We start from the raw sequence: 142,521 nt of genomic DNA, 5'->3' as shown, positions 1-142,521 counted from the left end.
AGTGAAGTGGGAGACATCTCGTGTGCAGCACTTACACTTTTGAAACAACAGCTGCGTGTGGTTTGAACTGAGCGATCGGGTTAGCATTAAGTACAAAACTACACCGTGATTTCTGCATTTTCTGATCAGGCACATTCGATGTTGATGACTCCAGACCGATGTGGAGGCCGTTCAACCCACTCAGGAGCCACTTGAACATGAATCAAAGTCACCTTCACTATCTCCAGCCTCTCTGCACTGAACTCTCTGCTTGCCTAATTTTTACTGGCCGCCTTATCACGACTTGAACACACACGAGGATGACATCTGTCCAAAGACGCAAATTCTCTGAGATACACAGCAGTGGCCATGTCAAGCTTCTCTCTGCAGGGGGAACAGATTACAGGCCCTCTCTGGGTCGTGTTGGGCATTCATCCAGCCTTCTCTCCACGACCAGGAAGACACTGAGAAAAACAAGGTTATCTCCTGACTCAACCCCTGCGGTGCAGCGTCAACACTGTTCTGCTGCAGCTCGCCTCGACCGGAGAGTCACAAGGGCTCAGCCTTCAGCCAGGGTCCAGAGGTTAATTTATTGCCTGATCGCATGACCGCAGTTTGGAGTAAAAATGGCAGTAAACGTTGCATTATGAAGGTGGAGGAAGGGCGGAGAATCAGAGTGCGCCGCTTGGTTAAGTGCATCGGTCACAGTCTGAGCGTCAGGATAATCAGGGCTGTTTGACCACAACTGACCAAACAAAAAGGTGTGATAGATAGATAGATAGATAGATAGATAGATAGATAGATAGATAGATAGATAGATAGATAGATAGATAGATAGATAGATAGATTCCCCTCTGTCTTCTTTCTTTCCCTCTGTCTCTTTCTCTGCAGGCATCTTTTTATGGAACTGACATTCCTGGAGTGGTCGAAACAGAAGCCCTTGTTTAGAGGCGAAACCCTCCCACCCCATCCCCTTTTTTCATCTTCCTAGTTTTGGAGCCCTGGGTCAAAGGTCGAGACCCCCTCCAGCTTCAGAGACATGTCAGGTCATGCAAGCCACATAGCATTCCCTGTATAGCCCCCACCACCCCACTCTGCCCCCCTTCACCCCAGCAAAAGGCCCGCTGCCTCTTAACAGTGACAAACCCCCTTACACAAGAGGTGTGAGAGCATGTGCGGCTGAGTGAGCGTGTGTGTGACATTTTGAGAGACGGTGAGCTCTAGCAATCACTTGAGGATTTTATGTCGCTGAAGGTTGTTTTTCCAGATGATGTCTGACGACCGATGTTAAAATCTTAACCCTGAAATCAACATTTAAACTTAAAATGACGTCCGGTCTGGCAGATGGGATCATTTGAATTTCTGAAAGACCAGCTGATGGATTTCTTACGGTAAAACTGATCTGAAATTACATAAATAAATATATTTCACTTCTTCAAAATTGTTTTCAAGGTTCTGACACTGTGATGAATCTAGCAAGAGTAAATAAACATAAGATGCTGGGTTGCAATAATAAATTTGTGATGGGTATTGATGATGTTTTTTTCTGGGAAGGTTATACATTTTCCTGTGTGAAATGATAAACTCAAGTTTCATCTGTCAGAACTGTAAGCTATGGTTCACCGCCTTTGTGTAACATACACAAACACTTCAGTGAAATAATGCAAAAATAGGAAATAAAAGGCCATAAATTAAAGTGGGGCTGAATTAAAACTGTCAGGAAGCAATTAGGAAAACACCATAATTCCTCCAAATGGGGGCCAAAGTTGAACTGATAGCAAAATATGTGTTAAATGAAAATAACCAATTTTGGGAGCGTATCGCTGCCAAATGTTAAAGGTCACGAGACTCGGCGGGGCCTTCGCTCGTGTCCTCTTCGCTTAGTCAGCAAATGGACTCAGCGCCATGATCCCACAAGAAACGACATGAAAAATGGGTTTGAGATGCACAAACAGGGCTGGGATGTAGTGCAGAGAGAAGGGTGACCCCGTCCAACAGATAAACAAATAACTAAATAAATCCTGGGGACACTGGGGGTGAGGGAAGCTACCCCCGTGGGGTCAGAGCAGGAACAGATAAATCTCCCTTAAAGACGCCATGCCTCTCTGCAGTTAACCTCTTAATCAACCCCAATCGGCCAAAGGAAACAGCGCTGACTTTCAAAAAACCATCAGCTCTGTGTCTCTGCAGTGAGAAAACACCCTCACACAGTTACACAGTGTAGAAACTCACTCCTGCATGATGAGAGTTTAATTAGAGCGTGCGTCGCCAAAAAGGAAGTCCTTCATCAGTGTCTGTGCACACACACACACTCACACTCAAGCGTGCACACACATTTTTTAATAAACTACAATTTTCTTCTTCTATGTCCATCCATCAGCGAGCCTTTCTGGCGCGGCGCATCAGCGATTAACCTCCTGTGAGCTCGACAGCATCCAGATAGTATCTGTTCCGGGGTCATGCAAAACACGGGCTGCAGACCCCCCTAACAAACATGTCATTCTTAGCTTTGAATTTCTATTTCAGTAACAGACTCAGGTTGCATACCTGGTCACTTGATGGCTCCTTTCCTCAATGGGATCATATTTAGCATCGGCTGAAGCGGAGCATTGCATTGTGGGCTGTGGTGTTGTCAGGCCGTCCATAAATTAACAAGAAAACCGGTGGCCTCTGCATTTCCTAGGCCATGCAGCGCGGTCATGTTTACCACCCCTTGCCCCCATCCTGACACCCTCGTGTGTCGGAGCCTCCTGCACCAGTTGGTCCAGCCATCCATCAGCGAGCACCAAATACCAAATATTCGGTGTATTTGTTTAAGATTTTTTTCGGTTTGGTGGAGCAAAGTTTGATGAGATTAGACTGTTCACTGTCAGGTAAGATGTTAAAGTCCACGTTCGTCCCAATGTTTGAGCTCCCTGAACATTTTAGTGGTGAGATGTGGCCTTGGACACCCGTGCAAGCCTCCATGTAGGATGAGTGCTGTTTGGCATGCGCATACGTCCAAACAATGACTGCAACTGCATTCTGGCCATGAAGTTTGTCTGTTTTTTTTTATTGTTGAAATTGTTTTTGCACTTGCTTGAGATGCTTTTTGAAAAGAGTTAATGCGCTTAATGAGAGATGGAAACACCTTTTCTGAAAAAGTAGCGAACATTTAAAGGACCATCTTGTAAGACTGGAGAGGATTAATTGGCAGAAATTTAATTTAACATTCATGGTTTCGTTTTCATGAGTGTACAATCACCTGGAAGTAAGAATCGTCCTTCCGCCACCTTAAAATGAACTTTTTATATCAACAGAGGCAACAAGTCCTCTTTGGCTGAGTTCACCGTGCTGCACTGTCATGTTTCTACAGTGGCCCAGAATGGACAAACCAAATATTGGCACCTTTCACGAGTTTCGCTGCCATTGCAGGTTTTCCTACATGCTTGGAAAAAGAGGATGAAGCGACTGTTATTTAGTCAGTTTCAACCTCACTTCTAGACGCCCTTTAATCCTTCACACTGGTCCTTTAGGTCACCTGACTGATCAGCTGTTTTAAGAGAAGAGTAAGAAGATATTTCCCTTGTAGAAAAATTCCTGAAGTCCTTAATTTGTCTCTCATAGACGGCCAAGGTCACTGTATGTGTTTCATTATCGTCATCTTCTTCGTCTATGAGGTTTATTGGCATTATTGGCAAACCTCCACTTCTTCTACTCTGTTAATAACAGTCATGCATAAGTTTTCACCAACTCCTGATGATTGTAGTCCAGTTTATTGCTCCAAAACACTTTTTTTTTTTTTAAACATTTCAAAGCTTCAAACTTCAAAATCACTTGGCAATTAGATGGAAACACAGCCAAGTAAAAATAAATAAATAACATTCATGAACAAATCACAGTATCTTTAATAACTTTACGTCTTTAAGCCACATTTTAAGACAGGCGTCTATGAGGAAAACATTGCTATACTACAGGATTAAGAATAATTTTGCAGCTATTGTCTTTAAACATTGAAATATGTCTGCTTAGCTATGGGTGAAATGTATTTGTTGTGTCATTTGACATTTGCTTTACCTTTTCTGAAAGAGAGAGAGAGAAAAAAAACGTTATGCCTCAAAACAAAGAGTGACCACATACACGTCAGCGCGCGCATTGTCTTTATTGGGGGATTTATGGTCTGCACATCACATCCATTACTAAACCTGAAGCTGATCCTCATTTAATTAACCCCCTTTCTCGGTGAAATCCTGGTCAAATTCATCATAAGCCTCAGCTGTATAGAATTACACTCTAATTATTAGGCCCCAAACCCTGAGGTGCCCTTGGTCACTGGCCTACAGCTCGTGGAATCTGCTAATAGCGAGTCACAGGGCTAATTGGGAGACAGGTAAGGTTACATGTGACAGCAATTAAGGCGAGCGCAGGGCCAACCTCATGGCCTGCGGCGAGGCCGGCGCAGCGCGCGGGACGCCAAAGTCACGTTTTGTCTTTTTAAGGGCTTTCTTTCGTTGTGGGAGAGCAGAAGTTGGGAATTAGAGTTCCCATTTTTTGCCTATAGACGGATAGGATTATGTCAGCAGTCTCTGAGTCCCTGCTGTGTATTTTCTGTGCTCTTATATAGATACAACCGAAATATGACTTATCGATCAGCTGATTCTCTTTTTTTTTCTTTACATTTCCTCCAGTTCATCTATTATTGTGATTAATATTGCTATTGATATCAAATGTCTGCGCTTTAATGTCAAAAATGCAACAACACGCGCCATGAAATCTGTTGCGTTGTAATGTAACGCGTCAAATGGAGAACATATTTATTACTCCGGGCTTTGAATTCAGGATTAGGAGCACAGGAGTCTTAATGAATAGAGAGGGGAAGTGTGAGAGCGTGTCTAAACACATTATCACTTTTCAAACCTCGGTCCCATGCAGCACGGGGCGGTGGGACACTCGACCCCCCCTGGCAGCGGTGTTGTTGGAATTACCTTCACATGACAAATCAAGAGCCTATCTGGGAAAATAATCAGGTCCCCGCAGCTCTCGGCGTGGAAAAAACCCCATTAGAGAACAACACTGTCACTGTTGATTACCGCAATGGCCTTCTGTGCGCTGGCAGAGACTGTAAAACACAACAAACCGACAAAATCAACACTTTCTCCGCTGGTAAACGATTTAGGGAGTCGGTATGGCTCGGTGAGAAGTTTGGCACCTTTTCTTATTAACTTTGTGCAGCTGAGTGATATATGACCCTTAGAACAGTGTTGTTTTGGCACAGCTTTAGCTGCAGTATGCAAAGGTCTGGGTGGATTTTGTTGATTCCAGTCTATTAGACAACATCAGTGGGATGACATGCTGGACAGCTGACCCAGGGCTGATTGCAGGCAGTGCTGCGGCAGATGAAACGGCTGGTAAACTATGACCTCCAGTCATTGAGCAGAGGGCAAAACAATAAGCGGCAAGACGTTATGTTTTCACAATAAACATAAAGGTTTATTTCATGTCATTAAAATACACTTAAATATCCGAGAATCAGACAGTCTGCGGGGCTTTACGCACTTCTTTTCTTACATGTGAGAGATCCACTTCACACACGTTTAAAGGTATATTTAAATTATAATCTGCGGCATCAGAACTGCACTTTTATCCACAAAAATGCTCTTAAAATTGCATCTACTCCTTGTCCCTCATTGAAAAAGAATAAAGATATGAATATAAACATATTGATCACGTAAGAAGTCAAACTGCTGGACACAAGATGTCTCCTATTCACTGAAAAGTCATTTCTTACTGTTGGAGGTGCACATCGTTTTTGTGTAAGATGCATATTTGATAATTAGCCTTCAAATTAGGTGTGATGTGGCAAAAAATAACGCGTTAAAGTGAGATTTAAAGCGAAACTTTCCCCCTTCAGAGCGTGACTGTGAGAGCGGCCTTACAGCCTCCATCACCGCGCGCATGAAGGTCAAACATCAAAGAAACAAAAAGCAAAACACATATTTGTGTGAAGGTTGACTGAACATTTCCTTCCCTCATCATCATCACCATTTATCATTAAAAAGGTGGAAAGTCATTTGAAAGGATAAAAGTGGTTTAGGCTCTTTTAGGATGCGCGTAGTTCAAATCGTCTGGTTTTCATGTTATTTCACTTAAATTTCTAATTTCAACATGTTAACAGAAAAAACGGGTTTATTCTGGACGCGGATGAATTTCTTTTTATTTTCAATGAGACGCTGATAGAGCCCACTTTAAAGTACTTGTATCGCAACAACCGCTCCTGTCTGTCAAATCCGTCCTAATCGCCCACCGTCCAATCAAAACGCGCCTTACTTTTTAACAGACTTTTGGGACCAATCACGACCGGCCCTTCTTTTTCCACCTCTCCCGCTGAGGGGAGGGGATTTGCCCTTATTTGGCAGTTATGACCGTATATGGAGCGCCGCCAGGGGGGCAGCCGTACGAGGCAGCCTGCCTGTGACACTTTCCCCAAATTGTAGCTTTGACTCTCAGAGGAGCGACGCGCGGTCGGAGGGTGAAGCGACACACTCGAGCGGCGAAGGTTGTTCTGCGCGCTCTCTCTCTCTGTTTAATCTCTCCTACACAGACGATTACCGCGGATATTTCGGCTGTCTGTTGGGTAAATAAATACCGCGCTCTGACGTCGCTTTCCAAAACCTCCTCGCGGCGCGCAAGAACAAGAGGAACGCGGATCGCCGACTCCTCGGGACTGCGCTTTCTGCTGGTTCCAGGAGCTTGCTGGGACTAAACAAACGCTCCACCGAATAACACGAAACGTGGTCAGTACAGAGTCAAGCTTGTCATTCAGGAGGCAGAATTGATCTTGAGCGAATCTAAACGCGGTAATGAGCGTGGGATAGACTGGAGCGTCCGGCTGAGAGGCGAAATATCGTTGTCTGATATATTCTGTGCCATTTGCCCTCTTTCAAAATCTAAAAGGCGAGCAAGAAGTAAGATTCCAGTGTATCCAGTGTGTTTTTTGCCGCCCGCACGCTGACTTATTGGACTGACTTTTCCAAGAGGTTACACTCAGGAGAACAACGTGTTTATGGATTGCTGCGCAGCGAGGAACACCGGGAGTTGTAGGCTACACGCTTATGCATCGATCATGTTGATACCTCGCTGTTGCTGTAAACTTTGATAGATGTTTACAGAGAGAACTCGGTAATATAGAAAAGCCATTTAAATAAATAAGATCAGATAAGCTGAGATTGACCTCTGGAGGAAGTGGGAAGCGCCTTTTCGCCCTCCCTCGTCTGCCAAGACGTCAGGACGGATCTGTATCACTCAGTCTGATTCTCCTTCTGTGATTTAAACGAAGACCAAAGTGTTTGGGGATAGCATGGCAATGGTAGTAAACCAGTGGACAGATAACATTTCGGCAGATCCGGGGTCGCAGCTCCAGATTTGCGGCCAGGAGCCCGGCGGGGCACCGGGGACTCCCAACGGTTCCACCCCGGGGAACGACGCACTTTCCGGGGACAAGATCCCTAACGTGGACTGCATGGTGTGCGGGGACAAGTCCAGTGGGAAGCATTACGGCCAGTTCACCTGCGAGGGATGCAAAAGCTTCTTTAAGCGCTCGGTGAGGCGGAACCTCTCTTACACCTGCCGGGGGAACCGAGACTGTCCCATCGACCAGCACCACCGGAACCAGTGTCAGTACTGCCGGCTGAAGAAGTGCCTCAAAGTGGGCATGAGGAGAGAAGGTAAGGCCAGGCCAGAGAGCTGTGCTGTGGGTGTGTGATGGATGTCAGTGTGAGATTGTGGCATCAGAGATATTTGTTTACTAAACGCGTTTCTGTGCGTAAAGTTGTGCGCGGTGTTGCTCACGTGAAATATCAATACCAACAGGCCATTAAGTGTGGAACTCAACCGTAAAAGATTTTACAGTTTGACACATGTGACTAACTCCTCACATCGGCTCGCACTCTCGTTTCCAACCCTGTTCCTCTTATTTTATTGCTTTTCTGAAAACAACACCTTTTGCAGCGAAGTGTAAAAGGGCAGATTTTGTCCTTTTTTTTTTTTTTTTTTTTTTTTTTTTTTTTTTTTTTTTAAAAGAATGAAAACGTGTAAGAAAATTCTGGACACAGATTTGGTCTATTTCTCCACCTTGGCAGGTTTTCTCTGGAATATAATACAGTTAAGACTAAACATGACACTCTTATAGTTTTTCTAATTTGTCATCTCAAATGTCAGCCTAAAAAAGGGCCAGAGGTTTTGTGCGTAAAATATGCGTCATGTTTTGGGATGCCTGTTGAGCTAAAAGCCGAATACAGTTTATACCTCAGCCACTGTTGTTATGGGTAAATAATCAGTCACCACCTGCGCCACCACAATGCTTATTTCACATTCATTTACCAAATCTAAACCATTCACCCTGGTGTGCTGTGAAATCCCTCCTTTGTCCCTCTGTTTTAATTATGCTGTTTGCTCACCGACACCCAGAGCCGCTATAAGAGGATGCCGCTACATTTGTTGTATTGTGTTGGATTAACAACGGGTCAGTTAGTGCCAAAGAGGAGCGCCTCCCTTATTAATTATCATTCAGCAGCGGCATCCCATTCATGGGAGCTGCGATGGCGCATATTTTAAATTGTGAACCAAATGGAGCCAAAAGTTCTTTCTTTAAACATCTGTGTGGGCAGCTTTAAACATGGCTTCCATTTTTCGTGGTTGTGTATGCACTTTGGATATATTAGCCATAAAATCATCATTTAGAGTTTTTATTATAAAAAGGCAACGAGAGACATTTTTGTTTTGTGTGTAATATATTTGGGAAATGTAACGCAGGTGATCCACGGACAATAAGGCTCTACATTTCTCATTGGTGCCAAAAAAAGTGTGTTTCACCTGCTCCAGTTACCCTCAAAAGTCTGCGTCCTTTCATATCCCCTCAGAGGACAGAATAGGGTCAACAGCAGCAGCGTCTCAGCGAGTCTTGCTCAAGGACACTTCGGCAGGGGATGTTGAAGGGCAGTGTCTCCTCAACGACCCCGCCGCCGCCCTTTGTTCTCCGCCTGAGCCAGAATGTAAACACGCAGACGGTGGAAATACCCATCCTCCTCAGAGCCCGGGATGAGATGATCCCTCAAGGGTTCCTGAGAGTGCACAGCTATTCCTCCCTGTCTCTGTGTGTGTGTGTGTGCGTGCGCGTGTACGCACTGTTCACAGTCTTACCTCATGTAAAATACCCGCAAGCCACACCGACTCGGTCGCGCTCCTTTCCGCCTGAATGACCGAGAGGAAATCTCCTGACGCGCAGCAGCGTCTTTACTGCAAAAAATAACCGTCCGACCCCGTCTGGTAACGGGACGTAAATTAAACTTTATATATTTAAGCAGACCAATCCGTAAAAATAGAGATGTTTTTGTCTTTTACCAGCGTAGTTTCTATCCCAATCATCTCGTCTCATTAGTCTTTTTTCCCCATAGAGCCAAATTAACGCTCAGTGAAACACATGAAACGTTGGTTTGCAATCTCAAAGAGTCACTTCTTTTCCAGCAGCGGATCCTTTTAGACCAGGAAAGAGAAAAGTTCCCAACATTCAGTTTTATCAGTAAATGTTTGGTTAAAAATAAATTTTACTGCAGGGCCCATCTTACAGGCTTGAGGGCTGCATATTGTTTATGAGACGCTGGATGGCTTAAACGCCATTAAAAAAAAAAAAAAGGAATTACTCTTGCTTTTTAGATGGTTTAACATTATGATGCCGTGCTTATGGCTGTAGACTAGTCTGCACTGCAAAAAATACAAACTCATCCAGTCTTAATTTTATTAAAATAAAGAAAATAAATAAATAAATAAATAAATTTGCCAGAAATTGTTTTTAACTTTCTTTCAGTTCAATCCCTGAATCCAAAAATGTTCCTCATGTTCTTGATAAGTCCAGATAGTTTCAGATGACTGAGGGAAGTCCCTGAAAGAAAGAGCTGAAAAGAGTATAAATTATAAAAGAAAATAAGATTTGAAACTCCAGCCTGATGACTTCTCTCTTTTTGCAGTGCAGGCTTATAGTTGTGTGCAAACGGCTTAAATGTGCAGCAGGTCAACTTACATTGGCTGAGCTCATCTGTTGGTGCATTTGAGGTCAGCGGGATTAAACGGTGTCCTTAAATCCTCTTTGTCGGCTGACTTCTGTTTATCAGATCATTTGTCTACTTAGGACAATTTTTGTGAAGACACGTGACAATTTGAAAAAGTAAAGACTTAAAAAACAGAATTAATTATTATAAATAGTGTTAAATGAGCGGCTGAGAAAATAATAATCATAATTTTTACATATTCACAGTTTAAATTAAGTAAACCGCAGATGTTCAGCTGTCTGCATTCAGTTATTTAATCATAACTCCCATTGATTGTAGGAGGTAGAAATCACAACAAATAAACATGTGAATATTAGTCTGTACATAAATATTCATGAATATCTGAGACAAATGCTGCCATCATTATTTTATTGGGACATCTACAGTAAATTAAACACTGCTGCATCCTTGAATGCAAAGATTGGGGGTGTCAGCCGAAAAGTGGCAGGACTGTTAAAGCGCACAGCCGCTCGTCCTCCCCTGAGGTCATACATAAGTCATGCTTCACGCTACATTATTCAACAGGTTCACCTGAGGTTTGGCGAGGGGACACATTTTCTCAGTTATGATCCAGGTGAAATATGCATTTAATATTTCCATTTCCAACGATATTCACAAAGTTACTGAAAAGACACTGTCAAAATAAAAGGGAAGATCTGGATGAGGCTCAGGTGAAAGTGCAGCTTGTTGAGCTAAAAGAGTTGGGCATGCCTTTAATTATTTAGAAGCCTTTTTACTTACTTTGAAAAGTACTCTATGGTTGCATATAGGTCATAATGTACTTCACATCTCCACGACGTCTGAGAGAAAGTGTGTGACGGAACACGTTGTTATGATGATTATTTGTGCGTGTTGACTGGTTTTCTTCACAGATTAAGTCCAAAGCTGTCCCTGCTGGTGGTTAAATGTGCTCCTTCCACCGTTTCCTCATACAGGAAATCAGCAAGAGAAAGTTGTGTTTGAGTTATGAAAAATTACAGTGTCGTTTAATATCAGTAACACAGCTGCGTGACTTTTCTGCTTAGGCTGAATTAATATTCAGCTTCCTGAGGAGACCGGCTGAAAGTTTCATGAGTGGGCCGCGTCACATTTAGAACTTCTTCGCTTTGAAGTCTCTCTCTCTTTTTTTTATCCCAAAGGGGACGTTTGACCTCTTTCGGCACACTGCTGCGTTGAACATAATATCATTTGTTGGAGACTTTTATCGCGAGCACCTTTCAGCGCCGTGACAGCAAACATTTCTGTGCTGGCCTCAGTCGGAGTCAAAGCCCTGAAACCTTGGCAGGGTTAGTGTCATTGTCTCGCCACGCAGCTACACAGAAACTCGGCTTGTTTCTCTGTCAGCGTCGTTTCTGGGCTGAATAGCAAGCGGAGAGGCAGAGAGAATCAGCCTGACAGCTCCTTTGAACTGGAGTGAATGTTTTAATTTTGAAACGGCCCACAAGGACGAGCTGCTGACTTCACCGAGGGCCGAAAAACGCATGTGTGGTAGTTTACTGTGCATGCACGCACATGTCATCCCGTCTGTTGTTCTTGAAAATGCACCTGTGCGGCTCTGAGCACCCTGAAATCCACGCAGGCGGCAGAGTCGGCAGTGTAGTGATAGTAAACAGTCTCAGCATCCGTTTGGAGCGCAGGGATCTGTTAATGCCCACATTCAACACGCGTAGTGGGAAGGCTGCTGACCCATATTGCTCCCTGACAAACTACCAACAGCAGCGGAAAATATAGGTCAACCAAAACTAAAACATTAATAACACACAGGCTCGAGTCAAAGTCCAAATGTGTGAACCGGCCGGGGCCTCTGCAGTGAGTAAATACCCCACTGGTGCACTAAAGTCTAACAGACAGCATGTATTGACTAATCCGCCCTCCACAGTGGGCTTGTAACAGCGGGCAGTTTAACACCAAAACACTGCAGTCTGGCCTGCTTTGGCTCTGCAGACCTTTTCTTATCCCTCTCATTTAGCTATTGACAAATTCAAACACTCAACCCCTGTTAGCACACTCGTAGGCTAAGTCGTTATCACACGGCTCTCAGAGGAAAATGGCTCCCACTGACATATTGTTCAGTTCTGGCCAGCTTCCATTAAAGCACTCCAAGGCTAACTTTAATATTGAATAAAGGCATGTGAGTGATGCTGGTTTTTAATGCTTTTGGACACATCAAGGTGAGGAGGCTTCAGCTCGCGATATAACAAGGTTATGCATTTTTCTGCACGGCCCGCAGTATGACTGGTGTGACAAAGGTAAACGTACAGTAGTGTGACCTTCTCAGGCGTGATCAGTCAATCACTCCTGCCCGCTGACTGCTCTGGACCGCTGGTGACTTAAGTAGCCCAACCTGTTATTGCGTGACTCGGGTCACTTGTAATAACACACACAGCATTTGTCAGTCACCGTCATTTAACATTTAACCCCCCCAGCAGGGCTTCTCCTTCAGCCTGCCACACATTAGCTCTCTCATATAGCACTCTGAGCACATTTATATTTTAGGCATCAAGCTGATGATCTTATCTGTGATCTCTGAGTGGAAGTGTTGTAGTTACGACAGCAGTGAATGAAAATGAAGCCTCAACAGACTCTTCTTATCAGTCCTCGTCTGGAATCAGCAGCTCTATACTGACATTTTAATAAATATGGGATCTTGCCCAGTCATGTGTTCCACTTCTAATATAATGCAGGCTCCTCTCTGACCATTATTATATTATTAAAGAGCCATTTCACCCAAATTCTGCTATTAAAAAAAATGTATTTCCCCATTTAGCCCCTTGATGTTTCCCGCTATGTTTTTGAGTTTTGTCCCCAGTACAACAGAAAGCTTGGCTGAGTAATGCTAAGATTAAATGGGCAAGTGGGTGTTTTTGGTGTGAAATTCATTTATTTTTTTAAAAATCATTCTTGTCAGGTGGAAAAGCCTCTGAAATAAATCAATTCACCTCCACTGTACTGGTGTGGTAGCAGAAATCTCAGTGGCGGATGATACACGAACCCATTAATATATGCGTGGCTACATACACTAGTGATAAGTGGGAATATATCTTTTGGGTGAACTGGCCCTTTAAATGTATCCTCTGTCTCACTGGGGAAAATATTTGGTAAAGTCACGAAGGCTCCGGCACAAAAACTGGTTTAGAAGCACCTTTCAAAACCTGATAATTGAAAACACTGAAAAGTGACAAATAAAAAACACTCATATGCCCAGAGTGACGCATAGATGATATGAACTCAGTCCTCCCGTGACCCCCTGTGTGGTAAATAAAGAGGGGGAGGTGTCTAAGTGTAAATAAGGTTAGCGTGAATCAGGGTCGCTGAGGACGGGGTGCGTTGGGTTTACTAATTAATGCAGGAACTGCCTCGTCAAAGTCTGAGAGAGAGAGAGAGACTGAGGCGACGGCATCCACACAGCAAAGCAACCAAACTTCCTCACGCAAAGCTCCTCTGCCCTCCATGTGTCTGTCTCTCTCTGTCTGTGTCACCGCACTGCCTCCGGTTTCCCTGCACTCTCGCTCTGCTGTGCCTCTCACGGCGGCCGCATACCTCTGCTCTTTCATGTTCGACACCCAACCGGAGCGCCGGGCCTCCTTCGGATGTGTGCAGATGGCTGCTTGTCAATAATTTCTCAGCAGACGTGAAGGCAGGGCGTCCAAGCGGCTTTGTTCTGTTTATCTGTTTTTTAAAATGGTTTGTTTTCCGTCAGGGGTGGGGGGGTGGGGTGCAGCAGCTAGCAATTTCTGCAGCTTTAACGTCGCTTTTATCGTGTGCACCTTCTGCACCATTAAACATGCATTTAATGCTACAATTTCAGCGTTTTCTCAAGAGGTCGCTTTTATATCAGCAACCGCTACAACACATCGCTGCAGTAGCTTTAAACCTCCAGCAGCTGATTTTTTTTGACCACTTGGGGGCGCCGAGAACAGCAGTAAACTAGGAACGTATGGAAACTGACGGCTATCAGAGCATGTAGGTTTCTTTATCTACAGTATTGAAAAGCTCACACTGTCGCAGCCCTGCTGTGAACACATCGCTGACATCTCCTTAAACGATTGCTATGGCAAACTTGTTAGCAAACACTTTATTCGCATCCATCCTTTGCTTTCCTCTCGCTCATAATGGAGTTTTAGCTGTTGAACGCTCCGCTATGTTGACCAGCTAGTGGCTAACTCTGTGCGGTGCTGAGCAGATGGAGCACGGCGGGTTTTCGAAGCTTTTTGGAAGGCAGTGAATCAAAGAGGTAAAGAGGTAAAGAGGTAAAGGGTCGCGTGTTAATTCTCTTAAGGTTAGTCACTGCGACCTCTTTCACATGCATGTGATCTGTTTTTGATGCAGAAATGTTGATTATAGCAGCTTGAATGCGTTGGAAGCTGGCGTCTGGCTGCTGTCTGATGTGAACATTGATTGATTTGAACATTTTGGTTTCTTTTTCTGGCAGCACAAAATGTTTTTGGAGATTAAACAGAGGAAGAACTTGGTGTATCATGAGAGTCTGCTGTTGCACAACAGCACACAAAGGGACAAATACTGGACTCAAACAGGCTGTAGATCTCACAGTTATGGCTCATGTGTGGTTTCTGTAGTGTAGCTTAGTAACAGTCTGATGACCCATGGAGCAGTGTGAGCTCACATATGAGTATTTCAGAGTAAAAACATACCAGCAACGTGAGCTTTGCACTAAAGTTACTGCAGGTATTCACATGATGCAGACTTGCCTAACATCACACTGCTTGTCTCTTTATCTCAAACTCTCTCCTGGTTTACACATTAGTTCCTTTCTGATCTCTATCTGCTGCAGAGCTCTGACCTGCAGGTCAAAGTTCAGGGCCCAAACAAAACCACGAGAGCTGGATCACACCTGTGGGCATTTGCATAGGCTTGCAGTGACACACACATGTACCCAAACACAGTGAAGCATGTAAAATTCTGCCTCTTTTTTACCTTCCAGATGTTTTTTCAGCGAATAAAACAGCTGTTTTCAGCTTCACAACCATGTGTTTTGATATTCTCGGCGCCCTCTCACAGACAGACACACAGCAGTGGCCGAATGTGATGTGGAGACGCGTTCAGGTTCAAGTCGGGTAACGTGTTTATTTTTCCTTCGCCAGTGGAAGCTTTGGAAATGGAAAAGCTACTTATTAAACGCAACTGTTCGACTGAGCCAAATCTATAATGCGTCTGTGTTGCCCTGGCACCGTGACCTTTTAGTCCAAATGTTGATAGGCCTTAATTGTATTTAGCTGCTGTAATTCCACTAACAGTCTGACCCAGAGGCTAATCCAGGGCAGCCAGGCAGCGAACTGTGCACTCTGCCAGCTGCCATTTGCTGAAGTGGCATTTTGAGAGTCGCAGCTGAAATGTCCCATGGTACCTCTGTTTGCATGTGCTTTTCCTCCTCTCCCTCGTTCTCATGCCCTCATTTTACGCCCTACCTACACGGGATGCTGTTTTGTTTGGGGTTTTAGGGATTTCTTTTTTAGTGCTTTTTCTGCCCTAAATTTGATATGATTTGCCTAGAAGAATAACTGCATTGTTAATTTGTCTACTTTTTATTGTCAGGTGATAAATTCAGTCATTAGCTGAGGCTAAGCACCAATTAAAAAGCAGGAAACGGCTTATGGCAGACTCCCAAATTGAACTCTATGCTCCCATCCCCCCCTTTATTCTCTATCTCTGTGCGTCTGACCCTGGTTTCCCTTTTTCTATCCTCAGGCATCTGTTTCTCTCTAATGTCATTTCTGTCTCCCTCGCTCTCTTGCTGCCCTCCTCTACGTCAAGATACGACATCTCTCTGTCTCTACACTTGTCTGTCTTTCTCTCTATTCCTTTGGACCTTTCCATAATGGCCCCTCGCTCCCTCTTCCTCCTCTCTCTCCCTCCGTCTCGTCAGCCAGCTGTAGGCGAGGAAAAACAGAGAGTGATGTGTCTCCGTCAGAAGTGCTCAAGTGCTCTGCCTCTCAGCCACGAGTGACCCCCCCACAATGAGGCTTTTGAAAAGTCAAGTGGATCAAGCAGATTCGCCGCCATCTGCAGGATTAACCGCTAATCGACGTGAGAGCAAATTAATAGCTGTGAATTCACATATCAGAGACATGAAAAGCGGCTGAGTCCCAACAGAACGAATTTTTTGAACGCTGAATTTTGGTGAATTTTTAATGAATTCTGCACGAAAGGCAGGGAGGATGTGGTTTATAACTTTTCAACGAGGAGTCCAAAAGAAGTGGAAAGCAGGTTGATCACCCCTGTAGCATAGTTGTTTTTTTTTTCTTTTTAAGATGAAGCACATTAACAAGCCAGGGCAGAGTGACAGTTTTAGGTTATGGAAGTGCTCTGACTTAGATATGGACAGTCAGGGAAGAGTCTTTTGAGACTGTCCTCCCAAAGAAAATGACAGAATCAGTCCTTTCAGCATGTGTCCCGAAACGACATGTGCTCAAGATCAAGTGACAAAGCGCTCTTGCGGGAGCAGACATTGTGACTGTTGTCCGTCGTGAGCAAAGTAGGACGTTCGGTGACGTTACTACAGAGCCACAAAATCTGCGTAAGGAGGCGGTTGGTTAGTCCTCCCAACAAAACAGCAGATTTAAACACCGACAGTCCACGTGTCTTTAACCATGACCACAATCGTTCGGTGAGCTTAACCACCAGTTTATCAATCTAACCACAGCAACAAAGGTCTTCTAAGCGTGACTAAGTGTATATTTAAACCCAAACCACAATGTTTTCCCCAACCCTAACCAAGATGTTTCCTTGCCTAAAGGTAATCGAACCTTAACTCAGTGGCGCCTGATCATAAAACAGAGTTAAACAGTACTTTGTAATTTTCAGATGCTGTGTGTAAAACATAAATAAAAACAGAAATTTCCAAACGAGCTGTGATTACTGATGCAATCATGTGTTCACAAAGTGGTGAACCTCGCTCCATCCTCACCTGTGAACGACTGAGCCTTCCCAGGATGCCCCTTTTATACCCAATCATGATGCTATCACCTGTTACCAGTGAACTGTTTACCTGTGGAATGATCCAAACAGGTGTTTTTGGAGCGTTCCACATCTTTCTCAGTCTTTAGTTGCTCCTGAAACAGCTTGTTTGAATCATGTTGCTGCACTAAATTCAGAATAAGCAGATATTCACTTCACTCTCGAAGCGGATGAAAACGTGTTTGACCAGGTAATCTTTGCGGAAAGTGCAGCGCCCAGCAGTGGGGCTGCTTTCGCCCCCCGCTGCTCAAAGCGGTGTTTTATTTTCTCCGGGTTTGTGAAATCCAGCAGAGACAGACACGTGTGGCTAATCTGACAGCCGTCCTTTGCAAAGCCAGACAAGAGTTGCTGTAGTGCGAGTGACGAGGAATGTCCCATTGTGCAACGTCTTTGTGACATGCAACACCTCTTCATAGCTTAGCGGAGCGAGACCGCGCTGTTTGCCAAAGGAGACCGCATTCTTTTCCGGGAACACGGGTTGACACAAGTTTGCAGGGAAAACTAGTAGTCTGAGGTCAACACCTTTTGTGCAGAGGTATTTTTTCTGCTCGGAGGACAGACGAGAATTAAAGGCATTTTTATAGCGCTCTTGAGTGATTTGACCTCTCGTCTTTCAGACGTGTCACTCTGCGTTCGATTGACACAGCTGCTGTGTGCGAGGCGACAGGTGATGCACAGTTGAAAAGCATTTTCCAAACCCCCTCCTTCTCCCTTTTCTTTCACCCCTCTCTCCACCTCCCGCCTCCACCTGTCCCTTTATGTAAACCCCCGCTCTCTATCTGACGCCTCATCTCAGGCCATATGCAAACGTATTGAACTCTGCACCTTTTCTCCCTTCCTCCCTTCCTCCTGCCCTCAATCTCCCTTCTCTCAACTTATCACCTCTCACACTCTCCTTCTCCACCTTATCTTGCCATTTCACCCTTTTACCTCATTTTTTCCCTCTCATGTGGCCCCCCCTTTGCATTCTCATTGCCTCTCTCTCTCTGTGTAACAGTAGATGGAGTTATTAGTCAGACAGTGGGGATGACTGAACAGGTGTTTTCCAAATGGGCCTTTGAGCACTGGCTGCATCATCATCCCTCCTCAGGGGGGTTGGGCATTTGTGTGTGTGTCTGTGTGTGTGTGTGTGTGTGTGCGAGCACTTGGCCTCTGCGTGCCCTTTTCGCCTCAGGCTGAGCCATTTGCCAGGAGAGGGAGGGGGGGAGATGTTACCGTATGTGTTCATGTGTGGTGCATGCATGTACGTGTGCATGCATGCCGGTGCATAACATATGTAGGTGTGAAGAAGTGTTATATCTTTACCAGCTGCTGCTTGTCATTACTCATTGATGCACAACAGCAGTGCAGAGTGGCCTTGGCCCGGCCACTTTCCACCGCTCCGCCGAAAAGACGAGCGCTGACATATTTAAGAGTCGGAGAAATGTTCCAGTCTCCACACTTTTCACCCCCTTTGACCTCGTTTTGCAGCCCCCCACCCAACACGTTTGACATGCCTAATTTCACTCTTTCTTCTCTGTCTTCATCTCCTCTGCCCCTTCTGTTTCTCCTGCAGGCTTTTAAGTCAAAGAGGAAAAAACATTCGTTGCTTAAAATTTCAGACTTACGCTGCTGAATTCGTATCCTCATCTGTCTTGTTCTCCGTCAGCTGTACAACGAGGACGTACGTCAAACTCCCAGAGCAGCCCAGGACAGTACCTGACCAACGGCACCGACCCGTACAACAGCCAGCCCTACCTGTCCGGCTTCATTTCTCTGTTGCTGCGTGCAGAGCCCTACCCCACATCTCGCTATGGGGCCCAGTGCATGCAGGGAAACAACCTGATGGGCATTGAGAACATCTGCGAGCTGGCGGCCAGGCTGCTCTTCAGCGCTGTTGAGTGGGCCAAGAACATCCCTTTCTTCCCTGACCTGCAGCTCATGGACCAGGTGAGTCGGCCACTTTGATGCCTGACTGCAGTTTGCATTCAAACGTCCAACCAGCAACTTTAAAGGATCAGTGTGACATTTTGGGAAATGCTCTTCTGTGTTTTCTTGGTGAGAGTTAGGCCCACAGCCAGTTAGCTTAGCTTAGCATAAAGACTGGAAACAGGGGGAAACAGTTTGCCTGGATCTCTACAAAGGTAACAATAACAATAATAATAAATCATATTAGGCATCATCTGACAGATTATTTCTTGGGTGACACAGTGACTTCCTGGAGCTTCTGCCGCTGTTTCCCCGTGTTTCCAGTCTTTGTGCTAAGCTAAGCTATTTACCTGCTGCCTGTAGCTTCATATTTAAAGAGATCATCTGACTCTCTGCGACGGTAAATTTACAAAAATGTTGAATTGTTCCTTGAATAAAGCATTGCAAAGAGAATATACTGAGGGGGGATTGGCTTTTGGTTTCCAAAGTTAGCATCAAGATGTTAAAAAAATCTGTCCACATATACAATATATAATATACCAAAACACAACATTTGGAACACGTTAACTTTTTTGCATCACATTTTTCAGTTCCTGTCAACTTTTATAGAAAATGTAAAGCCAGTCAAAAGGACTTGATGCCACAAACATAACTCAATTCCACTGTTCCACCTAATCCAAACCAAAAGAAAAGCTGTAATCCAATGAAAGACCACCCTTTCATCACTTTTCACATGACATCTCGCCCTCTGCTTACATTTTGAAAAAAGAATTGAGCCTGCAAGTAATTGAAAATGGACTCTTTTTCTTTTAAACCAGAATCTGTTCTGCTCACCCAATGCAGAAACAGGCGCTCATGACATTCAATATGTATAGAGGTGACATCAATCCTGCATGTGCAGATTTATACCAGCTGTAAAATCTTGGCACGGAGTAATCGTCTGACCTATAAATATTCACATGCACCTTGGGCAGACATAGTCATCGCAAATATGTCGAGCTATAGCTGCACCATGTCATTAATATATCATTAGCGTCATGTCAGCATGTGGAATATATCCGTCCTTCCTCTCTCTTTGGTATTGAACCAGTAGTTCAGTCTTTTCTATAAACCTACTTTTGGTGTCTTATGATGATTTTCGACCTGCTACCAAAAGACTGCTTCTTGTAACGAATCATTCGATCATTGTGCAGCTCTGGAGCACTTTGTAGCTTCTTTATTTGCTCTTGAATTTGACTCTGTATACCAAAGTGCTGATTGTCTTAAAGAAGACGAGCAATGCTAATTGGCACTGAACTCATTATGACGCCGTTTAGCTGTGAATTGTTAGCTGTTAAGTTCACCTCATATTAAAAGCATATTTCTTCCTGTCATAACACAGCGTGCCACATCCTCTTGTAATCTTTATGACCTTTAAAACTAACAATAAACACTTCATCACATTGATTCTTCCTTCCAATCAGCTTTTGACAGGCGCTCTCTGTGAGCTTTATTCCATGTGCCTGCTTTGTGTGTGCTTCCTGCTTCCTTCAGCAGATGAATGTATCTCTTGTTGGGGTGAATCTGTGCATGAATGACCCTCCTGTCCGACGTGTTTGTTGATAATGCGAGCAGATTCTGACCATCTCTAATGCTGGTTTGGATTATTGGCTGTTCAAAGCATCTCACGTCACACTTATGACGAATGTGTATTTGTGTGATTGAATTAGAATTTGGCTCATTATGCGAGAATAGTTTTCTAGTTTTGGAGTTTAATTCACAAGATTTAAATCTGATTTTATATTTTTAAATATTCTGCTGACAGACGAGCAGGAGCCCAACTAGTTTCCCTCCTGTAAAAAGCACTCTACGCCAACTCTATCCTAGGTGGCGCTGTTGCGCATGTCATGGAGCGAGCTCTTCGTCCTCAACGCCGCCCAGTGCTCCATGCCGCTCCATGTGGCCCCTCTGTTGGCAGCGGCGGGCCTGCACGCGTCGCCCATGTCAGCAGAGCGCGTGGTGGCCTTCATGGACCACATCCGCGTCTTCCAGGAGCAGGTGGAGAAGCTGAAGGCGCTGCAGGTCGACACGGCTGAATATTCCTGCCTCAAGTCCATCGTGCTCTTCACTTCCGGTGAGTTTGAATGTGTCGTATAAGCAGCAGAAAGATTGTGGATCTGTCAACCAAAAAAATCAGCTGAGGGACGAATATTTAAGATTCAGGAAAAAGTCTTTGACTTGTTTTTTCCTTCTACTTAAACTCAGACTCAGGGAGGATTATGGGTAGATCCTTGTCAACAAAAACATCACCTTTCCCCTGTGAGTGACTTTACTATGCTCAGGCCTAAAGGGAGGAATTAGCAGGCGGGTGTGCTGACTTCCGTTGGCACTGGAACATTTTCTTAATTGGTTTGTCCTTGCCAGCGAGAACACTTGATCACAGGCCATCAAAGTACAGATAAACAGCTTAACCTGAGCTAGAGAAACCACTAATGGGTGGGTCAGTCTTTGCATCTAAACATAGCCGTGGAAAACCCCCACAGGTAGAAAAATTACTTATTTATCAGGGCGAGTACACCATTGAATCGAATGATAAATAAAAGATACAGATAAATATTTATTTGAAATACAGAAATATAGAAATTAAGGGGAGTTTGTTGCCTTATCGTGCCGTTGCCATGTTATGTAGAGGTGTTGCTGCTGCAAGGAGACATGGAAATACTCAGAAGCGTTTTGGCTCAAAGAACATTTTTTAACAGAAACTCCTTGCAGACCTGCGCCTGATGGCAATTTAACATGACGGTCTCAAGTTTGAACTGGATGCCATTAAATTAGCATAAAAGCTGCAGCAGCACAAGGTGAAACACGCACAAGAAGAAATGAAATGCATGTCTCGGTCTGCCAAGACGTCCTGCAAGCGGCCGTTTTTGTCTGCTGTGAAAGGAGCCAACCACTGTATGACACACAGACCAACAGAGACCCGAATCCTGTCCCTGATTGTACATTTTGACGATTATTCGATGATTTAACTGTTGAATAAGAAGTTACTCATGCGGTCTAAGTGCCAAGAAATACTTCTTCCCTCTGCTGTGTTGCAATCCGGCTTGAGCTCACAGACACCAGATTTCAACTGTATTTAACCCTCAACCTTTTCACCTCCACCGAGCCTGCCCGAGACGTGACCTCCAACGCTGCAGCAGATATTGTCTCATTGGCTCCATATGTAAATGCTGCTCCCACCAGTCAGTCATGGTCTCTGCCCTCCATGAATCTGACTGTAATTTGATCGCTGTCTCATACTGTAAAAGCCCATTAATGCCCCTGTGAGCAGCTGCTTGTGCCTCACTTAAAGCTTTTACCTTTGCATTTATCTCACTGCTCCTTCGCTTGGTTGTATTTAGATTTTTTTTTTTTTTAATGTTGTACATTGACCGATGATACAGTGAGTAAATCACTTCTTCATTTTAGGAATGGGCAGTTAATCAAATTTTGTTTTGAGTCACAATTTTGGCTCGTCACGATTATGACTTTTCATTTTGCAGTGATGCTCTCATTTGTCTTATATTATAAATCCAGCGCAGCCCTCAGCCAGGCCGTGGCATGTTTAGTTCAGCTCACTGTGGTCAAGGGAACCGTTGTTTGCGAAAACCTCGTCAAGCCACCAACTGCTTGGATTTTTATGTGCGTCTTTCTGTGCTGTGACGGTACTTGGAGCGGTGAAACAGACATTTCAGCAATCTTCTCTCCTGTTTTATACACTGAACAAAAACTACATATAACTCACATCACACATTGAATTAAAATCATTAAAAATTAAAGTCTTTACATTTAGAAGATTACATTATTATTAAATGTTATGATCTGCTAAAACTGCTTCTTTATGACATTTAGTTAACGTGCCTGTGATCTTACTGTATGTCTTTAATGATTGTGGTAATGTCTCTCAGCTCAGTAGATTATAGTCAGTGGGATTTGGACAATGAAAATTCCTCCGTGCTCGCATAGATTGTCTTTTTATGGTCATTTGCATGTAAAGCTCTTTAAAGGAGGAGAGCACTTGAGCCTGACACCCTGACCGTGTTGCACTCCCCACTGAGCTGCAGATGAGATTGAATCAAAATAGAATGGTTTTACATTGTGAGGAAACCCATGAGAAGATCATTGTTTTGATAGTGCTTATATACAAACCCCGTTGAGGTTTATCCCAACAGTCACTGGGCTCCAGTGCCAGCCAAAATACTGTCACATCTGGGATATTTCACTGAGAGATCATGCTTTGTGACCCAGGGGGAAACGGATGGTGAAGAAGCCAACACTGAGATGTCTCTGGTGAATGTTTTTTTTAGTGCATTTTCCCTCTTTTCTCCCTCGCATTGCTTGTCAGATTCACTCTGCATGTACCTCGCGTCTCTCCTCCATATATGTGGGTGGCTGTGGATCCACCTCTGCCTTCTCTTCCCTGCTTTCTTCCAGCCATCTCTCCCTCATGAGCCCATCTATTATTGAAACCAGTCATCCACCCCTCCTCCCTACGCTCCCCAGACCCAACCCCAAGCCCAGCCCAGGCCCCGGGACCCCTGCCCCCACAACGGGAGTTGAATTATGTATGCTGGGATCCAGTGAGACGGAGGATTCGCCACAGCCCCGACCATGACCTACATAACCCCTGTAGCCCTGAGCATCCCATGTGACTTCCCTGAGTGCGGGCAGATGTACCCACATGTACACACACAAAAAACTGCACATCTTGTGAAAAGAAGACAATACAGTTAGAGAAACGTGATGCAGGAACTTGACTTTAATGGAGACAGACATGCACACACTAGACAGACCCGTTCATAAACCTGACTCTTGCAGACCTGGTAGGGTGAGCTAACAAGCTCAGACAAACACCAATCGTCTCTCACCTCCCTCTGAGTCCCCTCCCTCCGCTCCCCCTGTGAAGCCCAGTCCCATCAAGCCGCATCAGAGAACGGGCATCTCAGTCCTGCCACCCTGATCCCTCACCCCTACTGACCCGGTGTGTGCCCAAGGATCAGACAAAAGAACACGGCGCTTGGCGTGGAAGGGCGCCCACAGAGCTGTCGCTTCGGCACGCGAAGTGGTTTCAGTCACATAGACAGCTTCGCTAATCCCAAACAGGCAGTGACTGCCTTGTCACGCAGGACCCAAAATGGCGCTCAACAGAAAAGCAGTCCATCCGCCCCCCAAGTGGAGGGAAATACAGCCGAAGCGGGAACAATTATTCACTCAGAGTGATGGGAATAGTGGCCGCTGGGGGTGTGGAGCGGTTGACACACTCAATTAAAATAAGAGGTAAATTACATTTTTTTTTGTTGTGCAGAACTGATGCCCAGCAGGGCAGAGTTTACACAGGGATCAGATCAAAGCGTGAGATGACAAAGGGGACCTGCGATGCAAGGTGACAGGTTAAAACGTACGGGCTGGCGCTTTTAGCCTAAAAGAACGTGCTGGAGAAGAAATTGCCCTCATCGAAAACCTGTCTTCCAAATGAGGGTTCACGCAGCGGGCAGAGTCAGAGGGCGCTACCCCTGAACGTACGGTCTGCGGCGGAGCACAATAAAATGCGCCTTTGTTTTGAGTTCACACATCTCTGACCTCCTTTGCTAAATCCCCCGTGCTCTCCCCTGAACACAGAGGGTGTGAAAAGTATCGCGCGCAGCGTCACACACTCTCTCTCGGCCGTGAGAGACTGTTGCCAAGGCGGGGGCCGGCGGGAGGGGAGGTGTGAGGAGGCGGGAGGCAGAACATGACCTCCAGCTGCGGGGAGAGGGAGCGCTGCAGTGTGCTGTGAACGCAGACCACAGGGGTGTATCAGATACGTATCTCGGCAGTGACAACCTCGATTTCCCCAAGTTTGAGCAAGATTTCTCCGGCTGGAGGAATGTGAACGGAAAAATAAACCGTCAGCTCTTCATTACGTTTTATTGCTCCTCTGTGTCGTCTTTCTCATTTATCTCCTTCAATCAGCTGGATGAGATTTAAAGCCCGTGTGCAGTATCAGGTCAAGACTTCACACCGAGGCGCCGACTGAGCGTCTGGATTCTTAAGTGAAATTTCTGCACCGTCTGAGCTTCAGCTAACAGACTGCACACTTTCAACCTGCTCACAGGTCAGAGGGAACAAATACAAACGTGACAGTTTGTCATTGGTCCCATGTGTTCTACAGTCGATGACGCTCCATAAGATATTTTTTTTGCCCTCTCTCACCAAGTGTGACGACATCTTTATGCGCTCAGCGTCCCTCGGTTGTTGGTGTTACCGATCCCGAATCAGCCTCTTTTCACATCACAAGCCACGACTTCTCGAACTTACATTTCCACTGCGGCTGTGCTCATCCTGTGTCCCGGTGCTGATCGTTCTTATCCTTTGTTACGTTTCAGAAATTTTTGAGTATTTTTACACCCAAATTCCTCTCTTCACCTGTAAAACATAAGGCAGGCGGCTACATGCATGTGTCCAAATGTGATTTGTGGTAACAAGCGAACATTAAAAGACTAGTTTTTGCTCATATTTTGTAGATTCTGTTAATGTCCCTGCAGGTTCATTTCAGACTCAACAATAAGGATTCTGTTTGATTCTCTGATAAACTATAAATCTTTTATATTCCCTTCCTTCCCTCTAGATGCTATGGGGCTGTCAGATGTTGCCCATGTGGAGAGCATCCAGGAGAAGTCCCAGTGCGCCCTGGAGGAGTACGTAAGGAACCAGTACCCCAGCCAGCCCAACCGCTTCGGACGTCTCCTCCTCCGTCTGCCCTCCCTGCGCATCGTCTCCTCTCCGGTCATCGAGCAGCTGTTTTTCGTTCGCCTGGTGGGCAAGACGCCCATCGAGACACTGCTTCGCGACATGCTGCTGTCGGGCTCCAGCTACAACTGGCCCTACATGCCCACCGTGCAGCGCGAGCGGCCCATCTCCCTCCACTACAACGAGAACGGGCCCTGAGGTGGACGAGGCCCACGAAGGAGAAGCTGCGAGACAAATTCGGGCTGAACGTCCATCCGACTACTCGTCCATCCATCCCTCCTTCCCTCCCTTCATTCTCACCATTCCGCCCGACAACCTGTACTGACGATATCACCCTTTACTGCCCCGGTTACCCAAGCCAGCCAATCATTCACCGTGGCCGTCTCAGAGCGTTGGTGGCCCTCTGCAGTCCCTCAGCCGATGGTTCGGTCTACATTTGAGATGTGGCACGAGATGGACAGGTTGGTGGAACGGGTTATTGCGCAGTTCACCAGCAGGTCTGTTGGACTCACTTCAGATGTCAGTCTCAAACCCCACCAAAACGGGGGCAGCAAAAGACAACGTTTGCTTTATTGTTGGTGCTATGCCTACACTTCCACAGGCTGTGTACACGCATCCCAGTATGGCGAATACTGAACAAGGGCTTTGCCAATGGGACTCTACAACCAAGAGTACAAGGCCCGTTGTATATTTACCAATTTTTGAAAAGAAAGCCAGAAGCCATTAAGAAAAAAGACAAATGCCAAAATGTCTTGGACTTTTGCAGAGGACGTGTTTTAATGTGTGTGTTTGTATTAGCACTGTTTATATGGAGAGAAAACTCATGATTGTGTCCATATGTACAGTATATTGTTGATTCATAGGCATCTATAGCATATTAGGGTTCAATGGGAAAAAGCTCAGGTTCAACGGGTGGGCAGACAGACAGACAAACGGACGGACGGACAGACAGATGGACACGCCAATATCAGTACAAGAGCAACAAGACAAACCCAGCAAAATCTCCACTTATCAGCAGCCTGTGCCAAAGCTGAAAACTGCATATTGTTTGGATATCTTTGTGGTAGTGTTGGTGATGAAAATTTAATGTTTGCTTTGTCTATAATTTGACTATATACTTGTTTTGGGGTCTCAGGGGGAGAAAAGGAGTTTGTAAAAAAAATAAATAAAATAAAAAGCTTAGGCACTTGCATTGTAAACTAGTCAGAACCTACACTTATTCACTCCTGTACAATCACAGCACTGGCAGATTCTCGCTACCCGTATGCCATTTGATCAATCTACCTTTTTTTACTTATTCAAAATACCCGTTAAAGATCCTTCCTTGTTGTTATTGCAGGAGCAACTCATCCTCGTTGTTTTATAGTCATGATTGTCAATTTTGGACCGGGGGAGGGGGGATGCATTTTACAAAACTAGCTGTACTTGCCTTAGAACAAAGATTTTGTCACTGAGCATTTATCTTATGACTGTGCCATAATCTCTCGTTACCTGTTATAACAGGTATTATGTCCCGTCAGGAGAGGAAATGAACTCACACGATGGAAAAATGATTCACATAAAGTCGTAGAAAAGTGACGCAGCATGCAGAGATTTTTGCATTTCTGCTTTAACACCACGAGCACTTTCATTTTTTAGACCTCATGCGAGTTCTTTTCCACCTCCTGATGATGTTATCATGTAGGGAAAACCCCCTTGACTCATGTCATTTGAGCTTATCGTACCGATACCGTAGAGAAAAGTATCACTAACCTCTGAAAACCTCAGTCTATGTTACAATATTATCCCAGTTGGACTTATGACTGTGACTTAGCTTAGGACTATTTTAAGTTGTTTTGTTTGTTTTTTTCTTCCCCTTGGTGGAAGCAAGTTTGTTTGGACAACCTGTCTCACATTTCCAACATGGCATCGTGGTATCAACATCAAGTATTGGTATTGGAAAAGCCATGTGGGACCTTAGAAAGCTGTCTGTTGATAAATGAATCCGCAGAAAGTTCCTCTGAGTTTGTTTTTATCCCCTCTACTTTTGTTTGGAAATATGGATTATCCATTAATTTGAAATAAAGTTCTGTTGTTCACAGAAAGTTTTCCGCTGTCTTTTCACTCTCATATAATAAGAAACGTTCAAAGCAGCAAAGTGAGTACTTTAATCTGGTTTTTGGCTTCACTCTGCCATTGCTCACCCTGCAGAGCATGCACTGTGCATTAAGGCAGAGTCCTTCCTGCAGCACTCTGGGTTCGATCCTGAAAAAGGAATTTTAAGCTCAGTGATTGGACGTTTCTTGCCAAAATGCACCATGGGAGATGTAGTAATCTTCTGTTCACAGGCTTATACTTTTGCTTTTAATCAAAGAACTAAATATTTTCCAATGCATGTTCATGATGATTCAACCGTGTTTCATAGCCACCGAAAACGTGGAAGTTCTCCAGCTGTGAGTCACCTGACATTGTCTTCGGGGGAGTGAGTGGGACTTTTATCCCACTTCCCACCACTGTCAGACCCTCATAAACTCCACACCTAGGCTCTCTGTTATGAATTTGTCTTTTCTTGCTGAGACAACCCCAAGGACATCAAAGTTATTTCTCAGACATTAGAAAGCTCCCCAGAGCCACTGAAACCACATCATACAGCTGTTTTCACTGGTTGAGTACTCTCATGATGAGTGAACTGAACGGTATAAAGTCTGCAGAGTGATGGCTTTTGATAGGCTCAGACAGTGTTTTACTATTCACTTCTTTTTTGTGTGTCATTTTCACTTTTAACGGACAGTTGACAGTACAGGCTGAGAGGAAGTGAGAGGACAGAAAGATGGAATAAGGGTCTCTGGTCTGAACTGAATCTTGGAGATGCAGCCATATGTTATATTTAGGCTCCCAGCTACTGATCCCACCAGCCTGTAAACCACAGGCTGCTGATTTCCACCATTAAACAGAGTCATTTGTATCTTAAATAGAGGAAATGATTAGCACTGTTAATATAGCAAGTCTCGCTAATGACATCATCAATGTTTATTGTCCCGGATCAGATAATCAGTTGAAGCTGGTGTTGCTCACAGACTGTTTCTCTTCATAGATCTGTTTGCTCTTGGTGTGTAGTTCAGGGAACCTGGATACCTGTAAAAATCAATGTCTGTGTTGTTTCTGAGGTTTCACCTGTGCCATGGTCACATGGTGAGCAGCAGTGGCAAGTTCAGTCATCATGAACCGCTCGCCGCCGCCGCTGAGGTCGGCCGCTGGAGCTGGTGGCGGTTCCCACTTGCTGTCTGAGAGCACGTTTTGGAACGCCTCTTGTCCAATCCAGAAGCAGAAGGTTTTCTTCTTCTTCTGATTGGCTTGTAGCAGTAACGAATCATTAAGGATAAATAATTCAACTTGTGTCTTGAAGATTTCCTTTTCAAAGAGCGCTTTAACTCAGTGAGAAAGAGGCACATGTGTCAATCAATCAATCAATCAATCAATCAATCAATCAATCAATCAATCAATGATTTTGAGCCATGTGGGGGTTTCCCGCGGTCCTGCTGCGATGCAGCCCAAATGTTGGTGCAGAGCTTGATGTGCGACTGAAAGTAAACAAACACCATGAACCAGTGTGTGTGCGTGTATATATGACAGGCAGATAAAAAGAACACACATGGTCTTTGACCTTTGGGTTCAAGGTGTGTCACTAAGAGTGTGTGTGTGTGTGTGTGTGTGTGTGTGTGTGTGTGTGTGTGTGTGTCCATGGCTGTGTCGGTCAAGTTTGGTTAAGCTGCTGGAAGCTCTGTGTTAACGGTCAGACAGTCAGAGAGGACAGAAGAAAGGCAGGAACACTGACGAGAACAGGTTCGTGCTTTTTGACTCTCCGACACGCTGTGAAGTTCCCTCCCGCTCACACTCACACAGCGACACACACACACACACACACAGACACACACACAAAAACACACTACCCCCACGCTAACCTTGTGCCCCTCACACCCAGCCTCCCCTCCTCCAACTACCTCCCCCAATCCCTCAATCCCGACCCTCTATCCTGACCGCCCACCGCCACCCTGCCTCCCGCCCTGACCCGTGTGTGTGTGTGTGTGTGTGTGTGTGTGTGTGTGTGTGTGTGTGTGTGTGTGTGTGCGTGTGTGTGTGAGGAGTAGCCGATTGACTTATGCCTTCATTTCAGAGCTGTCACTCCTGGCCAAACACCATGACCCCTCAACCCCCATTTTGGAGGCGCACATTTTTTTTCCTTCCTTCACCATATGAATATAAAAAACACATGTGGCCCAAAGGTTTGTGTGTGTGTGTGTGTGTGTGGGTGTGTGCGCGTGTGTGTGTGTGTGCATGTTTATGTGTACAGGTAAATCAAACTGACACAGCTCCTTTGAATGGCAGGAGCTGAATTACTTTTGCACTTCAATTTTGCACACCTGCCATTTATGGCAAACACTGGGCTCAGCATAAACCATAAAAGCAAAACACGTTGCTTCAAGATACAAATCTGAGCCAGTAAATATCAGAACCAGGTGCAGCCATTACAGGTTTTTTCTCTGTGGGTAAATTACTTTGCATATTACAAATATGAGGTTATTATTGTAGGTCTACATTGTACACTAATATGCAGGAATGTATATTGGTTCAACTGGTATTCATTCTGAATACCAAAAAACAGCAAACAAATCAGGAATCAGTGAAAAATAAAATCAATAATGGCACATTCTAGGTGCGATTAAATCACAATCACTTCTTACTTTATAACTTATTTAAAGGGGATCTGGCGTAAGCAGCAGCTCATTTTGGGTTTCTCCCCGTGTTTCTCTTCACATTCTGGAAACATACTGTCAGCTGTTAGCTTAGCATGATGACCTTGTCTGTGGTTAAATAGACCAGAAAACACAACAATTTTATGTTGTATGGGGACTGAAAAACTGTTTTAAAGCAGCCTAGAAGACCAGTGTGTGAGATTTAGGGGGATCTATTGATAAAACATGAAATGTAATCTTCTAATCATGATTATGTTTTCATTAGTGTATAATCTACTGAGATGACAAATCGTTGTGTTTTTGTTACCTTAGAGTGAGGTTTTTGAATCTACAGATGGAGCGGGTCATCTTACCCTCAGGCCGCCATGTTGCACCACCATGTTTCTACAGTGGCCCAGAATGGACAAACCAATCACTTTCACATTTTTTGTGACTTTCACCTTCCCCACAAGTTCTCCTTTATGCTAGGAAACGGAGCGGTAAAGGCGAGGAGTGTTCAGTTGGCTGCAATCTGCAACCTCACCACTAGATGCCACTAAATCCTACACACTGGTCCTTTAAATTTTACTGTTTAAAAAAAATGGATATTGGTATGTCAAAAGAAGTTAAAAAAAAAAGCAAAAACAAAAAATACAGTCAAATTTTAACAGTCCCATCATGCTCTATATATTAAAATGTACAACAATATTGGTATAGAAGCCAACACATGGAGTTAAATTCAAAGACAATACACAAAATGTATGCTAAAGATCATTTTGCATGCAAGGTGTCGCATTTGTTTCTTAATGGGTGACTCATTGACATCCATATTTCACTCCCTGGCAGAAGAGTTCTTCACCAAACCAAGTGAGAGTCAATTAGTTTGCAGTGTAAGTGCTATGATGCACACATTTACACATGCAGGACAGAAAAAAAAAAAATGCTGTCGCGGCCGCTAACAATGCATCCATCTGAACCGTCTGTAGGTAGGCGACCATACCAATCAGGTCCCAGCCAGAGGTCGAGATGACAAACACAATAAGGCAGCAGATTCATCACCCGTGTGCTCTGACAGTAATTGTCCTGGGTCCATGTCACAGTCCTCCTGTTAAAAATACAAGGGATGCTCCTTTGACAGAGATGACATCGGCGCCAGTCACATGCATTTAAGCCAGACACCTCCTCCATTTGTTATGACACACTTTCAATTTAGCAAAAGGGGCCCACCGAAGATGAACAGTGCCCTATGTGGGAGGAGGAAGGCTGTGAAAGCAGGTCGCTGCATGTGTGATTTAGACTTGGGTAGATGAGGCGAGACGTGCGGAGGGATTTTGCTTAATAAAAACGCCTGTTTTGTCTCGCTGCTGAACGTGAATGTTAGCAGCACGAGGGCAGGCCAGACGTCCGTCTCTGGGGGATACGGCAGCTCAGATCGATAGGTGGGATGTCGGATTGAATTGAGGTCATTCTTTGTCTCCTCAAAGAGGTCCCTCTCACTGGCTCACCGTCAAAATGTGGCGGGGTATTAAGCGAGAGGCTGGTGTGGAGGGGGAGGAGGCTGGACAGTTGTATCTGTGACCCTTGTCTTGTGAGAGCAGCCGGCTTTCTGTTCTGCTACATGTTCATTCTCAAAAGGCTCGACACTGTCTGTTCTTTGAAGGATCAATAACCTGATGAGATGTGATGAGCCTGTTGTTGCTTGGTTCTATCTAAATGTTAAACAGACTGACTATGGAGTCCTTCCGCTCAGCCGAAAACAAACATGTGTGAGGGTGAATGTGGTGGCAGGTGGGTGGTGTGAGGCGATTGGAGTCTGGGGCTTGAACGATCAGTCGATTAATCAATCATTTGCGAGACATTTACTGCATTGATGAAAAAAACAAGCATTAAAATGTCAGTAAAAGTTCACAATTGTGTCTTTTTCTCAAGTTTGGGTTTTGAATATCAGTCAGACTCAGTAAACAAGACATCAAAGACAAAGTGTAACTCACAGGTGGGAACATGAGTGGTTCCCTCTGCTGGTTGGGAGTATTAATAACGATTATCGTTACAGTGACAATGAATGTAGGATAGATCAAATACTGCAGCAACACTAAAATAATAAAGCTAGAAGCAGACATTTAAAAGTAATGCAAAAGTTACTCTCTTAAGTAACAAAATACTTTTACATGCAGTTGCAATGCAATTACTTTTGAGAGAAGCAACTGGTAGCTGTAGCAAATGACTAATTTGCAGTAACTTGCAAAACACAGCCGACTAGCTGGTGAACATTGTGAGAGTATTTTGGAAACTAGAGCTAAACTTAAGTTCATCAGGTGGCCAGAAACACAACTCCAAATAAGTGCTAATATTGCTCACTGTGTAAATGCTGTGTAATATATTCGCCATGTCCACTTTATAAGGTGATAATACAGTATGTCAGTGCCAGCCAAAAAAGCCTGAGTGATATTCAAGGATTCGGCTAAGTGGTCATTTTGTTCGTCTTTTGCTGCTACGTCACTGCTTTACAACGAACAGTATGCTTCCATAGCTTTAATAGCCCATAATATTTTATGTAGCATGACAAATGCAGCTGAAAATCTCAGTGTCGGCTTTGCAAATGTTTGATAAGAGCAAGACAAAGCCAAAGTTCATTTTGAGTTTCATTAATTTCCTCTTGTTTTTTTTCTTTGTATGATTTATATCTGAATGCATAACAAAAGAGCCGGGCCTGAAACTCTTTCGTGAGCACGCCCTCTTGACACTTGATATATAGAGCAATGCATCTCCAAAGCTAATATTATAATGAATTGGATCTGTGTCTACGTGTGTGGCCCAACGGTGGACTGTTTGTGAAGATGTCCCAAAAGCAATACCACCATCTCCAGAATCAACAGACCCCCATTTAGCATTCCCAGATCCCCTGAAATGAAACGTTCATTTTTCCATAACCATCATCTCCGGCAAAGCATTGCAGTGGAATTGGATCTGTCCCTGCACAACCCCTCTCCACTCAGATCTCATCAAGCGTGGGTTGGAGTCGCCCCTCTCCCGCAGAAATTGCTCTGAACGGCAGGAAAATGTACATCACCGAGGTGCCGACCAAAAATGGCATTGGCCTCCTTCGCATACAGACACTGCCCCCCTGCGCCCCACCCACCCACCAGCGTTCCTCTTATAAATCCTTAAAGAGGGCCCCGGCTCCAATGTATGGCAACACCATCAATATTGATGTGGGAGAAAGTTCTTCCAAAGCCGCCTCAGTCACAGAACATTAATATTGATAGTGTTGTGCACCAGCCCGGACGCTCGGTGTGACTCTAAAATGGTAATGGCATCTGTACTGGGGGTTAGAGGCCAATATCATTGCTGAATATGGACATGGCTGTTTAGCTGCAAGCAGGACAGGGGTCCATGCCAATCACCGTGTCCTCATCGTCAGCCTGACCAACCTCAGAAGGGCACGTCCGGGGTCATTGAGGAACTTTGACTCTCACTTCATTTGACTTTAGTCTTCCAATTAACTTTCTCCCAGACGGGCCGGTGAGATTCGAGCTGACCAAGACGTGCCATCAAGAATCATTTTAAAATCATTTCATGGGTCTTACCTGTGGCAAGGACTGGAAATATATATTCAGTCTTTTCATCCATGGCTGAAGGGGTGGTAATGTCGGTCTGTCTGCGGTCAGTCGAGCCATCATTTCGGTCCAGAACAAAATATCTCAAGTCATTTGTTGCATTTCTGTCTACAAAGAGATCCATGCTGTCGGTTGCATCATGGGAAATGCAGTGTTTTTTTAGCCCAGACTGGGGACTAAAAATCTGGAAATCTCGGCTTCTGTTGCTTCAGTTTTTATTCATTTATTTTTCCTAATCTGTCTCTTGTGATTCTCCCAAATGTATGGAAGTGCGTAATAAATTGCTCCTTTAAGAACATATGATGCCAAATGACCTGATTTAATCACTCTTTGCATGATTCTATCAGCCTTATATAACTGACTAAACAACTATGGCACACATGCTTCATTTGCATATGACTGATGCATTAACCTGAGGAGGACAGCGCCGTGTGTAGCTGTCATTTTATGATGATCTACCGTCAGCCCCAATGATATCATGGCTCTGTCGTCGTGGGGTCCTCTGCTTGTGCAAACACATTACGCCGAGGCTGTTTTCTGGGTCAGTAAGTTAAATATTTCAGATGGTTTATTTTTAGAGCCGTCTGTTTCCACTTTGTGAATGCTCTGCACGTTGTGTGTGTGTGTGTGTGTGTGTGTGTGTGTGTGTGTGTGTGTGTGTGTGTGTGTGTGTGTGTGTGTGACTGCATCTCTCTATCTGCGATAACTGCAGGCTGCATTTGACCCACTAAGTCATCTTCACATGGCCCCTAGGGTTTATCAATTGAGTGTTGTGTGCAGAAGGAGGCCATTATAATTGGCTGCCAACTGACTGTTAACACGTCCGACATTATACAGGACATGTATTGGCTGTTTTGACATTAAAAGCACTTTATTTTTGGCTGTAATCTCGGTGTCTACCCACAACCACAATCAGTTAGGTGTGTCACTGTGTGCTGCTTTGTAAAAAGCTCAGTTTCAACAGTTTACAGATAAACAAGCTGCTAAAACTCTTAAAACAGCTTACAGTTTCTGAGGGAGCCATCTGTGTATCCAAGGCATATTAATTACCAATTTCTTCCAAATCTTTATTAGGTTGCTTACATGTAATCCGTTTAATGTGAATATGCACAGCAGCTAAAAACATTCCAATGTGCTTAAAGCGTTGGGAAAGCTCATCACATTAGATCGCTTGTACATGGTATTGAACTGTCAGGGTGCAAAGAGGGCACTGTAATTGCTGCAGAGATGAGTGGTCATTGAACTGTGAAAAGCAGACAAGTTTTCCACAGATTATGAGAAAGAGAATGATTGGAAACTGCCCAGGGGTAAAGGTCCCATGATAGTTTCTGACCTTACCACATATGTGGAATCAATGCAGGGCTCTGTTGTTGACCTTAGCCGTTCTCTGCAGCACATACCAGTGGTCTGTTTCCTAAAGACATCACTCCCACTGAATCCTCTCTCTCTCTCTGACTTTCTTAACGGTTTGGCGCTTTTCTAGCTTTGGTGCTTTTCTAGCTTTGGTGATCTACCTCACTGGAAACTTTGGGAGTGTGTAAGCCAAATGAACCGGAGATATATGCATCAGTACCTCCCCTCAGTAAATGGTTTTCATTTCTGTATTCATCCATCATCTGCAGGTTTAGTATTTCGTTGTTTTGCATGACATGGTGTGGGTAAAGGAGACCAGCAGTCCAGTTTTCAGCACTGGGTTGTTTCAGCTGCAGAGCCGCTGACACAGATAGCCTCTCATGTCTTCTGTTCCCTCTGTCTCCTGTCTGTCTTATGTATGAGTGTTTACCTCAGGGCGTGGCTGGCAGGTCTGGTCCCGCCTCTTCCTCTCCTGAGCACACCTGACTCAAATCATTGAATAAGCATTCAGTATATAAGCACCAGCCCTCCAGCCAGCATTTGTTGAATTATTTGTTTGTCCTTGTGGTAATAACTCCAGAGATCAGCTTCAGTGCTTTTGCTTTGTCTGCCTACCTGCCTTCCTGACTCCTGTCTTTGTGCTCGGTGTCTGCCTTCATGAAAATTTGGTTCAAATTTAATAGATATCTGGCTAAAGTTAAATCGACTATGTATCACAGTTAAATTAAGTTACCTCAATCATTTAACACATTTTAATTAGTATGCCTGCTCAGAATCGTGTCTCCTTGTTGGCCTGATTTACGTGAGCAGTGTTAACAGCTCAACAGCACAAGGGAATCGTGACAATAGTGTAACGCAACACTGAACCTTTTTTTATGCTTTCTGCTGTTTTTTTGGAGCTAATTTGAAAATCCGACCCCCATCTCGTCCCCCATTGGCGTCATTTTTCAACATTGCGCAACCACCCCACCTTCCTCCAAACGCAGCCCCTTCTCACTCACAACCCGTCAAATTACATAGAAATATGAACGTTTGGTCAGGACGAGTGGACAGCGAAGGACAAGTTGGAATGGCAGGAAAATAAAAGGTTTAACAAGCCGATTACTTCACTTTTCATCATGTCATAATATTGACAAGTCACGAAGCTAGCTAGGATGAGACTGCATATTAGTGGCAAGGTTTCATTAGACTGCACCCTTTAAAAGCTTAAATGAAGTGGAACCATCTGGACGATGCTGCTCCTAATTAGACCTACGCCAGAAGCATGAAATAAACGTATGAAGACAAAACACAGAGAATAAAGACGGCTCATCTCGAAAACCCTGTTTTTAAGTAAGTTCTCTCCTGGCACTCCGGCTCGCAGCCGTTCCAGGCGATGCCACAGGGCTCCATTGTGCGTCTGCCAAGCTGTGACAGGGCCCCGTCCAACTTCTCACCTGCACCATTGTCCGCCCGGGGAGCTCGGCGCTGAGTAATTGGGAGCCGAGATTCCAGGACAAGTTTCTTTTTGTCCATTTTGTGAGAATCACTGACCCAGACGTGTGAGGTCACAGCTGTGGTAATTGGTGCTGGGTGATGCAGCTGTGTGTGTATATGTGTGTAATCTGTGAAGAGTTTTTCTGAATTACACAAGCTGTGTAAGGACAGTTTTAGCAACACTCTTGCTGCAGGCTCGTGTTTGTGTGTTCCTGATGAAGAGTTTTCACTGTTAACAACTGACAGTTTGTCCCAGAGTTTCCTCTTCTGTCCCTGAGCTACAAAGGCACGAGCTCCACAATCTGAGCCTGTGTTGGACATATCAGATCTTAAAAGAGAGAAACCAATGAAAAGGAACGAAAGGAATTTTGTACCACTAAAAAGTTACCACACTGTGTTCCACATAACTGCTGCTTTATCTCCTCAGAAGTGGCAAAGTATGAGAAATACCACTCTCAGATAAGGGGAAGATCAAAACTGAGCTTGGCTCTGTCCCAAACTGCTTCCTCTCCACCTGTGCTTCACTACGGCGCGTCTCTGCATGAAATCACACTTGCTGCAGTGAAGGGCACTCCGGATTAAGGTTAAGAGTAAATAAACAGGTAAACTGTGGGACACACTCATAAATCTCCCCTCTAAGCAGGAAGCAGAAGATGCTACTGTGGACTCTGATGCTTTATCATTCAGCTGTTATGCGCTATTCCTCTGCAAATGTGTACGGTAACACCCCAAATTAATTAGCATGTGCAGATGGTACTTTCTTTCTTCTCTAAGTTGACACTATTTTTCAGTGTATTTCTTTATGTTTGTAGCTAGCCAGCTACTTAAGACGATGACGTCCCATTGTTAATCCTGCCGACTCTGACTGGTGGTGAAGCAGCCATGAATGTGTGCAGCACCGGGCTTAAAGCAGAGCTGCGTAATGTAACTTAGAGGCATTTTTATTCATAGTTGAGGAAGTTTTCTTAATATCTCAGCAGGAAACAAGAAATCCAATTTACCTGTGGCTGTTGCTGGCCTGTAATAAGCCAATCCACTCATTTCATTTGGAGCTGCATAAGTGCTAAGTCTAAGTCTAAGTCTAAGTCTAAGTCTAAGTCTAAGTCTAAGTCTATTTAAGTACCTGCCTACCTGTCTGCCTCTGCCTGCACACTCACTGGGCATGACTGGAGTCTTCCAGAGGGCTAGCCAGATGTATTGCTAAAGCTATAGCGAGCTAGCCGCACAAAAATGGCCGAAAAAGTGCAGCCAAAATTTCTCAACACTTAGATGCTAGCGCTTCTTTGGGCTGGACCTTTTTATGACAAACTCTCGATGTGAACACGTAAAAAGGCAAAGTGGATAACGAGAGGATGAAGAGAATGATGCTGAGCCCCTCACCAGTGTTTTTTCTTTCACAGGGAGTTTCCACGACATCGCAGGCTCAATTAAAGGTGCACTGTGGAGTTTCACGTTAACAACATTCAGTGTTTCTCACCAAAATGCAATGTGTGCAAGCTTGAGGTTTATCAAACACTTCCATTTCCTTCTTCGTAGAACGCTTGCAAAGTCGATTTCTTTAATTTCTTTAATCATATATTATTTACGTCCATGTTACTTGTTGTCTTCTTCTTCATCACTTTTGTTGGTGCTTTGCTGCAGTCAGTAGAAAAACCAACATCAGGATGTGACACATGGAAAAACTGCTCCATAGCGCTACTAGTGGTTAAAAACACCACGTTGCACCTTTAATTAAATTTTTTTTGGTGCTTGAAATTCAATACTTGGATACAACCGACACAGGAAGCAGTCTAACTGTTTGCCACTAATATTCTGATCATCATGGTAATATCCCTTTGTGAATATGACACTGGTCTTTCCCCACTGAGCCCATAAGATGAAACTTTGGCCAGCACAGCATGTTTAAACCCTTTTTCTATAATTCCATGGAGGAGTTTTTGCTTTTTCAAAGGTAACATCAGAAATAACACAGCAACAAACTGGTCAATTCAAATGAAACTACCTTAATACATCAAAAGCACACGCACATGCAATGAAAACCAAAAATGTAGACAGGCAGGAGAAACTTCTTGGACCAGAAAACAGTGACCTACGTTTGGCCCTAAAGGTGAAACCCCATCCCTGGTCATTAAAGGTGGTGCTGACACCGGCCTCCCCCACAGCTGACCACCTGTCAGTCTACGCCCGGCCTGAGAGTCCACTATCTGGTCTCCGTGACAGTTGTTTCCACTGTCGCTGCCTCGGGACACCACCACCTGTCATGAACTCAGGGAGCACCACCACAGTTCTCTTTTCCTTTTCATTGATGGACCGCTAATAGTGCAGGAGTGGAGCATCAGTCTGGGAGGATTTAAAAGTTTACAGCCTGTAACATTTTGCTCTAGCACTTGAGTGGTTCAGCATGATCTGTTCAAAATCCTTCATTGAGAGATAGACATGATTTCCCAGACGCAGACTAATCCTCTTTACACTACAGGCCTGGCTTTAACAAGGGATATTGACAAGGATTTGACGCACGTCAGGGCCAATTTACTTGACTTTATCAGCTAAGTTCAAACACAGGTCAATGCCATTGAGAGAAAATAGCTGTATATGAAAAAGTTAAAAAAAAAAAAAAGATCTTATCATTATTGCTTATGGTGATGTCATGTACCATACAGTGGATTATACTATGTGTAGCTCAGTCTGGAGGTTTCCTTATCGCATGCATCATTGTTTCTATGCTTACCACTTAATCTACGAGGCATTTTCACTGAATGCTCTTTGCTTTCTAATGCATGCTGCCCTTTATACTGAAAACAGCTTTTAGTTCTGTTTCGATCAGATTCTCTCAACGCTCTTTTTCCATGAACCTTGAATATTTAAAGGAATTAGCAGATTTTTCGATTTAAAGCGCCATCAGACTGGAATAATTGGCCTGACTCCCTCAGGTTGATTACTTCCTGTCATGACTTCAAGGCGTAAACATTGCTTAGCTTTGTTAAATTTGAAAAAAAGAAATCCTCGAAGGTCAAACTCTGCCTGTCATGCCAAGATGTGGAAAATATTCCAATTTGTTCTGGAAATAAGTGGTTTGTGCTATTTTTTGTCATGTTTTTTTCTGCAAATCTTTGCTCCCTGAGATTATACGTTGGTGTGCGTCTGTGCTCTTCTCACCCCACTGAGGGAGGCTGTTTCAGGAAGGTTTTTTGTCCAGATTCACTCAAAAAAAAAACCAACTATAATCTAAAACACTGAAAAGGGACATTTTTTATCCTCCTCGTTGTTGCAGGGAGCAAAGTCCCTGAGCTATTTACACAAATCGCTCAGATAATCGATCATTATTACATCACATGTCAAAGATGAGTCATAGCGAAAGTGTTTCTGCTTCAGAGGACGAGACGTCAAAGACAAAGCAAGCTGCTGTTTGTTCATCAGAGCACAATGTTTGATCATTAGTTTCCAGTCAGTGATCATTAACTTGAACTTGCCGTAGTTAAAATGGCACTGAGTGGAGTATAACATGTACATTAGAGCTGCTAGGACAAAAAAGAACGCAAAATCAGATTTTTCCTCCTCTCCGTCTTTAAAAAGGTGGTAAAAAACAATGATCACATTGTGGAGGGGTCACAAACAAAACCACGAGAAGACGGATCACAAGCAGATTTCATTTCTTGTGACCTCTTTATCTCAAGAGGGTCACTATTGTGTTCATGGACATACATTAATGCAGCGCACAATGGATATCACTCATGACTGGAGAAAAGTGAGAAAACAGCAGACAGTGAGGACAGAAAATCAAATGAAAGTTTTCAGCCTGACAGCTCGCAAAACCTCTAAAGTGTGTCCGATGTAAAGTCCACACAGTGGAGGCTTTAAGGACGTGCCACCACACACGGATCTACATAATAGGTAATACACCTCATAGTATTACTGTATATTATGGAACTGGGACACAGTGTCAGTCTATGAAAAACACAGGGTCTCCCAGCCATCGCTCCAGGGACAGCTCTGTGACCTTTTCACATGCAATGTGTGTGGTAGCACAAGTAACACAACTTGTTCTGGCAGAACTCTGTGATGCCCTCCAGGCTGGACACCAGCATGTGGTCCATGTGTGACACACACACACACACACACACACACACACACGCACACACACACGCACACACACACACACACACGCACACACACACACACACATTAACAGTGTCCCCGTGATCTCTGGCTGACACACCCTGTGACCTTACAGGAGAACAGTGGTAAGGCACAGTTATGAAACAACAAGAGATCAATGGGGAAAAATCCTCTTTTCACCCCACACGGCTCTCTTCGTAACCGCCAGTCTGCCTGAAACACGCTGAAACACTTATGTTCATCGTCTCCAGTAATGGATTTAACACCATCAGTCTCTGTGATCAGACGGATGATATAGATCTGGGAAACAGGGGACCGCCGCTCTGTGGCTTCTATAATAAGCTTAGAAACACTGTGTACAAACAAACACTAAAGCTGTGTCTCTTCATTTTGAGGGCGCAGACACAAAAAATCCAGTTCTGTCTGAATATAGAAGTTGAACATTGATTAATTGCTATCCTGCACCATTATTTCCTTTATTAACTTATTTCTGCACTTTTTTTCTCCAAATGATCTCATTTTGTTCAGTAGTATTTGATTTTATTTTCCTTTTTAATTTCCTCATAAATGAGCAAATGCATTTTATTACCTTTTCAACTGCGTTTGTCAGTGTTTGACAGGTGATATATATAAACAGACACGTCCTATTTTAACAAGAAAAGCCAACAGAGAGGAAACTTTAAAGCTTTAAATGCTCATGTGTATTTTTCTGATGATATAATTTGTATTAGTGCATGAGTAGGTGAAGAAACTGAGCTGCTGTGAAAGACGCTGAGGTGTTTCTCTCTGTAGATTCTGGTGAGTGTTAAGTCTTCATAAAAATCACTTATAATTAGCACAACATTGGTGCGTGGCTGTCGGCAGAACACTGGAGCATCTCAGTGACCATGAAATTACAGTTCATCTGCGGCTTTTCCATTATCTCCTGCATTTAATGAAGATGCTGATAAGGATACAGCAAAATGTTCACCTACTATAAAAACACATCATTTCAGCCTCACAGAGCTCACATTGATCTGCTGTGCTGAACTAGAGAACATGTTATGAGTTCCCTGAGAGGAGCCATTCTGCTGCTAAGTTTGTCTTTCGTTCAGAAGGTGAAGCCAGCGAGCTCGACCTCGCGTAGCAGAGTAATGGAGTAACATATGGAGTAACGTATGGGGTGCTGATATCACAGATGGGATTCCCAGCTGCTTAAATGCCTGTGTGGCCTTTACTGGAGAGATTCTAGCAGCTGTTTTAATGCATACTCACACAGATATTACACAGAATGACTCCCGCACTCGGCTGTATAGGCACCACTTATCTGGAACGAGCTCCCAGCTAACCTGAGGTCTGTTCCAGGGGTTAAACCTAAATTAAATTTGGGACTCTTCATTCTCCCGCTGCCCTGTTTTATTCCCATTTATCTGCTTTACTTTACTCATTTCAATCTTTTTTTCATCACCTCCAGTTTCCTTTATATCTTGTCATCATGCCTTTTATATTTGAAGTAAGCTGCTTTCATAGTCCTGCTGTTGAAACTTGCCTTCCCTCTGTGCTTTGAGGTTTCACTCAACCGAGGACATTTTCCCTGCCTCCAGAGAAGCTCTGCCTCTGAGAAATGTTTGTATAACTAAGATGCCAATCTGCCCCTGAACAGCTACCGTCGAGGTGCCCTTGACCCCCCAGCTGCTTGGCTGCAGCTCCGCAGCCCGCAGTCGTAGTATGTGGTTGTACTGAGTAGTTCCCGAAGTGAATGTGTGTAAAAGTACAACTGGGAGGTGCTGAAAATGAGCATGCGTGCTCGGAAAGCTGCTCTCGGCTTAAAGGTTAAAAAAATTCTTTCACACTGATTTCTGACTTACCATTTCCTTTTAAGGTCCATTTGTAGAAATACAGACGTCCACCGCTGGCACTTTTCCTCCTCGCATTGCACCTGTGGGATATGAATAAGTCATTAGAGGAAGGTCTTTATTTCGCCGACCAGCTGAATGTAAAAGGCAGGTTGCCCCCCCGCTCAAAGGGGAAGGTGAGGGAGTAGTTTTGTCCCATAAGAGGAGCCGTTTAATGTGTTTCTGTTGCTGTGAAGTGTTTCTTCTGTTTAGTGTGTGAAGTCTGTCAAACAGAATGTGGAAAGCGAACACCACATGGTGACTTTTAAAGGAATCCTCATGCATTTAGGGGATTTATTTTATTTTAAATATTGATTATTTATTCTTTAAAGCATGTACACCAGGGGAGCACCGCAGGTCAACAGGGTGCAAATACAGAAAATCCACCTGAATACTGTGGAAATTACAGTTTACCTCTGTTTTCCGATTTACTTTGTCACTTTGAATCTGATAAACTGTCTTATTCTTCATCTTTTTCACTGATCTGACTTTGTTTAGATGAGCATCATTTTAGCAGCATCCAATCAGAGTTGGGATGAGAATAATAAAGAATAAGTGTAGAAAGAGCGATCTAAATGGATGGACAGTGTGGGTCAGTGTAACTGCTTTATCGTGACATACTGACATCTTTAGCCAGTCCTAAAGCAGACCTGACAAGTTAGGGGTGGCCTGGGAGGGCAAAGGCACCGCTTTGAAAGATCTCACCAAAAAAAATCCTTTTCTTACTTCACAGCCTGCAGCGACATCTTCTACTGCAGCCATAAACTGAGCCAGAGCAATATAAACTCCACTACTAGGTCTTAACGCAGGAAGAAACAGTAATGTGTTTTTATTTTTGCTCTAACCTCAGCCGTCATCGCGCCCCCTCCTCTCCGTCTGTCTGTCAGCTGAGCACAAGACAGGACCAGGATCATTATGTGCTGCGGTGACCGGTCCATGACCCCACAGCGCATTCTCCTGTGCCCTCCTGGGTGTGCCATGGTGGGGGTGGTTAAAGCGCTACCACAACCTCTGACATGTCTGCTGGAGTGCTATTATATGCAAAAAAGCGTGTATGTGTGTGTGCGATGTGTGTTCGCAGCACACCTTTAGGTTCTGCGTGCTTTTTTTTCTACATGATTACAAAGCTCAGTGGATTAGCATGTGCCAGTAAAACAGAGACACAGGGCGAAGGGCAAGGTTAGCATGCATGCTCAGAGGATCAATGTGTGTGTCTGCATGTGTGGGTGTTGTGTGTGCGTGCAAATTTCACACCAGTGTAACTGTTTCGGGTGGATTTGTGTACACTACAGTGATGATGATGGAATTATCTGTGTGTTACACCGGCAGGGTGTGTGTGTGTGTGTGTGTGAACATTATTCTGTGGGCTAGCTGCTGCGGTTCGTAGCTCCCAGGGAGATCCGTGACCGAAGATCCTCAAGTTTAGGGTTCATCTTCAGTTCAGAGAGAGGTTCAACCGCCGGTCAGCGGGCCACTGAAAGAGCAGCCTCTTTCGCTCTCTCTATTCTCTAATACCAACCCCCCACACACCCACACACACACACACACACACACACACACACACACACACACACACTCACTTTCTTTACATACAACTCTCTGTTTTACCCAAATGTTTCCCCTCTGTGTTTCTCTCAGCTGATCTTTTGCCTTCTGTTTGACCCAGGTTGTGAGGCAATCAGGTGGTGGACAGCATCTACAAAAAACAAGACGTGTCATTATTTCACTCTTTATTCGAACATTCATATTACTTGCTTAGCTTAGAAAGAAAAACAGCATCACAAGGGGAAATTTGCTTGTGTTTCTTTGTCTTGTGTAAGTCAAAATCCGGTGAAAATATGTGCAGGTGTCCGTCACTGCCTGTTGCAGTGAAGAGTTCGTTAAATTGACTGTATTCAGCTTAGCACGTTTTCCTCTGATTTGCCCTTTTCAGCACATAAGGCAAACCAGCTTGTCACTGACAAACAAAGGTTTTGATTTTTTGCCTTGAACTGACTCAACTTTAATCCTTTTTTTCAGGTCATTTATCCACATCGTACAAACGAACCTGAAAGCCTTTGTTTTGGTTTTATGATTGGAATTTTGATGAGGACATACAGTCCTTTTCTGCTTGACTAGCGTGTGCCGTGAGCCTGATGACCGTTATGGCTGCAAAATTTAATCAGAAACCCCTTTGTCTCTCATTACAGGAAAACGATGACCTATTTCAGCAGCTGACCTCCAACAAAGTGATGCCGAGAGTGTTGGGACTCGATTTGAGAGCCTTATTTGTCGGCCGTGCCTGACGGACGAGATCAAAACCAAACACAGCAAATCACATTCAGAGTCTTTTAAGTTGCATGTTTTCTGATTCTTTTCAACATCACCGGCATTAATAATAGCAATAGCAGCAGTTGCAGAAGTCGTTCCTGTTATAAATCAAACCCCTGAGTAGTAGCAGAGATGTTTTCCCTCATGTTTCCCCTCATCCATTTAACAAATATTGGGTTATATTGTTAATGTTAATACAGTCTAAGATCATCCACATCTGGCAAATGCACTGAGTAACTAATTGCTTTATGTGCAATGACCAACTTTATTATTTCTAAGCAGCTGTTTCCAGTCTGACTTGTCAGTTCAGCCAAATTCATCTAGCTGAGACAGAACAGACAGAAATTGAGGCTTTATTCTGGATTTTGTTGCAAAATATCTAAAAATGGTTGAAGCACTTTAATTAACCTGATATTTTAGAGAAAGTAATTAACTCCATTTAACTGTGAAGCCTCTGGAGATTAACTTAATTTTCCGATGTTTCATCCGCCTTTTTTTTGTTTTTGACCTCCACTCTGTCGCTCTTGGGTGAATTTTATCGGCACAAAGGGAGACGCCACATAATAAGCAACTGCTCGAGTAAGAGCTACAGTGAACCGCTGTTGTTTTGGCGTCACCAAATCACAGCCGGCTCTGCCATGATATGCAGCGCGTTTTTGCTTGCTGTGCTCAGCCCTCGACCCCTCACCTCCCCGCCTGTCTGCTCTGATGTGGCCCGGCTTGTTAAGCCAGCCCACTGGCTTTGATCCAGGAGGGATAATGCCAGATTGAAGGGGTTAGAGGCAGGGTAAGAGTTTACCACATGATACAGCCAGGACGTGACACAGGACAAAACAAACCAGTCATACATTATTGGCTTAGTTAAGGTGAGACACTCAATATGTTGCAATGTCTCATTAGTTAGTGGGTAAAAATATGAGGAGACAATTCAGAGTGCGAGATGCATTTCTGCATATTCAAAGATATTTACTTAATACACTAGTTAATGTGAATCAATGTAAAGCATATTTAATCGTTTTTCAGATGATATCAGAATATAATAATAATATATGAAATATTTGTCTTGATTTTGTTATTTTTAGAATCTCAGCGCACGCTTAATCCGCTTGTTCAGAAATAGCATTCACCTTTTGAAACCTGGGGATTAATGGCTGATTTAAAAATAAGAAATGATGGTACTTTTTAAACAATGGACAAGTTAGTAGTGGGGTAAAGGTGGTTGTGGGTAGATTGAATCAAAAATGCCCTTCATGTAATGTATTTAAATATTAAATATAATTCATATATATTTATGGATAGATTTTTTTTTTTAAATTTTGGAGGATGAACTTTTAAAAAGCACACTCACACAGAAACACTCAAGTGGTGTGTCCATAGGGAAATACAGGACGACTGATTCTACGCACAGGCAGCTTTTTGCATAGTTGGACCAAACGATGGGCTCAGCAATGGCACCTGGCGATGAAAGCATCTTATCAGAACGCTCTGCTCAGAGCTCTGCTGCCTCTGCTCTTTGGCTCCTGCCGTGATATCGTATTGCTGAGTCTCACTTTGCATGAGAAATCGAAGTGCAATCCCGTTCTTTATGGCCGCTGCCCGCGACCTTTGTCAACCCAGCGAATTAACCTAGAGGCGTATCAGCCATGCTGGCCCTTTTCTCCTAGAGCCTGTCCTATTAACTGAGTGAGGAGCACGGTGCGGGTCACACTTAAGTAACCTTATCTTGTAATTGGGTTCAAGGTTAAGTGACCCTGGAGCACGGAGGTCCGGGGGTTAAGGTCACAATGTCAGGCAGAGGGGGGAGCTTTTAATCACTGATGGGGCTGGAAATCAAGGCCCAGGCTTCTGCTATCTGGCTGGGCCGGACCCGCCCACCCCCCTCACCTCCAGCCTCACCCTCATCCACATCCCGCATGAGACTGTCCATGCAGGCTGGAACGGGGTGGGGTTTAGGGGGTCGAATGGAGCAGTTGCCAGGCAACCCATATTCAAGCCAAGGTCTTGCAAGCTTTTAACCTTAGCGCAAATCGATATAGACAGCAATTGGGCTAATATTCATCGAGCAGATGGGAAAATTAGGCACAAGTCTGCCTGCAGGAGATAGAGGAGAGACATGCTGTTGGCCTGACGGTCATAGCATCACTCAGACTCTAACTGAATGTATGCACAGCGAGGGAAAAGCTCTGAATTGTGGGTAAAAGGATGACAGGGAAATAGCTGTGACAAGCTTTTTAGCGAAGTAGCATCTCAACGGACGCTGGCACTTTCTTCTTTTCCTTTAATATTCTTCTTCTTTTCATCATGTATATCACTTTCTCTCTCATCACTTCCCTTCTTTCCTCCCTTCATAGCCTGTCATCTCTCCCTTTCCATATTTATTCCATGACTTCCTTTCTCCTCTTTGTTAAAGGATTATTCCCTCTGTTGTGAGATACCCACATGGTCCTTTGCATCCAGACAAAATTGCATGATTTGTTTTTTGACAGTATATACACACACAGCATGAATTAGCGATGATGCTTAACTGCAGCAGTCATCTTACATAGAGCAAACAGAAAGTTGTGGATTTTAATTAGCTTAAGGTGACCCATAACTGAAAGTCATATAAGTGTTGCAGTGGCATACTTTTGCTCATTTGTGTATGAAACACGAGTTTCCATAATTTCACACCTCTCAAGTTATTTTAGAGTAAAAAACACCCGACAATCTCATGAAAAATCCTTTAATTTTTCTTTACTGCCCACTCCCTCCTTCCCTCCTTCCCTCCTTCCCTCTCTCACTCCCTGTCTTTTAGAAAGGGAGATGGATGACCACTGGTGGAGGGGTTCAGGCAGCATGACCCATAGACCTATCCATTGCCAAGGGCGAGGAAATAGCCCAGATTAAAGAGCTTGTAAATAATGGCCCATAAACATCTGCCTGTTAGCCCGGCCAATCCATCTCAGTCTCCCATCTGGTCCTCTCTTTCTCTCGTGCTCCCCCGCTTTTGATTTCCTCATTGCGAACGGTCCACAGGGCAAATGCATCATCAGACCAAAGTCAGTCATATTCCAACACAAACAAACACTGAGATTGACCTTCAGGTCGTGTACAGTTCAAATCCCCACCAGCCACTGCACCCATGACTCAACCCAAAGACAACAATGAAGAGCATTAGCTTTGTTTTCTTTCCATGGGTCTCCTTCCATTTATTAGAGCCTCAGTGTATATCGCTTTGCTAGATTAGCATAAGGCAAAGTGAGTGCATGCACATATTTATGTACAACTACAGCCATGAATTCCCCTAATTGTTTTTGCATGATTACAGCTGTTTTACAGCACACCCGCCTCTTAGCCAGAGTCAAACCTTCACTGGGGCTCTTGTTACGGCCTCATCAGAAGCCCGCCCTAATTAGTGATTAGACGCTGTTAATGTTCGGCTCCCAACATCTGTTCTATGGACTGGCCACTTTCACTCTCTTAGATCTCCTACCAGAGTGATGTAGTACGACTCGAGCTGTGTGAATAGACCCCTGGCACCGGTATTAACCACCTCAGTCGTGGCCTGACTGCAGGTGGCAAATTAGACCAAACAAAGGGCTGATTGCAGACAGACTGAGGCTCAGCTCTCGCCAACAAGCCTCATGCACGGTAAATGATTCACTTTTTATGTCGCAACCAGCTTCACTGTTGCTAAATAGCAACTACGAAAGCATTTTAAAACCTGGACAGGGTTCCCTTTTAGTACTTAAAAAGCTTTTCTGAATAGATTTGAGAAATGACAATGTTTTCTTTTTGTTTTTGTTGGGTTTTTTCCTGGCCCCTTGCGTGTAGTGGTAACAAGTTGTAAGCACAACACTGACACGTCATCATTTTGGAAGCTGATATGGTGAACAAGTTGTAAGCACAACACTGACATGTCATCATTTTGGAAGCTGATATGGTGAACAAGTTGTAAGCACAACACTGACACGTCATCATTTTGGAAGCTGATATGGTGAACTTATTAGCAAACAGCTGCTTCTTTACACATCCGCCAGTTACAAGGCAGCATAATCATTCATTTGGAGTCGAGCTTGTGGTCACCCAGCCAATAAAAGTAGAATATTCACTCTCTAGTATCCCTGTTTTTGGTCTCTACTGACTCCTGAGGGAAATATCTGGCTCCTTTGCTGCTAAATGCACCATTATGTTCATCGTCTGTCCGGTGTTTGGTGCGTAGCAGGTAGTGCTCAGCAGGTTTTTAGAGTTTTTTCACTGAGAACAGCTGGCTGCTGCAGTGGAAAACAAAGTTATGAGAGCCGTGAGAGTGAAGCAGAACAGTAAAGTTGTGTATCAGACAGCTAAACAGTGAACTCAGAATCAGTATCAAGCTGAAGTTTCAGGTGATAAGTCTCTGCAGGTTCATCACTACCTGCAACCCCTTTCACACTGTAAAATTGATTTCACATTTCCAATTCATACATTGTGATTACAAAAGAAATAACAATTAAATAACAATCATTAGGAAGTATTATAACAAACAAGCAAAAACCTCTTGTTTCTCTGCACTTTGAACTGGGCTGGTACGTATATATGTGTACATATTCTTATCACCTAACCATTGTTATCTATTGTCATGCAACGCTCTAGATTAATAGTAAGTGTGTGTTGAAATTTACATGCAAAGAGGCACATAAAATCCATCCATGCTGTCTTCATGTGTGTGCTCAGGCCTGATGCAGTTATGTGCTTACCTTGGCAAAGCAGCTCCTCGTCCAAAGGGAGACGTGTGGAAGTAATTGTTATCTGCAGCGCATGCAAAATTGAAAATGAATGAAATGCAAGCTAGGAGAATCACCAAATAATGTATTGATCCCACTGAACTTCTTAATTGTAAAAGTGGCAATCTTGTCCTTTTTGTAATAACTCAACAGACAGTGACCACAAACATGTGACTTTGTGTTACATGTCATACAGACCAACCGCCAACTTGCTATTAAAACTCTGGAAAAACAGATATCTAGCAGGTTGAATCAGGACCAGGGCCAGACCTCATGCAGCAATCAGACCAAAACCAACCCCATGTTAAAACAACACAACAGCTAAAGGAATGTGGCCTAAGGCTCCTTGCACTCCATCCCCTGTTTTAAATGGCTGCTCACCAAGAAGATAAATCATTTGACAAGAAATATTGAATAAAAAAAAAATGTATTGCAACTTAAAGTAACTTTCAAGCTTTGCTAAAAAGAACAGGCCAACAAACCAGAAACATGTTTGTCGAGGATCCACAGGCTTGACTGAAGCTCTGACCTGTATTTAAACATACTGCACATTGAGCAAATTACACTTGTAAAAGGTAGAAAAGGTGTAGGTAGATGATGTTACTGTTAAAACGCCGACTTCTGTTCTGGACTGGACTGAAAAGGAGAACTTCAGTTCCAAACAAAGTTCCACAAACACTCCTCCACAAATAAGTCTGTTCAGCGATGACAGCCACTCATCATTCCACTCAGTGACACTCAATGTCACAATAGACAGCACACACTAGCCTCAACAAGACTTATAAGTTGGAATGAGAGGCAGGTAAGTAGATTTTCCAGGCAGGTGAGCTGCAACTAAAGCCTCATGATCTCACATCACTGAGAGGGACACTGGCCTTCACTTCTTAAATGAGCCCTCTAACCTCACACTGTCAGAATGACTGATACGCCGCCTCAGCACTGGATCTCACTCAAGGTAAGGTGTCCAATGATGGCCCCTTATGTGTCTTGCTTTTATGCATCTCAAAATTGCACCATATTCTTCTCTAGATCATTTAACTTTTTTTTAGAGTCATCTAATTTTTCATTCTGAAACATTTTCCCTCAAAATCATCATTTCCTCGCTCGCTTTTTAAGTCGCGCTCGCCTTCAATTTATGAGCCGCCATTTTTGACCTAGTAAGTGACCCCACATCTTAAACACATTCCAATGGAGCCACCACATTTATTTGGTAGATAAATCATTGCTTACCAAATGCTGCTGGTGTGCAAGGTCAAAGTTGTGGAAGGGGATAAAAATGAAATCACAGAGACAGAGGGCTGAGCTGAAGTGTCCTGTGAATTGGTGCTTACACAAAATTCAAATAGACATTTCAGACACCCATTATTTGGCTTCATTTATCTAAATAAAGTGCATATGGAGCAGGTCATTGTCATAGACTCTATAATAAATGGTGGATACTGTGATGTCGCCCATTGGTTCGTGGACAACTGTTTTGAAGCCTCGAATTTGCCTTTCGCCATCTTGTTTTGATGAGCATCACGCTGTATTGAAGAAGACTCAAAACTAGTGATTGAGAGCAAAAACTCAGCAGGATGTTGATGTTTACTGAGGTAATAAATCAGGTGAGAAGCAGAGTTGTTTTCTCATAAGCTTACATACAATCAGACTTTTTTGCAACCAGTGGAGTCACCCCCTGCTGGCCATTAGAAAGAAGGCACTTTTGCATCGGCTTCACTTTTCAGTCCTCTTATTGTACTGTCTATGGTCTGTTCAGGCTTTATACAGCAAAGAAGTACAGTATCTTTCATCATTTGTCCATGTGCAGGAAAATATCTTGAGTCAACAGATGTTGGTCAGTTCAATAATCCTCTCATGGTTCCAGCCAAGTTTGAACAGTTGCAATTTAGCAGCACAGAGCTAACATTTTTAGCACTGCTGGGCCTGTTCACACATTGCAGTTATATATGGCTACAACTTCTCATACTAGCAGCAGTGCAGAAACTTGACACTAAAAGAGCTAAGCTTATGCAGCTAAAACTCTTGGTTAAGCCCAGAAGAAGATTGTGGTTATGCTTAACAAGTTAATTGCAGGTATGTGACAGGACATGAACTCCAGTCTCAGCAAAGTCACATGTGTTGCTAACCTCATCCACCACCCCAACTTCCAAACCCTTCCTGTCTGAGTCACCACACAAAGAACACACTAAGTCTAGTTCGAGTCTGGCCGGGGACCTTTGTTGCACGTCATCCCTTCTCTTTCTCCTTCCCATCATTAAGAAGAAGATGCAACTGTGAATGAACATTTCATGGACAGCTGCAGCTATTAGATCTTCATGCTTGTGTGACAGCAATTTCCTCTGATGTTATTTTAGAAGCACGTCATCAGCTTTGAGCACAGCACTAGCCACCATAATTAGATAAGTCCTATTCTTTTTTTACATTCAAGCCCTGACAATATGTATGCATGTATGTCCTTCAGTTTTCTCGACAGCATTCATCCGATCGACTTCACACTTGGCAGGTGTGTCGCTAAGGACCTGAAGAAACACAATGTCGAGTGTGAAACATAAAAACAGAAACGTCGCTTGGTATGCACAAGTTTAAAATGAATCTGTAGCGCCCTTGAGACAAGCTACAGGTCCAGAATAGCTATAACTTGTGGTAGCTGGTAAAATTCTTGAATTCATGCATTTTATCAATGATGTAACAGCAAGGATTTCATTCATTCACTGTTACGTCTGGATGCCAAACTTCTTAGAGTTTTTTTCTTGTAGTAGCAAGGCTTCTCATGCAGCATCTCCTGCAGATGCTGGTAAAGTTAGTCTGTAATAAAAAAAAAAAAAAAAAACATTTAATTGTATGTTTTGACATTGTTAATCTGTAAAACAGTTATACATTTTGCTTTTCATGTGTGTGAGTCAATTAAAGGTCAAAGAACAAAGAAGCAGAAGTAACATTGTTGTTGTTTTGGTCTGGGTCATGTTTTGGGAACACCTCAATAAACTGTCTAAAGCTGGTGGTGTGTTATTATCATTGCATTGTTAATAAAGTTTGAAAAAGGAAAAAGAACTGGTGGCAGAGGTGACATCTGACACTCTGGAAGTGCTGCGCCAAGGACTGCCGTGGCTCTCTGGCCTGCAGGTCAATGATATTGAAAAGCTGCAAGCAGCAATACCTGATGCCCAGCAAAGATCCCAAACAGGCACATTCTGAACGAGCGCTGCACTCGTCCCTGTGATGACACAAACGTAAAAGCACACCAGAACTTCACATACTGCTCAGGTGGACACCCCGCAGCATTTACACCTCTGTGATTACTGCAAAGTTGTGTTTAATTGTGTACTTCTCTACACATCCACAGATCAAACATGACAAATCAAGTTAAAGATGCAGCCACCTCATCCAATTCTTCATGGGTGGCGGTTTAAGAAGGGATCACCAGAGGATGCTAATTTGATTTGTCTGACCAATCGCCCAATAGGGCGGCTTATCCATGACCTCTGAAACTGTGAGTTTTCCAGTTGGCTGATTAGGGCAAGAACCTTCACTTGACCCCCCTCAGCCTGTATGGTAATGTCATTTAGAAGGGGGAGGTTCACTGATCAGAAAAAAGATGAGTGGGGCAACGCAGCCGAGCTCAAGGCCAGAAGCCTCCCTGCATCTTTTAATGTCCAACGTATAACTAATGTCCAGAGCAACAGGAGTCTGATGACAACATTTTACTGTGTTTAATATCAAAAATAGATGTGCATCAGTATGATAAATCAAACTTTGTTTTCATCATTACTGAAATACCTAAATGAATGTATGTCACAATGTCAGTGATGCATAAAATGGCGTGTTTTTAGCCATGCCAGCAGCATAGCTCCACTATGCACATTCCCAGGCCCCAGAGGATAAATCCTGATCACTTTGGGGATGCTTCAACTTTTATCTAGAGCCACCATGAGGTCAGTGTTTGTTGTTTTAATAGAAATATCTCCACAGGAGGATCTGTGATGACTTGTGACCCCCAGACTTTTCATCTAGCGTCATCGTCACCAGTACTTGCAGTAAGCCTCAGATGTACCTTGTGTTTAGCGCTAACTAGCCAATATTGCATCCCACCATGCAACACAAAGATAGAGAAAGCGATAAACATACTGTTAACATTGTAACTGACATATTAGCATGTTGATGCTAGCCTCCAGCTCATGGTTCAGCTGTGCATTAGTGCAGCTCACTCAGCTGCTATCTATCTATCTATCTATCTATCTATCTATCTATCTATCTATCTATCTATCTATCTATCTATCTATCTATCTATCTATCTATCTATCTATCTATCTATCTATCTATCTATCTATCTACCAAAAGGCATAGCCATGCATATGGCCTACATGTGTTAGAGGATGTGAATAATCCCATGCGAGGTATCGTCAATGATAGCAGGTAGACAGTAAAAGGGATTTCCTGGTCTGACTCCAAAGCCCTGTGAAAGCATGCAGGGCTTTACATGGAAGTGCTGCGATCAGAGGACTGGAGCTCAATTAGCTACTGTTGTGGGTGGGGGTGGAGGGTGAGCAGAGGTCCAAATCCTCTCTTGCAGGCCCAGCTGGGGGATTAAGAATGGTTCCTGTCCCATGGCTGACCTCTTCAAAGCCTGCGCAGATGTCCTGATCCCCCTCCACACACCCACCAATCACCAGCACACACACAAATACCCCCTCTCATCGAACTCTCTCTTGACCCCACAACCAAAACAAAGCACTCAGGTGACATTTCTTATCACAAGAGCACTCACCCGCTCTTTGAAATTGGTATCTCTTGTATCTCATCTCCTCTGCAGCACATTTTTCTTTCTCTTTCTTGGTCCTTCTGTCTTGCCTCTGGTCCTGAGAGCTGCACACATGGTGTCAGCCGTCATTTGACGCCAAGCGTAGTCCAATTTCTGAATGACCTCAGCATGGAAATGAGCCTGTCACTCTCAATACTCTGCTGCCCTTTGGTTCCAGTGTGTTTTCAAATAGGAAACCAAGGTCAAGAGGCACCGGCAACGACACTGAGCGTGAGATTTTGAACCACACATTTCAATAAAAATAGGAAATAGTCACTTAATATGGAGAGTGTTAAGAGGTCCTGTGAGGTTGATGGTGGTCCTTTAAGGTTGTGACCCTTTTTTAGGGCTATAAGTCAAGTCATGGTCCAAATAATGGCCACCCGAATGGAGCATCATTTAAAGGCTAAGAGGGGCACGATGGACAATGAATGGATTAAATCACTCTAGGGGGCACAATCCAAGATTACTTTCAATCAGTAAGGACTCCAACAGATCTTCTGAGCGTAATCCAAATATGAGATTAGGTGTTTCGATAATTATTTTCTGTGAGTGTCGTCTTTGGTGGGCTGAGGCTTCATGTTTTCACCCGAAGATGAGATTGGAGGCAGCATCTGCTCTGCTACAGCAGACCTTTACAAGTCGTTTGGAAAGAAAGTTTCCACGTCAGAGATCGTAGCTCTGTGACACCAATGTATTAGCAATACATCAGATGCACAAACCAAGGCCTCTTGAGCAAAAAAGACAAGCTGTGTTCGACCCATCGTGTACTTTTCAAAGTTTATTTTCAGTAACTTTAACCTTCCATTGGTTCTGTTTTAACTGTGAGAGTTAGTCAAACTCTTAGGAAGTAGCAGCTTTAGCTTTGCTGTAAATACCTGATTAATGAATGTTTGATAAACCGTTGAATGGTATTTTGCCTGAGGTGGCCTCTTATATGACTTTTAATTGACATTTGCCTGATAATTAGAAGTCCTTGGTCAAACTTCTTGCCCATATATCTGTGAATGTGCCTTTAAGAGTGAACTGATGGTGTCAGAAGCACATGAGGTCGAGTATCTAAGACTCTGTTTCTTGAGGTCATCAGAACAAAGTGCCAGGATGTAGTGGATGCCTGTATGTTTTGAGACCCTGTCTGTTCTCCATCTTATCAGCCATCAGCTCCTCATCTCCTACTCATCCTCCAATTTGTCCATCTTCAATTTCCACTGTCACTTCCACATTCATCGCCTCTGCCGCTCCATCTCTCCCTCCCCTCCCTCATTACCCCCCACCTCAGCACAAGGCTGTCAGAGTTTTAGGGATCCGGTGAGCTGTGAAATCGCACAAATTGCTGTTGCTTTGCGTCTGGCCCGGCAACAGAGGGGGGAGATAGACCGAGAGACAGAGAAAGGGAAAGAGAGAGAGAGAGATTTTATGCTTCAACACTTCTGAACCTGAATCGCCCCTCTCCCTCGCTGCCCCTTCCTCCCCTTATTCACTCAGACATGGACAAGCACACGCACAGCTGCAAGACTGCAGATCTACCCACTACAACCCAAATACCTCCCCCAACACACACACACACACACAGCCAACTTCTTCACCCCCACCATCAGCACCACCTCTTAGCATGTGACCGCACCACCGCCCTCGCCACCCTCACCGTAAAGACACCTCAACCACTTTGCTTCAGTGTGCGGGTCACTTCACACAACAACTCGACGAGAGCCTGCAGTCCTCAAGAGGGATAAAACCCCTTCTCAACCTGACGAGAGCTGTTTCAGCCACCTCCACCAGAAAGAGCAAAGTCCCCCTCTCCCAACACGCCACACACACCGTGGCCCCAGGAACACCCTCTGAGATATGACAAAAACTGGCAAAAGGTCACAAACATACATGTTGTAACTGTCTTTTTTCTGATCACTACAAGTACGAGCCACGCAGTGTGGACAGCTTCTACTGGACTACAGCTTCACATTTCTAAAAATTAAAACAAATGATTTTTTGTTTAAATAGTCAGTTGTCTTCCATTTTTATTTGTTTCTTACTTTTAAACATGACATATTTTAATGATGGTATCACCCCAGGACCAACTGGACTCAAGTGGTTTACAATATAAATTTATAAATGTAAAGGAAGTGCTCGCTGATAAAGAAGAATAAGTAAAAAACACAAAGACAAAACAAAACAAACTCTGACTGAGAAGAAGCAGTTTTGTCATTGTTTGCTAGCTGAAATCTATTTGATTGGAACAGCTGAAGATCTTTTTTTCCACACATCAACACTGCAAGTTTCTGCATATCTTCGCCCTGGAAGGAGTTTTCCAAAATGTCTATTTTCATTACCCTAAAACTGCGTTTGTGTGTGGACAAAAGGTCAGAACATACATTTGAGTTTTGTGGACAAGGCATAAGTCAGGTATTCTGTTATTGGAGGCACCTTACTGCACCGCATTGTGTTCCATAGCTCACTTTACGTGCCATGTACAGCAAAACTACAGGATTTTGGTGACACTCATTCAGTGACAGAAACACATAATGAGTCAGTGGCACAGGGACAAACGGGCTGATGCACAGTGCAAAGCAACTCCCCTTTACATGCGTACAAACACAGAGTATCATGGCCGGCCAGCGAAGCTGCCCGCATGCAATACATAGATGTTTTTGCTGTACATGAAGGAAAACCATCAATGCTGCCCTCCAGTGGAGAAAGTCTGAGACTGAGATGCTCTGCTGTGCAGACTCAGACAAAACTTAACCTGAGATATTTGCATTTATTCTGTATTTCTGCGATACTCCAGAGCACGTTTAACATACAGATGGCATGTGGGGATCACTGATTAACAACAACAACAACAACAACAACAACAACAACAACAACAACAACAACAACAAAGCTTCAGACTTTTAGGGAATTTGTAATACCACCAATATTTATTTTGACTTGAGACGTCTAAAACCACAGAGCTATCAAAAAGGTGTAAAGATACTGTGATTACAAGAGTAAAGCAGATACATACCATATAATTATAGACCTAACACAAATCCTTTAAACCCTTGAAATCTATTTTACCACTTTCATGAGACTTTTTGCTGCCTGTAGGCACACAGGTATGTGAATAAAAGATGTAAAGTTTAGACAAGTATTCCAAATCTGAGACTGTGACTCATAATTTATTAGTTTCAAGGGAAGAAGTCAAGCATGTTAGGTGAGTACAGCTCTGATGACACTTGTCAGCACAGTAAACTTACTCAAATAGTGATATTTGTAAGAGAAATATGCCTTACAATAGCTAAAACTTTATTCTTTATGTGTACAGAGAAATGTTCCTCTTTATTTTTAGTATTTTTTTCTGACAGCGACCTCTCAAGCAACTCTTCTGGTACAGGTTGGGTTTACTGCTTATGTCAAGGGCATTGCTTCCAAAAAGTCAACTAAAGAGGAATATATGGAAGAATATAGAAGAATTTGCCATAAAATGCAAAGTAGCCCCATCAGAAGTTCTGAATGCAGATGTAGGTTTTCTCAGTTGGGAACTCATTGCATTGACGTGTGTTTGGGTTGCATTGCATTGCATTCTGGACTGCTTCCTCTAATTTTCTTTTAAAGGTTAACTTATAACTACATCCTCTGTAATGGGATCAGTTCCTGGATCGGCTTCCAGTCTGAGCAACAGGAGCTTTAGTCAGTGGAGCTCTGCGACCTGTTAAACTGTAAGTATTTTATTGATCTAACAGGCCTCACTGCTCCATATACTGTGGAGAAATTCTGCTTTATTAGCTTTTCTTAAAACCAATCAAACTGAACAGCATTTTAAATGTAGCCTACTTTTCACTTTCCACCGCTTTCAAAAACCTGACAAGCCTGAGATAATTGCACTAACACGATTACGCCACATGTCGGCGCTGTGTGTTTTACAACGCCTGTGAGCACAAAATCCAGCTAAAAGTGACGGAGAAGCCGTCGTTGAACCGTTAGGATGTGTTGCTCCCTGTAACAGTTAAGATTTTTCACTTTTCATTTGTTTATTCGCAGTGAAAGCAAATCGTCAAAACTGGCCTGTTGGTTACTTCCGGTGTAAACATCCCGTTTTTTGTGAAAAAGTAAGTGACGCTAACAGCTAGTTAGCTAGGTGGCGATTGTTAGCTAGACAGCTAGCAATCTGTTAGCTTGTCAACGGTTATCTGTTGAAAGTGAACGTCTCAACGCCTACACATGAGAAAGTTCTCCTTTTTAAATGGCGTCAACGAGGGAAAAATAACTGTAGTGTCATGTTAGTCTACAGGTGAGGAACAAGTGGATTAGATTGGATTAAACGGGTGGGTTTACTCACTTCGAGACCCGTTTACAACAAGTCTGTATCGACCAGGTCGCAACTGATTCAAGTTTTTGGACATCAATATGAAAATGAAACCAGCAAGACATAATGGAGTTCCCCAGTGAGTATCCTGTCATGCTTGGATAGTATTGTGCTGTACTGTATTCCCGTTACTGAAATTAGATATTTGTGTGTGTGTGTGTGTGTGTGTGTGTGTGTGTGTGTGTGTGTGTGTGTGTGTACACGCACACACACACCAGTCAGTAGGGTTCAACCATATTCGGCTATGTTGATGTGTAGTAGTAATACTCAAACTCTCTTGGGGACTGTTTTTTTTTTTTTTTTAAATATATATATATACCAAAAATTCCCAGAGGATTTCCCCAGGTTTAATCTTGTTAGGGGCCATTTGAAAAGCCATATTTTATTTTAAGCCATATTTTTAATATTCCAGTAACACCCTTCTGTAAAATAAGATTAGTCTAATTTATTTTAACTTTTACTTGGTTTGCAGATTTTAAAAGCACAGTTTTCACGTTTCATTGCAGGCTTGTGACACCCTTGAACTTGTTTGGTAATGTCCTCACCTCAGTATCAGAGGTGGAATCAGTCACAGTTTGACATCCACTTTCTCCAGAAAGGCCTGATACATTGGTCTGAACCTGCTTCCCCTCTCGCAGGAAGACTTAGTTCTCTCTTTGTTCAGACATCTTTGTCTCGAAACAGCTACGCCTCCATCAGTCACTGCAGAGTGCAAAGATGGCAATTCTGCAGCCTCTGCAATTCATGTGGTGCTCCAGCAGCATCCTAACCTCAAGTGAATAATATGGGCTCACATGCAGGAAAGTCACCGGCCTCGTGATAAAAGAGCTATCGAGACTGTCCTCATCAAATGGGAGTGGTGTGAGAAGGACTGCAGAATCTCACAGCAGCAAAGGTCAATTATCTCTCACACAACTATTTTTGCATGTTTTTAAGAAACTGGTGCTGGTTTTATCTAATTTGCCTGACAGTGTGTGTTATCACTTGTTACCATTGTGCGTTGATAGTGAATCTAATCTGCACTTGACAACTTTGCACACAGTTGACAAAGAATTAATATATTCTGTTAAAGATCTATTTGATGTACGTTGTCACAGGCATTAAAATGGGAATACACAATATTACCTTTGGTTTACATGTAATGTGAGATATATCTTAAAGGTCCCATATTATGAAAAACCCTCTTTTTCTGGGATTTGGGGTTACTTTGTGTCTTTGTTGCTACCACACGCATACAACTTGTGAAATAAGACCGTCCGTGCTTTTTTGAGTGAGATACGGATTTCTGAAAGCACCCTTCCAAACGAGCCGATCGAATTCGGGGAGTACTATTACGCAACAAGCCCGGACCTTTGCATGCTCCCACCCACCAGCCACCACCCCCTACTCCTCTCCCCGCGCCACCTTCTCACAGATCCGACACTTCGCTATCAGAAGCACCTTGTCAGGATTCATCATGTGGAGCCGCCACACCCAGTGTTTTGTTGTTGGCTGTAAATACAAGCACAAATCGCTCCATCGGCTTCCAGCCGCAGAGGACAGAAGAGCAGCGTGAATTGAATTTTTGAAGGCAACGTCCTCACCACAGTTGGCAAAAACCTGTTGGTGTGTGCTAACCACTTTGAGGCTGACTGTTTCTCCAGCCTCGGTCAGTACGAGGCAGGATTAGCTGAGAGACTTTCTTTAAAGGAGGAATGCGTGGAATACGTGCAGAGGAAGGACATGTAAGTATACAAATAATTATCTGTGTGTTTCTTTTGTAGGTCAGCGCGAACTCTTGCGTGTTGCAGCGTGTGTGTTTTGCCATTGAGAACGATGTAAGGCTAGCCGCTAGCTTCAAGACTACGACTTCAGCCATCAAACGTTAGCTCACTGCTACCGTAGCTTCTGGTACATCACATTGCATTTCTGATCTTGCAGACGATTTAATACATGTTCCAGGGAGATGCCAGCATTCACAAATATTAAGCTGTGTTCATTTTGCAGTTTTCCATGAAGTGTTTTGCCGCATAGCACAAGCTAACACTAGCCGCTAGCTTCTAGTTAGCAATCAGCACAGTCTCCATATGCAAACCCAGTGACCCGGTTGGTCAAGCGATACATGCGCAGACACTCCGCAGGGTCTAAGCTTCGGGAATTTGAGAAAATAGTGCATTTGGTAATGTTTTCTAAACTGGTGTATGTTAGAAAAGCCCAGGGCAAAACGAGTGTATGGTTGAGACTGCTACATCCCAGCACAATTTACACTCCAAGCGTTTTTTTCTCTGGAGTTCATTTATGATCCTTGGCATATCCTTGGCTGTTGGCATAGCTATACACGTAAGATAAAGCTGATGTCACTTCTCTCTTTTTACATAGGCCAGTGCATCATTACAGTTACCTGCTGTTGGTCAAGTGTAGCAGTGAGCTGCTGCAGCCTTTAGTGCTTGAATTTACACTGTAACAGTGTTGCCATGTTTTACTCCTAAGTATGGCCTGTTATCATAAAAATATACTTTTGTTACGGCTGTCCAGGCTACTGTGTCCAGCAAGGACGTATCTTCCCTGGGCGACAGGAAACTCGCAATGTATCTGAAGTTCTACGCATGATGGGATGACCCAAGGAAGCTCCAGCACCAGCTCACAAAACTCATATAGGCTAGATACCTGTAACAACTGAGAAAATCTAAGAAAATGTTAGTCAACGGGTTCCATAATGTCAACATCTGTATTCACATTTTTCTAATATGGATTCAGTGATTCCTTCACTTGTACTGTATTTCCATGTACAAACATTCATGACTGTGGTCAATAATTATTTATTGTATATTTGTAAAATGTTTCATGTGAATAAATGTGTAATATACAGTATGTGCTAAGGAAAAACTTGGCTATATGTTCAAGAAAAAATATGACTGACTTTATTTAGTTTATTATGGAATATGAACAGTGAAGTTGGTTATTATAGATAAACCTCACTGCTCTGTCCCCCCATAGCCGTAAAGGACTGTAGTCAACCCTGTAAGTGTTGTATACACATTGAAGCAAACGTGTTCTAAACCTGGATGGTCGATCATGCATGGAGGCCTGTCATCCAGCTGCTGCAGCCGTCTTGTAACCTGTTATGCATAGCATAAGGTGAGTATCTGCAGTGGTATGTATGCAATCATACACTGCGATCATACTGTAAGTGCAGGTAAAGATACTGTGACCTGTGGCACCTCCCTGCAGCATATGTTGTCAGGCTCTGACTGCATTGTTGCACAATTTCCACATGTGCACTGATACAATCAAATAAGGTGAAAATGACCTGGTCTAAATGACATGAGCAATATAAACAGCCTCTAGAATAGAAAATGCTGTAAGAAAAGCAATCTTATTTTTCCACGCAGTCTAATCAGAATTTCATATCTGCAGGAATTTTGTGGAAAAACAAAAATGAAAATGAAAGAACAAAATATTTTAGGTCTGTTTACTTTTCCACATCTTGCCTGTCAGTTACATTACAGCATTGTATTTCATCCAAATCACGCCTGAGACTGTCTGTAAGTGCTCCTGAGCTACTGCTGGAGTATGATGGAACCTCGCATTGTATGACACTGTAACAACATTGGTAAACTACTGCCTCCATTTCCCACCTCGTTTCCCCCAGTCCGACTTCTCAGCTGCTCTTTCTGCTCCCATTCTTTACAAACCAACCTCCCTTGATGCTCCTCATGCCCCAAAGTTTTGCACATGTGTGTATCCTCACACAGAGGATGAGCCAACACAACAGAAAACAATTTATCCAGTAGAAGAACTTAAAAACTGCCACAAGTTCAAGTTAAGCCTCATTTACAGTGACCTCTAGTGGCAGTGAAGTGATGGTACAAGACAGCAGCTGCATTTAGGTCATTGGCTGGATTGGATTGGATTAGGCGCATCTTGATCACTGACCCTCTGAGGACACAGCAATTAGGTTTGAGACCACCAGGCTTCAGGCTCTAACCTGCACCCAAACTTCAGTATACACACGCACAACCCTATCGGCACCTTATAAGGTAATACAGCATGACATAAAGTTCTTCTTTATTAATCCTCATGAGATAATTCATCCACTCCATTTAACTCACCATGACTAGCAACCACAGTACAGCAGGGCTGCAACTGCTGATAATGTAAAAAATGTTAATAAAAAATGTTTAATTTACTATAATGTAAGATATGTAAGATGAGAAAAAGCAGCAAATTCTCAATGTCAGAAACTGGAACTGTCAAATGTTTGTAATTTCCACTTGAAAAATGACTTGAACCGTTGGTCAACTGTAAAAATAGATGCTGATTAAGTTTCTGTTAATCAACTAATGGACTAATTGCTGCAACTCGCAATGGCAGAAACAGCTTAGCCTACCCTGAATGCTACAGGGTCTAAACTTTCAGTCATTTTTGTGTGATAGAATGACTTCTGGCTTTGACTAATACGTGTACATTGACATTAAATGAGACACGTCTGCACACCCACTCGGTAATTTGAATACCACAGAGGCCCACCGATTGTGCCAAATACGACTGGTATTGCGCTGTAATATAGTTCAAATGGCACGTTATAATACACACGGATCATGAGTTTCATAGTTCAGGTTCTGGTGGAGAATGTATACATGTAGCTGAAAATGTAAATTATAATTAAGAGGTAATTTGGTTATGGGTTGTGAACTCTGAGGGGCTCCACAGCAGAATTCTGACTCATTTAGCTTCATAGAAGACACAGCTAGAAACTACTGAAAACCCCAAATAAACTGTTATTGTAGACATGTAGGTGTGCGATAAGGGTCTTTTGAAAGCTATCGAAAAGCATTTCTGGTGCCAGAGTTTAGCATCATTTCTGTACTGAAACATTTAGTGGTCGTGTTTTCAGTAAATGTTAAAAATGATATGAGCAAGGAGCTGCTTTGTAATAATTAATGCGTTGCGACAGTCAGTGGAGCACAGAGTAGTACTTTATTTGTACTCAAAAAACTAAATAGATTTTTCTGCTGTTATTCGGGTGTCACAAATATAATGACTAAATTATTTTGCACAAGATAATTTTAGTTTCCTGTTGATTTTTTTTCTCTCTGGTGAACTTTTGCATATTCATAGCAGCAGCGTGGATGTGGTGGGAAGGCACCACATCGACACCGCTCAAAGGGTCTGAAACCACATCCTTAGTCACACCACTGATGATGACGCTCTCGCTCTGACAAACCAGAACATTGTTCCACAAAACATTCTCAGACAGGCGTCGGTGACTCAGTTAGCTTGTTGACTGATCAAGTGGCAGAAGTTTAAAATTCAGAAAAGGTAAGAGGGTTGATTCTGTAATGGTGTTAGAAATTAGAACAGAAAATGCTGTTTGAAAATGTTCTTTTTATGCTGGTTTGAGAGATAATTTGTTATTACTTACCATTTAATTCTGCCTAGTAAGCACTGATGCTGTCTTATAAATGTGTCAAACTACTGATGTTAATGCCAATGATGATGTTACCACATGTGAGATTATAGAGGGATTTTTGATCCTAGCTAACCTTTTTGTCATTTTAGCAGCAAATCCCACAGGAAAGGTGGATCCTTTTTGTCCTTTTAGCGTATTTTTTTAATGTCAGATTATGTCTACCTTTACTTTCAGCTGCTGGCTTTCCTCCTTTCTTACCAGCGGCTCACAGTGGGTTTACCCCATGGCTCTTAAACCTGTGTTCTTACTATTGCTGTGGGACCTCACTCTGTTTCTTCATGGCGGTAAGTCCCAAGTTTTCCTTGAAAATTTGCTCTTTTTATTCAACTTCAGTGAGATTTCCTTGGTTAACAAGACATTGGTAGACTGTGAATGTTTAACTTGGTAAATACGACCTTGTATGTATGATTTCACTTTTCTTTTCTGCTGCAGTCACGTCTTTGTGCAATGTCACCTGCTCGACGGACTACAGTGTTTCACTGAACTGCTCCTGCTCAGGCACCGTGCCGACATCTTCTGTCCTCCTCACAGTCATTTGCAGGTACAAGACGTCTTACTGTTAATGGATGTTTTGGTACCGATACAGTTTGTGGCTAGTTTTAATTCAAATGGTTGTGTGGGAGCTAGCTGCTGGTTTGCACCTCTAAATTGTACATAATCATGACAAGGATCACCAAGTTGGGCCATTTTTTGAGTTTCGCGCTCTTAGTTATAATATTGATAATAATAGTAATATTAGTAACAATTGACAGATCTTATCGCCTTGTGAGCAACTTTTGGGAAGCTTTTGAAAGTGGAGTTTCCTCAGTTGCGCCAATCATTGTGTGCTCATTTGCACCTTCACACCTTCACAGCGTTGCTCATTGTAAGTGTCCATCAGAACGTTCTCAGTATTAACCCCTTTCACTGATGTCTTCATGTGAAATTTGTGTCCTGTTTTGTTGTCAGTGGTGGACATAGCAGAGCCCAACTCAAATTGCACTTTGGAGGCAGATTTCGATGTTTGATAGTTAACAGTTAATGGATAGCACAGGGCTAACTGAAAAGCCAGTATTTTTATTGTTTATGTAAAAATGTAAAATAAACATTTTTAAAGAGATTCCTTAAATTTGGTCATTAATGTGATAAGATGTGTACCAAGTGGGACATTTTACGGTTAAAAGATTCGTAAGTGCTCCCTGGTGGACAAACTGTGTAATGGCGACACTGTTTCTAAACTACCACAAAAACTCAACTAAATGCTAATTTGATAATAATTCATTGGCATTCATTCACAAAGCTTTCGCTGGCTGTGATAAACTGAATATATGTGAAAGTGAAATGTTTCGAAAACTACATTGTGGACTGAGGACAATTATACAGTGACTGGCGTTTTTTTTTTTTTTTTGGTTTGTATTTTTTGTTTGTTTGTGATACAAGGATAAATTAATTCATTAACAACAGCCTTCGGTCAGCAAATAAAGAAACAAAAATCGATACTTGAGGCCAGTTGATGCATTTCTCAAGCTCACGTAAGGAAATTTTAGCAGCTGCCTACTTACGTGTTGCTATTATAATAATGCTTTTAAGTGGAGCGCGTCAGTCTGAAGCATTGCTGTGCAATATTTAATGTAATTTCTATGAAACGGAGAGGCAGTTAAAGAATGCTGACCTGTGCTTTTGTCTCTCCAGTCTATTCTTGCTCTAAAGAGACATTAATGATGTGAATTAGAGCTTTGCATTGCTGATTATAACAAACTGTTTATGTGTTGAAGTGATGGAGATCTTGAAGTTAAAGGCACCTGTCACATCAATCCTCCTCAATCCTGGTGCGTGATGTATCCGGAAATGTTTGATGATGTTGCATCCATTGGAACTGAGTGTACCGCAACAGCCAGTCAACAAGGAGATCCCATTGACTCATCCATCTGGGCACTGAGTGATGTGGGTAAGTGAAACGCGTAATAGTATGAGATTTGACATTTCGGTATTTGTCACTTCTGCTGAACAGATCAGACGATAGCCCAGAAATGAAAAGAGGTCACAGCAATTACATCAGGAATGTGGCGTCAAAATGTGCGTGTAAAAGTGATTTATGAGAAGTAAAATGCTCATTACTTGTAATCCTTCCAGCATAACATTTTGTTTTTACACATTTTAGATGCTTGTAAAGCGCTCCAAGCGTTTCCCTTCTGTTGAATGCAGCCACCTCTTGTCAGTTGTCAGAGATAATAAGAATAGTTCTGGCAACTTTCCCAAATTAACCAAATCGTTTTTGCCCACGCACCTGCTTTACTCTCCAGATTAAGACAAAAGCTAAGAATGACAATCAACTGCCACTTGTGGTGGAAAGTATTATTGGCATGCACGTGTTTTCAATTTCATGATATTCCCCCGGGACTTTACTTTCACAGTGAAACCTGCTCCCCCTTTCGATGTTCAGCTAACAAACACCGAGGGATTCTACAACATCACTTGGCACCACGACAATCAAGAAGACTGTCTCAAATACATGGTGCGCGTAAGAGAAAGCACAGACCTGTCAAAGGTAATATGTGAGCAAAATCACCAAAACGAACACTGAAAACGGGCTCTGCAGTGTATTACCATGAAGTGTCTCTGCTGACGACTCCCATGCATAGCTGTACCTTTTTTATTCCCTCCGGACAGGATCCAGTTCATTCCCTTGAAGTGGAAGAAAAGCACATTCTGATAGACCACAAGACGCTGCAACCACACGTCAACTATACTGTGGATGTCAAGGCCAAAATGTGCCCTGGGAATCTCTATGAGGGTCCGTGGAGCGAGTGGAGTTCCAGTGCAGAATGGAGGACCACAGGAAGCGCAGAGATTGAAGGTAGAAGAGCATTGTACCTTCCAGTACAGTCACAGATGTTATTTTTGTTGTATGCCTCAAACCATCGTATAAGTGTGTGTTTCTGATCCTTCATGCAAACTTCGCAGAAACAGGAAGTGTGAAGTTTGTCATACAGTTCTGTCCATACATATTCTGTACGTTTTGTCTCCTTTACAGGAATGAATGGACTTTTGCTTTACATCCCCGTGTCCATCATTTTTGTCCTTGGTCTCCTGGTGCTGGCTTTTTTCCAAAAAACGTGAGTACTGTAATGACAGTTTAACCCAGTTTCTTTCTTAAAGCATGTGTGGCTTCAGGGGGATTTGAACCTTGGCACTGTTGGTGCAGAAGTTAAGAACTCAGAATGTCTCCTGATAAGCGATTTCTCCACATTTCCCAAACGCTTACCACACGGCTTCAAAAGCCTCATTTATCTGTCGTCGAACAGGTGTTTCTTGATGTTCAAAGATTACAGCTAGCTTTTGAAGAAACTTGGAGGGATTAAGTATAGAAATAAAATGTGTAAATGATGTGAAAGGTTGAATTTCCTTTTCCTTTTTCCTCAAAACGTAATCTGCATTCATTGAACAGAGACATGAGTTAGCAAAGTGACAGCAAGTTAAGTCTTAAGGTCAGCAATGCTTTGTCTTCCAGTAAATGATTAGCAAAGCATCTCACTGCTTCTATCTACACTTTCCTGGCATCACCTCCCACATATAGAGAAACCACTGCTGTGCTTTACGTGCAGCGACACATTGCACTGAAATGGCTAGCAGACATAGGAAGTCATGCAGAGCACCAATGTCAGAGAACTGAGAACATCTGGGTTATTAAGGGCAGAAGGTTATATGAAACAAATGCAAGCTCAAAATAGTCAATCAACTGACAGCCTACACGATTCCTGTTTGTTTCCATCCAGTTTGGAGAACGACATAGCACAGTATCCTCTGTGAGCTATAACACTGTCAGCTTCGGTTTTGGTTCAGTGCACTGCTTACATAAGCTTTTTGCAATGAATCTCATTAGCAGTAGCAGCATGTGCAGCCTGCATATGCACATCTGTGGTGTTCACTCAGTTTCCAGTCTGTGAGTTACACTGAACTAAAACTAATCCTGCCCTCATCAACCAGGCGGTGTTAAGTTTTTGTTGAAAGTGTTTTGAAGAGACTTTGATTCAACTTTGTGGCCAGTTTATAGTGCTGATCAATTGCATCATGTTATACTTGCAGGCTGATACTTTAGCCACTGTTTTTATATCAACAAGGGTAGACAAAATATTAGAAACGCCTCTCAGGTCAACAGCACCACAAACTGCAGCCTCCAAAGTGATCGTAATGTTGAATCAACACCTCTGTGTTGAGGATTTATTGCTGGGCTCTTGAATGAGGTAGCCTAAATCTTCCCTTTGCTTGCTGACGTGTTTTAAAAATGCTCTCTGTCACTGACAAACACTTCAGCACATTTTGACTGACCCTCAAATCTCCTCGTTAATTACAAGAAATGGTCTCTGACTGGCTTCCTTCAACATCAGTGTTTTTTTACACTGCATTAGTTTAACTTGAACCTAATAAATTGGCAGCTGAGTGTATATTTCTGACAATTACTCTCTAAGCATTTAAGATCTAAGTCAATATATGAGCCAGATTTACACGACACATCAAACTGCTGCATGGCATTAGGGGCTCATCCATTTCCTAAAAAACTCACATTGGGTTAAACTGTAAAGTTTCGACGATTAAAAAGAATTAAAGTTACATTTTCTCTGAGCAGATCGCTGCAAAGTGGGATATGATGAACTGAAAAACGTTCAGTTACAGATTTGATTCACATCGTGTACCTCTCAACAAAGCATTCATTATTTTATTCTGAGTCACGAAATGTTCGATGTTTATTTTGTGCTGTCAGCACTGCTGGTTATGACTTAGAAATCTGATCCCTCTGGTCACAGCTTCTATCTGCTCAAGTCACATATCGAAAAATGAAATCACCTCATCAAACGTGACGGAAATAACTCACAACATACGTGTTTCAGGTATTGGCAGAGGAAACTCCAGCTGATTACATACATCCCCAAGCCAGATGAGTTTTTCAAGCCCCTCTACCACAACTATGGAGGAAACTTTAAGGTAAGAGAAAGCAAAACACCCTCGGCTCGCTGGGCTTTGTGTGTCATTTCCAAATTGGCCCAGCAGGTGTTGCTCAAGAGGGGATTTCAGCACATCTGGACCCGCTTGATGGGACTTTCCCTTTAAGGGCTGTAATGACATGAATGACTCAGTGTGCAGGGGCTTCAAGAGGCTTTTCGCTTCTCGTCTGTCACACATGCTGTAGGCAGACAACAGCCCAACCTGTTCCACCCCACTGGAAAATACCCCTGGTACATCTATTTCAGATCTTTGATGTGTCATTTTGTCAGGCTAAAAACAGCCTGTTTGTCACTCGATAGGGGCGCACATGGAGAAATATGTGGTTTACATTTTTCATTATCTTACTGATGTTTCTGTGATTATTTGTTCCATCACCTTTTTATATTTTCCCCTAATGTAAATTCTTCTTTCTGAAATATACTCCCTCTAACACAACAGAAGACACCTGAAACACATGCAAAATAGCTAAAATTACTTAGAAATATGTATAGTACACAGTAAATGAGCATGTGTTTAGTCAGTGTCCAGTTAAGAACAGCTGTTAAGATGTTTGAACCCTGCTTAGCTAGGATTTCAGAGGAAAGTGAAAAAAATCTTTCAGCCATAGATTTGAGTGTTGTCTGACTTACAGCGTGTGACCTGTATGGTCAGGAGTGTAGATATTGTCTGGTACATTTATATTGATGTTGCAATGTGGCTTTTTTAGGTTTTACAGGCCGTACAGGTGTATATTTTCCTGAGCTCAGCAGGCAGTTTTAGCCGAGCCAATTGGACAGTACACACCTGTTGAGTCACCTGTTTTGTCATCATTACTCAAAGCTGCTTGTAGAGTGTTTCTGTATGATTTCATCACATTATCTGCTTTGGAGCATTCTGTCAATACTGTCATAGCTGATTTTGTCACAGTTGCTCCAGGATGGACGCTTACATACGTCAAAGTGGAGACTTCATGGCTTGAGCTCTGTGTGGAGTTACAAACATTAGTCAGCAGAGTGCAGTAAAGCAGCAAATAACAAAGTGAGCATGCTTTCAGAGTGAGAGTAGCACACCGATAGTAGAAAAGTCTGCTATGTTGTGCTAAAATGGACTAAATGAGCAGCATTTTGTGCTTTAAATAAAGCTTATAAAGCTTATTTACATGCATAAAAACACAAACATTGACACTGACAACTACGTGTTCCTCTTTGAGGACTCAATAAATGGGTTTAAGAGCAGCAAAAGATTCACAATAATGTACAGTCTACTCCAGAGCAGTGTAGTTTAGGTGGACGGTGCAGACGCTGCTAAGCCTTTTCACAGTGCAGTCTGTATTTTCACTGAATCTCTGTCAGCAAACAGTTTCCATGTTTTGATGACAGAGTGTGATTAAGCGCCCAGTGTTAACTCCACAAGGCAGTAATTTGTCACCAGTCCCTCGTCATTAAGAGTATTTTCTCATCAAAGTTCACTCGTAGTCCAGATTTAGTTTTATACTAACATGCTCATACACAATGCACTCTCAGATTCATCAAACTGGATTTTAATTTCCTTGAATTGGCTTATTTGTAGTTCACATATCCTAAATCTGGTGCAATGATAGGCGACAGTGTGAAAGTGAAAGCACATGTCTGTTGTGTGTAGAGCTTTGTGACAGGTGTGAAGTTCTTCAAACGCAGATTAGTCTTCAAAGATTAGCATTTTGTTTTTGCACATCATTATCTTCAGGATCAATGCGACAGGCTGAACCAGCTCTTTTAGAAAGCATTGTTCTAGTTTGCACTATTTTCCTCTTGTGGTGCAGGCTGCTTGCTGTTTGTCAGCGGCTCAGAGACGAGTTAGTGATGCTGATGAGCTCTGTACGTCAGGATGTGGTGGCCTTTGCATGAAGACACTGAATCATGCTTATCGGGGCATCACTGAATGGAGACTATAGCTGGCTGCAGAAACTTTGCATCTCAGTGGCGTGTGTGTGTTGATGAAAGCCGTGTAGATTTGGCAGGAGAGTCGTGCATTCTGTCCATGTTATGCTGATCCATTCATATTTGACTGCTAGACTAGAAAATTCTCTTAACTTCAAGCACTCTGTGAAATATTTTCCTCTACTTAAGTACCACGTTATGCTTGTTCTGGGCTAACTGTGAGATGCATGTGGTCCTAAATGTTCAGACATGTCCTGCTGAACACTGTGAAAGCTTCATGTAATAAATACGTTTCGGTACCTGCCAGAGAATCTCAACCACTCTTCAAGCAGTATGAGTTAAAAACATACTGAAAAATCAATAAAGAGTAGATTCTCCCCTTTGATAAGGAGCCATCATGCACTTTATTTCTGAATGTACACATAGAAAATGCTGCTTTTAGTCAACACACTCTGTCACTTGGTTTTCTGATGAGAGTTAGATGGAAAGATCTGTCCGTACATGAGGGTTCAGCCGCTTAGCCACTTAGCTTAGCTTAAATACTGGAAGCAGGGGGAAACAGCTAGCCTGTCCGCAGGCTAAAAACATCAGCTTACCAGCACTTCTAAAGCTCACAATGTAACATATTATATCTGACTTGGTAATCATACTTAAACCAAAATGTAAGGATGAAAAGTTTAAAGCTTAAACTAATTCTTGACCGACTCACCCTGCTAACAGTTTCCCCCTCCTTCATGTTTACCATACAGACATGAGAGTGGCTTCAGTCTTCTCATCTAACTTTGGGCAAGAAAGCAGATATGCAACAATTCCTTTAAATGTTTTTGTTTCCATTCACTCTTTTGTAGGAGTGGGTGAAGCCTGCATTCAGCGAGTACGATTACCTCAGGATCGGCTCACAGGTTCCTATGAACAGCGAGAAGCAGCACGACATCCTCCAGTGGAGCAGCGAGAAACAAAGCTTCAGGGAGGACAACGAGATGAAACACGGTGGCCATTTCTCCCACATGCTGCAGCCTCACAGCCACTCGCTGTTTGTCCAGGAGGATGGCAGTTCGCAGGGCGCCAGCCACTCCACCGGACACATCTCCATCCACACTGTGACCCTGTCTGGAGAGGAAGAGTTCGAGGAGGAAGCTGTGTCACAGAGCTCTGTTCACACCCTCAGAAGTTACCAAGATGGAGAAAGCTTCGGTTCATTTGGGGAGAACAACGGAGAACAAGCTGGCTTTGACCTAGAGGAGCCTCAGGTGTCCAGGATGGACAGACAAAGTGGGGTATTACCACATCATGAAAACCAAATATCTGATGACTTATCATTGGAAAATCTAAACTTTCAGCCACATGTCCAGCTTCATGAACCAGAGAGGGTATCGCTTGACTCATTCGTCTCAAACGAGCAGTCGGACGACGGCTACCCTCACGTGGACTTGGACACCATTGACAGTGGCTTTGGAGAGTGCAGCAGCCCCGGAGCCTCAGACTCAAACATTTCAGAGCAGATAGACTCATTTCGTGAGCACAAAAACTCAAATTCTAACTATGTTAAGCAGTGGATGGTATGTAGCACTGTCCAAGAAGACTCCAGCAACTCAGAGAGTGAACTCCACAGGACACAGTGATTATTGCTGCTGATTTACTGCCACAATCACAGCCAGTAGTGCTGTGAGACACATATTTAAAACATTTCCTGACAATTCCAGAAAATCTGCTTTGACTAAAAGTAGATTGGAAGTAACTGCCCATCATGTAATCCCGTATATCCTTTAGTTGTGCACTTTTTACTCTATATATAGTCTAGTTTCTTTGTTTTCTTTGTTATTGTGGTATTTCTTTTTAAGCAGTAAATGTGAAGGTCTTCCCAACTGTAGCACTTGCTTTCAGATCAGAGGTGTCCCTGTGAAGCAGTATCTCATGGTGTCCAATCTAATCTATTAAACCCAACACAATTTCATTTTTGCAGACTTACCTTTGTACGTCCAATGTACAACAGGTGGGGCGACCTCATAGTCTAAAGGACTGAAAGTACTGTGTTCTTTTTCTCAGAAAAAAAGTATGGGTGGGGAGGTGGGGTGATGTCTATGGAGACTGGAGTGTGCCAGCATAATGATAACTAAGTATGGAATTGTTTTGTCTTTTTTGTTCTTTCTGTCCTTGTATATACTGCACAGCTTTGTTAGCTTGTACTGCAGCACCAGCAAGCATGCTGCCTTATCAAGATGTCTGATAATGTCTGTTTACTTTGCAAATGCATTTTGTCAGTAACCGCTGCAACCATCCATCCTGTGCGATGTCAGTGAAAAGAGCAAACTTGGAGAAAATGTTTATCATCTGTAAACATGTGAGCGATTATGGACAAACATGCTAGCTTTGACAGCCTTCTTTGACCTTGAATTGTCTGAAGAATGTTTGCGGACTATCTTCTTTCTGCGTGTTTCACATTTATATCGTTGTTGTGAGTATTTTACTGTTCTGCTGGGAAATACCCTAAAACTGCATAAAAATTGAAAATTTATGTTTTTCAAGGGTTTTGCTTTTCTGGGTCAGTATTGTGGATTTTTCCTGTTCTGGGCAAATGTAACTGTAACATTATATTGGGATGTTTACTCAAATTTAATGGTAGACATTTGACTGATAACATCTAACAGTGCGTCTGAGAGAGGGTTTTTCCCATTGAAAGGACTCCTGATTGTAGCTGAAGTGGGAGGGGGAAGAAAGTTTCCTTTAATTTCCTGCTCCAGAGTTTCCTCATAGCTAATGGTCTCACAGTGTCGAAAGTTATTGTCTACACTTTCCGCAACCTTTGGATGCGAATAATAAAAATAAATAAAGTCTGTAGTCACATAGAGAGCCGTCTGTGGTTCATCAGCTGGCAAGGAAACAAAAGCAAACGAAGCAAACACAAACTAATTTCCAGCAGTACGGAAAAAGGATTCTTCAGTCTGGTTTCTGCTTCTTCTTGTTTATCTCATGCTCTGTCTTCTGATTGAGTCACTTCTGTAGCAAATGAACGTAAAGACAATCCTCTGGTGTCAAACATTCTGGACCGTCAAAGTCACACATCCAAGTGAAGTAACAAGTAAAACGCAGCACTTTAATTATTAGATGTATGCAGTGAAGGTTATAAAAACAACCAGCGGCAGGAATACTGTTTGAATACTGTGTCTTTTTAATGGTCAGCATTGAGACCTGAAAGACTTACATTTCATTTACGCGACTTGTGACTCAACTTTGACTTCTCTCCATAAGACTTAAACAGCTTTGGCTATTAATTTAATGTTTCCCTCTCTGCGTTCTCACCAAAACATTCTGCAAACTGCTCGTGTTGCCCTGAGCGTACTGCATACCCGCTTAATGTGGTCCAGAGGTCAACAAGTTTTGGCCTTGACCCAAAAACTAGTGATGATTGGATTTTTTGGCTTTCTTTAGAGAAAATGTGACTCCCCAAACTTAAGGTGCACTGCAGATTGTTACACTTTCAAGTTTAAGTATTGGGTTTAACCTCGCTTGAATAGCTAATGATATGTTAAAACAAGGGCCTTTAAACCTCAAATTTCCATAAAATAGTAGGCCAAGTTACATGACATTAGTGATGCTAACTGACATTGGTAGCTAGCTAGCTACTTGGAGCCACTGCACTTAATGCAGCTCACGTTCCTGCCGTGTCCAATCTAGGTTACGGCCTTTGAACATAAAGCCTTAAAAATCTTCACTTTCAAACTTAAGAGGATCAAAGGTTAACATATCTTTCTTAGATTGTGGCAGTATTGTAGATAAAGTAAACTTAATATTGTGTAAATCCATGTTACATTTATTTCAACCTTGCATGTTAGAAGCCATGTTTTGTTTGTTTTGTTTGTTTGGTCACTTTAAGAATCACAGTATGTCATTCACATGAAGTTATGTCATATGACCAGTAATTAGGAAATACTATGAGGAATGATCAATTGAATGAGAGGAAGCATTTCAAGTGGAAAAGAAAAGGGCCCAGAATCGACCCTTGAGGTACACCAGAAGAAGTTTGGTAGGGGAGGAAATTGAGTTCCCAAGTCCAATATATTTCTATATGTATAAATACATATATGTGTATATGTGTGTGTGTGTGTGTGTGTGTGTGTGTGTGTGTGTGTGTGTGTATATACACATACATACACACACACACACACACACACACACACACACACACACACATATATATACACACATACACATACACGTAAGTGTGTGTGTGTGTGTCTGTATATATATGTGTGTGTGTGTGTGTGTGTGTGTGTGTGTGTGTGTGTGTGTGTGTGAGGCTTAATATTATGTAAATCCATGTTACATTTATTTCAACCTTGCATGTTAGAAGCCATGTTTTGTTTGGTCACTTTAAGAATCACAGTATGTCATTCACATGAAGTTGTCATGTGACCAGTAATTAGGAAATACTATGAGGAATGATCAATTGAATGAGAGGAAGCATTTAAAGTGGAAAAGAAAAGGGCCCAGAATCGACCCTTGAGGTATACCAGAAAAAGTTTGGTAGGGGAGGAAATTGAGTTACCAATTTCCCAATTGAGTTCCAATATATTTCTATATGTATAAATACATATATGTGTGTATATGTATATATACGTGTGTGTGTGTGTGTGTGTGTGTGTGTGTGTGTGTGTGTGTGTGTATGCATACTATGTATGTATATATATGTCTGTGTGTGTGTGTGTGTGTGTGTGTGTGTGTGTGTGTATATGTGTACTATGTATGTATGTATATATATGTGTGTGTATATATATATATATATATAGTAAAGAGCCTTCGTTTTTTACACTCGCTCTATGAATGAAAGCAAGAGCACGTGCCCAAACCCAACCTAAATGGTAAGAGAAAAAAAAAACGAAAAAAAAACCAGTGACGTTCAAAAGGTTTGACTTCCTGTGATACAGTCAGTGATAAGGTAAACCTCAGCTCTGCATCTCATTCAACGTCTGAGACATCAACAGCATCAGAACGTCCCCCGAGGTAACAGCACTTCTCCATTCACTACACGCCACGGCACACATGACAACTGCTCAGTTTCTTGTCTTTTTCAGCTGATGTGAACTTGAGTGACCTTATTTTACTTGTGAATTTGTTCTATTCATATCACAGGTGTGACAGGTAATGTCCTGTGAAAACTGGCGTAGACTGGACAGATGAATGTGTTACAGAAGTAATAAGACATTCAAGAAAGAGACTGTAAGGCAAAATGTTTGTTCTTATCCGCAGTGCGGTATCCATGAAGGCATGAGGTGTCTGCCATTCGTGTGCTGGTTCTCCAGCATCCTCGTGGTGACCAGCTGCTTTGGAGGTACTGCTCACACTGATCCCCCGAACTCCTTCTGTGGGCAAAGCTTAAATAAGGCAGCTTGTGTCGAATTTCAACTTGTCGCCTCTACTTATGTGGTGAAGTTCTTCCTTTTGTATGACTAATTGTGTACAGATAACAGCTACATTTACTGTCATACATGTCAGTCATCACCCACAGTAGGAGGTTCATGGGAAATTATACAAATATCAAGAAGCCAATCATGCCATCATAGTGTTATCTGTCATCTGTGCTTAGTAACAGAAAGTAACTAAGTACATTTACTTGAGCGCTTCAGGAAAATTTTGAGGTACTTTGCTTGAGTATTTCCATTTTATGTGAATTTATTCTTCTGCTACAGTAAGTTTGAGACATGTTGTGCTTTTTCACTCCACCTCTTTGATCTGATAGCTGGAGTTGCTGGTTACTTTACAATTTGGGTGGTTAAGTAATTAAAACATATATTTTTATAAAATGCTGTACACTGATAAAGACTATACCACAGGCTCCAACTTGTTTGGCCTGGGACCTCTTAAGAAAGCAACATGGAAATGGGACCGGTTGTGGACTTTCAGAAGTCTATGAGTTGTTTCCACCAAAGAGACATTTCCCATCTGAACTTCTTCAGTGCTTTTTCATTTTAAAATAACTAGTCAAGCCCAAAGAGGTGACATTATCCAGGTATAAACTCCCTAACTGTATATAAAATAGTTCAAACTAGCTCCATCTCGACCAGCTACAGCACTAAAATGTCACTTATGCACTGATATAATATCATGAACTGTATGTAACAATCATCTTTTCTTTCCACCTTTTAGTTGATGGACATTCATGCGTGAGTGCCTACTGGACCACAATCACTTGTGCCTTGAACATCACTGGTAGTCCCAGCAAACAGCCCACCTACAGCCTGAAATTCATCAGCAATTTTAGGTAATTGCACTTGCATGAATTGCATGTAAAAAAATGTTAAAATCTTACTACTTATTAATGTTCATGCCACAAACACATTAATGCTCTGTTGTTTTGAAGCAGCAGCACAGAGGTTTCCTGTCCAGTTGTGGAGACAAATCACAGTTACAGCTGTGTCTGTAAAATACGGAACGGCTCAATGACCTTCAGCATTTGGGATGAATATGTCGTACAACTTTGTAATGAATCTCGCTGCCTTCCTCTAACAGAGCTCTTCGAACCATCACAGAACAGTAAGCATGAACTGCATTCGTACAAGTTGTGCTGTGTGTGTCTCACTTTTGTGTGTGTTGATGCTTGTGTTTCTTTGCGTGCATGTATGCAGATATGTCTGCGCGATATAACATCATTTCATGCTAAACAACAAACATAAGGTTGTGTCTTTGCTATATGTACTGTATGTATTAGAGTTTTGTACATGTAGATGTGGTTTGATAAATGTTTGTCTTCAGTTCAGCTGACCCCCCCGTGTGAAGTTAAGGTCCAGCAAACACCAGAGACTTTCAACATCACTTGGAAAAGCGGATATGAAGACCATCTGTACCTCTCTGGTGTCCTCAGGTTCGAACTCTTACTGCAAACATCTCAGAGCAAGGAGAGCAAAGTAAGATCTTCTCTTGTAAGTAGCCATACTTGAAGAACATTTCGCCATCATAAGAAACAACAATTATCATTTATGTGATTGTTTCAACTTTTTCCTCAGACTCTTCATCCTAACACACACACAAAGTCTGTATCAGGTCAGAGATCACAGCTTAAACCAGATGCTACGTACTGCGTTAAAGTGAGATCTTTACCTAATATTCAAGATTACGCAGGAACGTGGAGTAAATGGAGTCCATCAACATGCTGGAAAAATGAAGCAGGAAGTGGTAAAGTGTCATTTTTCCTAAGAACAAAGGTCAATGATCAGCGTAAATGCGCTCATATATATACAGTCTCTGCTGTCTCTCGCTGTGTGTGAGGCCTTGTTGTCCCTGAACTACGTGTGTCCCATCAGGAGCAAGTGTATGAAGGACAGAGCAGAGTCTCAAAGACCCCAAACAAAGCATTTCCTTTGTTTTCATTACCGCCTTCGTAGAATAATACAGATCATACAGATAATGCAGTTCATCATCAGCCACCTAATAGACTTACTGTCATCTCTGGATATGACTCACTAATTCTGTCTTATTTCCTCAAACGTTCTCAGAAGAAGATAATATATTAGTCATTTTGACCAAATCTCTGGGCCCAGTGTGTCTGGCTGCTGGAGTCCTGCTGTTTGCTTTCTCCAGTCCCGCTGCAAGGTAATTCATCTGTGCTACTTTGAGGGGAAATTTAATGGTTGCAAGCCTGACAAGCAAGTTGTCATTTGATCGTTCTGATCTTTCATGATTTGCACGACAGAATGAAGATAAAAACTCTGTCCCACACGCCATCGCCCGCCCCGTTCTTCCAACCTCTCTTCCAACAACATGACGGCAATCTCCAGGTGAGGTGGTATGGCGATGTCCATTCTCTGTGGTGTCAACAGTATTCAGGCCTGAAGGATAATTTGGTTTTCATTTTGCTTAGTTTCATTTCAGCTTTACTGCAGAGGAAGTGTCCGTGCACAGCAATAAACAGAAATACAGATAAGGAGAAACATGACGCAAAGCTTGAAAGAACGCACAAAACACAAGTAATTCATTCTGCAGAATCCACTGAAACACAGTTTGTAGCTCCTGTATGCTGGCTGGCTGTCAGCACAGACACAAACTAGCTCATAAATTATCTGTGTTAGTCAAACGCATGTGGAAAAATCTGAGATTCCAGGCTACCAAAATAGTTGCTGTGATAATCTGTGAGGGAATTATCAGCATGATTGACAAAAGAGTCTACAGGCACAGTGCAGCTGAGGCTGATGGGATGTCTTTAGATTTGGTATTTGGACATAAACCAAAGTGTCGGACCAGTTTGAAATTTTATCTGGATGAAAGGTCGAGAGATCACAACTCAGTACAGTTCCTCCTGAGGGGGTCATGGATGTCTTTACCAAATTTCCAGTCAGCCATGAATGTGGCGCCACAGCAAAGGTCAGACGGTCTTTAAAGTCAGTATGAGGATCGATGGTAGTTAACATACAGTAGTAATTAGTTTTCACATGAGGTTTGTTTATGTGTGTAACACGCTTCAGCGAAAATGAGCCGTGCAACTTTGTCACATTGAATGCGTCTCAATGTGACTGAATTTGCAGGAATGGCTTTCACCTCAAGGCAGATTTGTGCTAACACACAAAACTGAGGAGATCTTGCCAACCGATGCTGTGGTTATTGTGCCGAAACCCACTACCAAAGACCCAGAGGAGAACCAGGACTTCCGCAACCCTCCAGTCACACAGCTGACATTCACTCAGTGCCAAAGCTCCTATGTTGGTTTACCTGCCATACACGAGACCCCCCCACCTTTAACTGTCTGTCCAGGAGACTCGTCTTACACCCGGCTCCCTTGCTCCGTCTGGGGAGTCAGCTTTGGAGAAGCTGAAGTTGTCTCCTCTCCACCTAAAGATTTCTTCAACATCAGTGAATCCGACTCCGGCTGCAGCTTTGTGGACCTGACCCAGAGCCCAGAGAGCAGTTTACCCAGCAGCCCTGTTGGTGACAGCCCGCCGCCTTGTAGCTGCACTGATTACTGCATTCTCAACAAAACTGCAGAGGGTTTTGCTCCTGTTTTAGTGTCCAAAGGAATCAGTGTGAATGTTCCCTCTGATGCCCTTCAAGAGGATAAGAGCTAAAAATAAGTGATCCTGTCACCTGGTTTGGAGAAAGATGGCGATCACAGGGGCTGTATATTGCCTTGCACGAGACAATTATAACCAGACTTGAAGCTTGCATGCTCACACTTACTGTATTCAGTGCACACTGTGTGGTGTTCTGCCTGATTTTCCTGCATCTATAAACCATGCGAATGTACTTCATTAGCTCTCTTTTGATGGGACAAGTGCAGCACTTATGTGACAGTAATCTTCTGCCTTGCCTAACATATTACACTCATGCTGACTGCAAAATGTGATGATGATGACGAGTGAATGTGCGTGATTTTCATATCATCTGTTTATGATGTGTTTTTTATGCATAGGCGGACATTTTTTATTTGTGTTTCTACTTTACCTTCACCTTTTAGTGAAGAGTAAGTAATTAAAGGAGCATTAAGTAATCTCCGAATTCAAAATTACAACAAAGTCAGATGACTTTGTAAATGATTAAATTGAGAGGGATGCTTTAAGATATCTGATGGACTGTCATCTGTCTTTGATTGGTTGAACTGCTGGTATTGATCAGTGCAGTGGAAACTACAGATGCATTTCCTGGGTGAGGCCAGCTGGCACTGCTCCTAAAATAATTACACTGAGTGAGACGCGTGGGAGATACAGTATATCTCAATAATAGGGGATCAATAAAGACTAAAATAAAGAAGTATGAATGCTTCTCTAAGTAAACATCAGGCATAGCTACGCTGCACTACTGAAAAGGAAGGGGCTATATTTTGTCCACTTACATGCATCATGGGCGCTTCATGCTGTGGGAAAGAAGAAATTCATGAAAGCTGTAATTTATAATGGGAATAACTAAGGCTCATGTGTTGGACTGGGCTGTTTTAAACAATCATAAAAACACACACTCTGTCACTGATTTACACAAACTTCTAAATAAATGTAAATATTCAGATTTCTATTTTGAATGAATACTTTTATTTTTGATCATTGAAGTTTTGCTGATAATACCTTTAGAAGTAGAATTTTGAATGCAGCTTTTTACCAGTAATGGAGTGTTTTTACATTGTGGTATTACTACTTCCATTTAAGCAAAGGATCTGAACATTTCTTCCACCAGCGCTAATAAACTGGCAGTAGAGATTATTTTCTTTTTTAACTTAATTGCATAAGTGTGGTTTATTCATCCTACTTTTTGCTATTATTATTATTATTAGTCGTAGTTGTTGTAGTATTATTACCTAAAGTGATGGCTCTGTTTCTTATCACCTCTACTATGCAGGATTTTATAAAGATAAAAAAAATCCCAAAATATATAGACATCAATGAATCATCACTATGACCCATTAGAGGAGTATTGTGGTGTATTTATTTGCAGAGGGGCTTCCCTCTGTCTCTTTTTTCTTATTTTCTTATTATTTTGCAGTGCCTCACAAACAGTAACCGACAGTTCCTCTGGAGTATTTATTTAAAAAAAAACAAATCTAAAATGTAAGTTCAAACAGCCACAGTCTGAGTCCGAGTCTGCGCCAAAACCTGCAGTTCCACAACGATCCAGTAGTTGGCGGTAACGCAGCTTCTTACGACACGTGCGAACGACACATGTAAACACAGCAGACGAAGAAGAGGGTACAAACATTTCGGCTCCCTCGCTGCTGTAACTTGGGTGAGGATTTTAATCTCCTGTGTGCTTTATTTGGCCTGAACTGGGCGTCACTTAACCTCCATGTTAACTGAACTGTTTAACTGTAATGTAATAGTTCTGTCGTTGTTTGAAGTTAGCAAAGCAGCGAGCGCGCTGCTGTCGCCTGAGCCGTGTCGGCTAACGGTGGGTTGTGATAGTATTAGTCAGAGTCCGTCCGGGGCGCCCCCAGCTCTGAACAGCGAGGACGAGGACCAGGACTTAGAAAAGCCACCAACGTGATGAAGGTGAGTGCTGGAGTACGGTGGCTGACAGGGATCGAGATATCAGGTGGCACCACATTTCCCCTGTAGGGTTGCATTTGAGCGAGTGTGTGGTCAGGAAATCCGCCCACTCATCTTTCTATTCACGTATCTGTTCATCAGTTGCAGGTGCAGAAACACCCGCGCACATTTCCTCCAAGTGCCATGACACCGCGGAGGCCTTTCCCCACCAACATGCCCCGACGGAGAGCGCTCCAGGGGAGGGTGAGGGAGCAGCTGGAAGCTAGCCCTGCGGGTGCATCACCTCCCGGGTTGAAGAGGAGCCCTCTGGGGTGTGTGAGGGGAGTCTGCTGGAGCAGCAGGAGGGTCAGCACGAAGAGAGGCCTGCAGCGAGAGTGAGTGAGCAGCAGCAGTGATCAGTATCAGTGCATTGTCACAGTAGAAAATGCATTAAAAAGTGCCACCTTGATGCTCTTCGGGCTCTCAAGCTCCTGATCTGACAGTCGGCTTTGAAATGAATGAGCTGAGAAATGACAGGTGGTCGACCCGCTCGCCCACACAGCTACAGGATTTAGTCACATCTTGGTAAATGCGCCCATCAAGAGTAACCCTGGGAAAAGGAGCTCAGGGTCTCCGGGTGATTCAGAGTCTTATCAGATGATATAACAGCACGTGAACGCCCCTCGAGGTCTGCATCTGACTGCTGTTGTTCCTTTGAAAGACAGACCGCAGGGCCACTTTGCGCAGGCGGGCTTTGAACTTCTCCCTCAAGTGCACTTTCTCTGTCATTCTTCACACGAATACTTCTGCCTCTTTTTGTGTTTACCGGCATCTATGAAGGCCTTCGAGGAGAGGCTGAGGGCGTGTGCTGCCAGGCGTTTGAGAGAGCTGCTCGTTCCCCCGCCTGGTGAAAAGGTATATACACTTTGCCCCTACACGCAGTTTGTTTCAGACATGCTGAGAGTAATGGACTCCTGGTGCAGAGCGTCGTGACATTATGTGATCACGCTGGAATTCAGAAAGTGTTGAAAAAAGAAACAAAGACATATGAAAGAGGCTGGAAAGACAAAAGTTTGCGCTCTGTGTTTCATCCTAAGAAACCACAAACCACTTACCGTCTCTGGAACTGTGTCTCAGCACCATACTTCATACAGTATGTATATATATTCGTACAGTATGCAGTGTATGTACCACACTGAGCTTTATAGTACACTGGTTTTGCAGTTAGTATACTAACAGGAAGTGGTACAATAATTAATACCTTTGGACGTCAGACTTTATAGTGCCGCTGTCTGTAAAACCTCACAAAGAGACAGAAAAGTGTTTTTCCTTCAACAGTGAGCTGCCCCTCCGTTTCCTTTGTGCTTTGCATTATTGGAGAATATTGTTCAATAACTGCAGATGTACTATGAGTATATGATATTTTGCCTCTCCATACTCCAAAATCTCTCAATGATTGTGGATTTGGGACACAGGTTTTGTGGATTTGTCTGTCTTAAAGCATGACGGTGACTTACAAATGTGTCGATTTGGACCAGCTGCATTATTTTCTTTATAAAATGTGACTGAACAACAGTTTACAGAACTGTGATTCTGTGTTTGAGCGGTATCCTCCGTTTCACGTCACGCAGAAATGTGGGATTTCGAGGGCCGACGCCTGCACTTATAAAGAAAACTTGTCTGCAGACACTTCAAAACATGCAGCTTTTGATTGAATGTAATCCGAACTTGACTGCCTGGCAGCGTTGGCTCAGTCTGAACTTCAGAGGCTCCACCGGACACACATTCACTCACTGTGTCCTTCAAATTATGTGCTCCATTAAACTTGGATGCAGCCTCTGGAGTCTCCCCTCGGTAGCTTGAATGCTTGTTAGCAGGGACCTAAAATACTGATTTGGATCAATGCACAAGCAGTCGCCTACCTGATGAACTTCATGTCTTTCTGTGACATTTGCTGAAGCAGTCAGAGGTGGGTTGAAAGATGGCTAATATTTATATGTTGCTGTGATGCAAGGCAGACTCTTTCCATGTTTACGTATCATAGTCAGCAGTGAGCGAACTGACAAGTCAACTGTACAGTTATCTACGATTCTCAACACTGTAACAGCTAAAATGTTTCGACGTGTTCAAATGTGTAACTTTATTTAAACTCTTTTGCGATTTTTTTTTAATTAATGCTTAAATTAGCGGCAGAGGAAATGTAGTTTTTAATAGTCTGACATGTTGTAGGATTTTTCCTTGATATTGATCATAAACAACCTGTTTTATCAGGCTAAATCTTCTGTTAGCTGTCGGCTAATTTAGCATCTTACAGTCCCAAAGCCTGTTTCTTCTTTCCACCGGTGCAAACTTTGAAAAATAAGTCAGAACTATTCAAATTTACTTTCTAAAAAGAAGAATAAATGGTTTGGTGAAACTGCTGGACTCGGTAGTTTTTAGCAATAGTTTGCTCAAGCTAATAGTTCATTTGTTAGGGACTAATGCGGATTAATACACATTTGGTGTGAGCGGGTGTTTACAGCTGCGGGACGGTGTGTGTGTTCGTGGTAATGATGGAACATGTCAGTGTGGCTTATTGGTGTGTTTTTGATCATTTTTGGACGACAGACTGTGGCTCGCAGGAAGAAGACAAATCAGGCTTTGGCTACAGAGACAGAAGTTAGTGGGATCAATTCAGCGTTACGTTTGGTATTTCCATGGGTTTGTGGCAATAGGAAAAACATAATCTAGCACGTCTTCTTTAATGCTGCTGATACAAAGTGTTTTCATGTGTGTGTGTGCTGCATTTGGTCAATCTGGAAGTCTTCCATCCTTTCTGTTTAGCTCTATTATGAACAACCGGAAACTGTTTTAGAAATAATTAACCGATATGATGACTGTTTTGGTTTCACACATGGAATAATTTTAGAAGATTTTCTCGAGTAACAGGCTGTGAAATGTGCGTAGTATTTCCTTCATTAAGCTGCTTCCATGCGTGGTGTTTAAAAAAAGCTCCAGAAATATTCCTTCACACTCGACCTCCCTCGACCTCCCTCACTGTTCAGCAGGTGAGGTAACAACTTCCTTCCAGTTCAAGTAGAAAGTGGCCGTTTCCTGTGTGAACTGGAAGGAAGTACAGATCGCTGCCTCGGAAGCATCAGCTTTTGATTTCAGTATCAAGACGTGCGACGTGAGAAACGACCTTCTGCAGCTGACGGCTGTGGTTACGCTGTGTGACGTTTCGTGTTCGACTGCATAAAGTGGGATTTAAGGATTTTTCTGCTGTATCTTCTTTGGATTTTAGCACCATTTTGCTTTGTGACAACACAGCAGACGTTTGCTTTTGGCCCGTGGTCCACCATTAAGTTTCAGTTTCGGCTCTCTGAGGGAAAAAGTTTGGGCATCTCTGATCAATACTTTTCCAGAGGCCAGTAGAGAAACAGGTTTCCTTTTTCCAAAAGTGAGTCGCTCTTTAATTGTTTTGTTGGCAGAATTGTGATTTACATGGTGAAGTTTAGCTGGTGTAATTTCATGCTAATTAGCAGTTAGCACAAAGTAGAGCCGAAGCCAATGGGAGTGTCATTAATTCTGCAGGTATTTGGTGATAAACTAGTGTTTGGAAATTAAAGTTTTGACCTGATGGTGGTGCTGATGAAAAGATTAGGGATTGCCACCATTAGTACAATTCTTCCTGCAGAGTGCATGAATGTTTGTTGAATGTTTTGTATTTCACAACACTCCATTCAGCAGTTGTTGAGACTTTTGGTCTGTGTGTTGAAACCGTCCTACTGATGGACGGTGTGTTAGTTGCGTGTTAACACTGTTAATTTTATCAATAGTGAAACCGTATTTTGCAGACGCGCCGGCTGAATGCGAGGCAGAAACTGCGACAACCAACGCGCTGACCGTCTGAAACAGAAAGGAGGTAACGACTTTTAAATGCTAATAGAATCAATAATGAAGCACACATGCGGATGGTTTGTTTGATGAACCGTTTCTAATTGGAAAAAAGCACGTTTTCTCTGCAGATATCCAGCTTTGAGCAGTCGATGAACCAAACTCTGTGTTTGCAGTGAATTCTCAGTCTTATCTTCGAGGTGTGATAAAGTGCTTCCACAGAAAAAGCAGCGTCAGTGTTCAAGATATTTCCTATTAATAATTCTTTATTCTGAATGCAGAGGAAGACACAGATGCCACCTGCCTGAGAGTGAGGAAGAGGAGGTTGTGGGGAAGAGACCTTGTGTTAATCAGCCCTTTGCACCTAAAATATCCTCTCAGCACAGCCACAGAGACACATAAGCCATGTGTGACAGTAAGAGCCTTTATTATTAGTAGTCATCCTGTCTTTTCACAATAAGAGTAACAGATGTGTGTAAGTTTCAGCCACCAGCTCTCAGTAATATGATACTGCAGGGGCTCAGTGGGCCAGTTAAAAGTTTAGCTCAGGTACGTCTTCAGGTCTTTGGTATTTTTCATGCAGTGAAGCCTTTGCTGTGCACTTTGCCACACAGTTATCTTCTTTCTCTTTCTCAGTTAATGTTGAGAGAAGTGTTGGTAGAGTCTGTTCTTACACCTCCAGCTTCCTCCAACAAATACAGCAACATTAACCCGACGCCAGACGCAAGACGGCTTCCTGCTGCCACCCTCCAGTCACAGCTAGCATTGCTTCTCACCACCAATGGCATTAATCTGCAGGCTGACAGAGAGACGTGTACAAACACACGGCTGGTGTTAAACCGCAGGGCTGCAGCGGCTATGAATGAGGGTTAATGTGCAACCACGGTGGATGCATATTAATGATGAACATGTTTGTTTTTCTTCCTTTAAAGCTAGGGTAAATAAACTGTGACGCTACAGCTGTGAGATGCTTATCTTAGCTTAGCTTAGCATAAAGACTGGCAACAGGGGGAAACAGCTAGCCTGGCCCTGTCTAAAGTCCTGCCAGCACCTCTAAGGCTCAGCAATCAATTACATCAATTATTTTATGTCATCTGCCATTTTTAATTCTGTAAAAACAAAACAAAACGAATGGATTGTTACCTTTGGACAGAGCCAGGCTGGCTGTCAATTTTTTATATACATGTGGACTAATATCACATAAGACAGGTGTTGATCTTCTCGTCTAACTCTCAGCAAAAAAAGCGAATAAGTGTATTTTCAAAAGTGAAGTTTTCCTTTGGAGCTCATGAGGCTGCTGATTGGTACGAATCCTGCTGTATATTACTGATTATTATGTTCCAGCTTTTGAACTTTCCTTCAGAGACATTTACCTTCCGCTGGCATTTTGCAGATCTCAGATCTGGGTCTGGCTGGAGGGATGACGGCCAAACGTTAACAGGAGGGGAAGGAATGACAAGCAGGACCTGAACCGTCGAGAGACTTATCCTCAGTGAGTATGCTGTAAGGTCTAACTGATGATTTGATGCCTTTCAAGCTTGAAAAAAAATGAGGTTTGAGTTGAGAATGTGTTCATTATTAATGCTCCCTTATAATCAGCTTTGTTAAAATGTTAAAAATAAAAGGATTTCATTTATGGTTGTTGTACGGTTATTGCACTCACACTTCCTTTTTCTATATATAATGTATGTGGTGGAAAATGGTAAAAAGGGCTTCAAATTTAAAATGGCAGTTTATCAGTGATGGCAGCCCACCAGTGGCAGAGATGTGGAACAGTTCTAGCATTTGATATTGGGCTGACTTGAGTTGCCTGGCTGTTGTTTGGCCTAATTGTTTGCCAGATGAATTGAATTGTTATCTCATGTTCACGGTCGTCACTAAACTGAAGATGAAAGGTGTGCGCAGGATGTCTTAGGTCAGACAAAGCAATTCAAAACATAGAACTGCAACCTGATATTACTCCAAAATGTTGTAGGAGGTCTTTTAATACTCAACAATTACTCTCAAATAATGATTGATTTTTTTTCTTTAAATGTAAGTCTACATTTTGCAGACTACATTTATATATCGATTATATCGATTATCAATCAATTCAGTCACTCAGATGAGTCAATAATAAGACAAATCTTTATTTGCAGATCAAATAGTGTTTTTTATGGCCTTTCAATAGCGCCTGTTGTGTCAGTGTGAGCAGTCGTACGAACCACCAGGTGGCGCTGTGGCCGCCAAGCTAATATCCACTGACAGCCGCTTTCGTCGAAGAAGAGAGGGACGCAGGAAACTAACCTGCATCTCTGGTGTAGTAAATTGAACATTAGCGTTAGCTACATGTAAATCTACGTTACTCTGTTTTCTTTGCGCTTGGTTTACGTCACAGAAACGCATTTAATTCGTGCGTTAAATGTGACCATATTGTTTTTGACGACCGTTTGTGAGTGACCGGTGTCTCAGTGAGCCACATCGTCCGATAGCCTAGCATCCTTGTAGCTAGCCTGACGTCTCCACATAGCTTGCTAACACCAAAACAGCTTGATTTGAAGATGAATTTGGTCAAAAACAGAACTTTGCACCCACACCTTCGCGACGACGAAGCTCTTGTGGTGGAAAACGCCATCCGGCTGGCGATAGACTCGATAATAAACGTGCTTTACGGTGTCAACAGTGCCAGGACTCATGAGTACCAACGGATGGTGGCCGACAGGGACAAAGAGATCCAGCGGCTGGAGTGCAGGCTGAAAGAGATCGAGTACGAGCTGCAGGTGCTGCGCCGGCAGGGATGCACCTGCGGGATGCTTGAGAAAGAGGCGGCCTCCCGCAGCCTCGTCGGACCGCAGACCTCCGCTGACCCACAGAAGGCGGAGCAGAGCGGGTTTGAGCCGAACTGCGTCGGCACTGAGATGACAGCAGGGCAGCAGGAGTGTGAAATGAGCATCTCATGTAAGTAAACGTGAGAGCAAAGAATAATAGAGCGAGAATACAACCTCTCATCAGTGCTGCGGTTTGGGAGGAGTGCTTAATATTTTTCTCAAGTAAATGTATGAAATGTCACTGTTAATACTCTACATTTATTTATTGGCTTGGGCATCATCAGCCATTCATCTGTGTGCATGTGTGTCTTTGCACTCTGTAATAATGTTCAAATTGCGGCTGCAATCGATAATTATATTCATTATAGATTAACCTGTCAATTAGTTATTATTAAACATGGAATCTGCTTCTTTCACCCCTGACATTGCCATTTTCTGTCTCTCCCTCCCCAGTGGGCCTTTTTGCGAGACCCCCCTCACACGTCTCTTCCCAAAGCCACGAGTCGGCTCTTCCGTCATCCCCCAGCAGAATGGGTCTGGACCAGAGCTGCACCTCCCGCTCCTCGGAATCCTCAGGTGGGTCAGAGGCCGCCAGGAATCCGCCGACATCTCCGAGCAGCCTCGTCGTCAAAGAGGAGCCGTGTGATATCGACACCGTCTTAATCAAGTGGGAAATGAGTGAAGAGCGATTCGGGGAGCATCAGGAGAGCACAGGCAGTCCATGTCAGGACAAAGAGAGCCCCAGTGTGAAAAGTAATGTATCCTACCCTTTATTCTTACTGCACAGTTTAATTTCCCAAAGTGATCTCTCAGTTTAAGCCTGTTCTGTAACACTAACGCTTTGTATTGATCCTCAATGATATCACAACCAAGTTTGGCATGGACATCCTTCATCAGCTTCTTCAGACTGCTTATTATGTGTTCAGCCTTGGTTAAAAGCTTTCACTGTGAAATGTATTAGCATGGCAGTGGGGTCGTATGACTGAGAAAATGTTCATCCTTTCTGATCCCTTTAGAGAAACAGGAGAGCAGAGAGAGGAGAAAGTTCAGGGAGAGACCTCATGCAGACCCAGATGGACACGGGGTCCCGGAGGGAGAACACCTGAGGTAAATGGATGCATGAGGCCGACAGTTTCCTCGTCAGAGTTTCTGCTTCGTTCGTTGGTTTGATTAATCGTTTACTCTATAACGTTCACATCACCACACACAGAACAGTCATTTCTTGAAATCATTATTTTTATTGCATCGTTGCCTTGATTAGAGAGGACAGTGTGGAGGTAGACAGGACACAGGTGAGAGGGTGTCACATGCAGCCAATGCTTTTTCAAAGATATTACATTTTTAAAGCATCTAAGAAGCCAAAACCAGGAAATGGTTTTTGCATTTTGCTAAAACGCTTAAATGGGTTGATTATTACAGTTTTCAGTTCATTTTCTGTTGATTAATTGCTTAATTGGTAAAAATGTATTAAATTAAAGATATGACCTCAAAAACCAAAATCCTTACATGTGTACACATTGAAAGCATGATTATCTTTGAGAGATTAGTCAAATGCAGGCGTAGATTGTATTGGAAAAACACATGCATATTGCACGAAACACCAGTTAACTGTCCAGCCACTTTGTCACATGTTATACTGAGAAGCAGCAACGCATCAGTTGTTAACAACTGTGGCCGTTCAGCACTGCATGTTCTATGAAGCAGACTATGACTCTTATTTTCAGGCGATTAAACATTCATGAAAACATACTGATGAACATTATATTCAGTTTCTGCCTTCTCACTAGACTCAAACTCTGAACACTGAGTGCTTGGTGAATTGCGTACCTACTCGTCTGTGTGATCCTTGACCTCCTCAGGAACAAGAAGAAGAGCGTGCCGATGTCCGAGCTGCCGGAGGAGGCTCAGAGACTGAAGAGGGCGGCCTGGAGAGCAGCTTCCAGGCGCTACTACGCCCGAAAAATAGCCCGCCAGCAGGCAAACCCCTCACGCTCCGGCCCCCTTCCTCGCATAACAGACTCCAGGTACTCACAGCCCATCTCTTTAGAGGACAAGAGGAGGACGCTGATATCGGAGCTACCTGACGAGACGCAGACGCTGCAGAGGGAGGCGTGGAGAGCCGCGTCCAGGAGGTACTACGCCCGGAAAACCGCCCGCCACCAGACCGAACCCACGCAGTACGTACAGCTGCTACAGAACATGGAGCCGTCTGAGGAAACACTGGCAGCGAGCAGAGGAGGATCCCACGCCAACAGTGGAGGAATAATGTGCAGCTGATGGACGCTGCTGAACTTTTCTACTCTGCGGATTTAAAGGTTGATTTCACTGTTATGTAAAACACTGGACTACATGAATGTTTGTACTTTGTTACTCCTGTTGGTTGATTTGTACCGACGAGGGTGAGATTTGTCGCAGGTCCTCTGATGTGGTCTGAACAGTTTGAACAGTGTGTTTTAAATTAAACCTTCGTTTGTATGTTGAAACTGTCGTTTGTGTTCCCTCATAGCTGAATTATGCTGCTGACCTGAGAACAGCACTGCATTCACATCACTTTGGTTCTGATTACTCAGTTTTTTCTCTGGTTCACTGTGTTGCATGTCTACACAAAGTGCTCCCTGCAGGACTGAATAGGTGGTATACAGTTATTGTACAGTAATACTCTGAACAGCCTACAGCGCCCCTGGAGTTCAGCGCCGGTAACTACAACCAAGGCATCACTAATGGTCAAATCATTGATGATTTTTTTGGAACACACTAATAAAAACGATCATTTTAATACGTCTGCGGTATTGTCTTTGTTGTACACAAAACACATGGCAGTCTTAATAATGCTTAACACAGTTTAATCTATTATTGCACCAACAGTTATTTGCTTTTTACCAGTCGTCTCTTTTAATATTTGAGTTCATGCAAACTTGAAGAAAAATGAGCTTACTGGCCGCTGAGGGAAGGAAACTGTCTTCGTTTTGAAATGTCTCAATTTTCTCTGGAAATTAAACACAATAAAACAAACAAGATCTGCATTTCTTTCTCTTTTTTCATTTATTTTAAACATCGACACATTGAATGCTATAACGTATCATGAAGGCTGTGTGTGGTGGTGTGGCATTAGGCAGCACAGCGCTCATGTGAGCCACTAAAGCGTCGGTTTTGTGGAATAAGGACTAGATAATAAACTAATGACGGTGACAGAGAGTCTTTGATATATTTTGGCTGATTTGTCCTTGTTCGGTTTCTCGTCACAGCCTCCAGACATGATTGTGGCTTTCAAAGCGTCAACAGAGCGCTCCTCCTGCCCCCCAGCTAAAAAAAAAAAACACATCTTGCAACAGCGACAGATTGTCACCCTGGAGCCTGAATATTACGCCGACGCACAGCTGATCTTGCGCAAGTGTGGCCATCACAGAATCATATATGACTGAGAGTCTTCATGGCTTCAGTGTGAAATATGATCTGTCTGACAGCTGCTGCAGCAAATGCACAATGAGGCCGGGCGCGCGTGCGGCCGCAGCTCCGGCTGTGCTTTGGTGCTGAACGGAGGCGCCACACGCGCCTGTGCGTTGATGTGGAGATCCGTTTCTGCGCAGATAACGAAGGCTTTGTCATTTCTTACAGACAATCGTCTTTTTATTTCTATTCTTTCTCCACTTTCCACCACAGGGAGGACAGGGCTTCCCTTGTGCTGCTGCCGCCTGAGGCTTGGTGTCTCAGAGAGGGGATGCGGGGTCTTAAACCCGCTGGAGACTCAGGTCTGTACACGCAGGGAGGCAAACGCCCAGCCTGTTTGTGACTGCGCGCTGATGTGTTCGACGTAAACACCGCAGACACCAGACAGGCTTCGCGCGGAACAGGACTGTCCTTTAACGCTCTGCTGGCAGCTGCAAACATAATTTGCATGAGGTTTATTGTGGGGGAAACAGCTTCAACCGCCGGCGCAGTAATTCACCCACCTAAGAATCCATTGGATCTGTCTGCAGGGTTTTTCGTTTAACGATTTTTTTGTGGAACAGGACTGAATTTCTGCTCACTGAAGCCTGGATAAGGAGTCACACTGCGGCTCGCTGCAGGACTGCTTTGGCGCACTGGACGGATGCGTTACAGCTCAGATTTTTGCCTGCTTCATGGCGACTGTTGGTCAAGGAGACGGTCATTTTAATTTGTGAGCTGTGTTACGATGCTGTCCGTGTTAACACACACATATATAAGTCTATGATATGTTTAAAAACGTGAAATAAACGACCTAACCATCTGCAGTGCCAATTGCGCCACTTGGTGCTTTTTTCGTGATGCACCTTGCTCTCAAATGGATTTTAAATTGCATTTTCTCTGAGTGCATCTTAAAATTTTGAGTGCAGTTGGTAAAATCTAAGCAAAATTATTATTATAGTTACCTTTAAAGCTGGATAAACTTCTCTTTTTCCCTCCTGGAGCCTTTGGAGAGCTCTCAGTGCCTTTGGATACGCCTGTGCACTTTTGGAGAGGTCCATTTGGATCCTTAGCTTTCTTTTTGCGTGGTTGGATTCTGCGCACAAGAAAATATTTTTTATCAGTTTCTTTAGTCCAGTCCACAAGAAGAGGGTCTCTTTGACTCATAAATAACACCAATGGACTATTGGTAGCCTCCTAAAGATGCCCCAGGGCTTAGCAAACGCACAAAAGGCACCAGAAAGCGCCTGAGAGCTCAGCTGCGCACTCACCAACAACTGCTCTTCAGTATCAACTGTGTGACTACTGGATGGACCAAAATAAGTTGAAACCATAGGGGTAGGGCAAGGTGTATTTGAGGAGTGGGCTGTACTGTTTAAGGCCACTGATATGTGAATTTAAAATTGAAATTTGGCGCTTATGTATATTTGGGGCCAAAAGGGCCATTTTGGGGTTCTAGGGGCTCTCTGGGCCCTTAGGAAATGGTTTAGTCCAATTTGATCACCCCTACATATTCAACATACATGGAAGTGTCCTTTTTTTGCAGGGATTGCTGGGAAGAAGAAGGAGGCTGTCGAGGTTGGGACTTTGGTGAGAGAGGATCAGGCACAGCTGCCCTCAAAAGGTAAGAAATCCTGTCCTCTGCTGCGTCCTATGGTGCCCAGTGTTGGCTGGGAGGCAGATGGAGGCTGTATACTCCACTTTTAGACCGAGAAATGGAGCTTTTCAGGTGTATTTTGGTGTCTTTACAGTGTTACTGAGCAGGGAGGGTCAGGGCATTATGGTGTGCATTAACAAGGAAACATGGAGGCACGGCTAGGGGGAGCCATAGCTGGGCAGGAAGGCAGCTGTGTGGCCCTGAGCTGGAAGGAGAGGGATGTTCTGCTTGTGTTAGTACTTACAAATATAGAAGAACTCCGGAAGACACTCCATTGTTGCATGTTAGTCTTAATGAATACAGTTATTGCTTGAAGGGCTTCAGCCTCAAGGGTGTGCACTTCCTCAGTGAAGTGTCCCAGCAGCCCCACATGAGACAGAGAGCAAACTGTCAGGAAACACGAAGCAGAGGCACAAAGTCGTTCAGAGCAGTCATGAAAACGTCAAGCCCGTACTTTAGGAGCAGTTTTAATGCAGAATAGTGTGTAAATTTGGATTAGCATTAGCATTGGTGTGATCATAGAAAACATTCAAGATGGCCACTGCACTGCAGGGAAACAGGTGAGAGGCGGCTTTCACTTCCTGATTGCACTGACAGCTGCTTTGTGTACGGCCAGCTCATCGTCAAGTGTTTCTTCCAGCCAGTTATTGAACTTTATATCTTATTATAGGGACTTTCTGTGCAGACGCTCAGTAAGGCAGAAGTTGAGTCACTGACCACCAACTTCAGCTGAAGACCGACTGAGAGGGGGGAGTGCTGCTTTCTCTGAAGGCCATGCTGACGCAGAGCAGTGATTGGTTCACCCACGAGGAGCATTTTAACCTGGCAGCCGTGATTGGTCAAATTTTCCGGCCTTTAATTAACATTTTTATTAATGTATAAAATCCATGTGGTCATGTATTAGTCCTCAGCTGCGCCCAGAGGGATTAATAAATAGTATGAATTGATCAAGCGTTAAGACGTGTCTTAATATCTTAACATTAATGTCAAATTTTTAAGAAGTGAGGAGTTAATTTAGGAATAATTTCGTTTGCACAAAGGGTTAATTTTCCATCGCAGATTAAAATGCAGCTGCAGGAAGCTGAAAGATTCACGAAAATCATCCGACGTGCGATAAATATAGCTCAGATTATTCAGTAGTTAAACATTTTTTTATGTTGATTTGGTTCCAGAGTTAATTAGTGCCAAAAAAGCTGTTTTTAACCCTTTCATTACCAGCGTCTCCTCTTGCACTTTGCTGTACTGGGCTGAGACATGGAGTGTTTTCTGGTGAAGAGCATCATCTGTGAAAACAAGGACAAACAATAGGAACAGAACACATGAATGTCATTAGTTGATAATTAAGCAGCTATCAGATACCAACTGTGAAGCAAATAGCTCTCTATCGGCAGTCATAATGGGGAAAAAAGCCACAAAAATTGACATTTATGGGCAAATTTGTTGCCTTTCAGCTCTAATGGTGAGAGGGTGTGATGCAAAAAGAATAAAAATCTGCAAAAGTTGCATTTAGGAAGCATCTTTTGGAGATCCCGTCTCATTTTTCCAAGCGTAGGTTTCACAATCACTCATATAAAGTGAAATATTTGCTCATGTTTCTGTTGAATTTGTGCATTTAAACACATCACCTAAAGTTAACCTGAAGCTAAAGGGTTAAATCCTGCTCCTGCGTGTCGCTGCGTTCAGTCCACAGTGGTGGTGCTGAAATCAGATGGAGGATATCAGCCGGTCTTTGTCACTGCAGGTAAATCACTGCCCCCTCTGGCGGACACGGGTACTTAAACAGAGGAAAACGAAACAAACACAAACACTAACCTCTGTGTGTGTGTGTCTCAGGGGCTGTGTGAACTTGCACAACCTCGTGGTCATCAGCTGTGTTGTGATTATCTCTGTTGTAATCTCACAGTGGTGTGTGTCTGCAGTATCACAGCACGCATGTCGAGCTGTCAGCGAGTTACTGAGGTGTAGTGGAGATAACAAAATACTTCACTGTACTTAACGTGTGTCCTTGAACCACATTTAGCTCCGCGGCTCATGCCACTGTCCTATATTTTGTGTGTTTGTTCAATAACACTCCTGTTTAATCCTATTTTAACAAACACAGGTTGAAGGTGTCGGCCCAGCTTCAGCCTTCAGCTCGCACAGATTTTACTCAAAGTATCTGATTTCTGCCTCTAAACCAGCTTGAACCCATATCATGTTTTGTACAGTAGCTCCTGTTATGTAACAAATGAGGCTTGCCCTTCAGTCAGCTGTGGCCTGTTTGTCTTCCAGCTGTAAGAGTTTGTCTGTCCCGCCCAGTCGCTGCTGCTGCTAATGTCTAACACGGCGTCCTTGTGCAGCTCGCTGCTGCTGCTGAGGAGCTATCAGCTCGGTCCATAGGAACACTCAGACAGCAGCCTGGTGCTGAAAGGCTCCAGTGCTGAACGTCAGCTGTGTCGAGCTGAAGCAGAGAGGCTGTTAACTCCTTCACTGCTGACAGCTGCAACAAGCAGGCCACCAAAATCTGTTCACTTCCTGGTTCAGAAACAGAAAGAAGGAAAATGAGCACCTGTGTGTTGAATGTGTTGCATCTTGTGTCTGAATCTCTGTGTGTGTTTTGTTTCAGGAATCGTCCTGATCAGGACCAGAGATCTTTAACAACCCGGGACGAGGTTCCTGTGTGGGCTTGAGGAGAAGAAATTTGATGTAAGAGGCAAAAACCGTCATGTTGGAATATTCTGCCAAAAGTTTTTTCTTCTTCTCTGTCAAAGCTGTCACAGAACATTTCAGGCTCAAAGCAGACCATTTGTCCTTTTAAAGGGTACTGCGGCGTTTAGTGTTGAACTTGCACGTAGTTTAGGGGATCAGAGAGACATAAAAAAAAGAGATCAGATCAGAGCAGCAGAGGCTGAGATATCCTGACTTTTAGTCCCTTGTTTGGCCAAAGCTTCAAAACACTGTTGCCTACATTTCCCATAATGCATCTCAACAGTGTACTTGCCTCCTAAAAGCCCCTTGTTTCAAACCCCACATGCACAGTTTGTAAGACAGGCAGCTCTGGCTTCATCAGGCTTATTTTTACTTCATGTGTAAATTGGCGGACTGTGCCTTTAAAACTACACCCGAAACTGAATGTGTTACAAGTAGTAAAGTATTTTGACGACTGCAGCTGCAGCATCAGACCATCAGCGGAGGTAAACTGATCTTTCTCTCCTCCCATCTTTGTCACAGACAGACGTCTTCACACAGTGACCCCCACATCTGGAAGCAACACCTGGAAATCATGATGAACGAGGAGATCGTGGAGGACCAGGCCAAGCTGAAGCAGGGCCTCGTCAAGGTGCTCCAGTGTGTGGCCACCATCTCCTCTGCAGCTGCTGTGGTCAACCCCATTTTCGGCGTGGCCGGGTCTCTGATCCGGGTGGTGCTGCATCACGTTGATGACGAGGACATCCGCACCCTGAAGCGCGAGTTCGGCTCGGTCAACCGGCAACTGGACCAGCTGTCCCAGCTGAATCGCAACACGCTGGTGCAGATCAAGAAAGAAACGCTGGATGGCCAGTACTGCCGCGTGGAGGAGAACCTCAAGAACCAGTTCAGGAAGTTCATGGAGATGGTGGAGGCCCGGCCGGAGCACCGCGAGCGCAAGAAGGACGACTTCGAGGAGAGCTATTCCAACGACTTGGGAGACCAGAACCTGCACACGCTCTACGATGGCGTGGTGGGCAAACCGAAGCTCTTCAGCCGGCCCATCCTGGAGGTCTACCTGAAGCACTCGCAAGGCGACCGCCAGACTATGGAGCGACTCTGCACACGCCTCACCTACCTCTTCTGCATCGGCCTCATCGCCCTCATGGGCTACGCCGCCGTCATCGGAGACGACGAGGAGGGCCTGAGCGAGGAGTGGGCCGAGAAGATGGAGCACGTGCAGAAGAAGATGCAGGAGGCTCTGTGCAAGTGCAAATGAAGAGGAAGCATGAAGAAGAGCTCTTTTCTTTCTCTACTGCTGCTTTTCCTTCATGATCAGGACTGAAATGTCCACATTCCCTCTGTATCTCCTTCCTCCTCCTCCTCCTCCTCCTCTTCTGTCCCTGCAAGCACTTTGTAAGCATCCACAGTCTGTTCACTGCTCGATGATAATGAGCAACAAAATGCCACTTTCCTTTCAAAACACTAACCTGCTACATGCGTAAGCGGTCTTTGAGCCGCAGTCGGCGCTTCCTGTCCGAGCTGAGGTAAAGCCAACTGAGTTATTGCACGGTATTTGCCTTGTTATGCGATAAAACTGGAGGTGGTTTAAATGGATACAGATGCAGGACACGAATCAGCTGTGGGCTCGAAACGCTGAATCATTAATCCACTCTGAGGATTTATTCTTTCACATAAATGTGTCCCGCTTCAGTGTGTGATATCACACCTGTTATGCACTTTTGGAAAACATTTATTGTAGTTCGTTGAAATTACCTGTCACACTACAAGGAAATCAGCGTGCTGGAATGTGCAGTTGGCCTGGCTGCAACCTCGACTGTGTAGTTTAAAGGGGAACAAGAAGCCCGGCTCAGGCTGCTGTCATACCAGTGTATCTCCACTAGAGGGCCATAAAAATTGACGAGCCCATATCATATTTTACTATTGTCCCATTTCTGCTATAAGACTTTGTTTGCCAAACTAAGTTATCAGTCAAGTTTTAATACAATCCGCAGTTTAAAAAAAATATGCAAAACCAAAACAACCCAAAGTTTTCAGAGCTGCGAATGTAACCACATCGTCATACGTTCCTTATCATATACTGAACATGATTATACTGTCACATTAACAGAACATGTGCCACAAATACTGAATGCCTCTTATGCATGAAGCTCCTGATACACTACGCCTACCTGCTGCTGTCGAGCACCAGATTTAATGTCGTTCTACACTAACATCTGATGCTGCTGAACGTTATTTTTTTAGAAAATTTCAAACACTAACAGTGCACATAAAACACAGTACACATATATGTGGCAAAGCCCCAGAATGATACACTAAAGGAAACCATAATGTCACTGGTTGAATGCTTCCACTCGTGCTCTTCTGTCACTTTTACTTTTCCAATGCAATGCAGGAGGGGCACCAAGTGTTGTAATATATAGATAAATTATCAGTGGGTTTCTCTGGTATATGGCCATTTGGAGCCTATAAAGCATTTAATGTTCTTATTTTTGTTTTCTGTGTTTTTCACAGTTAAGCCTCAGCATCAAAATAAAGGTTTTTGGCTCTTCTCGTACTCTCCCTCATCTGACCAACAGTGCCTACATGTGCCATTAGTTTGTATTACTGTCTTATTTTTTTAAGGGTTTTTGTTAATCATTCAAGTTTGATACAGTGTGAGGCGTTACGCTCTGAAAGGTCAATGCACTACAGTTTAGAGTCTAAACTTGTGGTTTAAATAATGTTCGTAATGCTTTTTTTCTTTTCCTTTTTGAGCAAACAGGTGGTATCGCTAATTAATTACTCTCATCCTTTCGATACATAACTCTGTCCTAAACTGGTTTCTGGCTCTGTGTCGTAACTCTCACTGCTACAAAAACTACAGTCTACGCTACAAATACAACCCCGAGTCAGAAAAGAGTTGGGATGCTGCTTAAAATGTAAAAAATCAGATTCAGAATAAGCAGATATTTACAAAAATCAATGAAGCTGACGAGATGAAACATTAAACATATTGTCTTTATACTGTTTTACATTGAGTATATGTCCAAAATGATTAGCGAGTAATCACACTCCGTCTTATTTATGCTCACAGCGTCCCAGCTGTTTTACAATCAGGGCTGTATTCACAGTATATCGAGTCAAAATGCTGTTGATGTGGAGGAATATTACGTGAACCTCGTAAAGGCGTTTTTGAAATGTCATATACTGTGTGTGAATATGTTGCCTTTTTTTGTTGGGAGTCTTTGTCTGGTTGTGTATGTACCACTATAAATAAACCTGAGTGAATAATAGTGATTTGGAGGAGTCGGTTCTTACGTCCATGAATAATACTCAGCTGTATAAAATCAGTTCTGTGTTGGCTTTAAAATGTGTTGAAGTTTGGGATGTAGACGTTATTTATGTGCTCGTGAAATAAAGTAGGTGGTGGCTGGTCTCATCCCGTCAAAAAGCTGCTTTCACTGAGCACCTGTCACAGTAAGGACACGATGTGCTGAAAGCGTGTGCGTTTTAATGACTAAGATGGCCTTTAATATGTGGACACTGTCCACCGTCCAGTTACGGGAAAGTCCTCTCCTGATTCTACAAGACCGACAGAAAGAAGTGACGTCCTCAGTTTGGTGTGAAAGACTGCACAGAGCCCTGATCCAGGTTTTGTGTGCATCTTTTCACTACAGCTGTTACGGGTGAGTATATACTGTGCGTTACCTCTAACACATTAACACTGCTGTTCAGACTGGAGCTGCTTGCTCTATACAGTAGCATTACTCATATTTACACCCACACTGTATATTTGCACTTATATACCTGCAGTTATCTCCTGTACCTGCTGCACATGCTTTATTCAGTTCACTCTACATTTTGTTAATCCTGTTTATGTATTTTAGCACATTCATATACACCTTCATTAAAATTGATATATTATTTACTCTACACTGCTTTTTGCTCTTCTGGTTTGATGCTAAACTGCATTTGGTTGATATGTTGTGGAAAGCGTTCACAGAAGGGCGTTAAAGCAGCGGATTATTGTCCCTGGTTTGGAATGAGATGTTCAGCTATCACACATGGATATGATGTATGGGTGTCCGCATACTTTTGGCCATAAAGTGTATCCTTTATAGGCTACCTGGCAAATTACATTGTATGAAATGTTTAAGGAATCTTCTTGAAAACACGATGAAAGCACTCACGGATACAAGGGGCATACTCAAGGTATAAATATATCGTTTTTCTGACTATAGTGTGTGTATTTTCACTACAAATATTATGTAATAAAAGATACAGCTCACGTGCTTTCTCATGTAAACACGCGCACACAGGTGGTCACGCTCTCCTGCACTAATATTAAACGTCACTCATGAGCGTGACGACAGAGAAATCCAGCAGTGAAATGAAACTCTGAGAACACAGTAATCAAATCATTTGTGTGGTTTCATGGTAGCGTTTTTCCTGTTGGGGTCTTTTTTCAGATTATTGTAGTGTTCAGCTTTTTCTTTCTTTGACATTATCATATATATTTAGTTTCTGGCTGCAACACTTTTTTTTTTTTTTTTTCAATTTATGTGATAATTACACAGTAAATATTCAAACCCAAGAGGCCTGGATTTTAATGACTGCATCATTGTTCAGAAAAATTCAGCCTATGTGTTTTGCGTATGTCAGAAGGAGCGTTGGGAAGCCATTGATGCGCGGATGCAAAAGTGTTATTAACCAATTTGCACGCAAGAGGGCGTGAGTACGTCACTTGCTTCACCATTATACCTGTTCTCTCTGAACTCCCTGAGGGCCCACAGGACTCTCGCATCACATCTGTTTAAAAATTGAAGAGCCATTAAAGCCTGCTTCCTGTCCAGGACCCAAACAGATCTTCTACATGACCTGCGCGAAGTCCATGCAAATGAAGGCTCAAAGAGGGGAAGAATTTACCTCAGGTGGAGTAAATGAGGCACGCGGCCTGCGTTAAGCACCTCTGGAATGACCCTCATGCATCATTATCCTGATGAACAGGTTTGACTCACGGCTCAGAGTTGGGGAACTGAAACAGGAGAATGTGCATTGCAGGTGTTTGAACTGTAAATGACTGAGGCACAAAGAGTTTGGGTTCTTACCTGCCCGGCAGACTGCGTGATGGGTGTCTTTGAGCCGCTCTGAGCCGCTCATCGTTAGCGCCTCCATGAAGCTCATTTTCCTCCCAGTGACGTGCGCTGGTGGCGGAGAATCCATTTTCCCCTGAAGAAAATAGGTGTTATTTCAGCGATTCTGATGAAAGTGTTCAGCATAAATCGAAGAGAAACCTTCAAACATGACGTGAAGCCCTTCATGGTTTGAAGGAGAAACGATTTGCATAATGATTTTTCTTTTTTTGGGTGAGGGAGGCTGCGCTTGGGCGCTCACAGGGCGCGTCGTGAGCGCACAGATGAAGAGGATGTGAGCTTTCATTTGATCAGCAGAAAGTCCTCTGACTGATTAAAAAAACACCACATTCCGTGTTTATTTCGATTGCAGATGCACGTTTTACCTGACATCTTTAAATCTGAGACAAATCTGACCAGAGAGAGGTGACGCATGTCTGAGCTGCTGTTATAAATAAACAGTGTGTGGATGATAAATTCGATGTCTGCGCATTAAAATTTGAATTCATTTAACAGATTCTGACTCTTATTTAAAAGATCCAAAGGTTTGGGTGTACGGCACATTCATTTCTGATCTGAAATAGTAGAAATAAAAATGAGGATTATTCCATCAATTTACCTTATTCAAACACTTAGAAGACAAAACGCAAATATAATTTTCCAATCGTCTTACCTCAAGTTTGGATCCTTTTACATTCACAGCAGCTGAAGCGCATAATGGTGAGGAGACATTTGCACCAAGCGCGCAGGAGACCTCTGACGAAGAAACCCGACGGAAATATGCGGGAAATAACACACAGAAAAAATCATTCTGATTTAGTTCCGTCGTGTTGAGAAGAGACTGAACCGTCCTCTGATGATGACATGAAGACTGAGAAGAAAATGGAGCTGAGGACATAACTCACCCCTTCGCTCTGTCTGTCTGTCTGTCTGTCTGTCTGTCTGTCTGTCTGTCCTCTCTCTCTCCTTCCCTCTCTCTCTCTCTTCTTTGCAGATATTGAGCGCGTGTCTCTTCTTCCTCTCTGGATCCTGTTTTTTTGGACCCCTCCTCAGCTCCACAATAGATGAGAGAACCGTGGGAATTTTCTCAAACTTGAAGGAAAAAAACTTGTTTGCAGCTGTTGGAGCTCATCAGACGTGAAGGAGACGCGGAGTCATTTCATCCAGGTACAGAAAAAAACGCTGTTATTGTAGGAATGTGATGAATGTCTTTATCTTCCACCAGAAGGGGTAAATAATGCTGTGAGGTGTGTCCGGTGCGCTCAGGGGAGCTGTGCGTAAAAAAAGCCTTTGCGCATTTCTTTTGGTTGCGCATGACAGTTAAACACGACGCAGTCTGGACTCATGACAAGCCTTCATTTATTCACCTAAAGGAGTTGTATTTATTTGATTATGTAATTCTCAGATGTTTGCGTATTTTCCCTTCTTCACCACAAACTTAGAAATCAGCAACGCGTTTTTAGACACGAATTATGAAATCAGAATTAATGTCGACGTTAATTTGAGGATGGAGTTTGGTGACGCAGCATCTGGGATCCATCCGCAGACATCTGAACAGAGAGGACGCGGTAATTTATGGATGTCAGGTTGCAAGCAAGGATGAAAGGGGATTTTTAAACGAGGTTTGGCCTCGCTCTGCTCTGAGTCATGCAGACCCCAAGGACATCTGTGCCATTTTCTCTTCCAAGTGGTCTCAGGCCCCCATTTTGGCTATATGACACCATTACCTGCATCCTCCTGGGTGGGTGGGTTCACAACAGATTGAATCTAGTCAGTATGTCACAGCTGAAAGGGTCAAGGTAAAGATCTGACGTTCTTCAGTTAAATTTGAGCCTGACATCATATTCACCTTCATATTTGTCTCCTGAAACAACAAAAATTGAGATTTTGACACTTGAACAACTTAAACTTTGTGTCTGTTCTGCTTAAAATGATTACATTAGTTCTTTATTTATTCATCTGACTATTTTCTCCATTGTTTTGTCTTTGAAATGGCATGAAAACATGACAGCGCTCATTGTTTTAATCCATAGTTTGCCCACTCTGAATGTCTTGATTTGTCCTAAACTCAGGTGTAATTAGTTTATTATCACAGAAGACAAAGAAAAGCTGAGATCCTCACAGAGATCCTCACAGCAGAGTGTTTCACTGATGTATTTTATAATGTTGCAGGAGAGAGCTTCTCCTCATGAGTGAGAGAAAAAAGAGACCAAGATTCATTGAAAAGCATTTAGTTTCTATTCTATTCATCAGTTGACTATGGTGCTTAAACATGTTGGTGCCATGGGCCTTATTTTTTAAGAAAGTATACCATAATGTTGTGGATTACTGGTATCCAGCTGAGAACCCTCAAAGGGGTCGATTTGAAGAGCTGTAAGAAGATTAATGGTACAGTAAAAAAGGAAAAAAAAAGTTCTGCTGTGCAAATATCTCTTTTCTTTCTTTGGCCTTTCATCTAAAATTTGCTTTTTTCTTGTGAAATTGAAGATAGACGCACCTCCTCTGGCTTCTATCTACTGTTCAGTTGAAACAATCTGAGAAATTCAGAGGCAAAATCACACCTTAAAGACCTACACAACCTTTGAAAAGGGGTCCCTTACGACACTGCCACATCTTAAGGGTTCACAAGATTCATGAATACTTTAACAGAATAAAGACTTTGACCCATTTTGCCACGCACTCCATGTCTTCCTCCCCAAGGTTTATTTATACGTGACACCAGATTCTGTCCCACTGTTTCTCAGAACATGACCAGTTCACTGGAGAGGGTCGTGGCCCAGAAGAAGGAGGCCATCGAGGCAGTGATGGACATGTTTGAGAGAGGGGCCGAGGTGTTGGCCAGCGCTGTGGGCGAGCTCTTCCCCCTCTGCGAGGCCGCCGCTCCGGTTCTCCGCCTGGCTTTAGACAACGTCCAGAGCAAAGAGGTGTTCTACGTCAAAGAGCAATTCCTGATGGTGAGGAACAAGCTTGACGTGCTCTCCACCCAACTGGAAGACATCAACTGCGAGATCAAGAAGGGCAAACTGGATTCCCAGTACTTCATCGTGGAGGAGAATATTAGGAACCAGTTTCGGAAATATATGGACATCCTGGAGGCAAAACAGCAGTTCAAGGATGTGAAGACCAGACTTTTTGTGGAGCACTTTGCCAAAACTGGAGGAGAGAAGAACCTGTTTGTGCTGTATGACGCTCTGATGGGGACAAACAGCTTTGGAGAGTCGGTTTTAGAGTTGGTGGAAAGGTAAATTGTGGCTCTCATTATCAACGCAGCCTCTGCACTGGAGAACCAGGTTACTTCCTTTGATGTAAATATAAATGCTTCTTCTGTTTTGCAGGTATGTAGCAAGGAACCGCCGTCTCCTGGAAGACTTCTGTGTCCGCATGAAGGAGCTCTTTTGTTTGGGCCTGATTGCTCTGCTGGGCCACTGTGCCTTAACTCAGGGCCAAGAGGAGGAAGAGGACAAAATCCAGGAGTGGAGCAGCAAAATTGAAGAAGTAGAGTCCAAGATGAAGACAACAATCGAGTCCTGCATCGCTGCCTTCCCAGAGCAAGCAAAGTTAGATGCCCAGCGCCTCCTGCAGGAAAAGGAAGAAGAAAACCTGCAAGACACGACTCGGCAGCTTCTCGAGTTCTTGGTGAAAAAGTACGACTGGGTCCGCTGGTCAGTGCGTCTGATCAACCATTCAGGGAGCACCTACCGGAACTGGAGAGCAGGGGAGCACTTTCATCACGTGGCAGGGCGGAACTGGTTCGAGGTGCTCCAGGTGAACAACATCAACCTGGTGGTGTCGTACAGCACCAAGCCCCAGCCGGTGCCCCGCGACTTCATCCGGCAGGTGATGGAGGGCCAGGGGAAGAAGGGGAACGCCCCAGCGGTGGTGGAGGTGTTGGAGAAGCAGCTGTGCGGGTTTGTCGTTCACGCCGTCAGTCGCCACAAGGAGTCTGCAGCTGCTTGGAGCTTTCCGGAAGAGTGTCACTACTGGGAGAGACACAAGAACGTGGCAGTGTGCGTTCACTCGGAGTGACGCCGACACATTTTAAGATTTAGGATTTTACAGCAGATGTGTGTGTTGCTTGAACATCTGCGAGACTGAGCTGAGAATATCAGTTTATCTTAAAGAAATGAAAATTATGGATATCAGAAACTGATGAAGCTGCTCAGGTATCGGCAAGATTTAACCAATCTAAATTATAACTTGGTCACTGCTGTTGTAAAATTCAGTCATTCCACCTTTATTCAGTGTCGACTAAACTTTGAGCACCACAGCAATCTTTTGTGCAAGTATCATCTTACTTATTTGCGTTTGCCAGCAGTTATTTGTCGCTCTAGTCATCTAAATAGCTTTCTCAGAGCAGGGAGCTCTGATGTTTTCAGTTCGAGCTTTTACACTAACTCATAGCTTCCACTTACAGTTATGAGGAAGAAAAGTCCATTACAAAAAAGACCTGCCTTCAAAATCATACTTAAGTAAAAGTATATCAGCAAAAATGTCTAAGTATTAAAAGCAAAAGTAGTCTTTCTGCAGAAAAATGGATCCTGTGACTCCACAGATATTGTTATTAGATTATACAACTGATGCATCAATGCATAAGCAGAATTTCATTTGGGGCTGATTTTAATTATTTTAACTCTGGTTAGGTAGTTTAGTTCAGTGTCAGTCTATAGGTTTCCCCCCTTTTGAAGGAAGTTTAAGGGGTTGTGGGATCATTAGTGGGGTAGGAAGGAAGAAAATACAGATCGGATCAATCTAATATAATAAAAAGTACAATATTTTCATAGGAAAATGTAGTGGAGTACAAGTATAAAGTAGCATGAACTGGAAATACTCAGGAAAAGTATGAATAGCTGAAAATTGCAGTTAATGACATTCTAGTTACTTCAGTAAATGTACCTAATTACTTCCCACCACCGTGTGTCAGATCCATGCAGTGAGGTACAAAGATTTTGAAGCGCTGGTCCTGGATCAGTATCAGCCAAGAGTTTACATGCTGCAATCAGAAACATTGTGTTTCAGATCGTGTATTAATATAATTTATTCACAAATTCACTTTTATGAGCTTTCTGGGTTGCGTCAACTCTTTAAATGGTGAATATTTGAATTATAGACATTTGATGTAAATTCATTTTATGTTGTTTCGAATATTAACTGCTTGCATATTATGAACTGCGTCACTATGCATCTATTTGTAATTTAAGTTACTAACCAGTTTGTTTATAGCTAGAACAAATTTTGTACTAACACTGCACTGCATATCATAACAGGAAGTGTCTGTGCTTTTACCTCGGCTGCATACAGTAGTAATCCAGTCTCCCATGAGAAATGGCTTCTGCACCTACAGCTCTAAAGATGGTTTTGCTGAGGCTGCATCTACTGAGCTCTGCTCCCATTTTGTCTCTGCTCAGCAGGCTGGCCTACATAACTCTGACAGGAAGGACAGAGGTTAGTTTTTCAGGCGTGAAAAACAAAGAGGCTTGGAGTTTGGCACTGGAGACGCGACAATGTGCCTTGTGTTTTAAACACATTCAAACCCCTCGAACCAAACAACCCAACCCCACTGCTTTCCACTGCTGTGCCTGTAATTACGTAATGGTTCACGTCTGTTGCTTCAGCCTGAAGGGGAAGTGATTTAGACTGCAAGATTTTTCATTTCTGCATTTTATTTTTGTAACACAAACACACCACTGTGATTTTTGCTATCCAGTCATTTCCCTCCTGTGGATCAAAAGGTTTTCCCCAGGAAAGAGTAACCTGTACCACTTTTATGAACCGGCGGCATTTAAATGCACCAAACAGTTACATAAAGTAGTAAATCAGCATTTATTTGAGTGAAATTGTCATGTATTATTACTTAAAGCACGTCAGCTTCTGTATTCAAACCAAATAATCTTAATAAAATCAGTGCATGATCAATGCTCAGCATATTCTTTATGCTTTATGACAATTATGGCAAAGAAATAGCTAATTGATGTGTAAACAAGTATAATCTAATATCTGCCTCTTATTTCTTGTATAAATGTGATTTACGCAGCGCTCTTGGTGTCTGTACCCATTAAAAGCAGGCAGTGCACCCTCAGCAACAGGAACTCGACTAATTTAATTGATATTTACACGTAAGTCAGCATTTCCTGACCACAGCTCCAGTTAGATAGTCTATGAATAACCGTTGGCTGAGCTAATATCCTGCAGACGAGCAGCAAAGTGCTTGGCTTAGCAGGATGGTATCAGTCATAATGCATGGGGTGGGTGCAGAGCGCGTGGAGACGGCCATCATTTCGTATCTCAGTGGATCTGGAGGGTCTTTAGCTGCTCTGCTCCTCTGTCGTAAATCAAGCCTGTCAGAATCCATCAAGTTCAATCTGTGATACACAGCACAGTGCAGGAGGTGGACTGTGTTGAATCATCCGAGGTTTGTCTGTGCAGTGAAAAATAGCTGCTGGTGGCAAGACGAGGCTGTTATGAGGTTCAGTGGCATTGTTAATGAAAAGATTACATTTTTACAATTAATACATCTCGAGCCAAAACGATGAATTCAGTATTTGATTTTTAGTTTGGCTTTGCCCAAAGTTAAAAAATAAACCTACAATATTATATTATATATAAATATTATATTTACATCTAAATTAGGCAAAGAGTGTCAGGAACCAAATACCCTGGAGAACAAAACCAAAACAAAGGAAAATGCGTCACTGTCCAAATACTTACGGACTGCACTGTAACACACAGCCGTGCACCTGCTGCCCTGTTGGCACGAAGCCTTTTTATAATTAGAAATCCCAGACAGGTGACTAACACACTTTACCTTTGATAGATCAGTACTTCAGTCCTACGCTGAAAAAACAGAAAATGCAGAGCAGACAGACAGATGGGTGTGCCAGACAACCGTCTGCAGTCTTTAAACACACCACAGAACCAGTCGGAGAACAGACCACTGAAATGTCGCAACACAGGACAACAAACAAAACCGGAAACTCGCTGGTGTGGCACCTGCAGCTGCTGTTGGACAATAGGCCTATTCAGCTATTATAAAACATTTCTATTTACAGGTAATTTAAGATAAAACTGTCATCATAACCTCTTCGTTTTCATCTTCTGATCCAATGTGATGGATGTATTTGGATGTTAATTTTGACATTATTACCTGGACTGTTAAGTATTTCTAAGGTTTTTCTCCTGTGCAGATATGAGCAGCAGCAGCCTGTGTTGTAAGCCAGTGGATTCATTAGTGGTTGTGTGGGCTTTGCCTAGGTAACAACTATTGATCCAAGAGGTTCTTCCGCTGCATAAAAGGCTTTGGCTGTGGTAGCCCGTCGATCCTGTCTGTCATTATAGGAAGAATAAAGCATCTGTTTAACAGACAAGATCTACTGCATCCATCTCATGCCACAGCCAGAGTTAGCTTGTTCTGCGGTTGAGGGGAGGTTAAAGTTAGGTTTTCTGAAGGAAAAGGTGAAATCTGATGAGGAGATGGTACCAGAGGTGGTTTGCAGACAGAGGGCGCTATCAACATACAGATCTAGGGGCAATATTAACAAAAGCAATCCAGGGAATGAACTGTCAGCCAGCTGCTATGGGCCTTCGTGACAAACATTTGTAGAATAACATTTTGTAGTCTGTGGTGCTTTCACGGCTGTTTCATGCTTTGTTCATATGTTTAAAGAGTTTAAGCACCTACTCTCACTGCAGAGGTTTTATACGTAGTGGAAGTGTAGTGTGTGAGCGTCGCAGTGTTACCGCAGACTGTTGATCACCGTCATCCTGTTTTTTAACCACAAAACTTAAAGGAAGCAGGTACAGATGTTTCTAACCTTTTGCTTGGTGGGACTTTAAGTTGTGGCTCAATAAAGTTAATTTTAAATGAGGAAATATGGCACAAAAAGCAAAATCCACTACAGTGTAATTCTGTAAATAAACCGATTACATCTCCAAAGAAAAATAAAACCACCAACAAAACCTTTTTCCCCAAACGCCCCCCTTTCCATCAGGCTGAAGCTCCTCGCCTCTGAGAGGAGATAGCAGCCAATATCAATATTTCATAAACAAATGAAACACTGGATGGAGGCTCGCATCTGAGTGGCCCTGGAGGGGAGAGTCGATCAATGGTTGGATAGCTCTGTCCGCTGGTGTCTGCCAGTCCCGGCCCACGCAGGATAATGCTATTACCCATCAGTCCGAGTGGACCATCGACCGCCCTGCAGCTCAGTGAGTGGGCTAATCCAATAAAAAGCATTAAAACATTTGTTCTGTGACACACTGGCTGCAGGTCCGAGCCCAGAGCTCAGGACTGCGGAGCCCACCTGGCTGAACACTGTTTTAGACATAGAGGACTATTTTGCAGACCTAATATAGTTTTATAGTTATTTTTTATTATAAGTGACCTGACAACCACATCTGGATCATGGATGTCTAACAGATGAGTGTTCTGTAGAACAGAACAAACTACACCTGACAGGGGTTGACTTGGGTGTACATCATTTAATCAGCGCTCCAATGAGATAGACGGATAGCAAATGAGTTTTAACATTCAAGATAACACAAGCTAAGTTGTGGTTTGAAAATTATGTAATTTTAACTTCAATCAATCACCTATATGTGGTGTTAACTATTGTATCTATGGTCCAGTTTAGCATTTGGAGATACCACTGCTGCCATTTGAGTTAATATGCAGCTACTTGCCACTATTAGCTTCTGTATCATTTTAGTCAGGGATCATAAGCTGAGCTGCTAGCAACTAGCTAGCTTTCTGTGGTTTGCTTATAAGCTAGCTTCATCTCAAGAAAAAAGTATCACATGGAGGTTTTCAGTTTTTTAGTGTTGAGTTCTCGATCTGTCTCACCACTAACAGGAGCTACCACTTCTGCTAATTTAGTTAATATGCAGCTATTTGCCACCATTAGCTTCTGTATCATTTTAATCAGTGATCATCAGTTGCTAGCAGCTAGCTAGCTTTCTGTGGTTAGCTTACAAGATGGCTTCTTCTCAAGAAAAATGACTCACACACAGGCGTTCAGTGTTTAAATGGTTAGTTCTCACTCTGTCTCATCACAAACAGGACATAAAGTAGTAGTGTGAAGATGGTTTTACCTTTGGAAATGCAACCAGTTGTTCACAAGTATACTGTAGCTGGTCCAAGGCTGAGATCCAATATGGCTGCCACATGGTTAGACTCAGGACAGTGTTGTGCTGCTTCAACAGGACTCAACTAATGAAAGAACTAAATATGAAAAACAACTTGGAGACGTTAACTGACGTACTGGAGAAGTCTTGCCTTTGTTTTATCAACAACTTCCAGCTCATACTGTAGTGCTTTCCTCTGGGTGTCTTACAGAATGTGCCTCAAAACAGCCTTTATATACACAAGATAGCTGATTGTTTGTCAATTATCCAATGAGAACCCAACACATGAAAGGCCGGCCTCTAAAGGAAGCAGCACCCCAAAAAATGAAATTTCAAACCAAAAGCACGAAACAAAAACTTAAACACTAAAAGGTACCACACAGTCACAAGATATCAGCATAGAATTAATGTTTTTTCATTTAGCACATAATTAAATAGTAAAAAATGAAAAACATCTCTCTTTCATGATAAGCTCCAGATGGCCTTTTCTGAAAAGAGGCTTGATTTACTTCAGGATTTCAAAAGTACCACAAAGTATTTTTGGTGTTACAGAGTTCAAAGTTATCTGATAAATGAGAGGTTTTGATGCTGATGCTGATAAATTGAATATGCTGCAGATTTCAGCTTTAATGGCAGTTTTACCTGCTACATACATCAGGAGCGGACCTTTACGTGTCTGAATGGGTCTGGAATGTCTGGAGAATCCATCTGTCAGCGCTGCTTTTAAGTGGAAATCCACTGGGTGGTAAACACGTGTCTTGGCCATCTGCAGTGCCTCAAAATTTCCCTCATGTTTTCCAACACTTCCTTTTCTTCTGTGATGCCATCACTGTCTGCCTTCCCTCTTCAAGGCCCCACGTTGTCTCACTCAAACCTCCAGTGCTGTTGTAGTTTAACCCCCCCCGCCACACATAAACACACTCACACATGCATACTCTCAGATTCCTCTCTCCCTCATTTGCAGCAGGTCATCGGCCCTGTCAGGACTGGCGAATCTCAGAATATTAATCTGCAGTCTTGCTCTCTGTGACCTTTACTTACCTCACTGTCTGTTTCTGCTGCTCAGCCATCTGTCTTCCCTCATTTGTAGTCTGCAGCTCTTTACCTGTCTGCCTGTATTCTCTCATCCTGTTACTCTTTGTTGAGCAAACGAGGTAAAAGCCTTTTAAAGCCTAACAACTCATCTATGTCCTGCAGCAGAAAAAGAAATAAATAAAAAACACTTTTCACATATTGAAATGATCAGGAATTAAGTCGCCAGACTGTCAGAGGGTGTGAACAGTTCTTGGATTATGTTTCTGGTTTCAATCTGGTCACTGAAAGCAGGAATGCTGTTATACACTAAAAGAAATAAATCTGCTTTCTTTGGTTTCATCAGTAACAGCCACTATAAGGTGAGCCTGGTTGTGCAACACTAATGGGGGAGGCAAAGTTGTGGATAATGACCTCAAGGGAGTGGGAGGTAAATGAGTAAAAGCGTGAGAAAGAGGAAATGAAAGAGAGGAGAACCAGGAAATGCCATTTCACAGAGAGTCATTGCCTTCAGTGGATTAATCCTCACAATCTGCATCAAATCCTCATGAGAACGTCAACAAATACAGAGGATCAGCTGCAGGAGCAGACTTAATGATTTGAGGGCCTGAGGCAAAAACCAGCATGGGCCCCCCAAGAGTCTGAACTCTGGAGTTAATCTGTCCTAACTGAGGAAAGTGCAACCTTGTCTGATGCATATTATGATGAAACAATGCTAATTTGATTGATAAATGCATTTTGAGGGAAATGTAATTGCTGCCCAGATTGTTGAGCAGCAACATTTAATCTGGTGGAGGATGTGGAGTGTTTTTTTAGTGCACACCAGGAGGAAGGAGGTGGTCGGGATGGATGGTGGGTGCACAAGACCGGAATTTACATCCTGAGTCCCACGTGCGGTTATGTTGAAATAAAAAGTTAAATCAGGGAAAGACTTTGGTTTTGGTTAAATGTGAGTAAACATGGTGTATTTCGTGTTTGAAGTCACTTTTGACTTTTTCAATATTTAACCACCAAAACTTTAACAAAGCGCTTTGGGAGATTAAACATAAGCATAAAACAACACAATCATTTAATGGTTTTATTTGCCACATACGTGTGCATATTGTAGGGAAAACAAATACAACCCCCAAAAAAGCAACAGTATCGTCGCTCCAGTGAATGTGTCCAAAACAGCATAAAATGTATTTATTTGTATGACGCTGTCGATTTCATTTTATGCCTTGTCATGAAGATGTAGCACTTGCTTACCCTCTTCTACCTTACTGTAAGCTAACACTAATTATCTTAGCCGTCAACACATCTGCTCAGATTCTTTTATGTGACTGTTCGTGCAGCCTCCTGCAGCACAGCCCATCTCTGAAACATGCAGACTCGAACACAAATGTAACGTAAAGAACAGTCAGTGGCAGGCTGGTGTCCCTCCAGCCGGCTGTGTATTATATTTTATTTTCTTTGCTCTGTTTTAATTTAGGCGTTTCAAATCTTCCATAGACGTGTCACTCATCATATCTCAGCGCTAATCGTCACTCCTTTATATTTTCTCATCAGTCTTGCATTATTTGCCTTTGGCCCTCAGTTTAAACAGACCTAATGTTTAGAAGATAGTTATTGGCAGCGGATGTGCAGCAGGGGACTCTTTGTTGAAATCATAACACAACTGAAAATTTTAATAATATTCTGGAATTAGTAGGTTAACTGAAACCTGACCACATGCATGAGTCACTGAAGGGGAAAATGAAAATACATTTTGCAAAAAAAAAAAAGCTCAGCTTGTTTCCAGTTGGGCGCAGTTATGCAGATACAGCAGGCAGCTTTGCCGGATTTTAAGAGTGCGTGTGCTGAAATGTAAGCTGTGCTTATTCCGTTCAGGGTTTGGGTTTAAATCTGACGTGGGTGTGAGATGAAATGGACATTAGTTAAAACAAGCAATCAGTTTTGAATTCTTGCATCAGATTTTTTTTTTATTTGAATTCTTGTGTAGGAGTCCTCTCTGTAACTAACACAGTGCGGTTTCGAGAAGAAGCAACAGTATAATTTTAGGAGGAGGCAGGAGGATGACGACGATGTCTAGCCTCAGCGTTCAGGGAGGCTCTGGGAGTTTCCCCCCTAAGCGAGGGTATAAATAGTCCCCATGGCTTATTTGTCTGTCCAGGAAAGCATTAGTGAATTACAGTTGTAATTGCTATATTGATCTGCTCTGTAAAACATGTTCTATCCCTTGCATCAGTTTCTTTCTGTCCCAACAGTCTTTGCAGACAATACATGTGACCCATTTTTCCATAAGAAAGGACAAAATTGGACCAGGTAGCAATCACAGCTTTTACTGTGAAAATTCAACATATAAAACAATATATCAATAAGTTTATTAATATATGTAGAGAATGTTGACTTAATTTAACTTCTGTTTGCAGCAGGCTGACATAAAAGTAGAAGATTCAGGCTTTTTTTGGAGGTTTTCCGTAAATCTGGAGTACAACAATATGATTAAACAAAATGTCTGCCAGCAAGAGTAATTGGATTTCCAATTTACGTGAAGCTTGAAGGTGGTTTGACTCACTTGTATAAGGGCAAAGATGGACTCGGGGGTGAATTTGCCTGCAATCAATAAGTCATCTTCTCCCAGACTCTGAACCTTTATCTGTTTCCTCAGATCTAACCGGGGTTTGTATTGATCTGCGTGACTGATGGATGTGCTTGTATCGAGGCCGCATGTCAGCTTCAGTCACTGCGGCGCATACAGATCGTTGGTGTGTGACTCCAGACTAGTCAAAGTTCAGCTGTGTTATGAATCATGAGCAAACTGTACACAGCAACTCAATAAAGAGAGATAGGAAGATATAAATACAAGAGTGTTGGTCAGTGATACTTTAAATTTAGCGGCAGCAGCTAAAGTGTAAATTATTGAGGCTCAGCTGTTGCCTCTTGCCTTAAACATGCTTTTACAATCATTTCCAAAAAGCCAAGTTGAGGTAAAATTTACTGAACTTTCTCACTTTATTTTCATTTAAACTACAATTTTCAACCCACTGTTCAAGCTACAGCACGAGATAAGCAGGGAACAGTCAGCAAAGAGGAGCCGATAGCAGCTCTGTCACATTTATTTTCCATGAAACTGCCCTTGAAATTAAGTAAGGAAGCACTTTCTGTATGTCCCTGTCCTCCCTTGACTTCTGATTCTGCTTAGTCTGTCACCGAATGCCATGTTCTCTGTGACCTGGAAACATCTGGAGAGGGAAGCGGGAAGGCTGGGCTTACTCAGAATGAAAAACACCACCTTGAAACCAAAACCAGCAACTGCTACACAGCGTATGTTGACTTTCTGGGTCGTGTCACTTCACAAAAAAATCCCTGAAGATCAAATTTTGCCACAAAGAAGTTTCAGTCTCAGTAAGAAATCGAATGAATGATGTAAATATCTCAACAACTACTTAATTTATTGGAAATTTTGTACAGACACTTAAGGTCCCCAGAAGATGAATCTTCATCTAGTGCAATGAACACATTGTGGTTTAGTGAAATGTCTTAACAACTATTGGTAATAACTTTGGGGAGCCACTGACATCAACAGGTCCAAATCTTACTTAGCTCAATACTTTGATTCATGCTCAATTATCTGTAGAACTAATGATATTCCCATCAGACAGCAGTGCTTTGTTTTCAGTGCTAATTAGCAAATGTTAGCATGCTAACATGCTAAATTAAGAAGGTGGACATTGTAAGAATTATACCTGCTAAACCTCTGCATGTCAGCATTGTCAATGTGAGCATGCTGACTTTAGCATTTAGCTGTGGCTAAAAACAGCATCACAGAGCTGCTAGCTTGTTTATGAAACTACCATAAGGCCCCAAATGGCACCTGGTACATGTGCATGTGCACATGTACATGATATTAAAATGCTAGGTTAGGTGATCTTTCAACCGATTTTCTATGAATGTGATCAAGTTGCATGGATTGCATTTACACTTTGCTGAGATCTGATCACGATATGAGCCTCATGTGGTCTGACATACATTTTCATCTTCTACAAACATGCATCTTTTCCTAGAAACCGTATGCAGCTGCAGATCGCATTTTAAGGCCAGGTGCAAAGAGGATATGGCACAGACCATTCTTCGTATGAGTCACTTTAAAGTACTGAGGGCTGGTAACACGCTGAAACATCACCACTCTGTGATCTGAGTATTTGACATGGCCGCAGTGTTCACTTTCATCGAGACTGTTGCAGCCAAGAGCAGAAGTGCAATCATGAAATATTCACAGCTTTAAAAGCAGATGGAGGCCTTTCTCTGTTAAGACACACAGCTCATAAAATTATATCTACAAGCTGCACTGTTATTTCATTAGCTTACTAAACATTGTTTACATCTTGGCAGGTTGTCATCAGGATATCTCTGTTCAAACTGCATCAAGCTCTTGTGAACACACCTCTTTCTGCCAACACAGTTTTAAGGGAAATGATCATAGGTGAGAATCTGGGCAGGTATCAACTCTCTGTCTGCTGTTTGGGGCCTCTGGCAATATCCCACAATCAGCCACCCATTACACCGGGAAAACGCTTTCATTTTTACAGCTCAGCAGCATTCAAAGGCTTGTCAATCCTGCCCACATTTATTTTCCCATGGGAGTCGGCCAAATCCAGCACGACGGTTACTAAATCCTGTCTTTCCCACTAAGAAGCTTCTATTTGTAAAGCAATCCTTTGATGCAGTGACATAATACTGAGGAGTGAATATAGAACATCAGAGAAAATGCACATATTACTCAACAGATCAGCTTCTTCTTCACGACTTCAGCATCTTGATTGATTTTGATGATAGTGTGCTTACACCTAAAGCAGATCAACATTTTTCATGTCTGTCTGAAGCTCTACCAAAATGAAGTCTTGTATTCCTCTGTGACGCTCCGTCTTCTGAGCATGTCTCCTCTTACGTGGAAGTGCTTTCTCTTCTCTCACAATTAGTGCTATTGATGTTTTCTAACATCAACCCCCTCCCAGAAAATGCTGTATGTTCTACCATGGGATGAGCCACTGGGGGCTTTTCCTGTGAGCTGAAGAGACATCTTGTGGCGAGGAGGAAACACGAGCCATTGGCCAAGGTCAAAGAGATAAAACGTGGCCAATAGTTTCCTCGGACAAGGAAGCCATTTATCATTTCAGCTCACAAACACAAACAAGAAAGACAGCACAACCTCTGCATTTTTTAGAATTAGATTTATTGTCGTGAGGTGAAACGGGCATGAGTCTACACAGACATTAAAAAGTGTCTCTTCGTGATTTTTACAGATTGGCGATTCGCGATGAGGCTGCAGTTCACAGATAATTACTTCACTGATGTGATGAATCTCACTTTCTCAGTTTCAATTAAATCCAGAACATCTTATTATGGCACAAAAAGTGCATGAACATATATTATTGGGGACGCTAAATCAAGCATGCTGATATGGGAAATATTAGTGCCATCAACTCTATCCTAATGAATTAGGGCATCAAAGAGAGTCCCTTCAGTTCATCAGACATGCAGAGGAAAAGCAGACAAAGCAGCCAGACGCACACAAAGCTTTCTGACCCTCTTTCCTCAGCTGGCTATCATTATCTCAAATATTTCACCCATGTTTCCACCTGGTGAGCCCAAAGCCACAAGCAACAAAGGCAAAACTTTTCTACAAATTCGCCACTTTCCGTTGACGCTGGAGCCAGAGCGTCTTTAATAGGACCTGCTGTTTGTTCAGTGTCCAGATCTTTAGAAAACTGCAAAACAAACGCACAACACAACAGAGAGCAAGTGAGCTCCTCCAGCTGAGTGACGTCTCGCTCAGGCCTCTACTGTGTGTGTTTACCAGCATCGGCCTGTGCCACCCATCACACCACACACTGTGGAGTCACTGCGAAAGCTCTCTTATGGTTACAAGTGAGATTTGATAGTGGGACGCCACAGGAACAGGGCGGCGGCAGATGTGCTCACCTAACCCTCCTCCGCCCGCCTGACAGGCATCATTTTGGTGAAGACATCCTTCCCTCCTCTTCCTGTCAGCATAGCTGACAGCGTCATGGCGTGTGTGTCACAGGCTGCTGTATAAAGCACAAAGGCCATGAGGGAGCTCTGACTGTCATGGTGCGCATTCGAAAACACAGACAGTCTTTCACTTGGCGGCACTGTGACGGACCGATTCTGAAAGCTCTGCCTCTGCAAATGAGGGCAAATGTCATCCCTCTTTGCAACGCTTGAATCTAATGTCCAATCGCTATCCATCACTAATGATCAAATTCAGAGTGAAGTAGGTCAACATTTATGAAATCAAAAAAGGCTTTTCTTAAAAAGTGTTTTTCTGAAAACTGCTTTCAGCCTGAACATTTAGATAACGCTTTATCTTGTTTTTCATGGCACCAACTTGGTGTGAATCCCAACTTGTTGCAAAGAGAGGGAGCTGAATTTGTCTTTGGAGCACGCACCGTCTCACAGAAGTCAGGAGAAGCGGTGCAGCGGCCCTGGCAACCGTGCTCGAGCCACAACAAGAAGGGTTTTGTCCTGATGGGTCGCTTCGCTGAACCCCACTGCGACTGGTCTCCTTTCAGTCTCGCTCACACTCTCTTTGTCTCTCTCTCTCTCTCTCTCCCCCTCACACACTACTAACACACACACACACACACACACACACACACACACACACACACACACACACACACACACACAGAAACCAGTCTTCCCTATTTTCCCAGGGTGCATGGTGTCCCTGCATGGGGAGTGTTTACAGGATGTTATCTGTGTCAGTGCCGGCCCCTCATCCCTCTCTGAGTGGGTTTCTGAGGAATGCTGGAACGGGATGGAGGAGTTCCAAAGGGGGAGTGACGAGAGAGCGAGAGAGAGAGACAGAAACTGAGAGAGAGGGAGAGAGAGAGAGAGAGAGAGGGAGAGAGTATATAGTCATCCCAAGGAGGCTGGTGCTCACAGGCACAGCTGGACTGCTGGATAACTGGACTGTAGCCCACTGGATATTTAACTAGAAAGGTGAGTTCTTCTTTTTTTTTGCCCTAATTATGAAACATCTTCATCATCATCTTCACCACTTTACACTCATTTTCAGTTTACTATAAAATGTAAAGACAGAGAGAAACTCAATATTTAGTTTTGTTTGTTCAGCATTTCTCAGCATAATTAAAACTCTCGATATTTCTCTCTATGTCCTTAAAAGTTCAGTGGTTTTTATCTGCAGAAAACAAATTAAGGTGAAATGCCAGAGGTAGAGAAGAGCCCTTTGGGGGATGTGGTCTTGTATGTGGTCTCCGTTAAAGCTGTGCAGCTCTGAAGCAAAGTGTATCACGTTGAAAGGGGAGACCAGTGTTTGATCAAGTGCTCTGTGGGACTCGCCTTTTTTCTTTTCACCTCAGAAAAATATATTTCACTTTCTGTGTTGAGAGAAGACAGACTTTTCTTTTTTGGTTTTACAAGGGACGATAATTTGAAGCTCAGACCAAGATAATTACTCAGTAAGTACTTTTCTTTCACTGTTAGTTTTTCCCTTTTTTAGACTGGAATTTAATTCTGTTGTGAAATTACAGGCTTGAATTTTGAACGGTATAGTTTTTGTTATTTTTGTCAGCTGGTTCACGTAGAAATGTTATAAAGGCACTGATGGCATGTGACTGAATAAAGTAAATCTAATTAGTGCGGTGATAGGAAAGGCTGTAAAATGACACCACTGATCTCATCACTGCAGCAATTATTGGTGATCTGATGTTCACTGGTTGTACATATAAACCTGTATTTGCCGCTTTTGGTCACAAATACTCAAAAAAAGATATTTGTGTTTGGTTCTAATTACGCTGTGGTTGTAATGATGAGGGAAGTGTGATTGCATTATTGAACAAGTGCTGTGGTGGAGATTTTCTCTCTCAGACCTGGGTGTGCCTTTTTTTGAACTGGATATGGGCTCCAGGGAACAAGAAATGAGTTAGGTCATCTCTCCAGAGTATTGTACACTGAAAACCATACTATCGTTACCAAAAGTAAATTCCCCTCATCTGCCATGTTGTGAACATCTGTGTTTGCTTTGGGCCTTGGCTATTGTTAGTGCAGTAAAAATGACATCCCAAAGGGCCAGTGCTGCAATGTTGCACAATACTCCACGTCATAATTCATGAGTACACACACCATGTTTGATATTTGTTCTGAATTGCCATCCAAGTGTGCTTCGTTTGTGTACCTTCATGAGCTTTTCTGATATGTGTCAATGCCACCAAGGCTTAAAAAAAGAGTCCCTGTCATTAAGCGAGGCTCTGAGGGTGCGGCATGAAACTGGATGCCTACATGTGCTGACATGACCTGCCGTTTGCTTTATTGTACGGTTTTGTTTGTCAGGAAAATGTCCTGTGAGAAAAAAATGGCTTAATCTCAGCTGGTTGCATTTGCTTTGCCAAATATACCTGAAAAAGAAAAAGGAAAGGAAGATTTTTGTCTGAAGTGTCATAAAATCACACTATAATGAACTTTACAAGGGTTTCATGTTTCTTCTTCTTTCAGGCACCAGCAAAGTCTTGGGCGGTGGAAATCATTTTAGATTAGCTAGCGTGAGATACATATCACAAAGATGAACAGTGTGGCAGATTGGCTCGTCCAGAACAGGGACAAGATCGAGAAAGGTGTGGAGATCATGGGGCAAGCCTCTGAGGTGCTTGCTGCCACGGTGGGCCAGCTTCACCCGGTCTTGGAGGCCGTGTTCGTTGCTTCTGCCGAGTTACTCAGCAACCCGGAGGGCAAAGAGGCTCGCTATATGACTCAGCAGTTCGAACTGGTGAACCAGCAGCTTGAGGGAATCCAAGATGAAATTGATAAAATTGCCCTGGAGCTGCAGAGGACGTCGATGAATAAGCAAAACTTTGATCGAGAGGCGCAGATGCTCAGCCAGTATGAAAAGTTCCAGGACTTTGTCAACGCCAAGCCAAAGTTCAAAGAGAAGAAGATGGAGAAGTTCCTCAGCCATTACGAGAACACCGATGGCGACTTGAACTTGGACGCCCTCTACAACGCTGTCACTGGGGAGAACACCTCAGGAGACCCTATGCTGGACACAGTAGTCACCACAGAGCAGAGAAGCCGAAGGGCAGTTGAGGACTTCTGCGCCCGGCTGAAGAAGCTCTTTGTGGTGGGCATCATCGCCGTCATGGGCCATGCCGCCCTCAAGGAAGGGGTGGTGGGAGAGGAGATGGTGAAGAAGTGGCAGGACCGTATGGAGGATGTGGAGAAACGAATGAAAGCGGCTGTGGATGACTGTACAGAGAACTTTGCAGATCAGGCCAAGCTGGACATGGAGCACATCCTTCAGGAGAGTCCCGGCACTGTCAACCAAGACTTCATCAAATCCCTTCTGGGTTCACTCGCAAAGAAATACGACTGGGTGAACTGGTCCATTAGGGCCTTCAGCGACAGGGAGCGCATTTTCTTTTTCAACTGGCTGGCAGGGAAGAAGTACCACGGAAGCGGAGGAGCCAACTGGTTTGACATTTTGACCAAGAATAAAATCAAAGTGGTGGTCTCTTTCTGTGTTAACCCCAAGCCCATTAACAAGAGCCAGATCCTGGAGCAGATTGAGGGCCAGAAGCTGAAGGGGAACATGATGGGAGTGGCTCTGTCTTTGAACAAGAGCTTCCCCAACTGCCTGGTCCATGCTGTCAGCCATTACAAGGAGGTGGTGGAGACCAACAACTTCCATGAGGATTGTTACTACTATGGAAAACACAAAAGAGCCTACCTGTGTATCCACCCTGAGTAGGCTCACAGGCGTGTGGCTGCGTACAGGAAGAAGTGAACTGCAAATCAATTCATGAATGTCTTCACCAGAGAACTGGAAATATTTCCATTTAGAAATGTATTCAGAAATATTGTCAATGTTGATGCATAATCTGCCCTGTCTGGTTTCTGGTATGTGATTCATTGTCGAAATTAGAATGGATTTTATTATTTTTCATGTATATCTGTCCTCTGTTGATGATACAGCCATTTCAGGGTGTTACAGAAAATTTTCAGGGCCACACATCTCCATACCAGCTTTGACTTGTTATGTGTTATGACCCAAGATTGTCCACATTCTGCTGCCAGAGATGTTTATTCCAAGGTACCCTTTCCCTTTAATCCCTTGCATTTGCATTAATGTGGTTAATTTGAGCCTCACAGTTCATCACTGGCCTTTGAAACCTCTAGAAAAAGCAAGCAAGTGGACCTTGCATTGAAATTGCTTTGTCAGCTGCTGTTTCTGACATCAAGAATGAACTTTCAAGCCTCAACATTTTGGGCAAAGCACATTCATTTTCTTACCAAGAGTTAAATGAGAGGATTGATAGCGCTCTCATGCCTCAGCCAGGAGACATTTGGGTTAGCTTAGCATCAAGGCTTGAACTAGCGAGCCTGCCTCTGTCCACAGGTAACAAAATATGCCTACCAGCACTTCATTTGTTTGTTGATGTTAACATGAATATACACCTCGAGATGCTCAGCATAATGGAAAGTCTGAACACGTACAGTTCAGGAAACCTGCTGATGAAGCCTGTGTGATGCGGTGTGAGCGGGCGAGCAGCTGGACCTTGAGTTGAGTCTTGCCACTTACTTATCCAACTTCTCAATTGGTTTTTCAGAACTATCTATACGATATATATATATCACAAAAGAAATAAATGGCATGTTCTGCAGTGTGTATAAAGAAAAATCTATTGTAATATTTGTGCAGCTTTTGATGCAATACAGTGCTGCAGGGCATACTTCTAAAAATCTAAAGTCCACAGTCAATTCATCAAGATACTTATGTATATTTCACTTTTATTTGTAATAAACCAAAAAAAATCTGAATGTTTTTGTCATTGTTGGAAATCATTTCTGCATTGCTGTTAAGAACTTCTTTAACCTACAATTATTCACGACTGAGCGTTAAGTAGAACAGATTCAAGCGATGTCCTTCAGCAGTTGTAAGCTTTAATAACATGACACTGTTTGTCAGATGGGTGAAGGTTGTAAAAATATGACCAGAGCAACAACATGTTATGCTATGAACCTTTTCCCTGCCTGCCTGGCTGCCTGGCTGGCTGGCTGGGTGTGCCTGCGCTCTGTAACATGAGAGCCACATGACCAGTAGGAAGGCAAACAGTCTGGAAGTGAGTCTGTGTCTTCCGCAAACTTTCTAAGGTGAGTCCGCTTCAGATCAAAATGTTTCGTAGTGCACAGGCACATTTAGAATAACTGCGGTGCTGATAGGAAACCTTTTTACGAAGTGATCGATCCGGCTTCATCGGCTTCTCTCCAGTCTGTCGTTACATAATCGAGCGTTTTTTTTCCTCTTCGACGCTCCGCAGTGCTGTTTAAAACGTCCTCACACATTCTGTTAACGCAGCTTCATTTAATAAAGTGGATCGTTTCGATGAATCCGCAGAATTTCATGCAGTTTAAACAAACAGGGTCTACTTTTATGGGCGTTGGTTGCCAGCTCTGGTGCCACCGCTTCACTTTTTCCAGGAAGTGCCAAAACTTTGTGAAAGGCGTGATCCGCTGGTGTTAACCCGCGATGTTTGTTTGGCTCTCTGTCCTGTAACACGAGACAATTAGAGCCCTGCTACACGGACTGATCGATACAGTTTCCATTAAGAGGCCGCATTATCGGAGCGATTAGTGCCCGGCCTGAGTGGTCAGAGGGGGGCTGTGGTCCTCTCTGACAGACAGCAGCAGTGACATGAACTCTGAGAGCAAGTCTGTGCGGGCAGCACGCGCGTGACGTGTCTCACTTCCGTTTATCGTGATGTAATCGTCATCACAGATGCTGCTGGATGAAATGTTCAAAGTGAAAATCCTGCATTCAAAGTACTCGCAGCACAGAATATGACATTTTGAATTTGTTTTGTATGAGTGGAGCTAGTTTTACTTCTTGAATATGGATTTGGGCGTTCAGTCTAGTGGTTTCCAAACTACAGGTTGGGCCCCTTCCAGAGGGTCTCAAGATAAATCTGGGGGATTTATCTTGAGATTAGTAACAGGGTAGAAGAAAAACAAAGCTCTGCTATGCAAACCTGTGTTTATTTTGTTGGGTTTTTCTCAAATCTTTGATTAATTATTATTATTATCTCTAAAATATACATTTTTAACCCTTTGGACCTCTAAAAGTTTTTTCTATGAAACCATCTGGCAAGTGGAAATCAGAGACTTCTGAAATCTAAAAACGGGCCCAAGTATGTGATGTTTGTGTGACAAGCCAAAAACGCTGAACACCCACTTATTTTAATGATGTATTTTATTTTGTAAGCTTATTTTAGTAGCAGTATAATAAGTAGTAGTATTAACTAAAGTGGTCAAATAAATGTTTCCTTCTGCAGTGTATTATAGAGCAAATGGATATACTGGGGTAGCTCAAAGTATACTACAGTATGAGTTAATGTACTGAATTACTATCACTGTATATTACTGAATGTTAGTGGAAGTATGAGTCACGCTTGTCTCCTGGCATTCAAACTGCAGATGCACCTTCAGCTCTTTGTCTCTGGAAATGAGATTTCTTTAAGCTTTTTTGTGTTTGACTCAGTGTGCAGTTACACAACCCCCGGGACGCTGAACATCAGTGGAGAGCAGGAATCACAGTTTGATCCCGGTCAAATCAAATAAGATTCAGCAGCTGAAAGTGTTTGAACATCCTGCTGCGAGATTTTCTCTGTTTTGTCATTTTTGTCCGCGAGTCTTACAAGGAAATTATGCAGATATTTTCACAATTATAACAGTCATAGAGCTTTGTGACATTTAACATACAACTGTTTGGGAGAAAACTTAAATATATATGTTTATTGCTCAGCATTAGATGAGAAGATTGATACCACTCTCACGTCTGTGCCTTAACTATGAAGCTACAGCTAGCTGCTGTTTATCTTAGCTTAGCATAAAGACTGGAAACAGTTAGCCTGGCTGTGTGCAAACATAACAAAAATCTCCCAGCCAGCACCTCTAAATCTCAATAATTACACACACGTTACGTCTCGTTTGTTTAATTTCTACAAAACTTAAGAGTAAAACTAGTCACAGTTTTTTTCAGGGGTCATGGGTCGAGACTCCAGAACGAACAAAACGTGTTGTTTTCACACTGGTTTTGAGAATGAATTAAACAAGGAGGCGCAATGTGTTAATAAGTGATCTTCAGAGGGGCTTGTGGGCGGATTTTACATTCAGACAGACTGTCTACTTTCCTCTGTTTCCACCCTTAATGCTAAGCTAAGCTAACCAGCTGCTGGCTGTAGCTTGGTATTTAAGGTGCAGACAGGTGGTTCTGGTCTTATCAACCCTCACCAAGAAAAATTTGAAGTATTCCTTTAATGTTGAAGCCGTCAGACAGACGTGTTTGTTCTGGTGGGATGTGCCCACCGGTGCAGACATCCCTCTTGTCTGTGGATGCCTGCAGATGTGTGTGACCGCTGCAGAGGTGTGTGATGCGTCAGGCTGAGAAATGGCTGCTATCTCCGTGCAGATAAAACCCACAGAGCAGACCACAGCGCTGAGACGAATGAGCTGACAGATTATTTTCCATTGTCTTGTTGCTGTGGTAACTTGCTGAGCTCCAGTGTAAAACGCACCCTTGCCCAGCAAGTTTAACCTCTTCCACTTAATCACTTCCCACGCCTGCTGCTCTAATATTGACGGGGCGGCTGAGGAGAAACAGCACCACTGCTTCTCCTTCAGCCACAATTAAGAAACTGAGTGTGAACAACAGTCCTGAAGCCAGAAAGCTGAATTAAAACATTCATTACCTACAGCTGCTGCATAGACAGTGAATGTGAGGCTGAGTTTGTGAAGCCTCTGAACGACTGTGCCGTCATTCTGTACTAAAATTTGATTTCCAAACAAATCACATATTTCCACTTTTGCAAAAGGACATGTCTGAACATGCCCTGAAATCAGCCTGGGTTGAGCTTTCTCTGTTTCCTGGCCGCTGGGAGGAGTTGTTCGTGTTTTATTAAGATTTTCCACATGCAGCGCAGAAGTGCAAGACAGGAAGTCATTTTCTTCATATCAGCCATCACCCAGCATCACAGAATGCTTCTAACATTTTGTATTTTTATGTGAAGGCCACTGAAAACAATGATTTACCTTCCAAGTAAAATTGTAGACACTTATTTACAGACAATGAAAACAGACTGAGAATAAAAACTGTGGATGGAGTTTGCTCAGTTGAATCTGTTGATGGCTTCACTGGCCTGAAGTTAAGGAGGAAGTTTAACATTTTGGCATCTGCTTATTTGAGTGAGATGAGAAGACTGACACCATTCAGCCTGTTTGTTCAATGTGAAGCTACAGCCAGCAGCCGGTCATCTTAGCTTAGCTTAAAGACTGTTAATGAGGGAAGCGGCTAGCCTGAAGCTGTCCAGGTAACAAAATATGATCAGAAAAATGTGCAGTCAAGAAATAATCCAGCACATAAAGCCCACATAAAACCACAGCTCGTTATTCTTATCATTTACTTAGTGAGCTTTAAAGGTGCTGGTGTATTGACCTTGAGAACAGTGTTTACTACTTCCTTTCTTGGGCTTAAGTCAGTCAGCGCTCCTCCGTGTTGTCTTCAAATGAGTCATACTGCTATGCGAACAGAAATGGCACATTGCTTGTTTAAGAGATAAAACACTGCAGCTGCTCCCCTTCTGCCATTTTCATAAAACTCCCAATGTTAACTGTTGACAGTTTGTTTCCCAGCAGTAAACACGTACACAACACGCAGACAGTTGAGCCAGCGCCGGCCGGCCGTCATGGCTGCATTCTCTTTGCGTTGTTGACTCATTGCTCACTGGGTGTGGCCAGCAGCCAGCACTTAAGCTCACTGGGCTGTTTCTCTCTTTTCCTTATCAGTTTTTGCCGTGTTGTAAGAGGAGCAAGACACAGGCCACAGTCCAGCAACACTGGAACAGAACTGTAAGTAAATGAAGAAAAGCCAGCGTTTGTTTCTGTCAGTAAAAATGAAATGGTTCACATATTAAGGGACACATTCACCATTAACTCGCTGCTTATTAGCTTATATATTAGTAGCATACTGGCTCTTTAGTAGATAAAGCACTTAGTAATGCCTGACTCTGAGGGTTAGGTTTGGGGTATTAAGTTCATAGTTTGAGTAAAATGGCCTAGTAGTTGTAGAACATGGTCATGCATTCACAGGAGCTTTATAATGATGAATAAAGAGACAGTATGTTACTTATGTACATGCTAATAAGCAGCTAGTTAGTCTTTAACTGACACTTGATGCCTCATTTTTGTTCAGTTGTTTCACCCCAGTCTGTATTTCTACTTTGTTCCCAGAAGAGATTTACACGCTAAAATAAAAATCACAACAGAAACATGATTTTCTAACCATGTCAATATTTTCTCCTGCTAGAATCAGCCTGAGAGACAACAGCAAAGATGGCAAACCAGCTGCAGCAGCTAGTAGCGGAGAAGAAGGACATGGTGGAGACCGTGATGGAGGTGTTCGAACAGGGGGCTGAAGTGGTCGCCAGCATTGCCGGCGACCTTTTCCCTGTTTTCTCCATCGCTGCTCCGATTGTTAAACTGGCTCTGGACAACGTAGACAGCAAAGAGGCCACATTCATGAAGGAGCAGTTTCAGAGGGTGCGGGAGCGCCTGGAGGTGGTCTCGGAGGAGATTCAGAGGATCAACGATGAGATCAAGAAGAGCGGATTGGATGCTGTGTATTTCCCGCTGGAGGAGAACATCACGAACCAGTTCAGGAAGTACATGGACATCCTTAACGCCAAACCCAAGTTCCGGGAGGTCAAGAAGAAGCTTTTCCTGGATCATTTTGCCAAAACCGACGGTGACAAAAACCTTCACACCCTCTACAACGCTGTGACGGGAGATAACTTCTCTGGGGAATCGGTGCTTGAGATCACCCTGAACTACGAGGAGAAAAGTCGCCGGCCGGTGGAGGACTTCTGTGCCAGGCTGAAGAAGCTCTTCTGTATCGGGCTCATCGCGCTGCTGGGCCACGCCGCTCTGAAGGGATATGATGAGGAGGAGGCGCTTCTGAAAGACTGGGGTGAGAAGATGAAGGTGGTCCAGGATAAAATGAATGCCGTCATTGAGGACTGCATCGTTAGCTTCCCCCAGCAAGCTGAGCTGGACTCCCGTCGACTGGTGAGGGACCATTCGGGCTTAACCAACCAGCAGCTGGCCGAGGATATCATAGAGAAATTGAAGAAGAAGTACGACTGGGTGCGCTGGTCCGTGCGTATATTCAAGTCCCCTTCAGGCCTGTTCGCCAACAAGAAGGACTACCACTGCCCCACAGGGAAGAGTCGCTTCCAGGTCCCGTCATCAGATGAGAAACTGAACGTCTGGGTGTCCTACAGCTCCTCACCTGAGCCTGTGGATAAGAGCCACATCCAGCAGCTGATCCAGAGTCAGAAGAAGCTCACGGTGGTGGGCGTCGCAGAGCTCCTCTTTGAGAAGCTGCCCGGCGACTGCGTGGTGCACACGGTGAAATCCAGCAAAGACCTGGCCTGCTGCTGGAGCTTCTCAGACGAGCTCCACTACTGGGAGGAGCACAAACACTTCTACGTCTGCGTTCACTCGGCTTGAAGATGCGGAAACTGGAAAAACACTCTTCATAGTTAAATAATCACAGAGTCTGTCACTGCCTCTCTGACCTTTCACAGTATGTGCCTTAGTTTCACCTCTCAAATAGTCTTAATTTACTCAATTATTCTCTTTTTCTAAGTCACTTTTTTGCAGACTTTGGTTTGCATCAAGTCAAGCTATTTTATTTATCTAGCCCATTATCACAAATAACAAATTTGCTTCACAATCTGCTGCATATAACACCCTCTGTCTACCTTTAATAGGGGAAAAAACCTCTACGCCTCTTCAGGTTTGCAGTAGATGTTGTGTGTACAGACTTCCACAAGAAAGTAACATAAACTAGATTCTTTAACTAACAGTAAAGACCCTTTTGATGCCCTGCAGATGGAAGAGTTTAGCCCTTTCTTTAGGCTGTAATAGATCCCAGTGTCGCTTCATTATGAAAGCAACATAATAATCTACAGGTCGACAGTTGCGGAGAAATTCAGGTATGAGATCCAAACTGTATTTTCTTCTGATGGGCTCGTTTTGTTTTGTGGGAACCGTGTCGCTTTAGAATCCGGCTGTGGTGCAGAGATTATGTTTTGCTGGTAGTGATAAGTGGTGACCTCTCCCTCACGGAGGCTGTACCAGACGCTCTCTGCTGCACAGCACAAACAAAGCACAAGAAAACACAAGAGACAAGGCCTCGAACAACACTTGCTGTGGCGAACCGAAGCCTGTGAAACTTTATTTACACTCCCTGCCACCGACATGCCGAGGCGTAGCGACGGCAACGCTGTGTTTCCATACAGAGGACTAGCTTAGCTGCTCCTGCGTCACGTCTTCACCTGTGTGGAAACTTGTACCTGCTCAAAACCCTCAACTTCATTCACTTTATACGTTTATATGTAGAGGATTTGCTTTTAAACAGGAATAAACTGATGAATTTTGAACAATCTTGGGTTTGGGATTTGGGATTTTTTGTCCTTTTGAAGAGATTTTGATCAGACTGTGTATAATGGGACCATGTCATTGACACTATATTGCAGAGAGATTCTGTTTATAAACCACTGAGCTGTTTTCATTACTTTAGATATTTTGTGTGTTATTGTACATCACAGTCATCTGTGTTTGTTGTTTGTTTGTATATTGTTTATATGTCATTACAACATTAAAGCAAGCCCCATATTTACTGTAAAATTACTGATACAAAGGGTTTATGTTGTACGTCCGTTGTGTATTACTTCTATTTCCATACTGTGTTTTTGGGCTGTCGGTGTCTCAGATTCAAAACCCTGTTGGTACGCCAAAGCAATGAATGTAATGAATCTTCCAAATAAACACAGTCATATTTACACTTTCTCTTGTTTGTTTATTTATGTGAATGACACAAATGTCAGACTGTCTGGTTGCAGGACTGACTCTGAAAACATGAACCAAATGTGCTTTTGTGCTAAAACTACGGTGAGTCTAAACCTGTGAAGAGGTGAAATTCACATAAGCTGCACAATAACTGACAAATATTCATAGTTGGTGTTCCCCCTCCTCACAAAGGCCGGGTGTGAGGATGAGGATGCTCACTCTCACAGAGACTCGAATCTGCCCTTTCTGGCTCAAGGATGTCTCTTCACCTGTTGACCCCACTGCTGCCCAGTAAAACCAGTAAATCCTGTAACTTGCTACGGGGTAGTTTCAACACACCCGTGAATATCAAATGTGCAGATAAACAGCAGAGACTGGTTTAATTACAAGACTAAGAGAGAAGAGATAAGTGACATAAGTGACAGATTCCTCTGAGGTGTCATCGCGAGGTACCATGAAGGCAACACTCAGCTGCTCTGTGGAGAAAACTTGCAGCTTAGTAAAAAAGAGAAAAGAGAGGAAGGATATTATGGTTAGCCGGTTTGGAAACACCCATCGTGCTCTGTAATTATGTGGTTGAGGCTTTTCTATCTTCGGCATATAAAGACTCATGTCCCTGCAGTACATCGCACTGGTGGGTCAAGTGCCTCAACAGAAACGAACAAGTGCAAAGGAAAACAAGTGGGTCAAAGATGGTCGTCTGGGTGTATTTATTTTTCAGAAAGAAAAAAGTCACTAAAGACTCTGGATAAACATGTATGTCACTGAATAATACAGGATACATAAACAAAGAATCTAAACTGTAGTATATGTTCATTTATTGATCAAATGAGACACATTTCCTGGAGATTTGATCTTTTATGCAAAGGTTAATGCAAGCTGAATGTGACCTCTGACCTCTCATGACAGCATCGAAACAAATAAATCACATTTACAAAGAAAAAGGTATTAATATGGCCCAGCTGGTCAAACCACACTGCTTTGTTTGAAATGCTAAAGAGGTGCTAGTCTGCTAGACTGCTCCTCAGTCGACCCCCCGTCTGTGGTCTGCATCCCTGAACAGCCAGATCAATCCAAGGGGTCAGGGGACAGATAACAAGTTCTATTTAATGCTGAGGTAAGTAATGCATGTTGGAAGCATTTTGTTATCTTCGATGAAATTCTCTTTACATCCCAACAGTAATCAACAAATCAAATGCTCTGAGGCTGTTGCAGACCTGTAATAAACCCGTCCAATGGTTTCATTCGATGGCCTACCTGTCTGTCTACCTACATACCTGCCTACCTGCATGCACTCCACCTGCGCACTCACTGCATGTGACCAGGCTCTTCCACAAGGCCAGGAGGATGCATTGCTAGAGCTACAGCGAGTTAGCTGCGCATGAATGGTGCAGAAAGTGCAGCCAAAATTTCCCAATGCTAATGTGCTAGTTTGACAGCTGTGAGCACCAATAATATCCAAGTTGGTTGCTTATGTTCTGTTCAGTTCAGTTCAGTTCAGTTCAGTTCAGTTCAGTTCAGTTCAACATGGAGTTAAAGCTTATGAGAAGAGAAAAGGAACCCAAAGGAGAAATGGGATTTTGGCCAGTGCCAGCATAAGAAGTTAACAAGAGATTCTGTAATAACAGCAGGAACTTTGGCAGAAATTTGGGGGGCTCAGACAGTCTTTTGATGTTGGGAAAAATACTCCAATTACCAAGTCTGGCTTTCAGGGGAGACCGACCTTGTTGTCTGGATACCTGTTTGCCAGTAGAACAAACTGAGACAGAAGGAATTTAAACTTTCCCTTTGCTTCTTAACGAAGCAAATCTCTCACAAGCGCTGTCCAAATTTCCACTGGCTAGTGACCCACTTACATCAATGCTCAGCGAGCTGAGGCCCTGCGCTGCTTCATCAGCAGCTTTGAGAAAAGAGCTCACAGAAAATGAGCCTGAAAATGACAAACACTGGCAAACAATTGCAATATGGGAAGACAGTTTAGAATATTCTGGATATTTTAAAATCAGCAGTAACGGATGTTTGACACAAGCTGTGAGCACTGAAATTAGCTTTTGTTAAGCTGATATGTGTTAGCAAAGAATTACACATCCAGTAGATATGAAGCAGCATTTGCTTTCATTTAGAGTCCTGTTTGTGTCCACCTGAAGATTGTAAGGTAAATATTCTCTCTCTTGAAGCTCCGTTTTGGTCTCTACCAACTCCTGAGGTACAGATATGTCTTTTTAGGTGCAAAATGCACCCAAACGTCCTAACTAATATCTGCAGCACACAAAATTCTCCTGGTTTTCAACACGCACTGCCCAATTGTCCACGTTTTCTCCACAAGTAAAATTCTAATTATAGCATCATACCTGTCGTCAGCACTTACAAAGACATTATTCATGTTCTGTCCCGCTCATTAACTAACCCAGTGTTAAAAACATAAACAATGCACCAGGCATCTGAATTCAGCACTGACTGCAGCTCAACAAGTCAGTATGCTAACAGCTAGCATGGCAAACAGAACGTCAGTCTTTTCTAAAGCACTCTGCAGGCGAACTCCTTCCTTTGTAAAGTAACCAGCAACAAAAAAACTGCATTCATGGCGTCCATGATGTAAGATGTGCATGGCAGGTGTGCTAAGGGCCGCAAGCTGATTGCACATGCAGTACACAGTTTGCCTGTTTTTAGAGTCTTTTTGATGAAATTTGCTACCTGCTGCAGCCAAAAATGAGGCATATCCATCAGTCTCTTACCTGCTGCCACTGTCGTCTCATCTGCTCACCTGCTCTGCCAGTAGTGTCCCACACTCAGCTACGCCCACCAGTCCACTCACCTGATCACACACCTGAAGCTCATCGCAGTCAGCTCAGCACTTAAGCAGCTCTCCCACACACAAACAGGGCAAGATTGTTCGGCGCTGGACCTGCCGGCCTTTGACTATCCCTGATCGTCTTTACCAGAAGGGTAGTTTTAAATTTCCTTGATTTTACACCTTGACCTTGACCACAACCTTGAAAGGATAGTGTAGTCAGTGTGGTCCAAAGGGAGAGTAATGTACAACACCAAGACTTTAACATGTTCAAAAGACACAATAAATAAGAAACGCTAACACAGACACCTTAAAAAAGCATTAATATCCATTAATATTAATATTAATTGAAATTTATGCAACAACAAAACTAGGAGTATAAATCAGAGCTCTCTGTAGGAGTAAACTTACAGATAAGATAAAATAATAGAACAAACAAATGTGATCCTCCAGCTCTGTCCTCCCTTTTGAAAGGCTGCTACAGGCCGGTTTAGTCCACGTTCAGGTGGGTTAAAGCGGCAGCTGACCCGAAACAGTAGAATAGGGGAAGTGATGTTTTTAATCAGACCAGAATTACTCCTCCTGAATATGATTTGGCCACACAGCCCTGCATTGAGCCCGGCCCATCAGGTGATCTCAGGAACGCAGAAAAACATCACGTGGCAACGAAAAGATTCGCCCGCCTTGCAGGAATACATTGTACTTCCACCCGTGAAATAAGTGAAGCCCTCAGCTCCGCGTAATTCAGTCTCAATGGAAACTGAAGTCACTTTGGTTAAAAAAAGCAGCCACATATTTTAATCCAATGGTCAGATGGGCGGTGGGAGGGGCTAAGTGTCTGAAACACATCATCTACTCAGGGCTCTGACTGCAGCTTCCTTTAAGATTACCAAACAGATACGTTGGATTTCCTTCATGAGGAACCTGAAATAGTCTGCTGGTGCTGAAGGAAGTGAAGGACACTTCAAAGAAAACCCAATGAAGTTAGTCAGTTACTAACAAGCTCCCGCGTTTCTGAAGGACTTCTTTGTGGGTCAGCGACTGTACAACCTTCCTCCAAACGTAGACGTCTTTCACAGCTTTTAATGAATATTCTCGCAGTAATGGGCTGCTTTTACAGATCATTTTACTCCAAAAGGTGTGCTGTGCCCGTGCATAATTGATTTATTGATCTTCTTGAAGAGTTTCCAGTGGAAAAGAGATCAGCTGCCCATCTCAGGCCCTGGATTACACCTCAGAGAGGATTTTCCTCACTATGAAATCTGAACCACCAATCACAGCAAAATGCTTCCCAGAGTGCATTATCTGAGAAATGCTCCAGTCTGCAGATAGACTCATAAAATGGAAAAAAGAGGCCAGAAGGACAGCCAAGGTCCGTCACGAAGGACAAACTGTGATTGACACCTTTAGCTTTTGTGAAGTCCATCTTTGCATCTGTTACAGAAAACAGTCTGATCCACCTTGCGATGTGCTTCAGGGATAACATGGTGCCAATGGTTTGTTTTCCAGTCTTTTTTTTGAATTGCTGACACTTAAAGTAGTTCTACTCAACAGTGGGTCAAACGTCTGTTGTGAAAAGCGCTCAGTCATCGTGATGAAACCACAGAGAACGATCATCCCTCAGGTCGACGGGGCGTTTTGGTGCTTTTCAGCTCATTGTTTTGGTTTACAGCCAATAATAAGTCAGTGCTGTGTTTACAGTTTGCTGCGCTGCCCCCATGTGGCCAAGAACAAAACTAACTGAGGTTTGAAGTTTTTGATTGGAGTCTTTATTAATGAAAGACATTGTGACTCAGGCAATGAAGAATTTCTGAAACTTCTCTCTTCTCTTGGTCCCCTTCCTCACACCCCGATCCTCAGTCCTCCCTCCTCACATACCAACGTCTGGGCAAGACCCAACAAGCTTACCGCTATCTGAATGCATGTCAAAGAAAATTCTCTGCTGTGGAGCTTTAGCCACGTGTCACAGTTAAAGTCTGCTGTTGTTTTCTGAACGTAACCTGAGGCGTCTTTCAGATGCTTTGATACCTCTTACCTTTTAAACAATGTACAAGCAGCGACTCCAATGTCTGTTTTCCCAAAACAATGAGACCTGCACAAACTATGCAAAGCCTTCAGACATCTCCACCTCTTCAGAGCACCTCAACTAAAATACTCTCTGATACTTCACATGTAAATCTTTAATAATGATTTTCAGTTTGGCCCGCTCAAGCACACCTCAGTGGGGGTAATGAGGGTGATGAGAAGTGTTGTTTTTTGTCCTTTTCAGCTGTTTACACGCCTACCCGCTGCAAACAAGACAGAAATCATCGTTAACTCGCATGAAGTTGCTGCCAAGTGTTAGTCTGGCTTTAAAAAGAGCAAATTGTGAGTCATATCAGCCTCCAAACCTTCTGTACCTTTAAATACAGGTTACGTAGACACCCCACACTCATCATTCAGGACTGATAATACATGAAAACACAGACATACCTGCGGTGCTGCCTTAAGCCGCTCTGTTTGTAACTATTGTGCAACAGGAATTCAGCATGAATCAACAAGTACATTCGAGGCACCTGCTGCGATTTTTATAAGACCTGAATATCGCAGGCAGGTGCCTCTGTTGTGTTGGCACATTTAGAGGTCTAAATGCATTATGCATTGTCTTTATTCTAATTTTCATCCTTATCATCATTATCAAGTGGGTTTTATTCTCCATCTTATTTTACATCCATTTATCTGTTCTTATGCCCATTCTGTCTTTTTTATTTAAAGCACTCACTTGCATGTGATTTCGTTCTCTTAAGGCAGGTTGAGCTGTAATGAAAGGTGCTATACAAATAAAGTTTATTGTTATAATATATTACTAAAGTGTCCAAGAACAAGAAGAAAAAGTCTGACTCGTGATGAAAGATTAGCTTACATCATCATGTTAAAAACACATTGAAAATGGTCCAAAAGCTACACAGAATTCAACAATTTCCTCTCAGGTTGCTGCTATTTTACAGGGTTTTAACAAAGTTATCTGGGAGGTAAATTTGATTTGAGTGCTATTTTAAAAAAATCATTGTGTCTTTAAAAAGACAGCTTGACTGACTGAAACAAAGCAAAATATTAAGTCTCATCACTTGGATTTGTTGGTTGCTGTTGGTTGGTTCATGTTTTAAATCACAGTTCAGAGTGTAAACTTTATCTTTGTAACCACATTACTGTTTACTCAGTCATAAGTTAGCATGAACATAAAGAAGTGCAATAGAAACTAATGAACAAAGACAATATTCAAGGCCATCAGGGAGATTCAGTTAATCCTCCCATCAGCCTAAACAAGCTGATTATTTAAAAAAATGTTTTCTTTTCTCAGGCATTATTCAAAGATACACATATAACTATCAATTAAGACGGTTTTCACGGTGTGTGTGTGTGTGTGTGTGTGTGTGTGTGTGTGTGTGTGTGTGTGTGTGTGTGTATTTAAGAGCTTGAACGCCACCTAGTGACAAACAGTGTCAGCACAGGTTGAGGAGATGAATGACCTGAAACCACACAAAGCCTAACAAGGAAAACGAATGCTGCTGTCAGTTGCCAGTTTATTAGGTACACCTCCTGTGGCACAAACTGATTCAGCCTGATTCAGCAGTGCTGCAGTGACTCCTTCATGACAGTTAGGGTGGTCAGTTGTTATGGAAACTGTTTTAGAGACGTGCTGATTCAACTTTATGGTTATTTGAGACTCTGCAGTTTGTGGAGCTGTTGATTTCCGTTGAGTTGAGATGTTGCAATTATGATGACCATCTTAATATGTTTGCTGGCCAGAAGTGAATAAATCAAAGTCTGGTTGGAGGGCTGCATGCTTCCTCATTTGACTCATCATCCTCTCAGTTTCAGATCCCACAAAAAAGGGATGTCATAATGTCTTTAACACAAATGAGGAAACAGGGTTTTGAACGTCACCCAAACAGAGGCGACCCGTTCAAAACAGTTCTTAAAATCACGCCAGTTACTTTTTATCACATCTCTCAGACTTATAAAAACATGCTTACCATTAAAACGCATCTCTCTGGTTAAACCCTCTTTAACTGCCACACTCTGGTTCACTTCCTCTCTATGGCATTGATTCCTCCAAAATAAAAGCATCTTCACAAAGAATAAACGACGTGTAAATGCAGCTGCAGCACTGTTACCACAAAAAGACAACGCTGAAAGTCCAATTCTATCATGATTCAAAGAAAAACTGACATTTCTAGTAACCAAGTCATCTTTAAGTCATTCATTAAAGGAAAAGTCACAATATTTTCTTTTTTCTTCTAAAAAGAAAGGATTTCCTTCTTTCTATATGAATGTAAATTGAAAATCTTTAGATTTTGAACACTTTGGGCTCCTCTGATTTTTCCTAAACTCAAAACTTCATCAGCCTCCCCGGTGAAGTGAATGGACTTTCATTCTTGTAAAAGAAACTCAAAAACACTGTTTTTGTACCATATTTTTCCTCTCTTTATTCAAGCAAATATACCTTGAAACATCATTCACAAGCGCATAGAAAAAAAATTGAAGACATTTCCGATCACAGTGTGCCAGACTGATTTTCCTCTTCAGGATAAAATTGCAGTGTGTTCATGATAAAAGCAGTTTCGATAATGTTCAGCTGATATATGTACAACCCCGATTCAAAAAAGTTGGGACGCTGTGTGCAAATAAACAAAGCAGTGATAATTTGCTAATCCTCTCTGACATAAACTCAATGGAGAAGACATATTTAATGTTTGACCTCATCAGCTCCATTGATTTTTATAATCATCTGCTTATTCTGAATCTGATGCTGTAACAGGCTTCAAACACAGCGTCTCTCCTTTTTCAGAATAAAGGTTGTAGGAAAAATGATTACAAGGATAACAAGGATGCGTTGCGTGTTCTTAGTGGCACAGGTTTGTGTTCGGATGAATCGACTTTAAGCACCAGGACTGGTTAGGACGTCGTCGGTCAACACCGGCTGGTAAATCTCAACATCTCCGCTGCCCTGCTGATGGAGAACAAAGTCAAGTTTCATGAAGTTGTGAATCTTACAGTATGTTGAGTAATTGTGTTTAATTAGCATCACTACAAACAGTAATCCAGCTGTTACACTCCTGTACACCTCCTCCAGCCTCTACCATTAGCACTGATGTTGGCGGTCCACTAGGAGTACTACTCCAAGTACTTTAAAACACTCTTTTACTTGAACTGTGATCCGGCGTGTTTGTTTGCTTCATACCTCAACCCTCCTCCTGTTGTGCAGAGCCTTGGTGCCGAGAACCATGAGGCTAACGCAGACGCACAGCAGGAGAGCAGCCAGGACGATCATCGTGATGTCCATGGCCGTCAGCAGACGCTGAAATGGACGAGAAACATGAAGAAGGAACACGTTCCTTTCAATTCAAAGAGGATTTAAACTAAACTTCACTTCAACACAGACGTACAATGATTTCATCTGAAATCAACAGATTTCAGTTTTAAGTGATCCAAACAGCTAATTGATCTGTGTATTCAAAGCCTGATATCCTTAAAGGTCCAGTGTGTGGGACTTGAGGTTGCAGGTTGCTGCAGCTGCTAAATATGCCCAAAAAGCCAAAGGTGCTCTAGTTTGTCTGTTCTGGGCTACTGTAGAAACACGGTGGTGCAACGTGGCGGACTCTGTGAAAGAAGCTCTCTGTAGATACGAAGGGCTCTTTCTAAGTGAATGAAAACACAGTTCTTACTTTCAAGTGATTATACACAAAAGAAAACAGACTCACAAATATCTTATTCCATTTCTGCCAGTAGAAAGACCGAAATCTTACACAATAAACCATCAATCTTATTCCTCTGTGCTGTAGAGCTGCATGTTTTCCATAAAATATTAAAAACACATCAATAAGCGGCGCTGTTGACATGTTGCTGCAGTTAAGACTCACTTCTAGAGAACCAAACGTGGATAATACGCTGAAAATAGAGCCCAACTAATGCCCTATTAACTCCTCGAGTAACATAGCTACCATCTACAGAGCCCAGCTGTTTTTAGAAAGTGCAAAGAACGGGCTTTAACATGACAACCACAGAGTAGAGAAGAGGGAAAGTACTGAAACTACTGGATAAAAGCAGCTTCATCCTTTCAAAGCATGCTCACCTGGTAAAAGTATGCCACATATTTGCAGTTGTCATCATGAATGCGACCGTCTAATCTGTTCCGGTCACACCTGTTGAGGACAGAGCCGTCGGCCAGGTCTATGCCGTACATCACAATGCCAACGATGGAGAAGATGGCCCCGACTATGTTCATAAACACAGTGAAGCCCACCTGAGAGGACATACTGTGTTATTCTTTTAAGGCGCTCAGCAACAGTCGTTTTGCACATTTCACCCAATTCTATCCTTAAGCCCTTTTACGTAATCAAAAAATACATTAACATAAATGTCATCATTTAACGCAGGGATGCCCAAAGTCTGGCCTGCAGATGTTTCTAGTGAGGAAAATAGTCTTTAGTCTTTAGTCTTTACTTACCGAGCAAAGAGACGGAAAGCGGCCGGCCAAAACTGACACGAGTCCGACTGCGATGAACTGAAGAGAGGATAGCAGGCAGCTCAGCGAAACCCATTAAAATTGGTAAAACTTTTTCAATTGTTTTGGATTTTTTTCTACAAGAAGACAAAAATCTAATTGAAGATAATCGACAAAACAGTCATATTTACCACACCACCCAGCCAGTAAGCAACTCCCAAATGGTCAAAATCTTCAGGATGAAAGCTGACTCGGCCGGGCCCAAGTCCAATGTTGAACAGGCCCACCATGATCTGTATCGTCTGTGAAGGTTGAAAACAAATGAATCTCACTGGCTTACACTGCAGCAACTTAACATCTTGATGCTATTATGACTGAACGAATTTCTCTCACCCCCAGAGCTAAAACCACATCGGTCTGCAGGAGCCCCTTGTACACCGAGCAGCACACCGGACTGTAGCAAAGACTCTTGAGGATCTGGCACAGCGGCGGTAACATGCTCTGACTGTCAGACGCCACAGTGACCACAGTCAGCCCCTTGTCTTTGAACATAGTGATGGACATCTCTCCTGGTGGCTCGATGGATGGATGGATGGATGGATGGATGGATGGATGGATGGATGGATGGATGGATGGATGGATGGATGGATGGATGGATGGATATATACGGCTCTTTATCAATCCCTCTGGGAAATTCCGGTGTTACAGCAGCCAAATCACACATAAATAACAAAACAAACAACATGAGGACACTCAAAGAGAGAAAAAATAGAAGTGTTGACAAAAAACATAAATAATGAAAACTGAACTAAAACTCTATACTAGGATGATATATTATATACTACAATACTCATTCTGTGCATGTTTAATGCAAGTATGTCATCTACTCTGTATTGTCTTGTATAGAAAGGGCAAAGTACTTCAGTGGAATTGAATTTGTGACAAAATATACAGTAAATCTATATATACAAGCTGGAATGTACAAGTATGAAATATACAGGTGTAATACAACAATAATATATTGAAAATAAAGATAATAAAAAGTCACATTTTCAATTGACCTGAGTATGGAGGGCTTTAGTTTCTACTATTAACAACCCTGAGGTGGGGTCTGAGGGGTGGACTGGACCCCTCAAACCACTGTTAGAAGCTGACAGGTATCACAAAGAGATGGAAAACAACCAGACAAACAACAGACAAAACTCAAAAGAAACACAAAGTGAGCACAAACAGGTACAAAACAATTACAAAGAGACATAAAACATCAAAAAAATGTTGCACAACGACCTCAAAGAGACTCAAAACAACTCAAAGCAAAACCCAAAACGATCACAAAGAGGCATAAATCAACTACAAAGAGACACAAAACACTTAAAATGTGACGCAAAATGACCACAAAGAGATGCAACACAACCACAAAGACACACAAAACAACACAAAAGAAAAACAAAATGACAACAAAGTGATACAAAATAACTGCAAAGAGACAGAAAACGACCAAAGAGACAGAAAACAACTAAAAAGAGACACAAAACTACGACAACATGAACCTAAAGGTGTGACCTCAACACTCAACAGTCCCTGAGCAAACCGCTGCTCGTGTGCAGATGTGCAGTCATCTGGGGCATGCGAATATGGCAGAGCTGCAACACTTGATTAAACAATCAATGAGTTGATTGAGAGAAAATGAATCAGCAATAACAACTGACTGTTATGATCATTTTCTCAGCCGAAAAGCCAGAAAAGTCCTGGGCTGTGATTGAGATGTGTGGAAATGAAACGCGCTGAACATTCACAGTTCTATCAACAGCTCTTATTTGAAGTATTTGACACCTGTGATAAGGTGTTCTTTCAACAGCGCGAGCCTGACATTGATGACTGAGTCCAAAATAAGAGCGCTTCAGGTTTCAGGCTCCCAAACAGGTTTTGCCATTTGGAAGGAGGAAGATCAGCTTCCCGGAAAACGCTGCGCTTCCCTGATTCACCACTCCACCCTCTGATGGGAAAACAGGGTGTGCATGACATCAACTTTCACAAAAATCAGCAAAAAAGGTTTTGAATTAACTAAACACACACACACACACGTAGAGTAACACACACATGCAAACTATTAAACATGGGGAAATAATTAAATAAAGTTGATATCGTCACTCTTTCCATAATTCAGCCCTCTCTTTCAGAGCGTGTCAATAATCGAATCAGCCAGTTCAGAGATCAATAAACAGGTTGTGTCTTTGTGAAGTTTAAGTTCTGATGAATTGTGTGTTTGTGGGCAGAGAACTCACCCGGTTCGTCTTGTCTTCAGATTTCCTCAAACTGCGACAGTCTGTTGTATAATGAACAAACCGCAGGTAGTAACAATAAATTTCGCACTTCCGGTTGCCTGTTTGATTTCTTCAAAATAAAAGCGTTATTACAATATACTTTTATATATATCCTCCTGACTACCAGGAAAAAAAATATTGTCCAATCACATTTTTTTCAATTCACCAATCTTTGTAAAGTAATTACAACACTGAAAACATCTTTTTAAAAGAAAAACAAAACAAAACATTTTATCTAGGACACTTTTTAAACACTTAAATACTATGCTAAAATACAGTTAAAATAATTCTGAATAATTATGAATAATTTGAACTACTGGTAGTCAGGAGGATATATCTCTTAAAATTAATTTTGAACTAAAAACAAATAGCAGTGGTAGAAGAGGCAAGTAGATCCTTTACTTTAAAGTAACACATCTGTAATCTAAATTTTACTTACGTTTACTCACATTCACGTTCAGTATTAAAAGTATAAGTACACAATGATTCCCTCAGATACTGCGGCACGAGCACAAGCTGGTAATCCTCAGACAGAGCATAAGACACTGAAAACAACACTTAAAGTAACATAAACACTTCAAAAATAAACAAGTAAACAGATAGTGTTTATGCAGCATTATTGGTGATAATCTAAAAAAAAAAAAAAAACATTCCTTTTATAAAAGGTTTATTTATATAAAGTCCTCTCTTCCATAAAGACAATGACATGAGATCAAGTAGCTCACCAGAATAGAAAATAGCCACATTTAGTAATATAGTGGTGGAAATAAGAAAAAATGAGACAAAAATGATCTTTAACAAGATTTCATAGTCTCACAACCGAAATGCATAAATACAGGGAGGATGATAACAATGTGCAAAGACGACCCGACCAGGGTCTCAGTACCTCAAAAGCAGGATATCATAAGGAGGAATAAGAGCAGGACCTGCTAGTGAAGGCGTGAGGCGTTCAGGTGCTTCACCTTACAGACATCAG

General features: G+C 42.9%; 7 protein-coding genes across 25 annotated transcripts; 6 read left to right on the top strand and 1 right to left on the bottom strand.

Annotated features, from left to right (window-relative positions):
- Positions 1–6,498: 6,498 nt before the first annotated feature.
- nr2f5 (nuclear receptor subfamily 2, group F, member 5) lies at positions 6,499–26,616 on the top strand. The gene is made up of 4 exons (XM_070966714.1): positions 6,499–7,682; positions 18,685–18,965; positions 20,811–21,057; positions 25,570–26,616. Exons 1-4 carry the CDS (start codon positions 7,316–7,318, stop codon positions 25,887–25,889), a joined length of 1,215 nt encoding a protein of 404 aa, XP_070822815.1. The 5' UTR covers positions 6,499–7,315; the 3' UTR covers positions 25,890–26,616.
- A 37,654-nt stretch (positions 26,617–64,270) lies between these two features.
- il21r.1 (interleukin 21 receptor, tandem duplicate 1) lies at positions 64,271–73,311 on the top strand. The gene is made up of 9 exons (XM_070966817.1): positions 64,271–64,332; positions 64,658–64,767; positions 64,916–65,024; positions 66,238–66,410; positions 66,877–67,010; positions 67,133–67,319; positions 67,497–67,578; positions 69,352–69,445; positions 72,213–73,311. The coding sequence occupies exons 2-9, from the start codon at positions 64,707–64,709 to the stop codon at positions 72,984–72,986; spliced, it is 1,614 nt and encodes a 537-aa protein (XP_070822918.1). The 5' UTR covers positions 64,271–64,332; positions 64,658–64,706; the 3' UTR covers positions 72,987–73,311.
- Positions 73,312–81,998: 8,687 nt separating this feature from the next.
- LOC139333342 (uncharacterized) lies at positions 81,999–91,261 on the top strand. Of its 5 annotated transcripts, XM_070965638.1 has the most exons (10): positions 81,999–82,325; positions 82,464–82,696; positions 83,142–83,216; positions 86,138–86,205; positions 86,459–86,592; positions 87,571–87,669; positions 88,840–89,114; positions 89,438–89,737; positions 90,001–90,091; positions 90,844–91,261. In XM_070965638.1, the coding sequence occupies exons 7-10, from the start codon at positions 88,865–88,867 to the stop codon at positions 91,259–91,261; spliced, it is 1,059 nt and encodes a 352-aa protein (XP_070821739.1). In that variant the 5' UTR covers positions 81,999–82,325; positions 82,464–82,696; positions 83,142–83,216; positions 86,138–86,205; positions 86,459–86,592; positions 87,571–87,669; positions 88,840–88,864. The 5 variants fall into 5 exon arrangements, with proteins under 5 accessions (XP_070821739.1, XP_070821741.1, XP_070821742.1 ...); XM_070965640.1 differs by lacking the exon at positions 83,142–83,216 and having other exon boundaries at positions 82,028–82,325; XM_070965641.1 differs by lacking the exons at positions 81,999–82,325; positions 82,464–82,696; positions 86,138–86,205; positions 86,459–86,592 and having other exon boundaries at positions 83,200–83,216.
- Positions 91,262–91,995: 734 nt separating this feature from the next.
- Positions 91,996–100,034, top strand: rpz (rapunzel). 3 transcript variants are annotated; one of them, XM_070965644.1, is made up of 4 exons: positions 91,996–93,143; positions 93,957–94,034; positions 96,673–96,752; positions 97,278–100,034. In XM_070965644.1, exon 4 carries the CDS (start codon positions 97,330–97,332, stop codon positions 98,011–98,013), a length of 684 nt encoding a protein of 227 aa, XP_070821745.1. In that variant the 5' UTR covers positions 91,996–93,143; positions 93,957–94,034; positions 96,673–96,752; positions 97,278–97,329; the 3' UTR covers positions 98,014–100,034. The 3 variants fall into 3 exon arrangements, with proteins under 3 accessions (XP_070821745.1, XP_070821744.1, XP_070821746.1); XM_070965643.1 differs by lacking the exon at positions 91,996–93,143 and having other exon boundaries at positions 93,503–94,034; XM_070965645.1 differs by lacking the exon at positions 91,996–93,143 and having other exon boundaries at positions 93,894–94,034; positions 97,282–100,034.
- A 2,097-nt stretch (positions 100,035–102,131) lies between these two features.
- Positions 102,132–108,000, top strand: LOC139333341 (protein rapunzel-like). Of its 3 annotated transcripts, XR_011602324.1 has the most exons (4): positions 102,132–103,036; positions 104,614–105,110; positions 105,205–106,244; positions 106,284–108,000. XR_011602324.1 is itself a non-coding variant. In XM_070965636.1 (3 exons), the coding sequence occupies exons 2-3, from the start codon at positions 104,617–104,619 to the stop codon at positions 105,893–105,895; spliced, it is 1,185 nt and encodes a 394-aa protein (XP_070821737.1). In that variant the 5' UTR covers positions 102,132–103,036; positions 104,614–104,616; the 3' UTR covers positions 105,896–108,000. The 3 variants fall into 3 exon arrangements, 2 of the variants coding, with proteins under 2 accessions (XP_070821737.1, XP_070821738.1); XM_070965636.1 differs by having other exon boundaries at positions 105,205–108,000; XM_070965637.1 differs by lacking the exon at positions 102,132–103,036 and adding an exon at positions 103,119–103,668 and having other exon boundaries at positions 105,205–108,000.
- A 10,910-nt stretch (positions 108,001–118,910) lies between these two features.
- LOC139334354 (protein rapunzel-like) lies at positions 118,911–129,935 on the top strand. 3 transcript variants are annotated; one of them, XM_070967182.1, is made up of 3 exons: positions 118,970–119,026; positions 126,878–126,940; positions 127,398–129,929. In XM_070967182.1, exon 3 carries the CDS (start codon positions 127,424–127,426, stop codon positions 128,597–128,599), a length of 1,176 nt encoding a protein of 391 aa, XP_070823283.1. In that variant the 5' UTR covers positions 118,970–119,026; positions 126,878–126,940; positions 127,398–127,423; the 3' UTR covers positions 128,600–129,929. The 3 variants fall into 3 exon arrangements, with proteins under 3 accessions (XP_070823281.1, XP_070823283.1, XP_070823282.1); XM_070967181.1 differs by lacking the exon at positions 118,970–119,026 and adding an exon at positions 123,119–123,190 and having other exon boundaries at positions 127,398–129,935; XM_070967180.1 differs by lacking the exons at positions 126,878–126,940; positions 127,398–129,929 and adding an exon at positions 120,539–122,548 and having other exon boundaries at positions 118,911–119,026.
- Positions 129,936–136,278: 6,343 nt separating this feature from the next.
- Positions 136,279–141,577, bottom strand: LOC139333651 (uncharacterized). Of its 9 annotated transcripts, none has more exons than XM_070966231.1 (8): positions 141,507–141,557; positions 141,055–141,217; positions 139,615–139,907; positions 139,413–139,523; positions 139,225–139,281; positions 138,850–139,020; positions 137,959–138,075; positions 136,279–137,727 (listed from the first exon to the last, which is right to left on the bottom strand). In XM_070966231.1, the coding sequence occupies exons 3-8, from the start codon at positions 139,783–139,785 to the stop codon at positions 137,656–137,658; spliced, it is 699 nt and encodes a 232-aa protein (XP_070822332.1). In that variant the 5' UTR covers positions 139,786–139,907; positions 141,055–141,217; positions 141,507–141,557; the 3' UTR covers positions 136,279–137,655. The 9 variants fall into 9 exon arrangements, with proteins under 9 accessions (XP_070822332.1, XP_070822333.1, XP_070822338.1 ...); XM_070966235.1 differs by having other exon boundaries at positions 137,183–137,724; positions 141,507–141,556; XM_070966232.1 differs by lacking the exon at positions 141,055–141,217 and having other exon boundaries at positions 139,615–139,790; positions 141,507–141,577.
- Between the last annotated feature and the right edge of the window lie 944 nt (positions 141,578–142,521).

This window comes from Chaetodon trifascialis, chromosome 7 (assembly GCF_039877785.1).
Source record: "Chaetodon trifascialis isolate fChaTrf1 chromosome 7, fChaTrf1.hap1, whole genome shotgun sequence".
Lineage (NCBI taxonomy): Eukaryota > Metazoa > Chordata > Actinopteri > Chaetodontiformes > Chaetodontidae > Chaetodon > Chaetodon trifascialis.
This window is presented reverse-complemented; position numbering and strand designations above follow the sequence as displayed.

Excerpts from the sequence above, each read along its gene's own strand:
- nr2f5 (XM_070966714.1), top strand. The coding sequence starts at position 7,316 with ATGGCAATGGTAGTAAACCAGTGGACAGATAACATTTCGGCAGATCCG. Across the intron at positions 7,683-18,684 it reads AGTGGGCATGAGGAGAGAAG|CTGTACAACGAGGACGTACG; the intron begins GTAAGGCCAGGC and ends GTTCTCCGTCAG. Across the intron at positions 21,058-25,569 it reads CATCGTGCTCTTCACTTCCG|ATGCTATGGGGCTGTCAGAT; the intron begins GTGAGTTTGAAT and ends CCTTCCCTCTAG.
- il21r.1 (XM_070966817.1), top strand. The coding sequence starts at position 64,707 with ATGGCTCTTAAACCTGTGTTCTTACTATTGCTGTGGGACCTCACTCTG. Across the intron at positions 64,768-64,915 it reads CACTCTGTTTCTTCATGGCG|TCACGTCTTTGTGCAATGTC; the intron begins GTAAGTCCCAAG and ends TTTCTGCTGCAG. Across the intron at positions 69,446-72,212 it reads ACTATGGAGGAAACTTTAAG|GAGTGGGTGAAGCCTGCATT; the intron begins GTAAGAGAAAGC and ends ACTCTTTTGTAG.
- LOC139333342 (XM_070965638.1), top strand. The coding sequence starts at position 88,865 with ATGGTGGCCGACAGGGACAAAGAGATCCAGCGGCTGGAGTGCAGGCTG. Across the intron at positions 89,738-90,000 it reads AGAGAGCCCCAGTGTGAAAA|AGAAACAGGAGAGCAGAGAG; the intron begins GTAATGTATCCT and ends TGATCCCTTTAG. Across the intron at positions 90,092-90,843 it reads CCGGAGGGAGAACACCTGAG|GAACAAGAAGAAGAGCGTGC; the intron begins GTAAATGGATGC and ends TGACCTCCTCAG.
- rpz (XM_070965644.1), top strand. The coding sequence starts at position 97,330 with ATGATGAACGAGGAGATCGTGGAGGACCAGGCCAAGCTGAAGCAGGGC.
- LOC139333341 (XM_070965636.1), top strand. The coding sequence starts at position 104,617 with ATGACCAGTTCACTGGAGAGGGTCGTGGCCCAGAAGAAGGAGGCCATC. Across the intron at positions 105,111-105,204 it reads GTTTTAGAGTTGGTGGAAAG|GTATGTAGCAAGGAACCGCC; the intron begins GTAAATTGTGGC and ends TCTGTTTTGCAG.
- LOC139334354 (XM_070967180.1), top strand. The coding sequence starts at position 120,606 with ATGAACAGTGTGGCAGATTGGCTCGTCCAGAACAGGGACAAGATCGAG.
- LOC139333651 (XM_070966232.1), bottom strand. The coding sequence starts at position 139,785 with ATGTCCATCACTATGTTCAAAGACAAGGGGCTGACTGTGGTCACTGTG. Across the intron at positions 139,282-139,412 it reads CTTACTGGCTGGGTGGTGTG|TTCATCGCAGTCGGACTCGT; the intron begins GTAAATATGACT and ends TCCTCTCTTCAG. Across the intron at positions 138,076-138,849 it reads ATGTGGCATACTTTTACCAG|CGTCTGCTGACGGCCATGGA; the intron begins GTGAGCATGCTT and ends CGTCCATTTCAG.